This window comes from Quercus lobata, chromosome 6 (genome assembly GCF_001633185.2).
Source record: "Quercus lobata isolate SW786 chromosome 6, ValleyOak3.0 Primary Assembly, whole genome shotgun sequence".
Taxonomy (NCBI): Eukaryota; Viridiplantae; Streptophyta; class Magnoliopsida; order Fagales; family Fagaceae; genus Quercus; species Quercus lobata.
The window spans coordinates 21299291-21421954 of NC_044909.1; the positions used below are offsets into that span (position 1 = coordinate 21299291).

General features: G+C 35.3%; 3 protein-coding genes and 2 non-coding genes across 7 annotated transcripts; 3 read left to right on the top strand and 2 right to left on the bottom strand.

Moving 5' to 3' along the window:
• Window positions 1-26303: 26303 nt before the first annotated feature.
• On the bottom strand, window positions 26304-29055 carry LOC115950943. Its single transcript, XM_031068227.1, has 3 exons — window positions 28533-29055; window positions 28147-28188; window positions 26304-26537 (listed from the first exon to the last, which is right to left on the bottom strand). Exons 1-3 carry the CDS (start codon window positions 28998-29000, stop codon window positions 26457-26459), a joined length of 591 nt encoding a protein of 196 aa, XP_030924087.1. The 5' UTR covers window positions 29001-29055; the 3' UTR covers window positions 26304-26456.
• Window positions 29056-35934: 6879 nt separating this feature from the next.
• On the top strand, window positions 35935-65281 carry LOC115994387 (DNA mismatch repair protein MSH1, mitochondrial). 2 transcript variants are annotated; one of them, XM_031118520.1, is made up of 22 exons: window positions 35935-36215; window positions 37479-37623; window positions 37749-37846; window positions 39184-39259; window positions 39452-39571; window positions 40459-40506; window positions 45014-45078; window positions 47148-47233; window positions 48255-48419; window positions 49460-49569; window positions 49686-49791; window positions 49884-49959; window positions 51657-51715; window positions 54159-54226; window positions 55631-55804; window positions 56766-56972; window positions 57929-58185; window positions 58298-58441; window positions 59107-59164; window positions 60257-60556; window positions 63615-64346; window positions 64716-65281. In XM_031118520.1, the coding sequence occupies exons 1-22, from the start codon at window positions 36097-36099 to the stop codon at window positions 64941-64943; spliced, it is 3441 nt and encodes a 1146-aa protein (XP_030974380.1). In that variant the 5' UTR covers window positions 35935-36096; the 3' UTR covers window positions 64944-65281. The 2 variants fall into 2 exon arrangements, with proteins under 2 accessions (XP_030974380.1, XP_030974381.1); XM_031118521.1 differs by lacking the exons at window positions 35935-36215; window positions 37479-37623; window positions 37749-37846; window positions 39184-39259 and having other exon boundaries at window positions 39486-39571; window positions 40415-40506.
• Window positions 65282-80007: 14726 nt separating this feature from the next.
• On the top strand, window positions 80008-80114 carry LOC115951053. The gene has a single exon (XR_004083189.1). It is a non-coding gene; the product is annotated as a small nucleolar RNA Z107/R87 (small nucleolar RNA).
• Window positions 80115-84275: 4161 nt separating this feature from the next.
• On the bottom strand, window positions 84276-94973 carry LOC115994775 (heat shock cognate 70 kDa protein 2-like). Of its 2 annotated transcripts, XM_031119032.1 has the most exons (4): window positions 94760-94973; window positions 92714-94156; window positions 85943-86058; window positions 84276-84656 (listed from the first exon to the last, which is right to left on the bottom strand). In XM_031119032.1, the coding sequence occupies exons 1-4, from the start codon at window positions 94971-94973 to the stop codon at window positions 84489-84491; spliced, it is 1941 nt and encodes a 646-aa protein (XP_030974892.1). In that variant the 3' UTR covers window positions 84276-84488. The 2 variants fall into 2 exon arrangements, 1 of the variants encoding a protein (XP_030974892.1); XR_004093266.1 differs by lacking the exons at window positions 92714-94156; window positions 94760-94973 and adding an exon at window positions 88375-88621 and having other exon boundaries at window positions 85943-86085.
• LOC115951050 lies at window positions 89166-89272 on the top strand. Its single transcript, XR_004083187.1, has one exon. It is a non-coding gene; the product is annotated as a small nucleolar RNA Z107/R87 (small nucleolar RNA).
• Window positions 94974-122664: the final 27691 nt, after the last annotated feature.

A 122664-nucleotide genomic window follows, 5' to 3' on the forward strand; every position in this document is an offset into this window, starting at 1 on the left:
AAATTCACTTTTCCAAACGAAGATAGGAATACTGACGGGGTAGATAAATGGACAATACAAACTGATAGTTCGTCAGCCTAAAAGAAGGGGGGAGTAGGGGTCATCATAACCACCCCTGACGGAGAAGTGCTCAAATATGGGGTCCAACTAAAATTCTTAGCCACCAACAACGAAGCTGAATACGAAGGAATACTGACGGGACTGAGGCTTGGGAAAGCTCTTGGTGCCAAAAACTTGTTGATCCAAAGTGATTCAAAGCTAGTGATCGAACATATCAGGGGAGAGTACGAAGCAAAGGAAGAAAGGATGCAGAAATACCTCAAGCTGACGAGACAACTAACTCAGGAGTTCGATATAGTGGAGTTCGTGCAGATCCCAAGAAGTCAAAATATGGGGGCTGACGAAGTATCAAAGCTAGCGTCATTAAAAGAAGGGGGGATTAGCACAGACCTGGCGATGGAGGTCCAGAAACACCCTAGTATTGAAGAAATTGCAACATTCAGTATCCAGAGCACAGACACCTGGATGACGCCCATAATATCCTACCTCCAGGACGAGCGCCTCCCTCAAAACACAGAAGAAGCAAAAAAGATCAAGAAGAGAGCAGCTAGGTTCACCATCCTGAACGACGCCTTGTACAAGAGAGGCTTCTCTATGCCTTACTTGAAGTGCGTCGGCGAGGAAGAGGCTAGGTACATCCTGGAAGAAGTCCAAAGAGGAATTTGCGGCGACCACGCCGGCTCCAGATCCCTGGTGAACAAGGTAGTACGAGCAGGATATTTCTGGCCAACCATGCAGGTAGACGCTGCTAAGATCGTCAAGAGGTGCGACAAATGCCAGCAATACGGGAATGTGCAGTGGCTTCCAGCAGAGAGACTGACGACTATAGCTTCCCCATGGCCATTTGCACAGTAGGGAATTGACATCGTCGGTCCACTACCACAAGGTAAAGGCCAGGTAAAGTTCCTACTTGTTGCTATTGATTATTTCACGAAATGGGTTGAAGCAGAGGCTCTAGCAACGATCACTGAGGCTCGGATCTGGAGCTTTGTGTGGAAGAATATAATCTGTAGGTTCGGGATTCCCTTGACGATTATATCAGATAATGGGAGGCAGTTCGACAGTCAAAGCTTTAGGGAATTCTGTTCAAACCTTGGGATCAAGAATCAGTTCTCGTCCCCAGGGCATCCTCAGGCAAACGGGCAGATGGAAGTGACGAATCGGACGCTGCTCAAGATTATCAAGACCAGACTGGATGATGCGAAGGGTGCCTGGCCAGAAGAATTACCAAATGTCCTGTGGGCCTACAGAACCATCGCCAGAACCCCGACAGGAGAAACCCCCTTCAGGCTTACCTATGGCACAGAAGCAGTAATCCCAGTCGAAGTAGGGGTAATGAGCATCAGACGAGGAACTTTCAACGAAGGGATTAACGACGACGAACTACGACTCAACCTGGATTGTTTGGACGAAGTAAGAGACAACGCATCCAGCAAGATGATGAAGTATCAGAAAAAGATGGTTGAATACTACGATAAGAGGGTCAAACTCAGACGACTAGACATAGGAGATCTCGTCCTACGCTGGACCACCACAGCAACTAAGGACCCTACCCAGGGAAAGCTGGGTCTTACGTGGGAAGGTCCTTACCGAGTCATTCATTACTCAAGACAAGGAAGTTATCACCTGGAAACCATGGACGGACAAAGGCTCCCTCGACCATGGACCATTGAGCATTTAAAAAAGTACCACCAGTAGATGTAATAGACAAATGCAGTCACTCTTGAATTTAATAATAAAAAAAAAACTTTATTCTTTGATGTCTTTATGCAAACAGGTCTAGCCAATTGTAAGTCGAACTAACGTAACAAGATTCCGCCTTGACGGATGTAAGTTACTGACGACAACGCCAACAGGTATAAGGCAAACTAAAGTAACAAGATTCCACCTTGACGGATGTAAGTTACTAACGACCCTCATAACGAGTACAAAATATGTGAAAGCCAAGTAATAAGATTCCGTCAAGACGGATGTAAATCACTAACGAATCCCGAAGTGACGAGATTCCTTAACTGGATGTAAGTCACCAATAAATGACCAAGTGATAAGATTCCGCCAAGACGGAAGTAAATCACTGACGAATCCTGAAGTGACGAGATTCCTTAACTGGATGTAAGTCACCAAAAAATGGCCAAGTGATAAGATTCCGCCAAGACGGATGTAAATCACTGGCGAATCCCGAAGTGACGAGATTCCTTAACCGGATGTAAGTCGCCAAAAAGCGGCCAAGTGATAAGATTCCGTTTTGACGGATGTAAGTCACTCACGAAGGCACAAAAGAAAGTGAATGTCCCCAAAACGTGCTGGTGACGTAGACATAATCCTAAAGCCTACGCAATTGACAAAGTCCCACTCGACGAACTCAGGATACTGACGAATTCACAAAATATATATATATATATATATATATATACATCTCCAAAAAGGCCCAAAACACAACAGGCAAATATAAAAGATAAATTTTCCTAAGTATTAGGTTCGGGTGTCTGGAGCGTCAGTAACGGAATCATCAGCAGCAGTGGGAACATTCTCAGCAATAAGGGCGTCATCAGCAGCAGGGGCGTCACCTTCAGGTGCAGAAGACTGGGCAACCTCGTCAGCAGCCATCTCTTGATTTACCACTTCTAGATCCAAATTCGGCAGATCAACCCCTGTAGGGTGCTTGACGAGGTACCTGCGAAGGAGCTCGAAGCCCTTGAAGTACCAGCTGAAGAGTACTATGGAATACTCCTCAGTTTACTGAAAGGCTTTAACGGACCTAGCAGCGATCGTCTTCAACTTCTCCTTTGCCACCTGAAGCTGGTCGTCCTTCTCCAGATTCAATTGACGCTCGACCCTAAGGTCGGAATTCAAAGCCTTGACTTTCTCCTTCAATGTGGCAGCCTCGTCCATCGACTCTATGAGATCCTTTTTCAGTGTCGAGTTCTCCTTCTCCAGAGCCTCCATCCTAGACGTCAAAGAAGCCACCATAGCCTCTTGAGTGAGACACTCAGAGGTAAGGTGAAGGCTCTCCCCCAACACCCGATGAAACAAGCTAAGTGCGTCAGTAAAAAAAAAAAAAAAAAAAAAAATACTGGGGAAATTGATGTGAAAAGAAACCAAGGAAAACACATAAACAGCCTTACCTGCACAATCTTATGAACGTGCTGACTTGCAACCACATTGAGAGGCACTCCAGAAAAGACCTTAAGGTCTTCAGCCCTTACAACGTTATGTGCCCGTTCCACAGCTACACCTTCGTCGTCAAAGACAGACGAGCCAACTCTCTCCTTCTCTTTGTCTTTGGCTGACAGTCTCAGCCTCTTTGATGACGGGGTAGGGATCTCCTCAACTGAAGTGGCCGGCGAAGCCACCCACAGACTCTCAACTCCCAAGACGATGGGAGTGGCATCTACAGAGGGGAGGACAGACGGACCCTTCCCCGTAATACGAACTCCCTTTTTGCCAATATTAGCCAAGGGTTCGTCCTTCTTGGACCTCATCTTGGCGTATATATCTTTGTTGAACTTGGTCGTCATCTTTAAAAATTTAAAAAAAAAAAAAAAAAAAAGACTAAGAAATCCAAAGTATGCAAGTGAAGGTCAGTACTGACGAGGTAAACACTTACTCTTCTTCTCCTCGATGTTAATGCTGCACAAAACGTAAGGAGATGGATCCGGGCCTAAGCATAGAAAGCATGTGTCCGTGGGTCAAGGAGATCGTCTCAACTCTCAATCGACTTTGCGTATTCGATTGCCTTCTGAACACGAGCCTAGTATTTGCTCTTCAATTTGGGGCGTTTTTTAACTGCAAAAGAAAGTGAACAAGTGGTTAGTGACGACCAAACATGCAAGACGAAAATAAACAGACGAGAAGAAACATGGACGCACCTAAGTTTGGGGTTCCCTACCGACGAAGTAACCTTGGGACATCAACCCAAGCCTCGCTAGAAGGGGTCTCAAAGTCATCCCCGGAAACGAAAATGAAACGTGACTTCCAATACTTGAATGACGAGGCTAAACCCTTAATGATTCTAGTCCCCCTCGTCCAAGGGACTAGTTCATAATACCCATACTCTTTCGATTCCTTTAAACGGTAGATATGGACAAGCTCACTCATTTTGATCATATCTTCGTTGGCAGCCAGCCAAATCTCCATACAATTGATAACTATCCTCTAGGAGTTAGGCATGAGTTGCCCGGGGGCAATGCCAAAGTGATCCAGGAGCTCCATCACCAAAGGATGGATGGGTAGCCTAAGTCCAGGAGTGAAAGCAGCCTCGTAGAAGCATACTTCACCAGGAAAGAAGTGGCAGGCCCGATCCTCAGGACCAGGCCAACGAACACGGACCCGCGCAGGAAACTGGAACCTATCCTTAAACCTAGCCACTGTGTCAGTGTCCAGCCTACACTCCTCGTTAAGAGCGTAAAAAGCCCTAACCTGACGAGGGGTGGAAACGGCTGTATCACCCTCGACCGGGCCACCGCTAGACGATAACCCAGTGTCTAATTCACTGGACCTCACCTCCAACATCCTCCTCGTCTCTCTCTCAAACCAAGCCAATGACCGGCCTAAAATTGGAGATAGCTCCCCTAGAACTACACTCAACCCACTACCTTCAAAAAGATAGTCCCCAATCAAAGGAAAAAAGTCCCCGGAAACGCCCAAAGCCGCCCCTAAGCAAGCAAAAAAGAAAGAAACTGAGGGGCAAGCTACCCAAACCTTAGAAGAACTAACCATGAAAAGGGATACCCAATCCTAAATGCCCACAAATCAAACACAAAAACAACAAAAGTAAAAGACAAAGGAAAAATCAGGAATTTATAAGGGGGCCATGAAGAAAAAATCTAAGAAAATCGAAGAAGTAGCGTACCTTGAAAAGCGGAACAGTCGAGGCCGGAGAAATTCGTCACCGGAGCAAGGTTAAAGTCGCCGGAGCAGAATCGGAATAATCGCAGAAACAAGCAAAAAAGACAAACACTCGGAGCAGGAAAAGAAAGAAAAATCAGAGTGAAGGAAAAAGAAAAGTTTTTGAAACCAAAAATCCAATGAAACTGAAAAGTAGCGGGAAACCCAAGGGTCATGCTATCAATACCCTCAAATCAACACATGCCACGTGGCCACGTTCCATACTGCGCCGCCATCATACATTAAATTCGAAACGAAACCCCAAGCATCACAAACAACTCAGGAAAAGAAACCTTTCACCTTCTGTGGCCCTTATGACACGTCACTGACGACCACAGAACCTGGGGGGCAACTTATGGGAATGACGAGAACACATTACCTTGATGAGGTCAACCTAGTGACAAGGTCACCCCTGACGACGAACAAGCCATCACCGATGAGGAAAGGAAAGTCATTCAATGGTGCCAGCAAGTAACCTGGGCAGTTACGAAACCAGCAAAATAGACCGTTGGAGCCTAATAAAAGCCCCATAATTGGGCTGGAGGCGTTACAAAAGAAAGGCATTAACACCCCAACGGCTAGCAGTCAAGACCACATATATAAAGTCCTTACATTGGCAGCATAAGGTACATAGATACTGAGACTCTAAGAAAACACCTATTACTTTCTAGTTTTGTGAATTGCTTTACTGTTCTAACTTTGACATTGGAGGCGTTGTGGCAAGCACCACACCGGTGACCCCCTTTTGAAGATACACAGGTGCTGATGGGGAGTTCCATCTGCCTACTACGATTGACGAGTTTACACTTCATCAAAATCTACTATATGTATTGAGTATTTTTTTTTTTTGGGTAAGTTTATTATAGATTTCTATCTAAAGTTATTTTTATAAATGATTTTTAACTCTATTTCATGTTTTATGTATGATTGGTACATAATTTTTTCTTTTCTTATTTTGTAGAATTAGTGGACTTGTAGACTATTAAAACTAGGGTGTAGCTCCGTGCATATACATGGGTACAATTAAAAACAATCAAAATTATACTGTTCAAATTATACCTTTTTTTTAGTAGAAGTTCAAATTATATACAGTATTAAATTAAATTTTTTTTATAAATATAAATTTCTAAAATATATACTGGTCTCTCATTATATATATAATTTAGAATTTAATTGAATTTCGACTATTTGGTTTTTGCACCCAATAATTCACTTGCCACGAAAATTAAAAACTTAGATGAACACATAGTGGAAAATTGGACTCAATTGAAATCTAATTTAGAATCTAATTGGATTTGGACTTTTAGATTTTTACACTCAATAATTCACTTTGCACAAAATTAAAAATTAAACAGGACACGTGACGCAAAATTGAGAATACAATTAAAATCTAATTGGATTTTCTCTGAATTTTGGCTATATATATTGTAAGAACCAGATTTGAGTCCCTAGCCTAAAAAATGGATGGACTCCGGCCCAAAAAGCCTAAAATAATGAATTTGTAGGGATTGGGTTGGAAAACTGGACTAAAATGAGTTAGATGACAAATAAAGTGAATTCAAATGAAAAGGACAAAAAGATAGATTGATTTCAACTAAAGAAAATCGTTCTCGGCACGGTTCAAGGAGATTGGTTCTTGTATATTTCTCTTCAGTTTGATTACAAGTTTGTTTTCTGATTGTTACAATGTTTCTCCCTAGATTTCTCGATCCCCTTGTTTCATTGCTTCCTTCTTTTTTTATACTCTCTTCCCTTTCATCTTTACCTTCCACGTTCAGACCAGGTGGTTGGTGTTTGATACTTGTCCCATCAACACCTTTCTAAAATCTTTATGTAGTAGCTGTAAGGCTGAAAACCACTATTCAGATATCACCTCCACATTAATGCAACCAGAGAGTTAGCTGCAGAGCATTTAATGCGGTGGTAGCAGCTTTCTCCTTAAATATTTTAGGACTCCCGTCTGTCCTTTGTTTCTGTAATGCTTATCCCTGCCAACAGAACTTCCTAGAACATTCCTCTGGATGGTAAACCACCTCTACGGACCTCAGCTTGGGTTAGCCAAGGAGGCATTCATCCTCGGCCTAACCTTCAAGGCCATTATGATCAAAACTAACTTCTTCACTTACTAACACGGGCTCTTTTGACAATATTTACCCCTCCTCAGACGAACCCTTATCCTCGGCTTGGGCCTTTAGGCCTAATATATACATTGATAATGAGCTCCTGGGCCCAATACCCCTACATATATATATATATATATATATATATATGCACGGAAACATTGAATAGTAGTGAAAACAAAATTTGATTGCTATTACTAGTGTTAATATTTTTATACTAAGCTTGTCCACATTTTATTGTGGAGATTGATAGATACAACCACTAATGAGACGTAATCTCACATTTGCAATATTAGATTTCCTTCCAATCTCATAACATCTATAATATTAGTATGCAATGAATGAATTATTGTCAGCAATCCTAACATCTATAATTTGCTAGCTTGAGTCTAGAACTTTACTATCTCATTAAACACTGACTTACCATAGTAATATGTAATAAATGAATTAGTATCAACAATCCGAGAGCAAACAATATTAATTAATTTTTCCTACAATCTCTCTTTTAAGTTTTATTTTCCACCATTTTTTGGAGGGGGAGGGGGGAGATGTAATTTAAACAGTAAAAAACTATATTGATCTTTTTATTTGACAAAAATTATGGATTTCCTTTTTTACTCAAATAAAGTTGTATTTTTTACTCTTTAACGCCTTCCCATCTATCAAACTACCCCATGTGAATGATATTTTAACTCATAAAAACTAATTACTAAATGAATCTATAAACACTTTAAGAGTATCATCATATTATGTTCAATCACAAATATTTAATAATAAAATCTGTGAATTACCAAATCCAAAAAAAAAAAAAAAATCTTTGAACTACAAAGGGATGCCCACGGGTCTAAAAATGTTACAAATGAGGCAAGCGAATCTATTGTGTAATCAATTGGCCTCTTGTTTTTCTAACATATTATCATCTAAAAAGATCCAAAAAATCTATATTTTATAACCTGCATTTGAATCTAAATTATTATAGAAAAATTTCTATGAACAAAAAAGGAGAAAACACCTTAAGGTGCAAAATTTCAATTACTTTAAGTAAATGTATTGAACATCTAAAACAAACTCTAGTGCAAACATTTAAACAAAACTTTGATAATTTCTAGTGCAAAAGCTCAAAGAAAAAGGGAAAGAAATTCTACAATTGACTTTTAATAAATCTTAATTTTAGTGACAAAGCTGACGACCCAAAGAAGCCAAATACCTACTGCTTCCAAAATAAAGTCTAATTTTTTATATATAGCATTTATGAAGTAAATCATCATATGTTGTAATGATGTTCATCATATGTGGTTCAAAACACCCAAGGGCACCCACCCAAAGCAAATTAGTTGAAATTAAAGCCTTTCATGTTGGGCTAGTGAAGTTTTTTAAGCCTTGAGTTTAAAAACAAAATATAGCCTAAATTTCAATAGATGTTGAGTAAGCACTGCATTCTTTTAACCCTTCAATTTCCAATGACAAGCTGTGTTTTTTTTCCAAATTAAAAATGACAACCTTGTCACGCTAACACTTGTGCGAACCATGCTCATCCAAGTAAAGAAACTCCAGATTGTTAGCTACCTATGGACAGAGTTAGGACAAGTGGATTTAATGCCAAAAGTGAAACTCTAGGACTAATATGAACTACCTATGCAGACTAATATAAACAACCAATGCAAATGAACCAACTGGTAACTTAAGCAAATGAATCAATAAGAAATCTGAATTTGAAGCACAAATCTAGCAATAATAACTTCCAAATCAACCCAAAAACTCAATCCACAATGTAGTAAATAACAATTGTTGATATGATAATGGGAACCAATCTATACATGCAAATATTAATAGATATATAAGAGATTAGAAATATAATAATATACCTAACACCAGCATCATCAACACAACCAAGTGCCATACCAACAGCGAGCCCTACAAAATCACAAGCAAGACCAAAAGATATATGTGCATAATCATTAAAAATGTACATTTACTTGGCCTTTGGGTTAAATTATGTACAAATGATAACATCAATAGCGAGGCTATAAATAGTAAATAACAACACTCAAGCCATAACTTGAACAATGACTTTCATCTCCAACTCAAGCCTCATCACACCCATTAATGCCATTACTGATAAAAATTATTTGTCCTACCTTTTGTATTTCACTTTATACTCTACAAATTACAACTTGCTACCTTATTTTTACGTTCCTTATAGAATATCTAAAGTTTAAAATGAAAAAAAAAAAAAAAAAAAAAAAAATACAAACACACACACACACACACACACACACACACATGACATACTATAATTAATGGAGAATAAAGTGTAACACAAAAATGTGAAAAAGACTTTTATTTCCTCCTTAGTTGATATGGCTCCCACGCTCTTGTGGATGTAAGATTTTAAGAAAACTTTATGTGACCCACATTTAAATGATAAATGAAAACTCATGTCTTAAAGATTTTATTTGTATAAGACTTTATGGTGAATAACAATTTCTATATAACTCTCAATTGGTATAATCCCTTTGTTTAATAAACACCTTGAGATTACAAGTTTTAAACTCTTTGATGGAAGGAGGTTATGGAACAAATCTTAATTTAAAAAGGTCCATTGTCTATCTTATATATATAGTCTGTCTCCATCTGTTAGGACATATATGAATCATTTTAGGAACATATGTCAATATAGAATTGGCTAATCTTTTGACAAAATGCACTTTACTTGTAATTGGGTAGATTGAGGATGTGTTTAATGTTTCAAGGAACAAGGTTTTAAGTTTAAGTGTTAAAGCCATACAAGTCTGTCTAAGAATCAAGTGAAGAAGTGCTAAATTTTAAAACTCGACATCTAAAATCTATCGAGGCTTAAAAGGTTGTTTAAACCCAATGCTTGACAACTGCTTAATAAATAGGGTATCTATCGAGATTTAAGAAAATCAGTTTTTCATATTTGATTTTCATCCAATATGTGTATAGATGTTTGGGCTTTCTTTTCTTACATCCCTAAACATATATAATGATTCTTTTAAGAGCTGTTATAGCTAATGCACCTCAATGCAAAAAAATTTTACAAGCATATTATGAACTGGAGACATATGCCCTAGTTCATCTTTCTCTTCATGATGCTGTTGTGTTTGTACACCATAGGATTTTGTAACCAAGGAGTTTCATGATCTTCATTGTGTTGATGAATTGAAGAACTTTACAGCCAACATTTTTCTCAAGTTGGTGTGTAAGTCACGTACTGGAATCCGCATATCGAATTGGTTAGTCATGTACTAGGAGTCGTGTATTGAAAGGAAAGATTGTCACTACAGAACAAGTCCAATTGGGTGGGGTAAGGGTTCAACTATAGGTTGGTATAAGGTATTGGAATTCTTTTACTTGTAACCGCTTGTTGTGATAATAGTGAATTCTCGGAAGTGGTGATCTTAAAATCACCCAATGAGGTTTTTACCGTGTAGGTTTTTCCCATTCGTAAACAAATTAGCGTGTCAATTTATTATTTGCTGCTTATTAACTTAGTTGGTGATTTGTTTGTGCTACCACACGTATTGCATACTAATTGAATTAATTAATTAACTTGGTTAATTCATCACAAAGGGTCAATACATTCTTGGCCTATCAAGTGTTATCAGAGTGGGTATACTCTGATTAGGTTTTAATCTTTGCTGTGTGATCCATTAACCCCTTTCTGTCATGGATAGAGGACAATCTCTTATTATACCTCCTTTATTTGATGACACTAACTATGCATACTAGAAAGTATGCATAAGAGTTTTATTGCAGTCATTAGATGAAAAGGGATGGCAAGCTATGGAGATAGGCTGGACCAAGCTAAAGGAAGCGTCAGCTAATTAGGATGATGCTAAGATCAAGGCGCCAAATTTCAACAGTAGGGCATTGAATGCGTTATTCAGTGCAGTTACAAATGGGGAATTTAAGAAAATATCCTCTACTGAAACTGCTAAGGAAGCATGGACCATCCTCCAAACAACTTATGAAGGAGCTAAGACTGTCAAGGATTCGAAACTTCAAAGGCTTACTACAAGTTTCGAAGAGATTAAGATGGAGTAGGATGAGTCATTAGATGAGTTCTATACCAAGCTCAAGGACATAGTAAACTCGACCTTTAATCTTGGGAAAATCATTCCCGAACCCAAAATTTTTAAAAAGATGCTTAGATCTTTACCTAAGAGATTTCATGCCAAGATCACCGCGATTGAAGAATCGAAGGATATTAACAAAATTCCTTTGACAAAGCTAGTTAGCAATCTGCAGACCTATGAGTTGTGTTTGACAAGGATCGAGAAATCTAGTAAGGGCAAGAGTATGGCATTGAAGGCTAAGAACAGTGACACTGATGAGTCTTCAGATGATGAAGATTCTAAGACGAAATCCTATATCATTTAGCAATTCAAAAAGTTTATGAAGAATGCCAATGCTAAAGGATTTAACAAAGACCGCGAGCAGTCCAGCTCGTCTTAGTTTAAGAACCAGGACAAAGGAAAGAAGGATGCTTAGGATGGCGGTCAGTACACTATTCCCTTAGGACCAAAATGCTTTAGGTGTCAAGACTTCGGTCATGCGAAATAAGAGTGCCCTACGTATCTCAAGATCATTAGGAAGAGCAAGACACTTGCTGCTACTTTAAGCGACATCGAGCTTGAAGATAATTCTGACAATGAGGATGATGGAATCCTAAATTCCTTCACTACCACTGTAAATCCTACTAAAGGGATTATTGAATATGTGGATGAAGAAGAGGACTTTGTGAAGTCTAAATTTGAGAAGATGGATGAACAAGATGACATCCACATAGCCTATGAAAAATTATACAAGGTGTCTGAAAAACATGAAAAGTTGTATAAGTTGGCCACCAAGAAGCTCAGTGAAGTGGAGCTTGAACAAGAAGAAATCTCCATGAAGTTTGATGAAGCCAATCAGACCATTAGAGCACTGAGATTTGAAAATAATTTCTTGGCTAAAAAGACCAAGAAGCTTGAGGTAGAATTGTTCCAAGTCAAAGCTCAGCTGGAAAGGACTTCAAGTGAAAAGCTTGACAAGATGCTCAGTCTTCAGAAATCTGCCTTCGATCGAACTGGTTTAGGGTATAATTTCTCATCTCCTAGTATTGCTTCTACTAGTACTATTGTTTTTGTTCCTTCTACTAATAATATTGAATCTTAAAACAATGATGTGAAAAAAGCGTTAGCTAGTGAGAACATAGATAAGGGTAAATCTATCTTAGTAGCACCCCCTAAGCTTAATAAGAAAGAGATTAAGAACTTTAGGACTAAGAAGGGAAACACTCAAAAGCCTAAACAAAAGAAGCAGCATCTCTGTCATCATTGTGGAGCAACTGGACATACTCGACCTAATTGTTATAAGTGGTTAGCCATTCAACAGAGCAACAGCATGATCTCATCAGGAAACTAGAATCAGTTTCCATACTTTTATGCTCCTCTTGGAGTTCTACTCAAAGCCGTTATGTTTCTTTCGAACTTAAACAATTCCAATTCTTCCCTTTTACTGCCGGATTAAGGATTTGCAAAACAGAAAAGTTCTTCCAAGGTGTGGAAAGAAAAAGGCTCCAACTGATTTAGTCACTTTTTCTCTCTCTCCCCTTCTTGTTTTTGATTTTGCATTACTTGTGTGTTTTGCTTTCATGTTTTGAGTCAATCTAATTTTATGCATTGCTTTGGTTAACGTGTTTTTGCTTCTTTATTTTCAGTTTTGCTTTATTTTGTGTTTTCATAAATATTAAAAAAAATTGAAAAATAAAAAAAAAATACAAAAACAATGTGTTTTGTGTATATTAGTACTTGTGTATCTTGGATGACCATTGAAATAAAATTTTCTAAATTTTGTATCTTTTGTAACTTAAATGAGCATCTCTATATACAACTAAACAAGTGAGCTTTGTGGCTCGTGTTTGTAATGAGTAAGATTAAGTAATCTCTTGTACTTAACACTCGTATCACTTTTTTTGATAGGAAGGACTAGAAAATTCTAAGAGAAAAGCATAAATAACCATCTCATCACTATTGCCTACCAATCATGAAATGACATCTGTATGCTTCGGCATAGTAAAAGTGCAATGTCAAAAGCCTAACATCATTGGGTATTTCTTTTCTCTCTTATATGCCCATGCATGGTTTGCTTAAAAGAAAAATATGTAAAGAAAAATAAAAGCAAAAAGAATCAAAATGTTTTTTATATGATTGCAAGCGTGTCTTCGAGGGGATGTGAGAGTTATAGAATGTACCTCGAAGGTGATAGTCTCCATCAAATAGTTATGATTGTGTGTGAGTTAAAGTGATTCTCTCATATCTCAAATCGTCATAACATGTAAACACTTATGCAATCTTGCAATATTTTTCACACACAACACACAATATTCTTTACTACTCTTGATACATGTGCAGGTAGAATGTGAGTTGGCCATCACAAGTAATATATGTGTTAATATATGCTTAATAAACTATCTTAACTTGTTTTTTAAGTATAAAATTGGTTAGACTTGTTTAGTGTGTGTGTGTTTTGAATCTAAATGCTTGACATTTTTCTTATTGAGAGATGTTTTTGAGAGCCTAAAATGTTGTTTGGATTTTTGGTTGAGTAACATGTTTGATTGCATTCATGTCTGTGTTTTTCTCTTATTTCAAAAATTGTTTTTAAGCAATCTTAACAGCTTCTCGATACCTCTCGACAACTATGCTATCTATCGAGCTTTTTGAGCTTCTTTTCTCAATAATTGTTATCGCAATCTCAATCCATTGAGATTCTTAAGATTCAATCTCGATAGCTGCTCGACAGCTCCATCGAGGAAGTTTTTGTATGCTCGATAGCTTCTCGATTCATCGAGCCCCTTTTGCTGTGGACACCTCTCATTAGCTCCTCGATAGCTATTTCTTACTATTTTAATTCTTGACAGCTCTCGACACCTCTCAATCCATAGAGAAATTGAGATTTCTATATATATATATATATATATATATATGCTTCAGCGCGATTTTCTCTCATTTCTCACTGATCTCTCTTGATAAAAAACGTCTCTCCCTCTTCCCAAACACTTCTCTCTCACTCCAAACTTCATTCCTAAGTGATTTTCAGCCTAGATCAAGCTTTTCTTCTCTGGTAAGGGTCCTTAATCCTTCATTCTTCATGCATTTCATGCATTAGACCTAGGTTTTTGGGGTTTTGAAGAATTTTTGGGATTTTTCAATATTGATGAAATTTTTGGGATGGGTTTTGTGTAAATGATCCTAAATGATACAACATTTTTAACAATTTTCATGCATTTTAGATGTGTGACTACTATGTTAAAATGTTGTGTGCTGGTAAGATTGGATTAGGCTGAGCCCATGATGTTTTTAAAGTTACATGTCACATGTTCATGCACTTTTTATGCATATATACCTCCTTTTTCTATTATTTTGATAATAATTGTGTTTGTTGCTTTTTTGCGTGTCTCTCTCTCTCCCTCCCTTTCTCTCTTTCTTGCGTTAGTATGCTCTATGGCACCTAAATGCAAATCCACTCCGTCTTGGAACCCTCTTCATTCCAGGGCATCTTCTTCGTCTTCCCTCTCTGACCCTACTCTATCTCATGCCCGGTTCTGTGATGATAAAGCTCGTAAGGACTTTTCGAAAAACTTCTCACAATGAGGCATTCATTCGGAACGCCAAATTTTTCTATCGAACTTTTTCGATACTGACCTTCCCACTATCACCTACAGTCAGGGTTGGAAGTCACTGTGTGACATCCCAATCACTTTTCCCTCCGTGATTATACAAGAGTTTTACTCCAATATGTATGGATTTGATTATTTAGTACCTCGTTTTGTCACTTGCATTCGAGGTACGCATATCATAGTCATTCCGGATATTGTATCCGAGGTGCTACACATTCCTAGGGTAGCACATCCTAACTATCCTAGCTGCGATCGTTTAAGGCCTATGTCTAAAGACAAACTCTCGTATTTGTTCTGTGAGATACCTTCTTCTTAGGGTGACCGTTAAAACACCCCTTGTTCGGTCTTTGCAAAAGGTCTGAGGTTTCTTAACATGGTGATGACATTTGTTCTCCATCCATTGTCTCACTATAACTCTATCACAGAGCCTCGTGCTCAATTTTTGTTATTCCTCCTTGAGAGGCTTACCATTGATTTTCCCTCTCACTTCATTCTTTCCCTTATAGATGTCTATAGGGATATGACGACCCATGATAAGCTCACTTTTCCTTCAGCTATCACGTGGATTCTTCGCCATTTTTCTATCTCTTATCCCGAGTCTCCTTATTTTACGGTTATGTGTGCCATAGACGCTACTACTGTTAGACAGAGCGAGGCCCAAGTTCAACTGAAGCGGTCACGGATAAAGACAACGACTTCTTCAGCTTCTTCCACTCCTTCCACATTCTCACCTTCTTCATCAGTGGGTGGCATGATCCTCGAAGAGGTCATGGCATAGCTACAACGTATGGATGCTCGTCTTGACACACTCAGTGATAAGTTATGTCAGGTGAACACCAGTGTCAGCCGTATTGCTTGATGCCAAGCTTGCCTTCGTGGTTTCGTAGAGTCTCCCTCTCCTTCTCCAGAGGTGTCTAAGGACAAGGACAATGATGGTGACTTCGATGACGATGATGATGATAAGGATGAGGATGCTAGCTTGCCCAGTGATGATAAGATGATTGCTTGAGTTACTTACCATTTGTCATTTGAGACAAAAAAGGGGAGTAGTTTTGGATATGAGAGTAATCATATACATAAGGGGAAAGTTAGCATAGGAGATTTTTGGTAAGAGGAGTGTTTTCTTTTTAGGGATGTAGTGAGGACTTATGTATTTTTTTCTTTTCTTCTTTTATAGATACATTGTTCTTACTTTGTGATAGCAAATTTTGTACTTATGATGTTATATATATTTATATATATATATATATATATGATGAGGTTGTTATTACAGTTCTTTCACCTATCTCTACATGTGTTGTTTTTTTTCTCTCTTTATGCATATTCTGTGATGCCCCAATTTGATTGATTGTGTGATGTGTATGGGTGTGTGATGAGTCCCACATCGGGTATTTACTGGGTTGAACTGGGCTTTATTAACAACTACAAGGAGCCTCAATTGTGACTAGTCCTTTTGAGGTATAGCGCAGATGTGGCTAACGCTTTTCCTTGGGTTGTTACATATGGTATCAGAGCCGGCCCGGTAACCCCGTGTGGGCTCAGAGACACTTCCCCACAAAGTGGGCCCTAACGAGGACATTAGGGATTTAAGTGGGGGAGATTGTGATGTCCCAATTTGATTGATTGTGTGATGTGTGTGGATGTGTGTGTGATGAGTCCCACATCGGGTATTTACTAGGTTGAATTGGGCTTTATTAACAACTACAAGGAGCCTCAATTGTGACTAGTCTTTTTGAGGTATAGCGCAAATGTGGCTAGCGCTTTTCCTTATTTTTATGATTATCACTGTACCTTTTCAATTTTAATATAGAGTTGATGTACTATATGTGTGTGCACAGTAAGATGGGAGTAGACAATTTTTGTGGTGCTACAAATAAATGAGAAAATTAAAGTTTTAGTGCATACAATTTAGTGAGGCAATTAAAATAAATAAATAAAAAGAAAAGAGGAAGATACTTTATGAGCCTCTTGGAGACTAAAGAGATAAGTTTAAGTGGGTTTTAATCTACAGCCCACATCTCAGATGCGTCAAATATAAGGTAAATGAAGAGATAAATTAGGGTTTTTCATAGAAAGGGTTTCATCGCTTCGGAGGCTAGGAGGTGTACTTTTCCCTTGGAGTTTAGAGCACATACAATTGAAGAAGCAATCAGATTGTTCAAGGTATGATTTCTCACCGTTAGAAACAAGAATTAAAGAATTAGAATTTTTATCATGGAAAACTTTAGTGATGTGTAGACTATGAGATTGGTAATTTCTTAGATTACGATTTTTTTCTACATTGTTTCAATTATTCTTGAATCTTAGAATGCCACTGTTCGGAGTCTAAAAGAACAGCCGAAATTAATTAAAGCATGAATATTGCTACATCATTTTGTAGGACTATAAGGGCTTTAAGGTCTATAGGAACTTTTGGGCTATTGATCTATGCCGTAGGGTTAATTATGAATTGCTGGAGAAATTGCAACCGACCCCACACATGTAATCTCATCTTGTCAAAGTCCAAGTCCTCTTATGGATGATTAATGGCCTTGGTAGTCTTTGCCTAGACTTTGACTAGTCCTTTTGAGGTATAGCGCAGATGTGGCTAGCGCTTTTCCTTAGGTCATTACATTATGGTATCAGAGCCGACCCGGTAACCCCGTGTGGGCTCAGAGACACTACCCCACAAAGTGGGCCCTAACGAGGATGTTAGGGATTTAAGTGGGGGAGATTGTGATGCCCCAATTTGATTGATTGTATGATCTGTGTGGGTGTGTGATGAGTCCCACATCGGGTATTTACTGGGTTAAACTGGCCTTTATTAACAACTACAAGGAGCCTCAATTGTGACTAGTCCTTTTGAGGTATAGCGCAGATGTGGCTAGCACTTTTCCTTGGGTCGTTACATATTCTTCTTATTATTTGTATGCAATCTTTTATTTTTGTTCCACACTAAGATGCCGTGATAAGTTTTGTTTAAAGTATTTCAGAAATATGATTTATTGTATTCAACAAGTGAGTATGAGTTGAGTGATTTATAACTTCTCTCATACATTCATTTGTTTGTTGTGATTTTATCACGAATTGCTAAAGGGGGAGATTGTTAGGACATATGTGAATCATGTTAGGAACATATGTCAATATAGAATTGGCTAATCTTTTGACAAAACGTACTTTACTTGTAATTTAGTAGATCTAGGATGTGTTTAATGCTTCAAGGAACAAGATTTTAAGTTCAAGTATTAAAACCATGCAGTCTGTTCAAGAATCAAATGAAGAAGTGTTGAATTCTAAAACTCAACAGCTAGTATCTATCGAGACTTAAAAGGCTGTTTAAGCCCAATGCTCGACAGCTGCTTGATAGATAGGGCATCTATTGATATTTAAGAAAATCAATTTTCCATATTTGATTTTCATCCAATCCGTGTATAGATGTTTGGGCATTCTTTTCTCACAATCCTAAACATATATAAGGATTGTTTTAAGGGTCATTACAGCTAATGTACCTCAATGCAAAAGTTTTTCTCAAGCATATTGTGAACCGGAGATATATGCCATAATTCATCTTTCTATTCAAGAAGCTGTTGTGTTTGTACACCATAGGATTTAGTAATCAAGGAGTTTCGTGATCTTCATCGTGTTGATGAACTAAAGAACTTTGCAGCCAACATCTTTCTCAAGTTGGTGTGTAAGTCGCGTACTGAGATTTGTGCATCGAATTAGTTAGTCACGTACTGGGAGCCGTGCATTGAAAGGAGAGATTGTTACTACAGAACAAGTTCAATTGGATATTAGGGTAAGGGTTCAACTATAGGCTGGTATAAGGTACTTTGATTCCTTTACTTGTAACCGTTTGTTGTGATAATAGTGAATTCTTGGGAGTGGTGACCTTAAAACACCCAGTGTGATTTTTGCCGAATAGGTTTTCCCCATTCGTAAACAAATCACCGTGTCCATTTATTTTTCGCTGTATTTTAACTTAGTTGGTGATTTATTTGTGCTACCATGCTTATTGCAACATTTGGTATCAAAGCCTCCTTTATGCTATGTTGTTAGTAATTTTTTAGGTTTTTCTATGATTTGGCTAAATTTTCGATGCACATATGAATTTAAGGATATAAAATATTTGCATTGTATATTCTTTTATGTTGGGACCTTTCAGTTAAATTAACTATGCCATCAAAATCCAGTCTTTTAACCAATGTTAGCAAACTCAGTTTTAAGAGGCATGGAATAATATTAAGTTTTATGTCATGTATCTCATGTATGGGTCATAGCATATAGTGTTGAAGCTTATCACTAAAATAGCATATACCATCATTTGGGTTGGATGGCTTTAATATGGGAAAGTTTTCAGATATAGGAAACTATCTATGAAAAATTATTCCTTTTGCATTTGGCATTGGCCGAATGTTTCTAAGAAGATAATGATTGGGTTTTCAAATTTAATATTCTCATGAAAGTGGACATCTGTCATTACATCGTTAAAATATATGATATTTTTAGTGTATTTACAGATTCTTACACTTATCTTGTCTTTAAATATCATATTATGGTTTATTTTAATTAACATGATCAATATTAGGATTTGTTGATCTTTATGATGCCATATGAGAAGTATTGAATATCAAAATGACAAGGGAGTAGTCATAGCATCCTAAGCCATGATGATAATCATATAAATAAATTTTCTTGAGACTTCATTAGGAATAAAGGCATCTAAGTGGCAATTAATTCATGAATATAATGACTTGGTCTCATGGGGATGTTATTATTTTTATGATTTAATTGGAATAAGATGGTGAATGTAGCATTAAGATGAGATTTTTTTCTAGGCCCAAAGGTATGGAAAATTTGATTCTTAGTGCTTATATTTACTAGTTTTATTTTTATAGTAAATTCATGCATGATGTGCCTCTGCCCATAGGAAGGTCGAATTTACTACTAAATTGACATTTGTTAATTTAGAATTAAAATTTAGATTTCATAGCATTAAAGTTTATTTTCTTTGGGTTTGTGGATCTTTATTTTGGTACTCATGCAGATGAACTACCCATCTCATTGAATAAATATGTCAAATGAGAAACTGAGTATGAGGGTGAGAGTGATCTAATTGCTCAAGAGTAAGAACTTGGGAATTTATTCTTATAAAGCTAAAGGTTTTGTGAAAGATATTAATATTAATTTACAAGATCCATTAAGATTTGACTTCCAATAAAAGTTATATTTTGCAAAAGTTAGGCATATAGTTATCTCACTAATGGTATATAAAGGTTCACCAACTTTGTTATGCCATTTGGTTTTACTGGACACACTGTTACTCAGTGTATATACCTTAAGATCAGTGGGAGTAAATGTATTGTTTTTACGCCTAAATATGAATGATACACTACTTGGAAGTAGTGATTTGATTTAGTCATGTAAGATATCCTATTTGCTATGAAACTGTAAGACAGGCATAATGGATAGGTCTTAATCTTATGATGAGACCTTTAAAGATTTTTTAAGGATAACTCAGCTATAATTTTCTTCTCTAAGGACAATGATTGTGAAAGTTGAAATAAAACATAAAGTAACTTAGTCTAAGAGAGAATTTTAAGAATCTAAAAGTGTCCATTGACTTAAAATTATTGAGCTAACTAAAGGTTTGCGGACAAAGCAATATAAAAGTCTTTTGGACATATGGAACTTGTTAGCTCATTTGGTGTTTAATTTCTTTCTAATTATTCTATGTTTTGGACACATATTTGGTTAGTTTTGGAGAAGAAAATATTTGATTTTTATTTTCTGCACATAAAGTATATGTATTAAGTTAGATATATCAGTGGAGATATATAAGGATGATATATTCGTGGGGATGTATAAAAGAGGACCCAAATAGCTAATAGGTAGTCCATTCATAAAGAATTAATGACTCATAAAGTACTTATGTAAGGATTATTATACATTATAATACATGGAAGGAAATACTCATTATAATTAAGGGTATTGCCGCCATGATTCATGTATTGGATTCTTTATTTAAATGAGAGCATTTCACAACTAGTTGACATAAGTAATATCATGACCATGTTAAAGTTAATATCATTTATCAAGTAATTTAAATGTCAAGTGAGCCAAGTGGGAGAATGTAAGTTTTTAAGAAAACTTTATGTGGCCCACATTTAAATGATAAATGAAAACTCATGTCTTAATGATTTTATTTGTGAAAGACTTTATGGTAAACAACAATTCTATGTAACTCTCAATTGGTATAACCCCTTTGATTAATAAACACCTTGAGGTCACAAGTTTTAAACTCCTTGATGGAAGGAGGTTATGGAACAAATCTTAATTTAAAAGGGTCCCTAGTCTAGCCTATATATATGGCATGTCTTCATCAAAAGGAAATATGTAAGGTAAATATCATAGACTAGAAGACACCTTTTATAGATACTCTATCATATAGTGAGTCTTCTTTTTCTCTAAACACTTAAACAACTATGGTCGAATCTATGTTTATGTTTATTTATTTTTCGCTGCAACTCTAAATTTATTCAACAGTGGAATCTACCACGCATCATCTATATGTGATACACAAGTTGCATATAATCTGCATACTTTTTTTCCCTCTTCCCATCAAAATGGTTGGTCAAAATATTTCATTCCAATCCACCTACAAGAATGCCATAAAAGATTAACGGAGGGATAAAAAGGGGTCTCAAAGCTCATTGGTAGGGTTGGCAATTAGGGAGTTTGGTGTTATGATCCTAGTGTTTGGCTTTGATACCCAAATGTTACAAACCCATAGGTAGGATTCACTCTTAAAAACCGATTTGTAGGGGGAGAGTGCCCAAGAGCTTATAAACACATGGTTAAATAACCAATGTGGGATACAAATATCATAACATACCACGACGCTCCACAACCAATGTCCACGATGGCTCACTCTAGTGACATTGACCCGTTGATAGCCCTTTCTCTTTTTGGTGACTCTACTCAACTATTAGTAATTTTAATCTAGCATCTAGGTCGCCCCTTTCGGGATCCGACCACAAAACCGCAACTCATTTGATCCCATACTTAATGAGCTACACTTAATTAATTGGAGTGATAGTTGGCTCTGATACCAAATGTTACAAAATCCATGGATAAAACCTACCTTTAAAACCTGCTTACAAAGGGAGAGTGCCCAAGAGCTTATAAACACATGGTCAAACTTACACTTAACCAATGTGGGACACTAGGATCATAACATTTGGGTGGATCATAAATGGGCTACGTATATAAACACACATTGGCCCCTTACCCATTTAACCAAATAATACATACCCATACCCAACTAAACTCAATTATTGAAAATAAAACCCAACCTACCCAATTACCCAATATATATTGTGTATTCGTATATAAAATATATTTTTTTTAATTCAATAAAAGGGAGAAAGCATAAAAGAATTTCAACTTTCTTAGCAACATTTTCTTTGTTTCTCACCAACCAAACAGAAACTATATAAAAAAAAATTCATATATATTTAACTCACTTTCCATAAAGCCAAACAAATGCAAACCACCAAAAGAAATCAAAATTTTCTTTTACTTACTATCACTTTCTCATCAACTAAACATATACAACTCACCAAAAGAAAATCAAGTTTTTTCACTCTCTCTCACTTTCTCACCAACCATACAGAAACAAATCACCATATCCATAGTCCAGAAACTCAAACCCTAGTGCAAATTACCACAACTTCAACTCAAAAAGTTGAAGAAGAAGAAGAAATCATCTCAATACAAATATGAACCACAAATCCATGGATCAACAACTTGTAGCCTGTCTTCCCAGTGAATCACAAATTTCAACAAATCAATGCCTTTTTGGCCATACAATCTAAAACCAATGACTTGTGGCCATACAAATTTCATTATGGTTATTTTTTGGGTTTGAATAGAGAGAGAGTGAGAGTATTAAGGCTATTGGGTAAATTATACTTGGCTTATACTTGGGTCTAATTAGGTACCCAGTTAAGACCAAAGTCACCAAACTAATACTTATGTATGATTGAGTCGGCAAAAATGGCCCATTAGCATTAATTTTTGAAATATTTAGCAACAGAGCACTGTTTCGGAAATAATTAGGGAAATACCACTTTTTCCGAAAACGCCGCTATAGGGCCCGAAAACGTCACTATAGGGCTTAAAAAACGCCACTATAGGGCCCCTTGAACCTGTTATGGGGACTTATGAAAAAATTTTGCAGGAAAACGCCGCTATAGGGCCCAAAAACGTCACTATAGGGCTTAAAAACGCCACTATAGGGCCCCTTGAAACTGTTATGGGACTTACAAAAAAAAAAATTTGCAGGAAAACGCCGCTATAGGGCCCAAAAACGTCACTATAGGACTTAAAAACGCCACTATAGGGCCCCTTGAACCTGTTATGGGACTTATAAAAAAAATTTTCAGGAAAACGCCGCTATAGGCCCGAAAAAGTGGTAGATTGCTATATAGTTCAGAAACAGTGTTTCTGAGCAAATTATTTCCAAAATTGATGGTAATGGGCCATTTTTGCCTGATTGAGTCTATACACATTTAATTCAATTAGTTATTGGGGGGGTTATTCTCAAAAAAAAAAAAAAAAAAAGTTATCGGGTGGGTTTGGGCCTTTTTTCACTCGATGGGTTTGGGAGGCTTTTATCACTCTACCCAACGCCAATGTGCCCTGGCCTCCAACAAGTCCCTAGACTAGCACTTGACCCAAAGGATGTTTGGTCCAAATCTACTCCCATATGGTAATTCATCATCCTGTCAATCATTGTACATTGAATGTGGCATATCCTAAGCAAGAATGCTTTGAAAAAGGATTGGCTAAAAATCTTGAAGGATAATTCCTTTTTTTGGTCAGTAACGCTTAGAGCTTGATAGCTGAGCTCCCTAATATTGATAGGAGTGCGTAAGAACATTCGGTGCACCCATCATTTCGCTTTCACCCATTTTGCATTAATAGGAGCCCATCCCTTCAACCAAACCTGAGAGTATGACATGTTAGGTTCCCACACTTTATAAGGAACTGATCGCTAATATATTCCTACTAAAAAGTAAAAACAAAACCTATAAATACCTTCCAGAATCTCAATACTCTGCAGTCCATCTCCAAGTTCTTTCCACTGAATAAACCTTTTAGGTGCGTCCGATTAACCCATATATATTGTTCTAAAACCTAGATAGTAGACCGTTCTATTCTTGTAGGTTCAAATTCAGTGAATTTCAATTCATATACCATATGGCTCGGTTAGAATCTTTGGTGTGGTTCTTTTAAAAAACTCACCCCTACAATTAAAACGAAAAAGAAAATATTGATTAGGGTGTTTACTCAATGAGGGTGTGGTATCACTTAATTTCTTCACCAAATATTTCAATTTAGTCAAATTCTAAGGAGATATAGTGTAAGTTTTTAAAAGTTAAGATATAATGTAATTTTGCATCTTATACGGTTATACCGTGTTGTGCATTTTATTTTAATAATAATATATATATTTATAAAAAGAAATCATATGCAAGGTCTCCAAAGAGTAGTTAGGAAAAAACCATTAAGATTGTTGGCACATCCAATGGCAGTATCTAAAAGAATCAGGCGCACGTACGAACACAAATCGATTCTGGAGTATGTATAATAACCGTAGTAATTACTTCTAAATCATTTTCAAGCAAAATTAATGGTTAACTACAATGTAAATTTTCTTTCTCAAAAAAAAAAAAAAAAAAACTACAATGTAAATTTTCAAATATTCAATATACTTAAGAATAACAAAGAGATCTGCCCTTGATTTCCTAATGAAATTGTTCCATGTATTGTTTGACTACGTACAGTTTCCGCGGCAGGGGTAGTTGACAGACACAGCACTTGACTTATTGGATGTGGCGCTAAGCGTAGGGACTTTAATAATTTCACAAGGTTGTAGCATAATGTGATTTGATTAATAGGAAATATAAACGAATGTTTTTAGGGTATTAGTTAACAATCCATTTAAAGAAAGTTTTTATAGAAAAAAAAAATTAATATTTTGACAGTTTTTTTCATTTCTCATAAAAGTGGTGTCAGAACTTTTCTAAAATGAATTGTTAATTAATGCCCTAAGAGCACTCGTTAGCATAACTCTTGATTAATTACAATGAAATTTAAGGTTGACAAGAATTATTAATAGTTGCGATACATGGAAGGGCATGGCCATCAAGAGTAGTATTAAATATTTAAGTATCTTATAAACCAAGTATTGTCTCTAGCCTCCATCACAAGGGTAAATGTACCTGTTCGTATTAGTATTTCCTAGTTTTTGTTTCACTAGATTTGCTCTTTTAAAACAGCTTTCCATGTGTTTCTTTATAATTTGGCTTTCATGAAAGTGTTAAGAAAAAGTTAAGAGGAAGGATTATTCGATTAAATGAAGGGTTTGTGATAGCCAAATCATGATCCATATATATGAAACTTAATTAGTCTAAAATTTCCAATTATTAACTCCGGCTCTTATATATAATATCTGTTGTCGATACTGGATTTTAGACTTGTACCAAAGTATTGGAAACATGTGCTCATGCGTGCAGGGCAATTGTGTTTTGCGGGGTTTACTGATTGAATGGATTTGCCAACAAATAAATGAGGAAATTACAACACGAAAATTAGTATTTCAACATACAAAACTTAGTAGAAAGTAGATGATATCTGTCCAGGACGGAGCCAGGACTTGGAGTTAGGGGCAGCTTTGCTACTATCTGTATGTGGCGGTTCTGGTCTTTGACTCTATTGTTTTATCACTAAGGATTTCTGTTTAAAATTTTTAAAATTGTCAAGTTGTTTGTTTTGGATAAAATAGATTGATTGGGCTTAATTTTTTTTTTTTAACTTTATTATTGGTAATTTTTGTTATTGGGCTAATTTTTGGGGCTTGTATATTTTGTTTTAGATTTAATCTATTAATGGCCTTTAAAAGGTGGAAAAAGCTAAAACTACAAAATTTTTACAAATTGCTAATGTAATGAGTGGTCATTGATAAGTAAAAATTGATGCAAGTGTGCAAACTAATAAGAATTTACTACCTTAACAGTTTGTAAACACATTGTAAAAATGTTTGTGACTGTAACATTACTCTTTAAAAAATTGATGGCATTGTTAAGGAGGGCAATAATTTTATTGAATAAAATTGTTAACATTAGTACCTATTATACTAATATTTTCATTAAAAAAAAATTGGGGGCGCCGCGGGGGGGGGGGGGGGGGGACTGCCATCAATTAGCAGGACCATGAACTCTCAAAAAACCAAGTAATGCTAACATTAGTACCTATTATACTAATATTTTCATAAAACCAATTTTTTGGGGGGGGGGGGGGGTGATTGCCATCAATTAGCAGGACCATGAACTCTAAAAAAACCAAGTAAACACCATCAACCAAATGTCCAAAAGCAGCCATGTATCAGCATCTAATTTTATTGTCTTTTCCTCCCACCCACCTCTTTTTTAAAGGGTTTTGTTCGAGCCAAAAAAAGAGAGGATAATTTAAAACTTTAATATAGATAGTTTGTAATTAACTAATAGCAAAGCATTGTTGCAAGCCTGGTAGTTTATTCAGACCAAAGCATTTAGGGAAATACAAGAGTATATGTATTGCCAAATCTTGATTCTTGACCATGCTTTATTGAAACACGAGCGTAGTTGCATGGCCGTCATGCCTTGCTCGTGATATGATTACATAACGATGCAAGTGTTCGGTTTCCCTCCAGCAACCCCTGTCTCCAATGCTTGAAATGATTGCATCAAATCATCATCCTGAGCCAAACAATAATTTTATATATATAAATATATATATATATATATATATATATATAAATTAGAAACTCATGCAATGCAATGTAGGGAAAAGTTCAATAAAATATGATTTTTTTTTATATTAAAAAACAAAATGATATTCTTTTTTATTTTATTTTTTGAACATATTAAATCGGTAGTTGTTTTTAGACATTTATAATTCTTATTTTGTTACTATTTATTCTATCATTTAAATAAAATATAATGTAATAGGATTCTATTAAAATGTGTAAATATAGAATGTTTTGAGATTTAGGTGTTGTCATGCAGTATCAGGATCCATCTAGGCAATCCGTTTAGTGCTTTTTTTTTTTTTTCTAATTCTTTTTCATAACTATTTAGCAACATGTTATAACAATATTTAACATATTTCTTATTTTTTTAATAAAAAAATAAAAATATTTGACATATTTATATAGTAATATAAAATGATAGCCTTAGAGTTTTTGTTGACATCTAATGAGAGAGAGAGAGAGAGAGAGAGAGAACTCCATCTAGTGTTAAATTATTTTAGTTTGAACTAGTTAAAATCGGTTTTTTTAATAAACTAATCTAACACTAAACAAATTTTGATTAAATTAGATTTGATCTTCTCTAGACAAAGTCTAATTAAAGCAAATTATGTTGTCATGGATGATTTAATTTGACTTTTTATTTATTAAAGATGTATTATTGAACTTTCTCGTTCATTGAATAGTTTTATAAACATAATGTTGAATGGTTGAGAGTTGGGACAGCGTAATTTCAAAATTTTATTTGTGCACTTGGGTGTTTTTGTTTTTAATTAATTTTATTTGAAAATAATAGTTATTTGTTTAGTAAGAAGAATATTACACATATGACATATATTTTATCTGTATTGTATTTTTTTTCAGTTATCACAATATTTTCAAAACTAGATTTTGCAACAACATAAGAGATGATTTTAGAACAAACTCTTTAGTTTTTTAAATTGAAAGAAATGTTTTTGCAAATTTTAATGCCAAATCAATTACAGATATTTTCAAGTTTAAAAAAAAAAAATCAACTTCCATTGCAATAAATTATTAAAAGAAACGTATTTAATACAATTATTTTTTTTATCTATCTTCATATATATATATATATATATATATTTTTTTTTAAATGATGAAAAGGTTTTAGTTTATGCTTTGATGCCCTGCTATACACGAAATCTTGGTTCCATCCCTATTAGGGCATGGAGCATTTTATCAATTTTAAAGGAAGTGTGGATTATGTATTAAAAAAAATCTATCAACTTTCCCAGAGTGAGTCTTTCTGTTACTTACTATTTACTAGTTCTTACAAGTCATACATTCAAAAATATATATATATATATATATATATATAGAATTTTACTTTATGGCGTTTGCTTCATGTTTATTCAATTTATTCTAATATTTGTATTTATGGATTGAATAGTAAATTTTTTAGACCATACCTATTGCATGTTAATGTCAATTAGCACTTATCATACACTAAAACACACACATTTGGAGAGAGATCGAGAGAGAAAACACAGACACACACAGAGCTATATATGTAAGTCTGAGAAGAGAGAAGACACTACCACAGCAGCTGCAGCATTAATCGCAGGTCGTGGAGCGAGTGCCTGCATGAAAGATATGTACAACTTCCCCCATGAGAAGCCTTCTCAAATAAAATAAAAAAAATTCAAAGAATAAAAAGCCCTCATAGTGTCAAGTTAAATCTGCACAGTACGCCTCTATAGCACACCATTACTCAACTAATTAAGCTCTAGATATATTAAAAATAAAACATAAATTATGTTACCTAAGTAAACAATATTAGTGAGAGAGAGAAAAAGGTATATGTGGTTTCTCCATTTTATGCTAAATCTTTTGAGCTTGTTCTCTCAGTGTTTGGTGATTCTAGGTTTGCTAGTAACATTGATTATTATTGTTTTTGCTAAATGGCATAACCTATTGTCCTTACCAGATTGATGTTTGCAGTACCAGCAGGAAGCCCTCTCTTGGACCGAAGCAATAGATGGTTATCCATGAAGTTGGTGTGGTTGTGACTGAACTTCTTTTGCTTATAGCATGCAGAACAAAGATCATAAGTCCTGGAGCCACTGTCAAAGCATGAAACGCAAGTAAAATACAGTCCAACTAGGCATGTTTGACACCCTTGGCACCAAAGGCCCCTGGTTTTAATCACATAGTACAGAGTGAGGACTTCCCAGAAACCCAGGCAGCCATCGCGGTTGCGGTCCAGGTCCTTGAAGAAGTTGGAGCTGATCCAGCCATAGCCGCATTGCCGGAGGAAGTTGATGTACTCAGTGTAGCTGATTTGGCCATCTCCATCCGAGTCCAATGCGAGGAAGAAACTCCATGCCAGTCGCTGAAGGTTTCTAGGGGCATTGTTGTAGTAAGCTATAGCAACCTCGTGAAATTCTTCCATTGCTTTCTTTGTGGTGGGGGGGGGGGTCTGTGATCACCTGTGAGTCTGTGACTTTGAGCTACCAGTCCACAGGTTTTATAGAGGAGTTTAATAATAGAGAGATCAATTTGCTCTATTGGGTTGTATTGAAATGGAATCTTTCCATAACAAAGCCACCGTTCATAAAACGGAATAAAAAAGAAAAAGAATTTGGGTCTTATTCCTTATCACTTTCTTATCAGAAAATCTTTATAAATTGGACCCAAAAAAAAAAAAAAAAACTCAATTTTTGCCATAATTCGTCACGCGGCAACTTATGAGTGGTGAAGAAAAAAATAGTAAGTCCATAATACTCACAACTCGCCACATGATGAATTGTGACAAAAGTTGTGTTATTTTTTGTGATCTTAGCATTTTTTAATCTTTATAAATACAACAAATTTGATATTTGCTTAATGTAACACATTATTAATAGTAGGTAAAAAAATGATGTTAATTATGAACTTAAATGAGCACCAATAGAAACTTGTCAACTAAACTAATGTGAAAAATATTGTCACATATTTTGTGTACATAGCATAGCCCTAATTTTATTGGATACGGAACATATTAAAAAAAGGCACACTACTCTGAGTCATATCATTTTTATTTTTTTTTATTTTTTATTTTTTGATGAACATCATTTTTATTTCACACTTTATTCCTCAACATGCACTGATGATATATATCTGTTAAGAATATCACTGTCACCCACGTCTTCTTGGTTCGTTCTTTTGGGGTTCTGATCTAAAGGATGGTGATGAGGAAAAGGATAATTTTAAGTTTCAATCGACAATTTTTAAGGGATATGCATTGATTGCAACTAGGAATAAGATGTTACTAGCAGAATAATTTGACACAATGAGTTCTTCATTTTTTTTTAAGTCAAAGTTTCGATTCTAAAATCGGCTATAAAGCAAGATTCTGGATTAGCGTCTTATAAGTTTCTTATAAGACGCCAGGAATCGCAGAATCCAAATATTCTTATAACCCATAAAAAGTTGCCCCACTAGAAATCACAAATGCCAAAAGTCTCTCATGTTTTTATTCGCCAAGTGATCTAACATCCTCACAAAGAAAATTTTCTAACCGAAAATTTGAATTTAAAAAAAATATATATATATTTATATATATTACTAGAAAGTTTGGTTCTCTGGAAAGTTAGAACTTTTGGAGGAAACGTTAAAAATTGTGAAATTCATTATAAGCTTTCGGTCTTTTTCATGGGTATCTTGTAATGTCCGCATACTTGGTGGGTCCTTATCATAGACATTGCCTCACCATGTATCTCATTCATCATTTTTATTTTGAGAACGATGTATCTCATTAATCTGGTTTGCCAAATTAATTTCTTTCGAAGATAATCCAAAGGATTCGGATTAATTAAGAATACTATGACAATACAATAAAAATAGAGAAATTAAAAAACATGTTAACAATGTTAAAATTGATATAAATCGTGAAATCAATAATGAAAGAATTAAAGAAACTTACTTATATTGATTGAAGGTCTTGATCATAATTATCAGAACCATTTTGTACATTGAACTATCAAGGGAGTGGCATGATGGTTTACCAACAGTACAGAAAACTCTCATTTTGTGGGGTTTGAGAAAGGTATTTAATTGGTAAGCCTTAACCCTTATAAAATAGACTCAACACCACCACCACCATTGCAAAACTCACCACTATTGCCACAAAGTTAGTGCAATTTTGTGATGGAGTTCAAAGGGATTATGCCGTCAAAGCTAGTGGTGATATAGAGGGCGAAATTTGGGAATAGAGATTAGCACTTCATTTGTGAGTTCATAAAGGAAAAAAAAAAATGAATGAAATGTAGTATTGTTTGTACGAACCCAATTGAAATTTTTATATTTTTTGTGGAATACAATAAACCGGGAAAAAAAATTAGAGAATTTCTAAAGTAAGGGTGAAAGCGTGGAGAGGGAATCTCATGCTCTTGGGTTCAGATGTATTTCTCTAGTCTTTGCTTGCTTCTCAGTATGGTGGCTCCCAAACTAGTGGCTCTTAGGTGGAAAGTTGAGTTTGGGTTTTTGATTTTGTGGGTTTTAATTTTTCAGATTTTAGTGTATGTAACTAGGCAATAACTAGGCAATAGGGTACCAATGAGTAGACATGGCAAAACGGGTCAGACCCGTTTGACCAGACCCGTTTGACCCGTAACCCAATTGACCCGTTTAAAAATGACCCGTTTTGACCCGCGACCCGATTGACCTGACCCGAACCTGAACCCGCCCCGCCCGTTTGGCCACGTCTACCAACGTTGAGTAGATTGAGATTGAGGTGTAATTTTTATAAAATATTTACTTATTCTTTTTTACTTAATATGTTATGTACTTCATTATAGTTTGTCATTTTTTACTTGCCACCTTCATTTTCTCTTCCTACTTTAAATAGATTGAAGATTATACCAAGATTAGTTTCTAGAAAGCTGAAACAAGAGTTGCACCAAATTTGGGTATCAATTCAAGTGTTTAGTGGTAATTGGTAACAATATCACTAGTGAGAATCTAATCACAATTAAGGAACTCATAAACAATTGACAGATTGCATCTATTTCTAAAAAAAAAAAAAAAATTGTTTGAAAAATACGGGTCAACTTGACCCGACTCAACCCGCGACCCGTTTGACCCGCAACCCGATTGACATGTGACCTGTTTGACCCGCAAACCCGATTAACCCGACCCGACCCGTCCGTTTTGCCACGTCTACCAATGAGATGTGAGTGTGTGTGTGAGAACCTATTCATTAAGTTGTAAAAATCTGAGATGGCACGCTAGCATTAGAGGGTACCGGTGTAAAAAGTTGGGTTTACATCATATCCTTATTGATGGTCATCACTTTCAATTCTTTCTTCAGCAAATACTTCATTAAGTCTACTTCATTCCCACTAATCAAAAGCTCCATAACTACTATTTTCAATTGATTAGTAAAAGTAGATATTTTGAGATTCCTAATTTTCCCTCTTTAATGAGAGCTTCCTCAAAGGTATTTAGTTTTTTCACCTCTCTAAAATACAAAGAAAAGAAAACAGAACATAATTCTTTCATCTTCATTCAAAGTTCAAACAATTGATAGTACAAGTTTGGGTAAATTGCATTTTATGTCCCTTAAAATACAAAGAAAAGAAAAGAGAACATAATTCTTTCATCTTCATTCAAAGTTCAAACAATTGATAGTACAAGTTTGGGTAAAATGCATTTTATGTCCCTTAAATATGGGGTCTATTCAATTTTGGCTCCTCAATTTTAAAATGTTCAATTTTGGTCCTTCAAAATTTTAAAATGTTAACAATTAGTTCCTCTATTTTTTTTTCTTTTGTTTACATGATTAATGGAACGCAAAGTCATCCCATATTTAAGGGCCAAAATCAAACCAACCTAATATTTAGAGCCTAAAATTGAACTAATTAATCCCAAATTTAAGGGACTAAAATCAAACAAAAAAAAAAGTAAGGAATTGAAGAACAATACATGGAGGGAAAAAACTATTACATTTTTAAATTTGAGAACAATATTAATATTTTAAAATTGAGAGAACAAAATTGAACATATTCCATATTTGAAGGTAGACGTGGCAAAATTGGTTGGGTTTGGGTTCGGGTAAAAAAAAAAAGATCTTTTTAAGCATATTAGAAATAGTTTGCATCAATCAGGTTACGGTTGAGTTGGGTCGACCTGTATTTTTTCACATTAAATATTTTAATAAAAAATTAATTTGTCATTTGGTAAGTCATGTAACAAATTACTTGGTGTAAAATATGTTATATTGAATTCACCACTCATATCAAGAATGGGCTCAACTCAACAAATTAATATTTGTTTAATAATTATAAAATTATTCAAATCTCAACATTGCTAACTAAAAAAAAGTAGCACAAATACAAAGGAGTGCAGTCTACCATTTGAAAATCCAATTAAAGTAAACAAACAAGTTTCACTTCAACATAACATCAGCATCCCAAAACATAAAACAAACTTACAAGTGCCCTATTGGATAGCTGATTTGACAAAGTATAAAAGCATATAGGAAATTTACAATCTTAAAAATTAATTTCATAATTCAATATAAACTGTGGTTGATAATTTGTTTCAATTTGACAATATACATCAAAATTTGATTGTTTACTTATTTATACGTGATCTCTTTTATGAATATTATGTCATTGTTAAGCAAAATACTCCAAAAATATCATGTCATTGTTAAGCAACACACACTCCATAAAAATATCATCTTTTATTTTGAAAAATCATTTGTTTTGGCCATGGATTTAATAATAATAATATAAAAAATAAAAAAAGATCTAAGCATCCATAATTTATGCCAATTTTATGAATATATTTCGGTTTCACTTTTTTTCACCCTTATAAATGCTTCTCATACATGTTTGTAATTTTAAATAAATATTTTTAACTCTACTGCAATCAAATTATCTTAGCCAACCATATTATTTTGACAAATCTACCATTGGATTACGATTTCTTCTTATATCTTTTATGCTTGCAAAACTTTTAGAAAATTAAAAATCAATAGTTATGTCATTATTGTTTGAATTGCAAGTTTTTGTAGTTTAAAATTATACATAAAACATAAGCTTATAGATCATATAGTAAACAATATCCGATTGACACAAAATTTGACATGTGTATTAAAAGCTTAAAGAACATGCATTTCAACGTTTAGATTTTCAAAATATGTAGTAATGCTAATTGATGGGTAATATAAAAAGTACAAATCGTCCATAAGTGTTGTCCAAGAGAACAACATCCATCCAAGATAATCATCTACAAGGAAAGAAGAAAGCGGTAACACCAGGAAGGAGCAATTTTGTCATCTAAAGACAAGAGACCGTAGATGATGGATGAACACTTAGTAAATTCTAAGGTGTTCCCTACAAACTAAGACCAGTTACACCACAATGCACCATTCCAAGACGTGAGGTGAATTCTCCAAAATGCGCTCTACTATCCCCACTAAGTCCAGACATCTTTCACGATGATAGTGACATCTAATAAGTAGACCCACTCCAAATTTTCTATAAAATGACCAAACCTCATCAAGCCAAGGTATACACAACTATTCATCCACTTCTCAAATTTGAGTCATTGAGAGAAATACTGACTTAATTCTCAGAAGAGACTTTGGCCGGTTCTACCCTAATCAACTCTAAGAGTCTTTATTCTTTTTTCAGGTTGTTGATCCGACTTAGAGTTCAGAGAATAGAGCCTATTGATTTCATACCTCATCATTAATGATATTGAGTAAAATTGTAACCTTAGGCTACAACAATTTTTGTAACTAAATTTTGTCATAAACCTAGTTATAGACTTAAACTTCAACTTCCTCTAAGAAGCTAAAATGTGTGTAATGCACATAACAAGTGTTAATTAGGTTAAGTGAGTCATGAGAAAGAAAAATGCCATCATCACAACTATTTAATGACTTTTGCCGCAACTCATTACGTGGTAAATTGTAAGTGGTAGAGGTGTGGACTCATATGTACCACTACTTTTTTTCCACTACTCATAACTCCACATGTGTCATTGTGTCAAGTTGTAGTCCTATATTAAAGCCATCATAGTTTGTCTACAAACTTTGTTCCAATTATATTATACTAGCCTCTGAGCACGCGCATGAGAGGCTCTTCTATTTTTTGGATAAAGATTAATAGTTTGCATTTATTATATTTTGAGATTTATACTTTTTCTAATTACCAAAAAAAAAAAAAAAAAATACGTGGGGTGAGTTTTATAGATTGGAGGAGTTTTAAAACTAACAAAAGAGTGATCCTATTTTGTAGGGAGTTAGAGAGTAGAAGTATGAGAATTTGAATTAATGTAAAAGTAGGAGTTTATTAGAGACATGAAGGCATTTCAACATAGAAGTAGGAATTTATTATTTTTGTCAATTTACTATTTTAACTCAATTTTTAAGTTTTAGGTAGGGGTATTTTTGACAGTAAAAAAAGCAATAACTAACTTTCTTTTGCCAATTTACTATTTTAACCCCATTTTTAAGTTGTTGGTTAATTAATTTAGGGATATTTTTGACAGGAAAAAAATAATAACTAACTTTCTGAATCCTCTTAATATATACAAATTATATTTTTATACAAAATAGAAATTTTATTCTATCATAATCTAAGCACGTATATATGTTTGTATTTGTGTGAAACTCTTTTATAGATACTTGGGCCCTGTTTGGTACGCAAGTTCAGACATATGTTTTTAGTTTTTAAATAATATTACACATATTTCCATATACTTTTTACCCACACATATTTCCAAAAAAACTGAAAACTATTGTTTAAACATACATACCAAATTAGCCTTGAATTCCTCACCTTCCTCTCACCGTCACATGAACTTTGCATTTGTGGATTGACTAACTTTATTAGAACATCTCCAATGGTTTCTTTAAAGCCAATTTTAGAGAGAAAACACTCCAAAAACCCACTTCAATAGTTTCTCCATCTCCATTTTTTTTTATAGAATTGCTACAATATTTCTCTACAAGTAGAGAACACTGTAGCGTTTCCTATTCATACTTCAAACGTTTTTAGCTATTATAATAATCAGTTATTAAATAAAAAAATGTTGAAAGATGTGTAGTTGTTAAAAGAAGAATAAATAATGAATAAATAAATAATATTTAAATGAGATAGAAAAATGATAGAGAATCTGTTTAAAAATGTATTTAAAAAAAATAGATAAATTAAAAATAAATATCATTGTTCACTGTCCAAACAGTATAAATATGTAAAGAAACCGAGGATGGCTAGACGACAATGTTATTTCTTGGACGCTGTCGTGTCCTTTCACTTTCCCAAAATAATCTTCAATACGCAAACGCACCCTAAATCTTTCCTTGTAGTGTACCCTTTTGTGGCGGGAAGCAAAAACCCAGGGTTTAATAAAATATTTTAAAAAAGAGAAAGGCAAAACCCTAAGTAAACTCCCCAATTTCTACAGTTGAGAAGCAACGACAAAAAGCCAAATAAATTGGATAAGGAAATTTTGTGCTCAGAAACACAACTCCTCCACTCCCCACTATCACTATGTACTGGCTCGCCACTAGAAACGCCGTCGTTTCTTTCCCCCGGTGGCGTTCCCTCTCTCTCTTGCTCCGTTCTCCTGCTCGTGCATACACCTCATTCCGCCCTTCACCAACGCTTCTGTAACCTCTCTCTCTCTCTCTCACTATATATATGTGTATATTTTATTGCAAGCTAACTATTAATCTATAGGGGATTTTTTTTGTGTGGGTGTGGATAAAAAATGTTACTTCTATTAGGAAATTATGGAAATGGTGTGGAATTAATGATTTTTTTAAATTTTTTTTTTATTTTTTTTTATTTTTTTATGCAATAGATGAAGTTGAGAAATGGGTATTAAGTGATTTTTATACCTGCATTTTGTGTTTGTTTCAACAAGGCATGTCAGTTCAATGTCGAATTGTATTTTAAAGTATGTGTTATGTGTAAAAGCTAAGAATTTCATTGCAACAAGAAAGATGTGCATGAATCAAGGGTGGAAAATAACAAGCATATTAATATATCCACTTAAACGCATTACCTGTGCTTGGGTTTTATATATCAATTTCAGCTATGGGTATGACTCATTTCAATGTTTCTGTTTTTGGTATATGTAATTGCATTTGGGAAATTTCAAATGCGAATGTGATCAACTAATATGGTGAGATTGTTATTTCTGTTTTTGTGTTATGTGTAATTGGTAAAGGGCTTCTTAGTATAGGAATGTGCCATTAATGATGTAATCATTAGTTGATCATTAATGATATAAAACCAATTTATTTGTAGTTTGAATATGTCAATAGTATTTTGGTAAGGAAAATAAATTAAAAAAAGGTAAAATGTTTTTTTCGCCCCTAAAATTTGCATGATTTTTTTTTTCGTCCCTAAACTTTGAAAGTTCTTTTTTGGTCGATAAACTATTGAAAATGTTACACCTTTTGTCCTTAAACTTAAAAAAAAACCTTTTTTTTCTGGTCCCTAAACTAATGAAAGGCTCCGTTTTTGTCCTAAACTTTTAAAAAATCTTTCATAATGTGCATGTGATCAATAGTTTCATGCCACCTATTCACCTCATGTGTGTATTTTTTTTTTAAATAAAAAAAATGTAATTGTCCATGTCAGGCATGTCAAATTCCCTAAAGCTAAAAATAGTGTCACCTAATTAGACACATGGGATAAAAGTTAACTAGAGTGCATGGAAGGAAAAAAAGTGTAACATTTTCAATAGTTTAGGGACAAATAAAAGAACTTTTTAAAGTTTAGGCTCACTTTAGGAACAGAAACAATGTTTTTTGCCTAGAAAAAACTTAAGTGATATAGCTGATAACTGTATTTAATATTTAATTCCTGATTTTTCTTTTCTGTTTTGATTTTAAAATCTAAATCATGAAATTTTGTTGTAATAGGTACAGCTGCAGACACTTGGAGCAAATCTATTGTTTCAAAGGTCAGAAAGTTTTGAAGGGAAGCTCAAAACCCACCAAGAAGCTTAAAGCATCAAGTGATACCCTAAATGATAAGGATCTTTCTCACTTACTATGGTGGAAGGAGGTTTGCTAGTTCATACATTTTTGTTATGTTGCTTGATTAGTCCTGCTGCCTTAATACGTTTAAAACATGAAATTTCTTGAGAGCTTCAAGTAAGGCCTTTCATGCTCATGGTTTCTTTATTGTAGAGGTTGAAGATATGCAGGAAGCCTTCAACTGTCCAGCTGATTAAAAGGCTCACATATTCCAATTTGCTAGGCTTGGATGTTAACTTGAAAAATGGGAGGTGAGCTCTTATAATGTTGTTGTTAGCCTTGTAGCTTAACTAGATCCTCCTAATCTTTCGAAAGGAGACATCTAGGAATCAAATCCCCCCTCCCCCCAACTATCCAATTATTTAAAAAAAAAGGGAAAAAAAAAACCTAATTGATCATTATCACTTTTTATTCCAAAAAAAAAAAAAAAATGTTACCATTAGAATCCTTATGATTTAGAAAAACCAAAAAGACAAAACAGAGACTTGAATGGGTCTTTTCTATTTCCTGATTTTTAATATATATATTCAGTGTCATGCATTCAATTTGCATATTTTATATGAGGTCCAGAATTGAAGTAGCCTGTTTAGGAACATTGTTCTTTTAAAATTTTAATTAATGAAATGGTCAGCAGAACTAGAGCTGTGTAGCAGGTTGGTGGTAAGCTATTAAATGTGAAATTGAATCATGAAAAAGGGGTAGGTTTTGGATTTATGTTAAAAAAATGGGCTGGTTTGAAGTAATGTTGATCTGCAGTTTGATTATTTAATCCTCATCCTATGCCTAAGCCAAGTGGGTAGGACTTTCATGCATTAAATTATCATCTCTCTCTCTCTCTTCCCTGGAGATGTCAACGTAATCTAAACACATAGCATTGGAGAATCTTAGGATGTACATCTTGATCATCACTTACAAGAATGTAGGTATGCCCAAATAACTCACATTCACATTCAACTAGAACTCAAAACCTTCTTGCAATCTTCGCTTTACATCTAAAGTTTCATCTTTATTTAAGAACTGAAATGCTGGAACTGACAGCATAAACACTTGGTTTCATCAAATGTTCCTGTAGTTTGCTCTATTAGGAGTGTGTTTTGATGTACATTGCTGATTGCTTATTTGGTGAAAGTATGGTAGAAAAGGAAAGGAAAAAGGTTTTTATTTATTTATTTATTTATTGCGCTTGCCGAACACACACTTGGTTTAATCAATACTTTATGTAGCTTTACTCAAAACAATTTTTTTTTTTTTTCCTTTAAGATTGGCAATGCATGTCTTTTTGTTTTCTGGTGATTAGTAAATTTCTGAGTTTGTGTTTACACTTTCCTGGGCATTGTGTGCTTGTAGGGATCCAGTTTTGTTATGTTCGTTTTCCCACTTTTTAGCAGAATGCTGTTACTGTTAAGAATTTTAATATGATAATTTCTCTGCTTGTCTTTCCTGGAATGACTGGAAGAGTGTTGATAAAATAGTACCCAATGATGTTTATGTGATTGCAAAAGCTGTGTACTCCTTCCCTCTCTCTAAAGCATCCCAGATGGTTTTCTTCAAAATAAAACTAACACATAATTTTTTTTTTCCAATTTAGTCTAAAAGAAGGAACACTCAACTCGGAGATATTGCAGTTCAAGTCAAGGTTTCCCCGGGAAGTTTTGCTATGCAGAGTATGGCTATTTTCATCCCCCCCCCCCCCCCCCCCCCCCTTTTTTTTTTCTCACCTTCTCCTTCAAGTTATTCTTATGGATCCTCAGGAGATTCCCTTCTATTTTTTGATTGATAGGGTGCATTTTTGCTTCACTGAGTATTTAGTTTTGCATTTTTACCATATCGTTATCTTTAGTCAATTGTGTTTTCAGGTTGGAGATTTTTATGAAGCCATTGGAATGGATGCTTGTATTCTTGTTGAATATGCAGGCTTGAACCCATTTGGTGGTCTGCGTTCAGATAGTATTCCAAGAGCTGGTTGCCCTGTTGTGGTATTATCTTCTCTCTTTTCTGAATAATATTTACTTCAGTTTCTTGTATTCAATTATTTTTGTGCATTATTGTTATTTTTTTTATTTGTTTTTGTTTTGGTTAGTTGCTTGGTGCTTTGTCATTTTCTGCAGATATAGTGATGTTCAAGGGGTTGCTTTGTGGTTTGGTTATTGTTTTGAAAAATGCAGGGGTGTTGAGTTGGAAATGATATTCAATCACATATGATTACCTTCTCATTTGTATAGCTTGTCTTAGGTCTTGCTTTGGTCTTCTATTTGTGGCTGCTTAAAAGGGGAAAAAAAACTAAGGCTGGAATTAATTCCAATCCTTTAGTACAACCTCCTAGAGAAATCAATAGTTGATTGTGTAACGCCTATTTATGTTTTGTAGGAATGAATTTGAAATTATGAAAAACACAATGTTGGAATTTTACAACTATGAATGTCATTGGTGAATAAGTCTTTTAGAAACACTATTTCTCCAATTTCATTTCTTTCAAGAAATGTCCTAAACTTGTGAAGTAATAAGCAACTTGGTTTTCTCCTCTATAAACATAAGAGACTAGAGTCTCTGTATATGTTGCAAAATTTAATTTTTGAGCTCTTTCTTGCATTTATAATTTTATTTATTTTATTTTTGGCAAGAAAAAGTAGGTACAATGGATTAGATGCCAAAACTTCTAATTGATATTTCTTTAAAATATTCCCGAAATATTCAAACAACATCATATTCTGCAATTGTCAGATTAGTTCTTCTGAGTATCAATTATGATGTATCTGTTGTTTCTTTTCTTTTGGCTATTCTTTACATGCTTTTAATCATACATTCTGACCAATTTATAGTTAGTCAATGCTTCATTGCATCTGGTTAAATGCTTTCATTGCAGAATCTTCGACAAACTTTGGATGATCTGACACGTAATGGGTATTCAGTGGTAAGTATGGCATCATATCTTGCCTACTCATATGTGTACAGGTGTATGCTTTTACCTTCATGTATTCTCAATTTTATTTTCAAAGAATGTAGTTCATATTGAGATTTACTTTTCGGTTTCATGGCGTAGATTAGTCTTATGGGCTGGGCTCTATTTATTTGGTTGTGCACTTATGCTCTTGTATTGGGTTACTTGACATCTGGATTATGATGAAAGTTTCTGTTATAGAACAAGTTTTCCCATTCTTGTAACTTGTTATTCTAACCTTTATTAGGAAAAAAATATTTTAAATAAAACTTTACAATTATGGTTTGTGATCCAAAATTATGGAGTCATAAAACAAAGCTCCTATACCTAAAAAGGTTTGCATTTTTAAATTTATTTTCTAATGGATTCTAGCTTCTTGTTCTAGTCAATTAGATCTTTATTTTTTACTATTAAGGCAAAAAGATAGAGATTTGGTAATAATTAAATTGGATTCAATGGTTGGAAACTTGATTTTGGTCAAATATCTGTATGTAAATTTGGAATTATCTTCTTGATTTAGAATGTTGATCCACACTGTTTTATCCATAAGAAGTTGAATATTCTTTCTTGTTTTTCCACTTCTTCTAAATATATGAAATGAGACTGCCAAATGAGATTATATCTGTGGATCAATTTATGTCAGCATGAATCTGAAAAGAGATAAAACCCTTTATTTGGGTGATTATATTTAGGAACTTTCTTTATTATCTAGCATTGTTCCCTTCACATGCAAGGATCAAATTGATGCCTTCTTGTTGTGATAGCCGCAAGTGAAAATTATTTTCTGCATCACTGGTTGGGAGCTTAATATTGTGGCCTAGAAGTTACCTTATACTGTAAAAACCAAAGAAAGAAAATGAAAATGAAGCCTAAAGTTTCATTATTTCCAATGTCATGGGTTATGGATGAATATGTAACTAATTTTTAGGTAAATGCATCAAGTCGTGCAGAGATAAGCTCTTGAATATATTCATGACTTATCCTTCATGTGTTTGTTAGTTATGTGGTTTCTTTCTTCTTTATTGGTATTCTGGTTGTCAATGTAAAAATTTGAAAAGCTAATAGTAAAGAAAGAAACATCAATCTACATTACATGTGGATCCTTGCAGATGGTTGATAACCAAATTCCAATTGAAAACAAAATATTTCGGATAAATCAATGCAAGTGTTAGTTTCACTCTGGACTTCCATATCATATTGGAAAGCAGTAGTGTATAAGAAGTAGTTAGCCTCACAGACATCCTTCCCAACCACCTCCTCCTCCCCACCCAGTGTTGGTAAAAGTGCGCTTTGAGCTTAAGCGCGAAGCCCCAAGGCTCCAGCACTTTTTGCCTCAAAAGCTAGGCTCATTCAAAGAAGCGCGCTTTAGGCATGCTTTTTGCGCTTTTTCAAAAAGCTCAAAGCGTGCTTTTTGGCGCTTTTTTATATTTTTCAAAAAAATAAACCAAAACTGAATTAAAACAATAGGATCTTGACATTATTGATATAAACCATTGATTTGACATATTTCTAGTGTAACTTATCAAAAAAAAAAAAAAAAAAAAATTGAGTGTAACTTGTCCTGAAACCCACAACCTCCCAGTTCTTCTCTATTTTTATTATATTTTTTCTTGATTTTTTCCTCCTTGAAACAGTAACCCATCTAACTTCTTCTTCTTATTGAATTTTTTCCCTTTTGGATATCTGCTTGGTATCAATTACCATATTGCTATGTCCTCATATTCTTAGCTCATTCATTAAAAAAAAAAAAATTATGATATACTATAAATGTGGTAATTGTTTAGTTATTTTAGTGGTTGATGTTGAGCATAGTAGACTAATTCTTATAGACTTATAGTCAGTAAGTGATTAAACTATTAACTAATATTACTAATTAGTCATAGGGCATTATGGATATTAGAGATCTAAGAAAGGCTATTACATGGAAGTACTCATATCTAGCTAATCCAAAAAAATAAAATGACTTGACTTGCAATATTTGTGTTAAAATTGCAAAAGTAGGGCTTATCAAAATGTTATATGAATTATATAAAAAAATTTATTACTATTTATATGATAATTTGATCATTTGATTGTTGCATTTCTTATCAATAATAATTTTTTAAAAATGTGTGCTTCACTTCAATCAAGCATGCGCTTGCGCTTTGCGCCTTGGCTCCAGGAGGCTTTTGTGCTTAAGTGCGCCCCTTGCTTTTACCAACACCCCACCTCTACCACCCTTTTTAAAGTTAGAATTGAGGGAGGGTATTTAGTATCCAAATATCTAATATGATTGACTCAATTCACTCAATTTTTGGGCCAATAGTCGAGGGATCGTTGAAATGTCTGATGGCCAGTTTCTTAGCACAAAGAATCTTTCACAATCCTCTTTTGCAGGTCCTTTAAATTATCAACCAACAACCGATGTCTCTGTTCCTTTCTACACTTGTCTTGGTTTGGTGGACCGACAAATGTTGACCTTCTTGCTTTAGATATATAAGTCTGCAAATGAAGTTTTCCTTTACTTCTAGTAAGCCTCTCAAGATTTCTAAGTATTCTCATGTTTGGTTAAAAATAGCTCAAGGGGGGAATTTAAATGCTTGTGGCACCAAACCTCACTTTTCTGGGAATTTGGATTCCTTTTTGAAAGGTGGGTGTCCATATTTCCATGGTTTGGCAAAGTTCTATTTACTTTAAAGTGAAAATTATGGCCCCAATTTAATGTCCTTTAACTAACTAAAATACAATTTTTTTCTAATCAAATGCTTATGCTATGTATTCAAATTTTTCTTTTTAAATTATGTTTATATTTACATGTAAGTATAGTTTACTTCAATTTTTATCTCCTCTTTGCAATTGTACTGGTCTTTTAAGAAAATAAATAATTTTGATTGATAAGTCATGATGCTTGTTAAACTAAATTTTTTTCTAATCAAATGCTTATGCTATGTATTCAACTTTTTTTTTTCTTTTTTTAATTATGTTTATATTCACAATAAAGTATAGTTTACTTCAATTTTTATCTCCTATTTGCAATTGTTCTGGTCTTTTAAGAAAATAAATAATTTTGATTGATAAGACATGATGTCTTCATAAACCACAATTTTTTGAAATAATTATTTTGGTATTGTATGTGTTATTTAGAAATGTTATTATTTTAAGATACTGACTTTTAATATATTTTTTAACAAGTACAAATTTTATTTGAAAAGGAAAAGAGAACGACACATAATAACATGTGCACAAACCCTTGTCAAAGAATACTACTCACAATGAAAGGAAGTCAATATTATCAACAAAAGACATCAAAGGGATGTTACCTACAGCAAGCATCCAATCAAACAAGGACTGTAAGGTTTGCTCCTTGATAACATAAGCAAGTTGCTCAACACCATCAAAGACCTGCCTATTTCCTCTGTACCACAGAAGCCACATAACACATAGGGGCAAATCTTGCCACACAATAGTAACCCAGTGGCTTTGAAATTGTCTTTACCAACTCTCCAACATCTCATACACAGATTTGGGCACCACCCAAGCTAACCCTAGCAACATTGAAATGAAGGACCAGACATCTGTTGTCGTAAGAAAATGAAGAAGAAAGTGATCAAGAGTCTTGCTGCAACCTTTACACATACAATACCAATCAGCCAAGAAAATATGTCTCTTGCTTAGGTTATCAATTGTCATGATTATCCCAAAGGTTGCAGTCCACACAAAGAACACAGCTTTCGTGACTTTGGCCCTTCAAATGTTCTTCCATGGGAAAGAAAGGCCTGTAAGGCCCCTAAGGGCATTATGGTACAATCTATAACTGAAAAGTTCCACTTCTACACTAACCTCGAACACGACCCAATCTTGAAAAGGCTAGATGAAGTGGGGATTCCAATGTAGAACCTCCCCCTATAACCCACATAAAGATGATGGATAATGTGCTTGACATTGTATGCTTAAGTCCAAGGATTCTTTGGAAAGAATAAATAGTTCCTATAGTTAAGAATAAAGCAAACATGGAAATCTCACATTCTCAGGAATATTAGCAAATTTAAAGTCAAACCAGACATGGGCCTATTATATTTCCGAGCTTCCAAGTTCTTAGATCTCACATTCTTGAGAATTTGGATGCCAGGGACATATTAGATTCCCTGAACCAAATGCTACATTAGGGTTAACAGCTTTGAGATGGTACATATTTCTTTCCATATTCCTAAAAAGAAAAGGAAATTATCATATATTTTTTGTAATCTACTCTTTTCTATTAGTCGTACAATAGATTTTTGTTATATCTATGAATTGGACAACTATTTTTAACTTCTAGGTAGATCAGTCATACTTTTTTGCATGTTCATGCTGAACATATCTTCGCTTAAGACTAAAACTGCCTATTCTCTTCTCTTATCTGTTTGATCTTCATTTTGTCTTGCCTATTAAAGCAAATGTCAAAGAAGCTTTTTTCATTATGTGATTATTTTTTTGAATGGCCATATTTTGGTCTTTGTAGTGCATAGTGGAGGAAGTTCAGGGTCCAACGCAAGCTCGTTCTCGTAAAGGTCGTTTTATATCTGGGTAATTACTTGCCAACACCTCTGCTTCAAATTTACCTGTGATTTGTCATTTCATATCCTTTTTTTTATGGGCTTTTGGTCGTTGTTTGTACTCATGCTGAAGTGATTGATATATTTATAATGGCAAAAGAAAAAAGGCAGTTCTCCTTTCCTTTGCCCTGGTTTATTCTTCAAGTAGAATGTAAATGTTACAGATTCTTAGTTGTATTGTAATTTATTTTCAGTAAACTGATTATATTACTTGGAAGTATGTACTCTCTGTTGAAGGAAGCTAATTTCTAATACTAAGAAATCAATCAAATCATTGACTAAAATCAATGGACTGAAGGGAGTGCTTATATATTTTCCTTATATTTCTTTCTGGTGTTTATATGTTAACTCCCTCTCCTTCTACACCCACTGAAAATACCAGTGTGTTTCTAGTTGATCAAGTGACCTCTTCTATCTATATTTTAATAAATGGAAGCATCTGAATAAATTTTGAAGGAAGATACGTGATAGAATACCAAAGGTTATACATAAAAAAATGATTTGAGTAGCAAATAAAGAATAGGATTTAATTAATGAATACAGATAATCCTTTTACTTATCACCAGCTAATTTGGACCATAGTATCTCCAAACATAATTGAAATTTTTTTCTAACCATTGCTTCTGCTGATGCATTCTTGATTAGAATTTGTTTCAAATTTGTAAGACCAAGATTAAAGTCAAATATAATTTTCGAAGTTTATTTTTTTTGATAAGTAATAAGAGAATATTATTAAAAAAAGGAAAACAAGAGAAACACAAAGAGTTCACGGTAGTGAACAATGGAAAAAAAATAAACAACAAGACAAAAACAGCCCCTATTCTATTCTAATAGAAGAAATAAAATCCGTAAGGGTAGAACAATCTGAGAATCCCCAACATCGAGACCAATCAAAGAGGGTTCTTTGGCAAAACTCTAATAACTGAACCACAGTTTTCCCCTCATCCTCAAAAGCCTGCCGATTCCGTTCAGACCAAATAGTCCACATTAAACAGCCTGGGACCAAATCCCAAATGTCAGAACTATGCTTCCCAAGCCAATGAAACCAACAAAATAGTAAGTCTTCAACTGAACCTGGCATGACCCAATCGATCCCAAACAATCGAATCATATACATCCACAAAGAATGAGCTATCGGACAAAAGAGTAACAGGTGATCCACAGATTCCGCATTACAACAGCACAAATAACACCGATTCACCAATTTCGAAGTTTATATTGGTTCTTTATGGTTTTCAAAAGCAAATATGGCCTGGGGAGTCCATTTCCATGCTTTCATAATGGGTGAAGTGTGCCATGTCAATAAACATATGTGCCATACAAGGTTATTCTTACATTCATATAGCTTTTTGCTCTATTTTCTTTGTTTGTTCTAAGCTTTCTTGGGGGATTACTTTATACCTTACTGTGGTATCTGGATGTTTAAAAAAAAAAAAAAAAAAAAAAAAACTGAAATTACATCTTCCTACCACTATATGGAGATGTTACTTATTATCAACAAAGATGGAGATAAATAGTATCTGAAAAAAAAAAACTGTAAAGTTTCTTTAAACAAGATTAGACTTTTAGCTGATTCTTTGTTATTTATTTTTTAATAAATAGTACATACATGCTAGGAAATTAATCTTGTGTAAGTTTCAGAGGACTTATAAAATAAAAACACATTTCATTTAGCTCATTTTTTCCCTAGACTTGCCTACATCATAACTCAAGTTGTTCCTTGGAAAATTACATTATTCCTATGTTGCCTTGGGAAAAAAGAAGAAAAATGAGATAGAAATGAGTGGACACATATGCAAATCCACATTATTTTATGTCATTTTTTCCTCTTTGTATCACAAAAACAATTTACTACTTGGATAATTGAGACAGATTTTTAAGATGATCGTGCATTTACATCATGCCAAGGATTCTCCTAATATTGGGGGTTTGAAAATTGTTGTACATTTCCTTATCATTTTATTTGCTGGATGCCTTTGTTTTTATTTACTTTTTCTGACATGCTTATCTTGCACTAACTTGCAATTTTCAAGTATTCAGGCATGCTCATCCAGGTAGTCCATATGTATTCGGACTTGTAGGGGTCGATCATGATCTTGACTTTCCAGAACCAATGCCTGTAGTTGGTATGAACAAATTGTCTTTGTCCAATGATTGTTTCAGTAGACATTATGCTTTAAGCTATCCAATCCGTTTTGCTGCATATTTATATGGTTTTCATCCCATTAATAGTTGGCCATGCTTATTGTTTTCCACGTAGAACACACTTTATTGTGTGTTATAAGATACCAGCTATTTGAGTGAAATGATTTAATCATGGTTAATAACTTGCATTGGTATCTCATAGTTTTCTTTCTAAATGATGGCATGTTTGGGTAACTTTTGCTGCACTAAGTGGGCCAAATACTACTTTATTTACCTGCTCTAGGATGGTTCCATTAGCAAAATTTATTTGGAAATTTGTATGGTTCTTTAAAATTCTTCAGAGAGAAGACATTAACAATTTTCCTTCATGCCTTTAAGATTCACTTCCATAGAGTGATTCCTTTTAACACCATATCTATTACTTAGAAATAAATGAAGTTCTCTGGCTATGTAGTTCTCTGATCACAATGATTATCCAAGCTACTGCAGTTGAGACCTGAACTACAGAGTTAAATGTTACCAGATATGCTAACCCACACTAAGACGTGGTATTTTGTAGTCACATTTGGGAAAAGATGTACTGATATCTTGCCATAACAAACTCATATTACCATAATTTGTAATTTCAGTCCAATAACCTTCATAAATTGGTTTGTTTTTGTTGGATGTAGTCTCTTCTTTCTTTCTTCTCTTTTTTTTTTTTTTGACCTTTAATGTCTTACTAATCCACATTAAGTGGTTGTAATTTCTCTTTTATATAATCCCTTTTAATTATAAATATAGGTCTAGTGAACATTTTTGTTTTACTTGGAGTTGGCTCTTCATGGATAGTTTGAAAAGAACTATCTGATTTCCATATAGAGCAACATGCAGTGTATTTTATTTATCAGTTTATTAATTTCTGCAGTCTAGTAACTGTACTTTTCTTCATAATACTATTATAATTTGAATACTTTGATTGACTCATAGTTTGTACTAATGTAGTATGTATGGTACTTGTAGGAATATCTCGGTCTGCAAGAGGTTATTGCATAAATTTAGTCCTAGAGACTATGAAGACATATTCTTCTGAGGATGGATTAACTGAAGAGGCTTTAGTTACCAAGCTTCGTACTTGTCGGTACCATCATTTATTTCTGCATGCATCTTTGAGAAACAATTCTTCAGGTAGAATATAAACTTCCACAATATGGCCTCATTGATGTTATTATATAATCTCTCTCTCTCTCTCTCCTTGGAGCCATAATCGGGTTACACATCTTTTTTCTCTTTTTTTTTTGTGGGGGGGGGGGGGGGGTTGCAAGTGTGTTACTGAAGTACCAGGCTGGGGGTTATAAATATTCGGTTTCTTAAGAGGTGAAATCATTTAAGCAATATTCAAGAATAACAAAAAAAAAAAAAAAATCTCTATTACCACTTTGTGCAGGCTTAGGCTCTGTTTGTTTCACTAGAAAATATTTTCATAATGGAAAATGTTTTCCTGAAAAATATTTTCTAGGAACATATATGAAATTTCTTTTTTCCAATTTGGTTGGTTAGGAATAGATTTTTTCAAGATAGCTAATAAAACGAAAGAATTCTAAATAATAAGAGCATTAGTGCTCACCATTTCAAACAAACTTTACTTCCTAAAATATTTCAAGGCGTATTAATTTGCTTGTATTTTTCCATTAGTGCTTTAGGAATCCAGAATAAAATCTTGGAAACATTTTCCTTTATTTTCCAAGACTTTGGAAGTTCTTGTAAAACAAATTGGGTGGGAAATATAAAACTGCCACAGATAATTTTCTTTCCCCTTTATTTTCTGTAAAACAAACCCTAGGCATATTAAAAGTATATATCAGTAAGTCTTGGCTTGATAGGTACCAATTAGGCCAAATTTGTTAGTTGTTTGTTATGCAAATCAATAAGGCCATGGCTTAAGTCTCATGTTTATTAGTTTATAATTGATATTTGGTAAGTGGTGCATGGAGGAAGTTGCTTTTATGCTTTTTATGGTGCCAAGAGGCCCCAGACTAGTTTAAATATAATTACTTTTTATTTTGGGCAAAATTAAAAACTTTCTTTCTTTCTTTATGACAGTCACAAACAATAATTTTATAATGTTCACTTTTTTTCTAAAGCATTTTTACAAAAATTATATCATTTGTATTAGAGAAAGAAAACACTTGTTACATTTATCTTTTCTGCCTTATTGTTGATGACAGGCACTTGTCGCTGGGGAGAATTTGGTGAGGGTGGCCTATTGTGGGGAGAATGTAGTGGCAGACAATTTGAATGGTTCGAAGGGAATCCTGTCAATGAGCTTTTGCTTAAGGTTTGTATGTGATTGCTGATTGGCTTTATTGCTACTCAAATTATGAGCCTGCCTTTTTGTTTACTACACTACTTTGTTTGAAAATAATGCATGTCATAATTATTGAACATTTGTAGGTAAAGGAGCTCTATGGTCTTGATGATGATGTTGCATTTAGGAATGTCACTGTGTCTTCAGAAAATAGGCCCCAACCTTTAACCCTAGGAACAGCAACGCAAATTGGTTAGTGACTTATAGGCAAGGTTCATTTTTAATTTTCAAACTCCATATGAAAGTCGTATTAAACTTATTTGTCCTTGTGTTGCATCTTCCAGGGGCCATACCAACAGAGGGAATACCCTGTTTGTTGAAGGTGTTGCTTCCATCTAATTGCACTGGTCTACCTGTATTGTGAGTCAGTAATTGCTTTGCATGATTTGTTATATTATTAGATTATAAGGACATGTCATCTAATTATTCTGGTAATTTAATTCTATTTTTTATTCATCTTATTTTTGAACTTTCGCTTTAATGGTTATAGTTAAAAAATTTGTTCAATAAGTAATTACAGTGATAATTGTAGACCTCTTTCCCTTCATGGCTACTTTTAAGTAAAAATGAGAGACTATGTAACAGTAGGAGGAATCTTGGAGATGATCAAGTTGAACTTCTTGGGATCCAGATATTCTGATGTTAAATATTAATTTGACTGTGATCTCATTAATAAGATTTGGTAATTTTAATTCTAAAATTTAAATGTCCCATTTACATCATTGAACTATACTGTTACTTTTGTACATTATATGATTTATATAATTTTGATCTGAACATTGTATCTGAAAAGATGCTTGCAAATCTGGTTTCTTTTGTATGGTTTTTCTGGCCAAATTTGTTGGAGTCTAGTATAATACACTTATCAAAGAGGGAAGGCTCTCTGTTTGACTGGTCTAGGGCTTGGGGACTCACCTCTAGTGATTCTCTCCCTAGTCTTCTTAGCTCTCTCCTGTGTCATTAGTATCTTTTCTTTTTTCTTTCTTCTTTCTTCTCTTTCTTTTCCCTTTGTATTTTCTCTCTGCCTTTTGTTTTTTTGCATAAGGTAGGGTTCTTGAATATATATCATTATTACTTATCAAAAAACAAAAGAGGGAATGAGGATAAAATGAAACAGTTACAACAACAGGGGAGGGGGATTTGACCCCTAGATGTCTCCGTTGGAAACACCAGGAGGTACTAGTTGAGCTACAAGGCTCTTGGCAGAATTATATGAAACACTTAAAATGAGATATGGAGACAAAGAAAACACTTACAATGAAATAGGGCAGAAGAAGTATTTAGTTGGAGTAGTTTAGACTCGTGAAGTGTATCGTATCAAGAGGTTGGGCCTTGGTGCAATGGCAGGTATCTTCCACCAAAGGTGACAGGTCATGGGTTCAAGTATAGGAATCAAAATCTCAAAAAAAAAAAAAGGGGTTTAGTATAACATTTTTTTTAAGTGCTTTATATTAGTTGGAGTAGTTTAGAGTTGTTTATTTTTTTGATAGGTTAGTTTGTTGATCATATGGTTTGATTTGAAGAAGTAGATTAAGGATTTAAAGGAAATGCATTTTATAAATTTACCTCAAGAAAAAAGGGTTTATTGGAGACAAATGCAATTTTTATAGGGGAGAAAAAGTCTTGAAAGTGGGGAGAGCAAGAAGAGGCGGTTGAAAGCTAACTTGGAATATGGGCACGTTGATTTTCAAAAATTAGCCTTAAGTGGGTATTAATGTTGGTTGTGAATGATATTTAAGTAAGTCAATGTGACATCCATCCTTGAGAAGAGCTCTTTGCACAGTATTAAAAGCTTTCTATAAGGTTTCAACTTTTGTGTTTAAATTGCTAACATCTATATGTTGATTTCAAATTGGAGCCCATGAAGTCATTGTTTTATTTGTAATTTTAGGCTTTAAGTTTTCTTTTACAGTAGGCTGTCATTTCCAACTTTCTGTTGTTGATATTCACATTCTCATATGAAAATAAATTTACTATGCAACTCTGTTTTCTGAATTATGCACCATGGTAGGGTTGACTCTTTGTTCCTTAGTTATGATGATTTCTTTTTGTCCCAGGTATATTAGAGATCTTCTTCTTAACCCTCCTGCCTATGAGATTGCATCCAAAATTCAAGGTGAGTTGTGAAGTGCATTTTATAGATGTGAATATGTAGTTGGATATGATTATGAGCTAAAATAGGCCTCTGAAATCTTTGATATTCTCTCCATGAGTTGTGGAAAATTACATGGTGATAATATGATCAGGTTTTATTTCATTTACTATTGTTTATGTTTTCAGTTGGTTTTTTGGTTACAAGAATGTTATAGAGTTACAAGCTGAGAACCCAACTAGAGCATTTATTAATTTTTTTTAAGATTGTACATTGAAGATATTAGATAAACTTTTGCCACTGGTCAATTAGAACATGGTCTTCCTAATGCTTGGTAAGATTTAAAGTTCTGAACCTAGGCCCTATCAACCCCCACCATAACTCTTTTACTCTTGAAACAAACCAAAGTGGCAAAGGTACTGTAATTAAATTATTAACCATCAAGAATTGAGTCTAAACTTTTGGTAGGGTAAGTCATGTTTCTTATGCAAAAAAAAGGTTTTATTTTTAGACAATTGGAATTAAGGTTTTTTTTTTTGGGGGGGGGGGGGGGTTGGGTTGGGAGGGTGAGGTTGTGGGTTCAATACCCATGGGGTGCATGGGTAACTTTCAAATAAATAAAAAATATGTAGTTACTTTAGGGTCCGTTTGGTTGGAGGGGTGAAAAAGGAGGAGGATAGAAAATGGTAAGAGAATGAAAAAGTGGGAGGATAGAAAAGATTTTAATTTCCTTCCTTTTTGTTTAGTTGGGAGTGGAAAAGTGGAAGGATAGAAAAAGTGAGTTTGTATAAATTTACGCATATACCCTTATTAAAAAATGATGCCCAATTAAAACCAAAAAAGGATAAACAACCAAAAAAAAAATCAATCCCTAAATTTATTAAAAAATAAAAATCATGTCTAGAAAAAAAACACATCTAAACAAAAAAAAGAAAAAGAAAAAAGAATATGAGCATGGACATGTAGGAAGCCTGCTAAAAATAGAAAAGAAAAAAGTAATAAGAGACAACGTGTAGGAGGAAAGAAAAAGAAAAAAAAGTAGAGCAACATGGACAAGCCCATGTGCAACTACACATGGGCATTTTTGTCCAAAAATGATGTCCAATTTTTCTCTTCAGTTTTCTCTCCATTTTGGAGAGAACTTTTTGGTGGGCCCGGAGAGAATGCCTAGGTCCCACCATTTATTTTCCTTCCTTCCCATCTAACCAAACACACTCTAAAAAGTTTTCCTTCCTATTTTCTCTCCAAAGTTTTCCATCCACCCTATTCCACCTCCAAACAAACACACCCTTAGAGTCATTTTCCTTTTTTTGATAGGTAATAAGACTTTTATTGAAAAAATTTGAACATCATGTTCACGATAGTGAACGCTTTGAACAAGAAACAGATACAATATAATCAAGAACTAAAGGAAATAGAGACTAAGAATTCAAATAAAGAAATACAATTCGTTCACCCCCAAATATGAGTCCAATGAAACAGAGTACCAAAGAGGAGAGATTTTAGATGATCTAATGTTCTCTTCTTGTCTTCAAAAATGCGGGTATTGCTTTCCTGCCAAACTAACCACATTAAACATGTCGGGACCATATTCCAAATAGTTGAAAGATGCTTTCCAAACTAGTTTCTCCAAAAAAAAAAAAAAAGAGCTGACTGACCTTGGCATTACCCACTGGATCCCAAAAACTGCAAAAGCTTCACACCATTAGGCGTGAGAACTTACAATGAAGAAGAAGGTGATCCACTGATACCCCATCGCAGCAGCATAAATAACACCTATTAACCAAAGATTGACCTCTCTTAACAAGATTATCAATGGTGAGTATCCCATCATTAGCTACTGTCCATAAGAAGAAAGACACCTGTTTAGAGTCATTTTCATTCTGTACAACAGTAGGTGTTGACAAGGTAAAGCTAAAACAGTAAAAAGTTCCTGACAAAATCTACTTTCACTTGGATATTCAATTTTTGAACTGTTTAACTGGCCCAACTGCATTCTCTTAAGTTCTTATAATGAATAAGTTTTGGTAATAATTATTATTTAGGGGCTTCTATAACATTTAACTGATTGCTGGAACAAAATGTGTGCTGGATTGCTATTGTTAACAGCAAGTCAAATAATAATATGCATGACTTAATCTTTTTACTGTTATGCTTTGATTGGCATATTTTCCATGATTTAGTTTGCTGTTGGTTGGATTTGCTATGGGTTTATTCCCCCTAACAGATAATAGAGGCAACTACCAGAAACTCAAAATGAAAAGTGTGACAGAAAGAGGAATGACTAACCTGTGATAACGTTCGTGTGGGGTTGTGAACCTGAAAGTTTCCTGTTTTTTTTGTACTTAAACCCGAGTCAATTTTCATTGTAAATTAATTTTCTTCTTTCTCTGTGTTACTACAATAGTATTTTATCTCATAATTGAATATTTTGTGAATATTCTCTAAGCTGTATCTGTTTGGGCAGCAACTTGCAAGCTTATGAGCAACGTGACATGCTCCATTCCCGAGTTTACTTGTGTTTCATCTGCAAAGGTTGTATTACAATTTCTCTCTTAATGTGTTTTTTTCCCTAACTTCTTTATTAGTGTGTTTCATACAAAAATACCTGCACATGCTATATGTTGTTCTCCCTTTTGAAAGCTTCTGTGAAATATTGTTCCGACTGAATCTGTTTCCTCGTTGTACTAAGTGATATTAATAAGAAAGTGGAACCAATATGTTTTGTCACCTAATAGACAATGATTAAATTTTATAACCTAAACTTGCATTTTACAGATTTTTGATTTATAGAAATAACTTGAGGAAAACTTTGAGCTCTTGCTATTTGAAAGAATATAGCTTTTGTCTCCATTTTTCAAGTTCTATGCACTTGATCTATAATAATTTTCTTGGTAGTGTGAGAATATAGGTAATGGGTTAGTCTAAAAGCTACTATGGATCAGTTCATTATTGCTTTTATCATTACAAATTTTAGTTGCTCTGTTCAAGGTGGATCTTTAGATTATGAAAAATTCTACTTCATCAGCGTGGAACTGATAATTCCTATTTTACTAGTCATCCCGCCCCAACGGCGTCTAATTCCTTGGTGACATTAACCATTCTATTGACTGTTTGAGTATGAGGTTGTAATAAAATTCTAGCTGAGTTAGGTGTTGTCGCTACCAATAAAGTGTGTTAGTAACTTCTATAAATGTGGATAGGCAATATGACGTTGAAATGTTAGTTCTCTGGAGCTCATTACCATGAACTGCAATGTGGTGTTATGTAATTGTAAACCAATAATTTTGAAGGAATTCTATTTTGCTTTCTGTGGATCCATGGTGAAAAACCATTTTTCTATTTTCTATGGGGTAATTTTCTCTCTTACTCTCATCTGCTCTTAACATTTTTCTTTTTATTAGGTAATACTGATTTTGTTATAAAAGAGGAGATAGTTTAACTCCGCATTATGCGTATCAAACCACTCCTAAAGAATTATACTGTCAATCTCAAGAGATCTAAAAATTCTGATAGAGAAGACAATGGATGTTACCCAAGGTAGTCAACTAATTATACAGAATTCCCAACACTGACTGTGATAACTTTGGTGTTCAATAACATGAAAAATCTACCATTCTTCTCCCTTCAGATTGTCCACATTAGATGGGAAAAGGTAATGGCCTTCCAAATCTTAGAATTCCTGTGATGATAAAATCTCCCATGCCACTCGTCTAACATCTATATCACCATTTTCGCATCACCCAGGATATCCCAAATAACAAAAACACAAAACCGACCAAATATCCTCTTAACATTTTCCTTTGGAATGCGTGTATGATCTCTCTCTCTCTTCTTCTTCTTTTTTGACAATGTGTTTATGTAGGTATATATGTGAATATATTGAGTACATCTATGTCTGATTTTTGGTTTGTCTGTGTCTTTCTTTATGTTGTGCAGCTTGTGAAGCTACTTGAACAGAGGGAGGCCAATCATATTGAGTTTTGTAGAATAAAAAATTTACTGGATGACATATTGCACATGTATAAAAATTCTGAGCTCAATGAAATCCTGAAATTGTTGATGGATCCGACATGGGTGGCAACTGGATTAAAAATTGACTTTGAGACATTGGTAAGTATAACACCTAACCTTGTTGATTGTTTTTGCACTTCTGTCCTAAATTTATTTTATTAGGGAAAAAGAGAGATAGTAATTCATTTAGTATTAAAAGGGGTGAATTCATAAATGAACAAGGTACATCTAAAATTGACAAGTTGCACTGATCACTTTTAAATAATGAACCTTTGCACTGTTGCATAATTACCTTGCGAAATGTTGTAAGAACCCTACAGTTCTACTAGGAATGTTCTAGATTTGAGAGAGAGAGAGAGAGAGAGAGAGATAACACTTGGTGTTACTGCCATGAGCGTAGACTCCATTATTCAAATTGCTTTTTTATGACCCAAGTTGTTCTTTTTGTCTAGATTATTGTTATTCTTTTTGCAAGTGGCTGAGCATATAATTGAAGGTGTCAAACTGGGGGATTAAAGATGATTCGAGTCATAGTCAGGGTGTTTTGTGCATTATTACCCGCTGATTCCTTTACTAATGACAATCGCAGGTCAGCCAGACTCAACCCAAATTGCACCCCCGAGTTATGTGATTAAATCAGGCTGTATAATAACTCATCTCAAGCCTTGATGAACCTGGACAAGAAAATTTTCTTTTGGGCTGAGGTTATGCAAGACTCAGCTCATCCCAATTGGCATACCTACTTAAAAAATGTCAAACCTCCCTATATCCTCCATCATTTTAATTTATCTTCCAAAATAATTTTGAGAGAACTCAAATGTTGTGTTTATTAATCATCATCGTTAATCTGGTTAGTCATAACATTGTCTTAGGTCCAATTTACTTGTGCTAGCTTCATAAACAGTTGTACTTGATGCTTTCATGGATTGTCAGACTATGGTTTGTGTGGGTTTGAATTAAGCATAAATTGAAGTTGATGCTGTCAATATATAATTTCTTGTTTGTCTGCCCAGCTCAATATTTATGGTGTATAATTTCTATTGTCCCTGTTTTCTTCCAGGTTACTGAATGTGAATGGGCTTCAGGTAGAATTGGTGAAACGATCTCTCTAGATGGGGAAAGTGATCAAAAGATTAGTTCCTCTTCTGTTATTCCGAGTGACTTTTTTGAGGATATGGAGTCTTCTTGGAAAGGTCGTGTGAAGAGGATCCATATAGAGGAAGAACTTGCACAACTGCAAAGTGCAGCTGAGGCCTTATCTTCAGCAGTAGGTCTCGAGAACTCAAACTTGCCATGACTGGATATCTTTATGCTTTACTGTGATATTCAGTGTTTCCAAGCAGATCATAATTTCTCATTTGCCTTCAGTTGTGTACAATCTATCCTTATTTGTTAAGCATGGATATGGATAAAAATTAGAAGTACCATTTCATATGAATGCCACAATATGATGAATGCGTGCTTGTATGTATTGTCAGAGTTGCAATTGTAAGCTATTGTTTAGTAATTTGCATGCAATTTCAATCTGTTCATCCTTCAATGAGATAACACTAACATTAAAAGGGTCAAATCCATGTCATAAACTCTTCTGACGTTTATCTTTACGTCTATAATATGATTTTATACCTTTGGAAAGAATTTTATTAAATATATATTCCTCATCCAATGTTTGTCCAAGTTTTTAATAAAAGGGGAAAAACCGAAAAAAGGTCTTATTAAAATAAATAAAGGGGAAAAAGTTTCAAAGTTTATGGAATGTCATATACATATTGAGGAGTATGGAAGAAGTATCAGTAGCTTACTTATTGCAAGTATGGATACTACTTCCAAATATTCTCCATTCTCAACAGATCCTCAAATTTTACAACTGCTATGTACATTGCACATCTACTTACAAATCCTTGCCAAATTTGTAGATCTTATCACTAGATTGCACATCTCCTTACAAAGCTATGACACCTATGGTTATCTGCATAACTACTACTTATTCAAATTCAACAACTGCTACGCTATGCATGTTGTTGCATGTACCACCCATGTGTTTGAAGTCAAATGAATATTATCATATTCTCATTTTATTCACCACATTAGCAAATTTGCAAGTTGCGTTGTTATATTCTTGTGAGTCCTTTTGTTCAAAAATTTTAATTAGTTATGCTTATAAATTTATAATTGCATATATTTTATATTTCTATGGTTTTATTTATGGGCAATTAATTGCAGGTTACTGAAGATTTCCTCCCAATAATTTCTAGAATAAAGGCTACCACAGCTCCATTTGGAGGTCCAAAGGGAGAAATTTTATATGCCCGAGAGCATGAAGCTGTTTGGTTCAAGGGCAAACGGTTTGCACCATCTGTATGGGCTGGGACTCCTGGGGAGGAACAAATTAAACAACTTAAACCTGCTGCTGATTCGAGAGGTAGAAAGGTTGGAGAGGAATGGTTTACCACAATGAAGGTGGAGGATGCTTTAATGAGGTATCCAAATAAAGCCAAGGAAATTTTATAATGGTTCGTCTAATTAAAATACTTCCCTCATGATAATTATCTTTTGATAATGATAAAGTGTTTGTTTTCTTTTTTGATTCAGGTATCATGAGGCTGGTGCCAAGGCAAAAGTAAAGGTCTTGGAATTATTGAGGGGACTTTCTTTTGAAATGCAATCTAAAATCAATGTCCTTGTCTTTGCTTCTATGTTGCTCGTTATTGCAAAGGCGTTATTTGCTCATGTGAGGTTGGGATCACATATCATCATTAAGCTTTTGTGACATTCCTTACATATCTATAACAATAAATCATCTGGCCCATTAGTTGCATTTCTGACAAGAAAACTTCTGCTTTCTTTAACTGTAGACTTTGTTTACTGATAACTTAGAAGAATTATCTCAGGCGGAAAAAAAAAAGGATAAGTTAGAAGAATTAGGATGTTGACATATATCTTTTGCCTAATACCTAGGTGTAAAAGTTGGTTAGGACAGAGTTGGCTTGAAATCAATTTAGATTTTCTGTATCCATATGAGAATAATCTGAATTGTGGTTCACTACTCAGCCTTTGAACTGCGGACATTAAGACAGTAATATGCGTATCAGTTCATATTTATATTCTTAGGTTTTAACTAAGTTGTATAAATTGTTAATTCTTTCATGGAAATGATTCAACTAAAGAAAAGCACTGTTTTTTTTTGTGGCATACAGTCTACACCTTAACTAAAGGTTTTGTGGAGTTGGTTGGCTTATCCAAAGCTACATCTGAGCTCCAACTCAACCTTTTGTCAATTTCATCGTGCTGTATAGCGTTGCAAAATTTTAGTTGTTGATATACTATGTTGTTTCATCACCACTAGTCTCCTATTAATCTGGCTGACTGTATTTAAATTATGGTTGATTGATATTTTGCAGTGAAGGGAGAAGAAGGAAATGGGTTTTTCCCACTCTTGCCAAGTCACGTAGGTCCAAGGTTGTATTCAAGAAATCAACATATGATTGAGCAAATATTACATCATTCCATCTGGCTATACTAATCATACTTGCCATATTTTATTCGCTAATATTACTATATGTACTTTCACCTTTATAGGAATGATTATTAGTTATGTTCTTGTTTATCCCAATGAAGATGTTCATGAACAGGATGCGACTTATGTTTTTTTTTTTTTTAATCTTTTAACTGTAATCAATGCATGCTAGAGTTGTGAAACTGTTGTCTTGTCCTTGTTGATATTGTAGGTGTGAATAATAGATCCCATGTGTATGTGGTGTGTTTTAACTTAACGTAGATAGTACCTCGTCCTATTAACTGATATGGAAGCATCATTTTTTAGGTTTTTGATGAATATGATAAGTTATTGGCAGAACTCCAGTATTGTGACTGTGTATATGTTGCACTGGATGATATCTTACAGTTTTCTAACACTAGTGCACTAGATCCCATCAACATCTCTTACTTCATTGTGTGCATTTGCTTTCTCTTTATTTGGAGTTCATTGGGTGACATCTTTGAAGGTCATTGATGTCTTATTTTGTTGGGAAGGGTTGTTTCAAAGACATAGCAGAAGATTGATTTGGAACTACTCTTCTATGTCTTATGTGGACTATTTGAATGGCGGGAAATAATAGGATGTGTACTGGTGCTGAATTTCCCAAGATGCAACTTAAGTTTTTGTTCTTTAAGACAATTGTATAAGTGGATGCTTGCTTTTGGCTGCATCCATTTTTCTTCTCTTTCTGATTTCGTAGAGCAGTTGAATTTTGGTTGCATTTTTAGGTGAACCTTTTGTATACATATAGTATAGTTAAGGTTTCCTTCAATATACTAAAGTTTGTTTATTACTTAAAAAAAAGAAAAAGAAAAAAACCCAAACGTAAATAATATATACTGTATATTAAATTGCCTGTGCTTTGTAGGTATACATGTTTTGACATAATAAGGTTTAATTATCAGGGTTACTGCTGACTCTTATTTACTAGAAATGCTAATGTCATTTAATGACAGAAACCATCGTCATTATGTTTTTTACATAGTGGTATGACATTATTGTATTGATTACAGGATGTGAAGCCATTAGATGAAGCATATGGGATGGAGATAATTGGTCTATCACCATATTGGTTTGATGTAGCAGAAGGCAGTGCTGTACATAATACAGTTGCTATGCAATCATTGTTTCTTTTGACAGGACCAAATGGGGGTGGTAAATCAAGTTTGCTTCGGTCAATTTGTGCTGCTGCATTACTTGGAATATGTGGATTTATGGTGCCTGCAGAGTCAGCCTTGATTCCTCAATATGATTCAATCATGCTTCACATGAAATCTTATGATAGTCCTGCAGATGGAAAAAGCTCATTTCAGGTATGACATTAAATTATCTACATTTTTTGTGTTCATACTTTTCAGGCATCAGATATATGGTGTTTTAGCAATGGAGTCATTCTTTGGTATCTTGAATGGCTTTCTTGTTAGATTTACCTCTGTGTACTCATTATTTTGTCAATTGGATAGCACTGTTATCCTTTTTGCCCCATCATATAGCAAATTGGTAACAGGTAGGGAACAGAGAAGATAATAGAGAAGATCCACACTCATCTTGCTCTGTGATGAATGCAGAGCAGCATGTTGAACCATAAATCTTGTAGCTTACCCCATGTAATTTGGACAACACTTTGACGAGGTAATTAATCACCTTAATTGTGTTTTGGCCATAAATAGTGTAAGGCATTCAAAAATTAAGGTACATTATAATTTGTAAACTTCTATCAGGCATCTGAACATATAATTCATCAAAAAAACAAAGTCACTAGCCCATTTGTGCTTTTGAAATATTGCTAACTTATATCTCTAGTGTCCCCTTAGGTCTTATAGTCTTATGCCTACCTCTAATCCATAAAAGCTTTCCCATTTCAAGTAGGAAAGACCCTAAATTTAGAATCATCCAATATCTGCTGAAGCATCAAATTGTGAACTTGTTATGGAAGGAGGGGTAAGATACAATATCAAAATTTTAGAAAAATGTTATTGATGTCCCAAAAACCAAAAGGTACCATAGTTGTCCTTAAAACCAACATTGAAGAGTTTCATGATGTATTCAGTTTAAGCATCAAGCAAAATCACTAAGATGTCCACATACTGTAATGTGATGAAACTATTGCATTCCTTCCAAATAGTCCACTTAAGGCAAGATGAAAATGCCTTCCAAATCTTAATACAATTAGCTTGACTAAACTTCTCAAACAGCCCATGAACTTAGGCATCACCTGCTGTACTTCGAATAAAGCGAACACTAGGGGCCACAACTCTCGAGCCATTGGACAAGGCGAAAGTAGATAACTAACTGTTTCCTCAGAATTCTTACACATACATAATGAGTCTACTATAACACTATTATGATTGACAAGATTATCTTCTGTCAAAAAAATTTCCCAAGCAGTTGACTTCTGCAATCCCTAAAATTAAGAGGTTAGTCATTTGACAATTTAAGGAGTCAAAAAAGTGGTGGTGGTGGATTTTTGTTGCATGTGCAAGAGGAACGGGGAAACCATCGATCACTTACTCTTGCACTACCCAGTAGCCCAAGAGTTGTGGAATATGATGTGTTAACTTTTTGGGGTTCATTGGGTCATGCCACGTAGTGTTGTGGAACTCATAGCATGTTGGCCAGGCAAGCTTAATAGAATCAGAACTAAGGTGCTTTGGAGAATGCTTCCTCATTGTCTTATGTGGGTCATTTAGAGGGAAAGGAATACACTCACCTTTGAAGGGAATGAAAGATCAATTCATGAGTTGAAACTTCTCTTCCTTCAGACTTTGTTTGAATGGGCAAATACTTAGGGTGTTTTTACTTTCAACTCTTTGCCTGATATGCTTCATTTTTGTACTTTCTTTGTTTAGTTTATTTCTTTGTTGTCTTTGGCACACTGCCTGTGCTTTTTTTCCTCTGTATTTCCTTACTTTTTATTTCAATGAATTTTTTTTTTATAAGTTATTTCAATGAAGGTTTACTGGTCAAATGAAGAGGTTAGCCTTGTTTGAGTTCAAATTTTATTCTTTCATCTATATCTTTCCCTTTGACGTGCTAGAACCTAAAAAATCTTTGGCCCTCCTACCTCATGTTGTCTTTCTAGCCTATTTACTGGTAAACAGAAATTTATTATCTAAAAAATCATTCCTTTGATCTTATTCTTTTGGATTTATCAAAGAAACACAACATAAATTCTTAATTTTTTGATAACATGGAACATGAACCAATTGGGAAATATATGTTCTTAATTTCTTAATTCTTATTATGTGTTATAATATTATTTGGGTAATTAACTTCAATTTTATAACATGGAAAAATGAAGAATATGAACCAATTGCTTGAGTGAATTGACATATATTTGATTATTTCCACTAATATAATAGTAAAATTATCTTTTATATCCTTGATTGGTGTATAATTAAATTTGCTTTTATCTTTTCTTGTACATTGTTTCAATTGTTGCCGAGAATTGAATTTGAGCTAGAATGTCATATTCCAAAATTGTTTCTTATTTAAATCTGATAAAAATAATCATAAAAAATCATTTTACATAAATAATTAGTGCATCACTTATAAATAATTAATACATGAAAATAAATGCATTTACCATATTAATATTCTATTTGATTACATAGCCAAAATATAGAATATAGAATACTACAGTTTTGGTTCATACGTATGTTACATGTCACTAAAAAGATTTAGGAAGTGTAAAATTTTAAGATTAATATGATTAAAAATATGAGCATATATCTTCAGTAAATTCCCATGAACACTTCATTTGGGGTGTTGAACTCATGTCGTAACGGTGTCTTATATGCCGTGTCATGTTATAATTTTTCAAAAATTACTTGTGTTGCCGTATCATACCCATACCCGTGTCCGTGCATCCTAGGTAAATTTACAAATATTTAATTATTTTAACTAATTCAAGCATACAATTATCTTTTATATCTTTGATTTCAGGTGTTATTCATTTTGCTTTTGCCTTTTGATGTTTTTGTTGCTAGGGCAACATGACAAATAATGTTACATTCCAAATTAATTGTGTTTTCTTTTAATAATACATATATAATAAAAATAAACATATAAATTCCTTTTGTATAAATAATTAATAGATGAAAAATCAATGCTACATGGAAATTAATTAATACATTGACATAAATGCAAAGTTTTGTTTTTGATGAGGTTGAAGCCTAAATGATGAGAATTCTCATTCCTTCTCAAGGAATGTGCCACTTGGTAGACCACTATGGCTATATTTCCTGCTTTTATATATATATATATATATATATATATATGTGCTGATTTTTAAACTTTGTGTCATTCAGTCATATACTCATATCATCATAAGCACCCCTCAATTTATTTACCTTGCTTTTAACATCTCAGGTAGAAATGTCAGAAATTCGGTCCATTATTTCTGCGACCACTAAAAGAAGCCTTGTGCTTATAGATGAAATTTGCCGAGGAACAGAAACAGCAAAAGGGACTTGTATTGCTGGTAGCATTATTGAAACTCTTGATAAAATTGGTTGTTTGGGTGTTGTATCCACTCATTTGCATGGAATATTTACGCTGCCACTCAATACCAAGAACACTGTTTACAAAGCAATGGGAACAGTATCTGTTGATGGCAAAACAAAACCAACACTGAAGTTGATAGACGGGATATGTAGAGAAAGCCTAGCATTTGAAACAGCTAAAAAGGAGGGGATTTCTGAATCAATAATCCAAAGAGCTGAAAGCCTGTATCTATCAGCTTATGTAAAAGAAGTTGTTTCAGCAAAAAATGACTCAGAACTAGTGGACGTTTGTACTAATATGAGTATTAATGGTTCTGATGAATCTCACTTTCAGTCGAGAAGAATTAGAGAAGGAGTTGCCCATAATTGGACAGGGTCAACAAACCAAACAGAATTTCTACAGAAGGAAGTTGAGAGTGCTGTCACAGTAATATGTCAGAAGAAGCTGATTGAGCTCTACAAGAAGAAAAACATGTCAGAACTTGCTGAGGTACACTGTGTCCTAATTGGTGCTAGGGAACGGCCACCTCCATCAACAATAGGTGCTTCAAGTGTCTATGTGATGCTTAGACCTGACAAGAAATTATATGTTGGAGAGGTACTTCTCTTTTGACATTCTTTTCTCCTTTTTTGTTCCTGTTAATTATGAGTTCATACTCAGAAAGTTGTCCTGAAAGTTTTTTTCAAGAATGATTAAATACATCATGCCATGATATCATGATGAGGGTTTGTTTTGGTTACTGGCTGAAAAGTGCCATAAAGAAAATTTTATTGGTATTTCTGCTATTTCAGCAAGATAACCCAAGCATCCTTAGCTCAAAATATGGTGCAATGTATTTGTCTTCACTCTCTGGCGCAGTCAATTTATTGATGTCATTTTATAATCTGATATGCCTTTTTTTTTCCTGTACATATTAAACTATCAGCTATAATGCTAAATTAACTTTTTCAAAAACTTTTGCTCTAGACCGATGATCTCGAGGGCCGAGTCAGTGCCCATCGTTCAAAGGAAGGGCTGCAGAATGTGTCTTTTCTTTATTTTGTAGTCCCTGGAAAGAGCCTGGCTTGTCAACTGGAAACTCTTCTCATCAACCAGCTTCCTAATCAAGGGTTCCGACTAGCCAATGTGGCCGATGGTAAGCACAGAAATTTTGGCACATCCGTCTCCATAGAAAGTGTGCCCGTTTGTTCATGATGCTACAGCCCATGATCCCATGTGCAACCCTTAGCTAGTCAGTCAAGAAAGAGGTAGTCGACCTTGATTTGTTATTGTATGTAATTAAAGGTAAAAAAAACAAGTGGATTTGTCTTTCCAATTTTATCGGATATCCCTAAAGCGACAAGCAAGAGGGTGTGAAATTGATCTGAAGTGGCAGCAACAATTTTGTCTCTGTTGCTCCACTTGAAGCGTAATGTCTTCATGCTTCACCCCCAGTAAGTTGGGTGAGATTTTGTAATTTGACATGTAATCTCGCTGTAAGTAATGCCTACATGTACATAAAGCTTTTGTTTATTTCATTTTGTCCATTCTTTCCTTTGTTCACTTCTTTTTCGAGTTTCGACTGTATTTGACCAATTTTACCAAGTTTTGAACTTGGTTGAGTGCTAAGTCTAATATGGCTTGGAAGGAGAGCATATTGAGGTAGTATAACAATGACTAGGCTCGTCGTAGCCGGTGACCATCTGCTGGCGACGTGCACAGTCCTACCAAACTCCTATTATTGTTAGTAAATGGACAATGAATCTCACACGAGGTTTCAATGATGGGCAAATAATGAGAAATTATCATGTTCTTTGGGCTGATTAAGCAATGTTTTGCAGCAAACTTATTCATGGGTTTAATGATTCGCAAAATGTAGTCCTCAAAAAATTAACTCATCATTCTTGGGTTGTTGCCTCTGACTACGGTGGCAATTGGGTGGGGTTAACTCATCATTCCTGGGTTGTTGCCTCTAACTCATCATTCTTGGGTTGTTGCCTCTGACTACGGTGGCAATTGGGTGGGGTTAACTCAGCATTCTTGGGTTGTTGCCTCTGACTACAGTGGCAATTGGGTGGGTTGGGAAGATTTTGGGTCGGGTATATAATTACTCATTTACCCATTTATTACCCAATTAAAAAAAATTTAAATACCTATTACCCACTCAACCCATCTAATTACTAAACACGCTCATTTAACCAATTGTTAGATTTTACAAACACTTAAAACTTATAAAATTACCCTTAAAAAAAAAAAAAACTAATGAAATTACTATGAAAACAATCAGGATTCATTCTTTTAAACCTTCCTACATTTTCCTAGCAACTAAACAGAGAGTTTTCACACACTTCAAATTGCACAGTAAAACAATCATAATAACAATAATTGCAATACAAATTTTTGTTCTAATACCCTGAAATTCACAAATTTTCTGCAAATGATTCACCGAATTTCACAAAGTTCACTAAATCATGCTTGAAAGTTCATATATTTCACTTTCCCTTACATTTTCTCTGCCACCAGACAAAGTTGACACACACCTCACTTCAAATAGCAAATTTCAAAAGTAAAGCAAAAGAAACAAGTACAAGAATAAGAGAGAAAGTGAGTAGAATCGGTATTGTCTCCATTAAAAAGGAGATTGAGAACTAGAAAGTCGATTTGGCAAGTCAAGGAAAATCAAGTCGATTCAAGTTCATCTCTAATGCTCTCGGGAGGTTCTGTTTCTCATCCATGAGCTCCAATGAGTTCATCTCCAGCGCTGTCATAAGATCTTTGAGAATCTAAGAAGGAAAAGTGTGCGAGAGAGAAAGAGAGAGAGAAGGTTAGAGGCTTAGGACTTGTTTGGTAGCTGAGAAAATGAGAAGAAAATCAAAGATAAAATTTTTCTCTATAGAGTTTAGAAGCAAGAGATAGTACACCCGGAGTTGAATTGGTTTTGGTTTTAGTTTTTAAAACGCCTTTTAGGTTTTAGATTTTAGACGGGTAATGGGTTGATGAATTTGGGTAAAAATTACCACCCCTACTTCTAACAGTGTGGTTCTGAGATTCACTTAACTTTGTGACTAACATCTATAAATTAAAGTTATGAAATAGGCTTGATACCATTAGAATACTAATACAACCAACCTATGTGATTTTGTTTGTTAAAATATACCTTTTTTCTTTTATGTATTAGTTTTAATGAATTTTTGCATCTCCTTTTGAGTATTATATAACTTTTTATGAATTTATGCTGACTAATGAGATGACATAATTAAAAAATTAAGATAGTGGTATAAAGGGTTACCAAATAGCTCATTGTACACGGCTCACCAGGCTAATGGGCAGCTCGATCTATTGTTATTGAGGCCCTTGAGTAGCCTACTAGCCTAGGGGTCAAGCCGTGGGCTAGTGTTTATGCCCATGGGTGCCCGTTGGCCCAACTTGTTGCCTAATCCAATAACTCATAATTAATAACAAAAATATATACAAGGAGTATGAAGAATTGATCTTAAGACATTATAGAGAAATTTCTTAAGAGAACTCCCTCAATTACTATGATACTTAAAGTGATTGTGTTAAATATAGTTTACTAAATATATATTTTCTAGTAGTCTAACAACTTTGAATTAACCATTTGACATTTTTTTATTATTAAAGATTAAAAAAAAAAACCATTTAACGCCTTAATAAAAAAAATTAAATAAGTTTTTATCAACAAAACAAAAAATTAAATAGATTTGATCATTAAAAAAATTTATTTAAGTATTAAATTCTTTGACTCTTCCTTTTAAAAAAATATAGATTATTCCCTTATAAAAAAAAATTGTTATAAAAAATAATAAAATAAAATACAAACACAAGCCCATGGATAGCCCATTAGGCCTAATTCGCTAAAGACAAAATGAGCATTGCTTATGAACAAGGTTATGGGCTGGAGTTTTTTCTTTCGGCATAACCCGACTCAGCTCATTAACTAGTTAATAGCCCACTATGCCCAGCTGTGAGAGACCGCGCCCCCGGCCCGTTTTTATGATGGGTTGGGCCAAACTCACGTGAATGGGTGGAGTTGTGTTATTGCCTCTCAAAGTGGAGGTTCGACTAGTTATATTTTTCCCTTTAGATTAAGGGTTTTACAATGGAGTCGCCACTTATTTAATTATTGGAAAAATAAGAAAATCATGAATGAAAAATTCCTCATTTTATTAATTTGAAATTGAATTTACATTGATCATAGGAAAATTACATGACTTTGGTCCTAGATACAATCTAAGATAAAGTACATGGTTTTATTTCCTAGTTACAATCTAAAAATCAAAAATTACATGGATAAGTATTTGATCTACTAACCCTTGATCTAAGCTCGGAGGCTATGTTACAAGATAGGAAGGTGTTAGGCACCCACCTTGCCCGGTGAAACCGGTCTTCTAGACTATGGTGGCCAATATTCATATCACATTATCCAATATGTCAATCAATTTGTATGTTGAATTTAATGTGTGTGCATGTGATAAACCCTAATTCAATTTATTAAGCATGACGTTTGGATTAAAAAATGAACTCTAGTGAATGTGTGTGGATAGTGATAACCTAGATTCAAGGATTTGAAAGAATTACTAAACAAACATGTTTTTCATATTTTTGATGTGGATTTAAGATTAAATCTAGTGATATGCATGAACATGTGATGAACAACTAAGAACATGTGAAGAACACATAAGAATAATTAAGAACATTCAAACATATTCAAGAGAATTATCATGTTTTAATCTTAAATTCTCATCATGACAATATAAGCAAACAGTTAGGGAAGGGGATTATACTTTCATGCAAGATCCATGTAATGGAGGATGAGATTCTTGATGGAGGTCCTAAGGGTGGAGGAAAAGAAGAACTAGGAGAGGGAGAGCGAGTCTCACTCAATACCTTGAGTCTCAGGAAGACCAAGATATGACAAGACTACTCAACTTCACTAGAACTCAAGAGAAGAGAAGAGAGGGGGATTTTTATTTTTTATTTTTTTTGTCTTGGAATGAAGGAGAGGGGGGTTTATATAGTAGTGGTGGAGGAAATATGAATGGAAGGCCATTTAATGAGAGTTGACAAGGAATCATGAACCTAGACCTCATTTTAGCTTTTGGAGAAATCTGGTGCATTAAATGGAAAGATTGGTGGGAGTGAGGAGCAAGCCAAAATTCGGTTTTCCCGTAGCTGCTGTCACAGCCTATAGAGCCAACTTTGAAAAATCATATATGCCTCAATTCTGATCGGAATTGTCTCATTCTTGTGCTCAAATTGAAGCCCCGGATGTCTAGTTTCTGGGAAAAATAACCTCATTCACAGATTCAAAATATTTTGAGAGATATCAATGAAATGGTAAGCAGAGGTCATTTGTTAGAAAATGGTATCAGCACAATTAACATTAATAGGTCTCCAAATTAGCTCCCAATTAATATTAAATGGCTCCAATCACTCCCATTTCAGACTTAATTGGCTCTAAATTTACTCTAATTAAAAGATAATTGCACAAATTACTCATTGAATAATTAATATTTAACTATCTAGTTAATTAGATGTATGCAACTCTACCATAAAATGTAGTCCTAACCAATCAAATTATGACACATCATCGATCTCAAATTGATTATATTTATAACCAATTGAAATCAATTTTTCATAATCACATATAGTCAGACTCAATTTGTAATAGTGTATCTCAGCCATTAAAACTTGATTTGATGATAACTTTCAATCTAATGGTCCGATTAGGGCTCATGACCAGTCGATTTGATCGTTACAACATCAAGATCATTTTGGTAAAATGAGATTAAGGATCTAATGACCAGAATCAAGATGCATATTTCCAATGTGAAATTACCCTTTTACCCTTCATGTGAGGTTAAATACGGGTTGCAAAATAGGGTGTCAACAGAATGCCCCTCATTGGAAGAGCTTGAAAAGCGAATGCCAATGTATGAAAGAGACACCTAACTTTGCAATCAGTATTTAACCGTGGTGAATGTATGATGCATGTAAATAAAAATGCAGACGGTCATGTTCTGGATCAAAATGTGGACCGAATCTCGAGGGAGATTGCCTACGTACCTCTTAGTGGGAGGATCAGGTCTAAACGTAGTTCATGCATGCAACATTTTTTTTTTTTTTTTTTTTGGAAAAGAAAAAAAAATTTGAGTACAAGACATGCTTACCAGGGGTCTGATGGATTGGTCTGATGGATTGAAGTTTGGACGTGCTTCCTAGAGGTCCGATGGATTGAAGTTTTAGACGTGCTTCCCAGAGGTCCGATGGTTTGAAGTTTGAACGTGCTTCCCAGAGGTCCAAGGACTTGAATTTTTGGACGTGCTTCCCAGAGGTCCAATGGATTTGAATTTGGACGTGCTTCCCAGAGGTCCGATGGATTGAATTTGGACGTGCTTCCCAGAGGTCCAATGGATTTTAATTTGGACGTACTTCCCAGAGGTCTGATGGATTGAAGTTATGGACGTGCTTCCCAGAGGTCCATTGAAATTGAATTTTGGACGTGCTTCCCAGAGGTCCATTAAAATTGAATTTTGGACGTGCTTCCCAGAGGTCCGATGGTTTGAAGTTTAGACGTGCTTCCCAGAGGTCCAATGGATTTGAATTTGGACGTGCTTCCCAGAGGTCCGATGGATTGAATTTATGGACGTGCTTCCCAGAGGTCCATTGAAATTGAATTTTGGACGTGCTTCCCAGAGGTCCGATGGATTGAAGTTTGGCAAAACGGCTTCCCAGAGGTCCGATGGATTATTTTGGACGTGCTTCCCAGAGGTCGATGGTTTGAAGTTGGACGCTTCCCGAGGCCATTGAAATTGAATTTGGACGTGCTCCCAGAGTCCGATGATTTGAATTTTGACGTCTTCCAAGGTCCGATGGATTGAAGTTATGGACATGCTTCCCAGAGGTCCATTGAAATTGAATTTTGGACGTGCTTCCCAGCGGTTCGATGGTTTGAAGTTTAGACGTGCTTCCCAGAGGTCCATTGAAATTGAAGTTTGGACGTGCTTCCCAGAGGTCCAATGATTGAAGTTTTGGATGTGCTTCCTAGAGGTCCGATGGATTGGAATCTTGGACGTGCTTCCCAGAGGTCCAAAGATTTGAATTTTGGACGTGCTTCCTAGAGGTCCGATGGATTGAAGTTTTGGATGTGCTTTCCAGAGGTCCGATGGATTGAAGTTTTGGACGTGCTTCCCAGAGGTCCGATGGTTTGAAGTTTGGACGTGCTTCCCAGAGGTCCAATGGATTGAAGTCTTGGACGTGCTTCCCAGAGGTCAGATGGTTTGAATTTTGGACGTGCTTCCCAGAGGTCCATTGAAATTGAATTTTGGACATGCTTCCCAGAGGTCCGATGGAATTGAAAGGTATTATTCATATCGATGTGTGTGGGCCTTTTACCCTAATACCTGCAAAATAAATACTTTCAATTAGTAACAGAGTTATTCATTGAAAAGACTTTGGCATACCTGGCGAATGCCCCTAGTTTGAGACATATTCCATGCTTCGATGAATGTTGAGGATGGACAATTGACTTGATGTTGCACCACTGGAGAATATGGAAGAGGATGATAGCTTTCTGTTCTTGAAGAAGAATTTAATGAAGATTTTTTTTTTTTTTTTTGAATTTGGAAATCTTGAATTTTTGAAGGAATTGAAAATTTTGATTTATAATTTTTTTTTTTTTTTGAAAAATTTGGAAATCTTGAATTTTTTCAAGGAATTGAAAATTTTGATTGATGATGTTTTTTTTTCTTTTTGAAAGCAACCTAAGAAGTACGAGCCCAATGCCCCTAGTCCCAAGGCCCTTTTTGAAAATTTCCTTCTTTTTTATTTTTTTTTGAAATATGAAGATTTGTTCATTATCAAAAAGAAGGTGAAGATGAAGATGGAGTAAAAGTGATGAAGATTTATTCATGATGATTTTTTTTTTTTTGAAAACATATCCTTTGAATGAGAATAACTTTGGTTGGAAGTCGATGCAGATTGCTGGATAAGTCCTTGCTTAATCCAATGCCCCTAGTTTGGGGCATATTCCATGCTTAGATTGAAGTTGAATTCATTTGATGTTGTGACCATTAGGGAACATGAAAGAAAATCATAGTCCGCCATCCTTGGTTCCTACAAAAAGGCTTTCTTTCTCTAGCTTGTTAGAAACCAATTATCATGAAATTTTGCACACAATATAAATAGGTCAATGCTCTAAGTTTAAACATGCTTAAAAAAAAAAACATGCTTAATGCAAAACAAACGAGTTTAGCCTAACATACACCCAAACAATTTTGTCACATTATTTTGACTTTGTTCTCCAAGGTTGTTTGGGTGAATGGGACCGGGCCTTTGCAAGGCTGCCTACGTACCTCTGTCATAGAGGATCAGGTCAAGACGTAGTTCAAGTGAACTAGATTTTGGAAAAGAATGATTTATTTATTTATTTATTTTTTTTTTTTATAATTATGAACAAGAGGTGATTCTTTGAACAACCATTTTGGCAAATCAAAGCGTTTAAGAATCGAACAAATCTCTTTGATTAGGAAGGATTAAGATCATTAAACTCATGTAATCAAATTTGCTTCATCCTTTTGAACATCGTCAGATTAAGTCTCCAAACGCAATCAAGAAATGAAATGTGATAATATTTATGAATCACATTGTTGGGTGCAAACAAGGAGAGTGCTCCAAGTTTGGAAGTTCTTTTGAGTCATTTTAAGGATTTGAGAATTTGAGAAATTTTTTCTCGGACATGTCATCCTATGGGGTTTGACAATTTTAAGCATTTTTCCTTTTCAACTCAAGAGAAAATATTATTAGAGTTTAAGATGCGCCTACAATTAGCAAGACTTCAAGGAGGTCTTATTCATGGGTTGTAATGTACGCCGGGTTTGGGTTATGAAATGAAAGATATAAAAGGCTCAAAATTCCCTATGATGTTTCCCCCAAGTATGCATTACTTGAAAATCAAGTATTGAAGGAGTTTTCCCATTTCTTCTTTGTCATCTTCGCACTAGTCTTCATTGGTCACTTGTATCAACAATTGTTTTTATGCTCATTCCTCTTGAATCATACCTCAGGACTTTCATCTTGTAAAATTCTTTTTCTTTTTCTTTTTTAGGTTGCTTCTTCAAGTTTCCAACTTGGTAGGATTTTCCAATTTTTTTTTTTTCTTTGGCCCTAACTTTTGCCTAGACCGCCCTTTTGGGTTTTCAGCCTAGCGGACTTTTTTTCTTTTTTTTCTTTTTTTTCTTTCTTTCTCTTTTTTTTTTTAGTCTTTCATCTCTTGATTGAATGAACTTTTGGGGACCTTTTTCCCTCCTTGTATTTCTCAGCTTAATGATTTTTGGTCATTTTGATGCACTCTCTAGACTTCTTTCTTACCTCAATGCACTTGCACCTTTTTGTGCTTGATGAATCTTTTCCTTTTTTGATGAAATCTCTTTTAGATGAATCTTGTATTCCTCTTGGTATGATGAATTTTAGGCTCTTCAAACTTGATGCACACCTTTTTGTTTTCTCTCACATTGATGGAATTTCATTTCTTTTTCCTTGATTGAGTGAAAACTCCTTTTACTTTGATGATCTCTTATCTTTAGCTTAATGAATTCTCCACTTGTCTTTCATGTCTTCTAGGAGAGCTTTATCAATTAGCTTCAAAACTATATGGTCAACTCCTTCTTAACATGAGATTTAAGCATGCATACTTTGAATTTTCCCACCCTAGGTTTAGATTTTAGTGGGTTCATGCAAAAAAAGAGGCTAAGTGTTTAAAGGCTCAAATGGGCTAGCAATGGATAATGATCATTCTAGGTGTTAAGGTATAATCTTGTTTTACCAAAGACGGCCTCCTATCCCTAGTAATGCTTGCTTGTAGGCACAGTGACTTGAGCTCTTTTAATAAATTCCTCTTAAAAGAAAAGGTATGAATGCTCTATTGGAGACACAAAAGTTTTCAGAAATTTGGAATGAATGCATGAGCTTTTTGAACTTTCTGATGGATAGATTTTCTTTGATTGCCTTGTAAGACCATTTCTTCTTATATTCTAAGTCAAGTAGCAAAGTCTTTACATGGATCAAATGAAATTAATCCTTCCTTGGTACAAGTTGATTGCTCAAACTTTTAAACATCAAGATTCTAAAAATGTTTTGTCCAAGGGATCCTCATGTACCATTTTGAAAAGGAGACTTCTTTTTTTTTTTTTTTTTTTTTTTTTTTTTTTTTTTGATCTTGAAAGAAAGAAAAAAAAATTGGGTCTTTTTTAAAAAAGTCACTAGGAAGTTCAATGCCCCTAGTTCAAGGAATTTTTTTTTTTAAATGACTTAAGGGCTCAATGCCCCTTGTCCAAAGGCTTTTTTCATTTGAAAATTTTTCTACTTTTTTTTTTGGGAAATTTGGAAATCTTGAATTGTTTTTTTTTATTATATATATACACAAACAAAGCTCATTAAATGCTACATGAAAAATTTGAATTCAATGAAACATAGAAACATGGAATAAACAATCAAACTTTAAGCTTAATCATGATGTTGCAAACCAAATGTAGAGTGAGGCAAAGTTGGGCCACTTTCTTCCTCTTGGTCCATTGAGGATGCTTGAGGCTTGGTGTGCTTGAACCTTGATTATGATGAAATGGCTTGGGCTTTCACTTGGAAGGCTTGAACCTTGATTTTGATCTCTTGGTATCTGCTTGAAATGGCTTGGGCTTACACTTGGAAGGCATGCATCTTGTGAGCTTTTGGCCTTTGATGTTGATCATGCGTATACACCTTTGATGGGCTCAAGTGTTGGGCTTAGACTCATTCAAGAAACAAATTGGGCTTCCATTTCAAGTAGAGTTCAATCTTAGGCTTTTGGGTTTGAGTTCATTCACAACATACAATGTTCAAACAATCATGATGGGCTCAAGCGTTGGACTTGAGTCATCATGGTTCAAACAACGGCCAAACAAATGCGTAATGAAATGCAATTTACATGGACCGACCTAAAGGTAGGTTCTATGGGTCATTACAACATGGGTAGAAGGAAGGTTAAAGGTCCCCACAAGCTAGGACATCGTACCTCCCAACTTGTGACGCTAGGAGCGCCGCGTTGGTCCGAACGGTACAATTTGTCCCTATGAACCACCATGGCATAACCATGATGATACTTGTCGCGGTGGGTGGTAGGTTCACCGCTGGGTATGTGAGTCTCAGGAAAACCACAATCCACGGCTAATACTACCGGGCTTCCGGGCTAGCACACAAATAAAATAAATTTCATTCAAGCAAATGATGCATGAAATGCAATACAATGACATATTAGACATATTATATACGAAAAGTAATAAACGAACAATGACATGGTTGGCCACCATAACCTAATTGAAGCTTAGCCCTCAATATTCCCCAGTGGAGTCGCCACTGTGAGAGACCGCGCCCCCGGCCCGTTTTCATTTGAAATGTGTTGGGCCAAACCCACGTAAATGGGTGGGGTCATGTTATTGCCTCTCAAAGTGGAGGTTCGACTAGTTATATTCTTCCCTTTAGATTAAGAGTTTTACAATGGAGTCGCCACTTATTTAATTATTGGAAAAATAAGAAAACCATGAATGAAAATTCCTCATTTTATTAATTTGAAATTGAATTTACATTGATCATAGGAAAATTACATGGCTTTGGTCCTAGATACAATCTAAGATAAAGTACATGGCTTTGTTTCTTAGTTACAATCTAAAAATCAAAAATTACATGGATAAGTATTTGATCTACTAACCCTTGATCTAAGCTCGGAGGCTATGTTACAAGATGGGAAAGTGTTAGGCACCCACCTTACCCGGTGAAACCGGTCTTCTAGACTATGGTGGCCAACATTCATATCATATCATCCAATATGTCAATCAATTTGTATGTTGAATTTAATGTGTGTGCATGTGATAAACCCTAATTCAATTTATTAAGCATGACATTTGAATTGAAAAATAAACTCTAGTGAATGTGTGTGGATAGTGATAACCTAGATTCAAGGATTTGAAAGAATTACTAAACAAACATGTTTTTCATATTTTTGATGTGGATTTAAGATTAAATCTAGTGATATGCATGAACATGTGATGAACAACTAAGAACATATGAAGAACACATAAGAACAATTAAGAACATTCAAACATATTCAAGAGAATTATCATGCTTTAATCTTAAATTCTCATCATGACAATATAAGCAAACAGTTAGAGAAGGGGATTATATCTTCATGCAAGATCCATGTAATGGAGGAGGAGATTCTTGATGGAGGTCCTAAGGGTGGAGGAAAAGAAGAACTAGGAGAGGGAGAGTGAGTTTCACTCAATACCTTGAGTCTCAGGAAGACCAAGATATGACAAGACTACTCAACTTCACTAGAACTCAAGAGAAGAGAAGAGAGGGGGATTTTTTGTGTGTCTTGGAATGAAGGAGATGGGGGGTTTATATAGTAGTGGTGGAGGAAATATGAATGGAAGGCCATTTAATGAGAGTTGACAAGGAATCATGAACCTAGACCTCATTTTAGCCTTTGGGAAAATCTGGTGCATTAAATGGAAAGATTGGTGGGAGTGAGGAGCAAGCCAAAATTCGGTTTTCCCGTAGCTGCTGTCACAGCCTATAGAGCCAACTTTGAAAAATTATATCTGCCTTAATTCTGATCGGAATTGTCTCATTCTTGTGCTCAAATTGAAGCCCCGGATGTCTAGTTTCTGGGAAAAATAACCTCATTCACAGATTCAAAATATGCTGAGAGATATCAATGAAATGGTAAGCAGAGGTCATTTGTTAGAAAATGGTTTCAGCACAATTAACATTAATAGGTCCCCAAATTAGCTCCCAATTAACATTAAATGGCTCCAATCACTCTCATTTCAGACTTAATTGGCTCTAAATTTACTCTAATTAAAAGATAATTGCACAAATTACTCATTGAATAATTAATGTTTAACTATCTAGTTAATTAGGTGTATGCAACTCTACCATAAAATGTAGTCCTAACCAATCAAATTATGACATATTATCGATCTCAAATTGATTATATTTATAACCAATTGAAATCAATTGTTCATAATCATATATAGTCAGACTTAATTTGTAATAGTGCATCTCAGCCATTAAAACTTGATTTGATGATAACTTTCAATCTAATGGTCCGATTAGGGCTCATGACCAGTTGATTTGATCGTTACAACATTAAGATCATTTTGGTGAAATGAGATTAAGGATCTAATGACCAGAATCAAGATGCATATTTCCAATGTGAAATTACTCTTTTACCCTTCATGTGAGGTTAAATACGGGTTGCAAAATAGGGTGTCAACAGTTAGACCTCATGTCACCTTAGTTTAAACTCTATGGTCATAATCCAGATATCTTTTCTCTTAAAGTATTTGGCTGTGCTTGTTACCCTTACCTCAGACCATACAGTCAACACAAACTTAATCACAGAACAGCAGAATGCATCTTCTTAGGCTATTCCAATGTTTCTAAGGGATACTCGTGCCTTGATTTACTCACTAACAAGTTGTATACCTGCAGGCATGTGTTGTTTAATGAGCACAAATTCCCTTTTTCCTCTTACATCTCCTTTTGTCACACCTTCTCACCCACCAACTCCAGACATATGGCTGTCCAATCTCTTATACCTTCACTCTTCCAATCAACCTTCTATCCTAGGTCCCTACACATCTGATTCTTCTTCTTTTCCCATACATGTCTCTACTCCTATCCCATCTGTATCTAGTCCCAGTTTTGCTCTTATTCCTAGTTCCTCATCTTAGTCTCCCTCTCCATCTCCATCCCAATCTCAGCCTATACACTTACCTACCACTTTACAACCTACTGCCTCAACTCCTTCTCCTTCCTTGCCACTTGCTCCTCCACAAAATACTTCAGCTTCTACTCTTATTTCTACTCAAGCACCTATCAATTCCCATCCTATGACCACCAGATCTAAGAATGGTATCACTAAGCCTAAAATTTGTTTTAAGGCTATGCTTGACTACACTCATACTGAACTTCTATCCTACAAGGTTGCTTCTAAGTTTCCTCAATGGGTTCAAGCTATGGATGCAAAATTTTTTGCCTTACAAAGACAGAAAACTTGGTCTCTTGTTCCTGCTCCTATTGGCATCAATTTGGTGGGGTGTAAGTGGGTGTATAAGCTGAAATTAAATAGTGATGGAACCATTGCTCACTATAAAGCTAGATTGGTTGCAAAGGGCTTTCATCAACAGGCAGGTGTGGACTACACTAAGACATTCAGTTCAGTTGTGAAACCAGCTACAGTGAGGCTTGTTCTTTCAATAGCAGTGAGTCTTCATTTGCCTCTCAGGCAATTGGATGTCTCCAATGCCTTCCTCCATGGTTTTCTAAAGGAGGAAGTCTACATGGAGCAGCCACCAGGCTATGTGGATCGTCGCTTTCCTCATCATGTCTGCAGGCTGCATAAATCTTTGTATGGCTTGAAACAAGCCCCTAGAGCCTGGTTTGACAGATTTGCCTCTCAATTGTTGCATCTTGGTTTTGAAGCTTCCATGGCAGATTCCTCTTTATTTGTGTATCACTCTCATCAAATCATCATTTATCTCCTTGTGTATGTTGATGACATTATCATCACAGGCAACTCATCTTCCCAAGTCTCTCATCTTGTCACTTCTCTTAGTCAAGCTTTTGAGCTTAAGGATTTGGGTGCTCTTTCCTATTTCTTAGGCATTCAAATTATGCCTTCAAGATTTGGGCTCACCTTATGCCAGTCCAAATATGCCTCAGATGTGCTTCACAAGTTCAAAATGGAGAATTCCAAGCCCAAAAAGACTCCTTGCTGTCCTAATGTGCGTCTTACTCCTTTTGATGGTTTTGTTTTACCTGATCCCTCTGAATATAGGAGCATGGTGGGTGCTCTCCAATACTTGACTTTCACACGCCCTGATTTAGCTTTTAGTGTGCATCTGCTTTGCCAGTTTATGCATCATCCCACTACTTCTCATTTGGAGGTAGCCAAGCGTGTTCTTTGTTATGTGAGGGGTATTTTGCATTTTGGCATACATCTTGCTCCAGGTCCTCTCACCTTCTCAGCCTTCTCTGACGCAGATTGGGCTGGTGACCCCACTAACAGAAAGTCTACTACTGGCATGTTGATTTTCCTTGGCTCAAGCCCAATTTCTTGGTCTTCCAAGAAACAATCCACTGTTTCGCGTTCTTCTACAGAGGCAGAGTATCGTGCCTTGGCTTCACACACTCTTCAAAGAACTCAAGCTGTTTCTTCCTCACATTCCCATACTTTGGTGTGATAACAATTCTGCTATTGCTTTGGCCTTTAATCCTGTGTTTCATTCCAGAACCAAACACATTGAGGTTGACTACCATTATGTGAGGGGCTGTGTTCTTCGGAGTACTTTGGGGATCAAGTTCATCTTTGACCGTGACAATTTCGCTGATATTTTTACAAAACCCTTGCCTGGTCCCCGTTTTCTAGTTTTGCGTAACAAACTCTTGGTTGACTCTGCCTCAAGTTTGAGGGGGGATGTTGAGAGTAGTTCCAGAAGAAGTCCCAAAGGTCAACAGAGCATGCCCAACGGCTAGTTTCCAATGGCTACTTCAAGAATTCATCAGAATGATGCCGTTCTGGTCACACGAAGACTTGTGAATATATTTAATGAAATGCTGCGTTTATACTTACTGAAACGTTGCTTTTTATATGTCTGTTATTATCCATGTGCTACGCTGTGTTTTGTATAGCTATTGTTGGATAAGCTAAGTCTGTTAGGCAGTCTATTAAGTAGTTTTTAACAGTTACTTAGTTCCTAATTACTCTCTGCACTTTACAGATCAATCCCGTGAATTCAGGGATCCCTGATGAGGCCATTGTTGATCCTTGTGTATATATATATTGTACATCACTGAAATGAGCAGTAAAGCAGTCATTCACCATAATTTTTCTTCTTCTCTCTCTCAAACTTGCTCTCTTTTCTCTCTTAGTTTGTAGCTTCTTTCTGAGTGATTTACTGTGTGAACACCATTGTTGTAATCTGTAAAGCTTGGGTTGAATCTTTTCATCATGGACTGCTTTTATGCTGTTATGGATTGGTTTAAGCAATTCACATCAACAATTTATATGGCACTTGTGTCAAGCATATTGGTCTGAATCCCCCACTTCCCGTTTCACTACTTTTCCTTGGGTTTCATCCCCTCTTGGCTTTCTTTGCACTTGTATGCTCATGAGTTTCTTTGTTTTTGTGTGTTATTGTTTTTGGTTTTTGATTTGAAAGATCACAATGATGTCCACATGAAATTCAAGCCCAACAGACCGGAAAGCAAGCTCCTCTACACTCTAGAGAACTTTGCATGTTGACAACCCCAATGACCTGAGCGATCTCTATCTCTCTCTCTCATAAAGATTTTATATATTTTTCTTGTCATCCAAACAGGGCATTAGTTTGTTGAGTGTTTTTGTCCCCCATGAAGTTGTATTTGTTTGTGGGAAAATTGAATAGTTTTGATGAGTATTCTTAGCTCTCTCTTCTGTGTTGTAAGGTTGCTGGCAGAATCGAACCTACGACTTTAAAGCCAACACTGAGTAATCCATCTATTTTTTCCCTCTGAGTTAGCTGTTTTTTTATTTTTTATTATTATTATTATTATTATTATTATTATTATTATTTAGTTAATTGTTTTATTTGTTTATTTAATTCTCTTTTATAGATTGGGATGAAGTGAAATAAATTAATCCAACACCTGGTCAGAGTGATGTTTAACAACTTTCTCATGAAACTATTAACGTTGATTGAATCCGTTTGTTTAGGCGTTTGTGCAGCCTAAACATGCGTTTTAAATCAATTTGTTTTTATAAAGAAGCATAAAATGCTCTTTCAAATACGCGATAGAGTCTAGCTTTTTCACAATTGCCCCTTTTTAAGGTTTCCACAACAATGCAAACAAACGGACTTGCTTATCAGTCACGGAATAAAACGAGGTTTGATTCTCAAAAAATGAACTATCTGGTGAATACAATTTTGAAGATATTAGCTAATATATATGGATTGAGTTCAAATTATACTTGGTGTAACTTTTGACAATATATCAACATCACTTGAAAATTTTTATTGGATGTATTTAATTAGAAATATCAGAGGTTGGTTTGCATTTTACTTTGATACCTTGCAAAGTTTCAAGGTGACCAATGATTGAGTTATTATCAAAGAGTTAATAACATACAATTAACATGAAATTTAGCGTGCATGTTAAGAAAATGAGAACATATTATTCAATGGTTGAATTTTTATAATATTAATCTCCTAAAAAATTAAATGGTGTAACATGAACATAGACTTACACTAGGTGTAACTTGAGCATTTAGATCTTCTAGATTTCCTAGGGTACTCTACCAAATAGATTTTCCTAAATCTTAACAATTTTTTAATGATTTAATGGTCTAGGTTTTGTTATGTTAGCATTCCACTAACAATAATCTTAATTGTTTTGTTTGCAACATTATTTTATTCTTTTAAGAATATTGTTAGTGGAATGCTGACATAGCAGAATCTAGACCATTAAATCATTAAAGTATGGTTAAGATTTAAGGAAATCTATTAATAGAGTACCCTAAGAAATCTAGAGGATCTGAATCCGTAACTTGATCTTAATTTTACACGCACCTAAAATGCATCGGTGTTGAAATATTATGCTCCAATGTGCAAATAGAAACCATCATCATAACAATTTTTGAAATATTGAGTTGGAACTTATGAAATTTTTATTGGTTAAATAGGAAATAAAAATAAAAGAAACTATTACTTTATGCTACATTATTTCCAACAACATAAATGATTAATCAAATATGGGGATAGGTAGCAATGAATATGACGCCTAAACATAAATATAAACACCCCTTCCTCCATGAATTTTCTGGCAATTGATACCAAATACCTAAATAAATGAGACTCTCCTTTTTCTCGAGTAGTTTCTCCTTCTCCTTTTCAAGAGAGGCTATGTCTCTTTGTTGACTCAGTTGATCTTCTTTACATTGATTCGCGATTTTTGGGTTTGTGCTATGTTCTTTTGCTCGTTGCCTTATTACATTGAGATGCGATCTTCATTGTTCCAAATGATCTTCTATATTCTTTATTTCCATACTGATTTGTCGAGTTGGTTTATATTCTCCATAGGACCATACTATAGCCAATTTCCTCTCTTTCTGATCACAAATAGAGGATAGAGTTTTTCTATATATACAATGTATCTCTTTACTCTTCACTTATAATGATAGGATATCGCATGTCTCAACATTTGATGTAAAAATATTTCTCATGCTATAAAATTAATGATTTATTGTTATTGATTTGTACTGGTAGATTAATGCTTTGGATACACAACCCTTCTAATAATAAATTATTCATTAATCTTGTAAAAATAAAATAATAACTTATTTTATCGAACATACAAACAATATTTTGTTTCATGTCAATAGAAATATGATAAATTATTAGAATTTTGCCTCCGAGTTCTTGACTTTTAGGGATTGTTTCATTTTGGTCATTAGAAAAACTTCAATATCAATTTAAACCATACTCCTTATATACCCACTTCAGTGTGCTCCTTGCCATCATCTAACTCTAGAAAAATGTTGATATGGCTAATAAATTGCTTACATGTCACTTAATCACAAATGAAAATATTTAACTGGTTTTAGAAATTCACATCAACAATTTATGTGGCATTTATGTTTAATTTTTTATTTTCCGTTTTTCTTTTAACTTTCATGCAATTTCTTGGTAACCAAACAAGCACACACACCAAAAAATTTCAAAGCGACAAATCAAATGACAAATACCAGCTTAAAATTTCTCAAAATGGAACAATTTAAGCAGAACAATATGAATAACAACACATAAGAAAAAATAATTTACATAAAAAAATCTAAAATATTGTAAGAATTTCTATTTTCAAAGACAAAGAAAACAATTTAACACATTTAATACTAGAAATAGGAAGATGTCAGAAAATGACATTGTGTGAGGGGTTGTTTCTAATATTTGATTTCTTAATCAATTATAAATAACTAGTTGATGTTCCCGTGCAATGCACGGGTACGATGTAAATTTATTTTTAAATATTTTGTAATAAATTATCTTTATGACCATGCATAATACTCAATATGTGATTTAATGCTTGAGGAATTAGTTTCAATTATATTACATGTTATTAAAAATAGAGTAAATATAATTTGTTAAGATTAATATACAAAAGAATATGAACCTAATAATCATATTTTAAATTGTTAAGTTTACTAAAACTAAAATGGCACCTGTGAAGGCTAAATAAAGAAAATGTTCTTCCAAGATAGAAAGATACTTCTATAGAAAAATAAAATAGAAAGATACTTCTATAGAAAAATAAAAATAAAAATATAAAAAGAAAGATACATGGCACAAATTTTGAGTTGCAACATAGGTTCCTGCTTCATTGATTAAGCCTATCAATGCTCTTATGCTATCAAATATTGATATGCATGTCGAAAAAAGTCATAGTTTATAGGACTTCAAAACTTTGAATCCCAGTCATTCTGTTCAGTTTACAAAAACCAAGTGTCAATGTAACTTGACAAAACGCCAAAAAGAAAGACACAAATAGGTAATTTAAGAATTTACTTTGATCAAAACTCCGAAAAAAAGAACTTATTAATCAGAATCATGTTTTATGAGTACATCAAGGGTGACATCCAAAAACCCCATATTTGTTTATTTTTAACATCCCCTAGGGGAAAAAATCACAGAGGTTATAGCAAATTTTGAGAAAATTAGTAACTTATCAAAATAAATCACTCAATGCAACATGTATTATAAGTGTTAATGAACCAGTGTTTTAGACAGTAAATTAGAAATCATCCTCCTACCTATTTTTGCAATAAATTTATTAGAATTATTACATGCTTAGGGTTCTTCAACATACGGATTGAATCTAATGATTGGAAATTGATATCAACATAAAAACTTCTACAAATGTAATAGTGATCATAAGGGTCCACACTGGAAGTGCATCTGCCATAGAGGATAAAAGAAAATAAATCAATGAAAAGGTAACAATAATAATATTTAAAAAAAGAAAGAGTCAAAACAAATGAAATACAAAGTGGAAAACATAGAATCATACTCATATCAAACCACCATGGAGTATATGGAGCAACTGAAACTTTTCTTCTTTGGAAGCATTTTAGAGAGATATAGTATGTTGGGCTATTGGTCTTTTTTTTTTTCCTTAAACTAATCAAAGATAACTTGCATTAAATACTATTCATATTCATTACATCAGTGTTTAGCTAATCAATAATCAAGTCACACCAATAAATACGCATGCTGATTCGCCTCTCACCTAGAACTGCTTTACCTTCCATGGATTGAACAGATTCGTTCTTAATATTGTGTCCTCCACCATAGCTCCCAGCATGAATTATCTTCTTCCTCAGATCACAGCTTGTCAAAAAAAACTTGCTAAATCACCCTCTAAGATGATATCTCTTGCACCTATTCCAATTGCAAAAACTTGCTAAATCGCCCTCTAAGATGATATCTCTTGCACCTATTCCAATTGCAAAATTAATAGCTTGGCCAACTGCTGCTAGTTCTGCCTCCTCCAGATCCATAATTGCTCTCCCTTTGTAACTCAATGTGGCAATGAGCTACCAATTATCATCTCGTATAAAGACTCCTACTCCAAATGTGCTTCGTTCTTTAAACATTGCTCCATCAAAGTTTATCTTGAAGGACATCCCTTGCAGCAAAACATATAGCCTCTTTGGCCATCACACCAGACAATTTGTACTGTTATTTGAAAAGCCATTAATTTCTTTAATTGCACAACATCCACACTATCACAAAAAGTTCCTCCACCACCTCTTCTTCTTTCCCTTCTAAAATTTTCCTGCAAGTTTAATGACAAAAATGTTTGACGAAGAGAATATATTGATTGGAAAAATATGTAGAGAAAAAATATCAAATCAACCAATCCATTGTAATTAACCCTTGCAATTCTGCATTAATTTTGCATTGAATCTCTTAAACATGTAAAGTGATAAACGCATACCAAAGATATGAGTTGTTTGGCTAATTTAATGTGTAAAAATTCCTTTCACTAATTAGCCAAATCCCTTTTACCCATTTTGTCAAAAGACTTTGATATAAGTTGAATTGAACCACCATAATCTTTGTTCCAACCAAAAAATAATTTTCAAGGAAATCAACCTTAAACAGTGTCACAAAATGGGAAGAACATGGCCCATATAAAATATGAAATTTCACATATCACATCAAAAAGAAATTTTCAATTAACATATGGCATGCAACAATAAGTCAATAACATATAATCAAAATACCAAAAGAATGTATATAGAACACTGCAGATATTCAACTTATTTTGAATTAGAAGATAAAAATCAGATCTGGGAAGGAGAGAGATAGTAAGAGACGGAGTGGGAATGAATCTGAGATGAGAAAAAAAAAATGAGTCAAAGGATTACAAATCACGTCTAAGAGAATTCCATTAAACACGTGACCTGCAACCATTTTTTCTTTTTATAAAGCTGATCTTCCAAATGAAATATGCAAATGAAGGGATAAAAAAATTGCATAAATATGGTGACATGTTTGAATTTGAAAGAAGAATCATTGACCTTCAATTTAAAGCAAGTCAGGCATGGCCTTTGAAGATTGCTTCTTTTGTACCTGTGATAGTCTCTAATTTAGCCGCCAAGTTCTTGTTTTCTTTCTTATTTAGTAGTGATTATCTGTAAGGGGCGAGAGAGAGAGAGAGAGAGAGGTATTAATGGGAAAGAAAATTGGAACGTAAGAAGAAAGAACAACCATTTTATGAAGAATACCAAGCAGAAGGAGAAATGACAGCTAAGTTGCACACATGGCAAGACTTCATGCTCTTGAACTTCAAGGTACGCAACATTGCAACCCCAACAATAATAACTGCCAATATGTTTACCACATTTCCTTGTGTTTAAATGGAATGTTTCAACTTCTTGTGGCTTAGTGACCAAAGTCAAAGCCAAAACTATGGTTTGATACCATCAATTTTATACTAAAGTAGTCCAACCAAAGCAACAGTCATGTAACAATTCTGTAAGTGTCAAGTTTTATATTAAGAAAAATATATGAATAACAATTGTAAATTAGATAGGAATAACCACTTTGACTGATTACCTTAACAGAAATGATAGCATGACCAAGAAGTGGAAACAGATTGGGATGACTGAACAATGAGGAAACACGGATCTCCTCCCTTACCAACTCCAATTGTTTAGTATTCTGAATCATAACTTTTTTCATAGTGTAAGTGCCATCATCTGGACAATAAACCAAATTCAGATCAAAATCAAGATTTCATCCCCTTCCTCATCAACCAACTGGGAAAAAAAAAAAAAAACAAAAAAAACAAAAACAGAAGAACATATGTATATATAGTAAAAGAATGGTGAGGGCCAACTAAGATTATCATTTATTAGTGCAACACCCTGTCATAGTTATTCATATATATAGGGCAAAACAATGATGCAATGGTGCCTTATAAAATTCCCTTTTTATGTATAATAATCATATTCTTTATAAATCTAAACTCTTTATTTAGAATGAATAGTGTTGCATACATGAGACAAACAGTAACTTTTAATTTCTAGTAAAAATAGGGATTCAATGTGTGTGTGATAGATATAGATACATACACACATACACACCCTAAGCATTCACATCAGTTGGTAGGATAATATCAAGTTATCATCAAAGAATAGCTACCAGCTCAGCCTATAAAATAAAATAAAAAATGATATAACGAATTCAATATGAGATTATTAAGCTCATTGTCATTCAAACATCAAGGCCTATAAAATTCAAAAAATTTAATTACATACGCAGATCATCAAATCCCAAAAGCAGATATAAGGAAAAAAGAAAGGAGAAGATAAAAGAACAACAACACCACCCCAGAAAATTAGAAAAATAAAAAAAAATATTTCAAGGTTGCCATATTGTAAGATATAACATCATAGAAAGATGCCATAGTTCCAATAGAATTCCCACATAATAGAATTCCCACATCATAGTATCATATCAAAATACAAAATTCCAATAAGGCCATCATTTGAGAATTAAGATTTGCCCAAATTATCAAATCTCACCATGAAACCATAACAGTACCAACCAAGAAGACCAAAATCCAGAACAAAACTGAATCTAACACAAATACCTAAACCTATACAAATCCATCAATATGTCCAAAACTAAGTCATATTTTAACCCAAATCTAAAAAGGGTAAAAATAAAAAACTTTCCTGGTGGAGGTTTCGAAGATCTAATGGTGTGTTTGCCTATGGTTCTGGCAGTCTAAGGTTGGCGTTGGTGTGAAAACTAACGGTCAAGGTACCCCTTCTGCTTTATTTTACATTGGTCTTAACGGTGTATTAAGATTCCCAAACCTGGTGTAGCCTTTCGCTTTTAAAATGTACATGCATATAATGAACAGGGAAGTTCACCTAATGTCCTAGATAATGTTTCCTAACAATCACCATAAGGAGCTGTTAAATGAAACTGGTGCAATCAATCATAGTAAATATAATTTGTACTAAGTTTCTCTACAATAAGATAGGAATACAACTATATCTATACAGCAGATACACTTGCCAATGCAACTTGGATAGAGTTAGATCCAGAATTACCACTTCAAATAGTTATCTTCTTCTCTAATTTATTTCTCTCTTTTCAATTTCAATTTCAAATGAAGGTACATTCTTAACAATACTTACAGTGGTTCAAGATTAATCTGCATAGTTCCAATGGCTTTAAAAAAGGGACCATTCAGAAACAACAAATTCAAAAGCTTTAAAATTTAAAATAAAACTTTAGTGTAGTTTTGGTTACTCAAAGGTTTGTTCTTTGAGTAACAAAGCAAATCTTCATTTTATGTGAACTCAAAATCAAAGCAACCCAAATAGTCAAAATCGATTCTAAATACCCAAAACATTGAGCCAAGCCAAATACCCTAAAAACAAAACTTCTTCTAACCAAAATCCCTTAATCAAAACCAAACCTTACCCAAAATACTAATCTAAATCATAATTAACCCCCAATTGATTCTCCAAATAAAAACCAAAAACCCTTAATTTTTTAGTTTAAAGCAAAACTTTACAGGAAGCGATTCCGGTAGTCTGATAGTGGGTGGAGGCTTACGGTGATGACAGAACTTGTGGTGGTGCCCCTTTCTCAATCCATGGCGCATTAACTTAACAGTCTAATTATTATTCTTCCTCTTCTTCCAAAAAAAAAAATCCAATCGGTCGATCTCTCTGAACTCTGTGACTAACCGACTCTCTCTCTACCATTCTCGGACTTTTGGCCTCTAAACCTTGATTATCCAAAGCCAATTGTAAATACGCTAAAACTAAACCAAAATCAAACACAAAATTAATTGAATCCAAATACTCCCAAAAGTTTTTAGTATTCTGAGAAACTAAATCAAATCAAAACCTAATGTAACCCAAATACCTAAATACAAATCAATCCAACCAAATTTCTCAAAACCAATTCATATTTCATACCCAGATCTAATAAGAAAGAACGAAAAAAAAAAAAAAAAAACTTACCAGTGGTAGTTCTCTCTCTATGTCCATATCTCAAATCCTGTGTGCACCTTTAGGTTATCGGTGCCGATTCCGGTGGTCTAAGTCTGACACGGGACGGACGGTGGTGGGAAAATGATGGTGATAGCCGGCCGACGGTACGAACTCTGTCTCCTTCTCATCTCCGTGTAGCAAGCTTTTTTTCATTTTTCTTTTTTCCTTCTCTATCTCTATATCGCAAGGCTAATTGTATTTTAACCGGTTTTTTTGTTTTGTTTTATATACTGACAAACTATCAAACGGGGTTAAAATTGTGAAAGAATATAACTTATCGCACCGTACAGTATTTGGAAAAATTGTAAACGTGGCAGCATTTTAAGGGGTCTTTTTTCCTAACGTGGCAGCACTTCCTTAAAAGCTTCTGCTATTATATATAGTATTAGATTTTTTGATGATTTACTATATCAAACATCGATGATAAATCAATATTGCAAGTTTTATTTTTATTTTTTCAAGATCAGGACAATTTTGACAGATTGTAATGGAATAAATCAAAAGTTATATGACTTAATTACATTTTAAACAAAAGTAGAGGATATAATTTGTAATTCAACTTAAATAGAATTCAAAAAATGCTCTATCCAGTTATGGCATTTGTGTCAAGCATGTTTGTCTGAATATGAATACTCCTATCCCCCCACATCCCGTATCACTACTTTTCCTTTGGTTTCATCCCCTCTTCGCTTTCTTTGCACTTGTATGTTCCTGAGTAAATCTGTTTTTGTGTGTTTTTGTTTTTGGTTTTTGATTTGAAAGATCACAATGATGTCCACATGAAATTCAAGCCCAATAGACCGGAAAGCAGACTCCTCTACACTCTAGAGAACTTTGCGTGTCGACAACCCTGATGACCTGAGTGATCTCTATCTCTTTCTCTCATAAAGTTTTTTCTATATTTTTCTTGTCATCCAAACAAGGCATTAGGTCTGGTGGATTTTTTGTCCCCCATAAAGTTGTATTTGTTCATTGATTTGCATGTCACTAATCCTATATTTTGAAACATTGTTTTGGTGTAGATTGGAGAAATATTGGGCGTCATATAATTTTGAATTTTTTGAGTTAAATTCCAAAGTAGGTAGGATTGGGACTTGTCTTATCTAGATTGGGTTTAAACTATACATGTAACCAATCTTGACTGGATTCATAATACTGAGTATTTTTAAAACACACACGAAAAAAGGGTGTAGGTTTTAAAGAAACTAACAGTGGTATATATGTAAAAATACCTAAATCTTGTTGCGGTATAAAAACTACCATGTATCTCATGAAATTCACATTAATTGCAGGATGCATCGCATTAATTGCCTGTTTGTGTGTGACATTTTAGGGTCACGTGGCTTTGTTTGATAAGATTCATATCAAGCTAATTTCTACCCGTTGGACTAATACGTGGGGATGTACATCATTGACTATACAAAACTGAAGCACACACATTTTGTATGACTTTGTTCTATTCACTTTATGGCAATAGTAATTTGTGGGTTGTGGCTTACTCAAAATTTATGTGATTCCCGCAGGACTTTTTGAACATGTTTTTCATGGATATTTATAGTCAATCTCTCCCCAGTTTAAAACCTTGTGTTGGCAATGTCATATATTGAATTTGAAAAGGTCAAAGTTGTTACTGTGTTATCTACTTTGATCATAGTAACAATCTCAAGGTTCAAAAAAATCTGAACATTTTTTGCCCGATATGTAATACTAATGAGGTATGTTTTTGATTAATTTATGGGGCTCTAAGCCATGGAGGTACACTAGCGAGGGAGAAAAGATGGACGGGGAAGACATCAAGCTTCTAGTGAAGAAATGGTGGGATATATACTATGATGAGTCATTGGACTACAACAACACAACTAAAGCCGGTGCTGAAATAAATGACTTGAACCGATTCTTGATGATTGTGTCAGAGGCTGTTGTTCACTATATGAATGCCCCTCTGCTTTGTACTTGTTATAAGTTCAATGGAAATGAAGCTTGTGTAGTATTAGGAGTAATGGTCTTCTGTTTTAAGTTGAAGACTTTCCTATTACATATGTTTGTTATGGTCTTTTGCTTTAAGTCGAAGACATACACTCCTATTACATGTAAAGGGCTGGATTTTTTGGGAAGCAATATATAGTTTTTAAGTCATACCTAATGTAACTCTAATTAATATTATGTCACTTAATAACTTTTTATTGAATTTATATTTTGAAAATCTAACTGTTAAAGTACATATTTTATATGTTCTTAACACACATGTCAAATTTTATGTTATTTACTATTTGATCCATATGCACAATTCTAAGCTACAAAAACTTAAAATTTAAAAAGTTGATTGATAATATAAATATTAATTTTTAATCATATTAAAATTATGCAAATATTGAAGAAGACATTGTAATAATCAAATGGTTAAATTCTCAAAATATGAATATAGCAAAAAATTATTAAATTTTATATCATTACTTAGAATTACATCAAATATAACCTTAACCTAGAAATACATGTCCACATGACAATTGATAAAAAATAAATACAATACCACCATTATCTATTCAATTGTTAGCCAAATCAACTAGAAGACTAATAAAAATAGTTGGATCACCAAGAAGAGCACTAATAATTGTCTTGAGAAATATTTTGATTATTTTCACGCACATTTTACCAATCCCACCATTTCTTTTCAATCGATGTTGAATAGGCAACCCCAACTTCTTCAAAGCCAAAATATTAGTTGTTCCATTCTCCGATTACTCAACTATTATTTCCGTCATGCAAGAAACATGAATATTATGCTCACCACACTTGGACACATACAACCACACCTTAATTTCCGACAAATCAATTTGATGGCAGAATTTGCACTTTGACTTAGTCTCACGAAGGTGAAATTTAACATGACCAATCTGGAGTTCTTTCTTGAGGTTGAGACAACAAGGGTGCAAATCCAAGTCCTTTTCAGGGCAATGGTAGATGAAACCTTTGACACGTTTCCCACAAGCATTACAATATCTCTTGGTTGTTTTGCCAGAGAGTTTTGAAGGGGGTGACTGCTCGTAGAATTTGAAAATGAAGTCTTTGAAGATCTCGTGGGTTGTGGTGGGCTTGCTAAACATGCAATCTTTATGAAGAGTATAGTTGCAATCTTCACATCTGTATCTCATTCCGTTACTGCCATATTCCTTGCATCCATTGCATGTGTAGCGTTTTGAGCTTGGTTTGTTATCCAGCTTGAGCTCATGCTTCTTGGGACAAGTGCGAGTTTCCCCATACTATTGCTTATCTGCACCATAGAAAAATGTCGTATATAATAAACCAAAAGACACAAATACAAATGAGTTTGAGAAAAATAAACAAACATAGAGAATAGAAACGAGAAAGTTCCTTTAACAACTTAACTTCTATTCTTTATTAAAATAGGGGTTTTACATAATTCAATGCTGATAGATGGTGTTTCATGCTATATGAAAATTAAAGTACCTGGTTTTTGTGATTGATAGTGCTCATGTTGCATTCATGGTTCTTCAAAGCCAAAATATTAGTTGTTCCATTCTCCAATTCCTCAACCATTATTTCCGTTATGCAAGAAACATGAAAATTATACTCACCACACTCTGACACATACGACCACACCTTAATTTTTGACAAATAAATTTGATAGCAAAATTTGCACTTTGACTTAGTCTCACGAAGGTGAAATTTCACATGATCAATTTGGAGTTCTTTCTTGAGGTTGAGACAACAAGGGTGCAAATCCAAGTCCTTTTCAGGGCAATGGTAGATGAAACCTTTGACACATTTCCCACAAGCATTACAATATCTCTTGGTTGTTTTGCCAAAGAGTTTCGAAGGGGGTGGCTGCTCATAGAATTTGAAAATGAAGTCTTTGAAGATCTCGTGGGTTGTGGTGGGCTTGCTAAACATGCAATCTTTATGAAGAGTATAGTTGCAATCTTCACATCTGTATCTCATTCCATTACTGCCATATTCCTTGCATTCATTGCATGTGTAACATTTTGAGCTTGGATTGTTATCCAGCTTGAGCTCATGCTTCTTGGGACAAGTGCGATTTTTCCCCATACTATTGCTTATCTGCACCATAGAAAAATGTCGTATATAATAAACCAAAAGACACAAATACAATTGAGTTTGAGAAAAATAAACAAATACAGAGAATAGAAACGAGAAAGTTCCTTTAACAACTTAACTTCTATTCTTTATTAAAATAGGGGTTTTACATAATTCAATGCTGATAGATGGTGTTTCATGCTATATGAAAATTAAAGTACCTGGTTTTTGTGATTGATAGTGCTCATGTTGCATGCATGGTTCTTCAAAGCATTCTTGGCCATAATCTTCTTCTTGTGCTCATCCTTAGCCTTGTACTTCTCCGCCTCCTGAACCATCATCATAATTTCTTTCCCAGAGAGTCTTCCCCTGTCGATGGTGATTGGGATATTTTTCTTCTGGCCATTGCTCTTGACCTTAGCAGAGACAACATTTAAGATACCATCGGCATCAATTTTAAAGCAGACAGTGATGTGAACTTCACCCTTGAGAGTTGGAGGAATGCCAGAAAGCTCAAACTTGCCTAGCAAGTTGTTGTCCCTGGTACTTGTTCTCTCACCCTCATAAACCGGGATGAAGATGCTAGAATGGTTGTCAGAATAGGTGAACACCCACTCCACCTCCATAGTGGGGATGGTGGTATTTCTTGGAATCAAAACAGTCGTCTCATCGTTGGTAGTCTGCATCCTAAGTGACCGAGGAGTGACATCCAATAACACCAGATCCTGAAGCTTCTTGTTACGCTCATCAGTCAAGATAGCAGCCTGAATGGCAGCGCCATAGGCAACAACTTCATCTAGGTCGTCGATGCTCTTGCAAAGCTTCTTTCCTTCGAAGAAGTCCTGCAACAGCTGCTGCACCTTGGGAATCCGAGTAGAACCTCCAACAAGGACAACATCATCGACAGCTCTCTTGTCCATCTCAGCATCCCTCAAACACTTTTTAACAGGCTTCATACACTTTCTAAAGAGTTCCATATTTAGCTCCTCAAAACAAGCACGAGTAATTTTTGAATGAAAGTCAACACCCTTATACAGTGAGTCAATGTAAATGGTGGCCTTTTTAGCGGATGATAGTGTCTTCTTTGCCCCCTCACAAGCAGCCCTCAACCTGCTAAGGGCTCTGGGGTTCCCACTAATATCCATCTCGTTCTTCCTCTCAAACTCCTTAACAAGAGAGTTCACCATTATGTTAACAAAGTCCTCCCCTCCAAGATGAGCGTCACCAGCTGTGGCCTTCACTTCAAATTTACCATTTTCAATTGTAAGAAGTGAGACATCAAGAGTCCCGCCACCAAGATCAAAAATCAAAACATTCTTGCCAACACTGGCCTTCTTCTTGTCAAGACCATAAGCAATGGCTGCAGCAGTGGGCTCACTGATGATACGCATCACATTGAGACCAGCAATGACCCCAGCATCCTTAGTTGCCTGGCGCTGAGAGTCATTAAAGTAAGCTGGAACGGTCACAACCGCATTCTTGACTGTCGTACCAAGATAGGCCTCAGCAGTCTCACGCATCTTACTAAGGACCATGGACGATATTTCCTCAGCTGTAAACTGCTCCTTCCTGCCTTTGTAGTTGACCACAATCTTGGGTCTATCATCAGAATCAGAAATGACCTTGAATGGCCAAAGCTTCATGTCACTCTGAACAGAGGCATCACTGAATCTCTTACCAATCAGACGCTTAACATCTGTGAACGACAGAGGATAGAACATAAGCATCCAATAGACAAAAATATCACATAATGTCATAATCATTCAAATCTAATAAAGCCAATAAGTATTGATGACTACCCAAAAAAAAAAAAAAAAACCAAACCAACTCCAAAGAAAACTACGACACTATATTTGTATTTCTCACACGACCGAAAATGCAATTTTATTTATGTTTAAGTACAGTAAGACTTCCAGCTTCATAAATAATTTAAATTATTAGATTACAAAACAACATAAATCTAGCAATTTTTTTTCTCTAATTAATCTAAAATTGTCGCATCTGATTCTAAAAAATAATATAATAATAAACCCAAAAATGAAAGAACTTTTGTTACATAACTTCTACACACTCATAGAAATAGCTCTCTTTTCATCTAATAAGAAAGCAAAAAATACACATGAAGCAAAAAGGGAAAAAAAATAAAAAAATTCAGAGAATAAAACCTACATAACCATTCTAAAATCACAGTTTCCTTGACATGACAACCCTCTACAAATCGAATCTCACTACATCAAAACGACCGTCGTCATTTTCTAATAAATAAATTTTTTAAAAAATGACATATTAGAAACTTTACCGTAGATAGTGTTGCTGGGATTCATGGCGACCTGGTTCATGGCCACATCACCGACCAAACGCTCCTCATCAGTGAAAGCCACATAAGATGGCGTCGTCCTGTTCCCTTGGTCGTTGGCTATGATCTTCACACGGTCATTTTCCCACACAGCCACGCACGAGTAGGTCGTGCCAAGATCGATTTCGATAGCAGGGCCAACTTCTTCATCGCCCATTGTTGCAAGCAAAAAAATATCAAATTCTTCGAAAATAGGGAGAGAAGTTTCAACTTGAAAGAAAGAGATGCTAGGATTGTTATGAGCAAAAAATATCAAAATCTTTGAAAATAGAGAGAGAAGTTTTAGCTTGAAAACAAAGAGATGCTAGGATTGCTGCGAGCAAAGAAAAAAGAATTTTCAGAAATAGAGAGAGAGTTCAGCTTGAAAGAAAGAGACGAGGGAGAGAATGGGAGAGAATGAAAGGTAGGGGTGTGCATGGGTCGGGTTGGGTTGGGTTGAGGGGATTTTTTGACCCAACCCACCAGGGTGGGTCAAAAAAAATTCAACCCAATCCAATCCATCACATAAGTCCAACCCAACCCACATGGGTCAGGTTGGGTCGGGTTGAACCCATGGGTTTGAAAATTTTTTATTATTATTATTAAATTGAATAGAAAAAAATATATTAATATATTAAAAAAACTTAAAGATTAGTATCAATGTAACTTCTTAAAGGCAAACAACACTAATAACTAAACAACAATAGTAATTTATTAGGATTTGTATGAACTAATTGGCTTTTATATAGGATAGGAAGAACTGGCTATTTAAAAAAAATTATTAATTATATAATATTATATATATATATATATATATTAAATTAGTATTAGTAGGAGGAATTGAGGAAATGCTGCTCTACAACTGTTTTTTTTAATTATTAAATATATAATATATATTTAAATATATATATATATATATATATATATATAAATAAGTGCCCTACAATTGATTTAAAAAAATTATTAAATATAAAAATATATTTTAAATATATATTAAATATGGGCGGGTCGGGTTGGGTTTGGCGGGTTTGTAATTTTATGACCCAAACCCAACCCAACCCGCTATAAAATTTTTTTTTGTAACCCAACCCAACCCACCCAGCCTTAAAAACTAACCCAACCCGGTGGGTTGAGTTGGGTCGGGTCGAGTTTGACGGGTCGGTGGTTTCTATGCACTATTTATGAAATTCATAAACCTCACTTTTCATCAATTTTTTCATTAAAAATGAGTCATACAGCACTATTCATATGTTTAAAAATTATTTTGTTACAGTGTTTTCAGTTTTCAATTTTTTGTTTTCAATAAAATAAGCTGTATCCAAACAAACCCATTAGAAAAATAAACGGACCCAAAATAAGCTGAATCATATTGTGATGCCCCAATTGAGAAAAAAAAAAGAAAAAAAAAGGGGCGTCAGCCGCGGTGCATAAAGGAATATTCGAATTTTATTAGATTGAGCTATAAATTACTGTTAAAGAATTGAAAAATGGAATGAATACCGGTTCTTTAGTCCAACAAGTGATAGAACCGGGAACATCTTAAATGAAGAATTAATAATTTTAAAGTTGTATAAATATATAATAAGTTTATAATTAATAATATAAATTAGATTGATAATATGATTAATAATATATAATAAGTTTATAATTAAAAATATAAAAAGGAGAGGGTGTCGGCCGTAGTGCATAAAGGCATATTCGAATTTTATTAGATTGGGCTACAAATTGCATGGTTTTAATAATAGATACTATTAAAGAATCGAAAAACGGAATGAATACTTGTTCTTTAGTCCGACCAGTGACTGGTAACATCATAAATAAAAAATTATATATATATTTATTTATTTTAAAAAAAATACTAAATATTTAATACACACGGGAAAAGAGGAGAAAGTCTTAAAAAAACTGATAGTGGTATATATCCAGAAGAGCCTAACTCTTGGATACACAGTACAGACTTTAAATCTCTTTAACTCACTATTAGTTTTGGATATATATATATATACATACTATTGTCAATTTCTTTAAAACTTTCTCCACTCTCCCCTCTCCCCATGTGTGTATGTTAAATATATAGTATTCTCAAAATAAAAAACAATTGATTAATCTCACATTAGAAAAAATTAATAATTTTAAAGTTATACAAATATATAATAAGTTATACAGATATATAGAAAGTAAGAATAAAACAACAACAAAAGGGAATAAAACAACAATAATAATAAAAATAAAAATAAAAACTGCAATGATGGAAAAATGGGTCAGTGAGTAGAGAAATTATACAGTCATCTAGTGGACCACGTCATTTGTCCACCATTCTATTAAAAGACTCCCACTTGTTTAAAATTACTGAATCAGTAATTAGTTTTTGTTTAAAAAAAAATTTCTAACTCAGCAATTTTAAACAGGTGGGAGTCTTTTAGTGGAATGGTGAACCACGACACTTATCCACCATAAGGACCTTATAATTTCTCCAGTGAGTGAGTTGTTATCTCTGTCCTTTCTGGGGGTTGCATTAAGAGAACACTCTTGTTTGGCCTGCTTGTATGGTTGTAAAGCTAAATGACTAAAAAGCTGTGTAAATCATAGCACACATTGAAGGATTTGTTCACCAACACAACGAATCCACTACACTAGAGATGACAATTTTGCCCCACAGTGCCTTGACTCGTCCCTACCCACTTTCACCTCAGAGGTTTTTCCCACTCCACATAAATGATGGGTTGGGAATGGGGCGAGAATTTAGTCCCTGCTATGGGGTGGGGCAGGGATGAGTTTAGATACTTTAGCCCCGCCCTGTCCCATGTTGATATAGACTTTTATTGTAAATTTTTCATATCCTAAATCCCTTTTATTTAAACAAACAAATCAATACTAACTTATTTAAATGCATGGACATTAAGGATTTGTTTTTATTGTGATATTGTCTTGTTAAACACATGGATAATATTGTTCAGCTCTTGTTAAAACTAGAGACATAATCCTATCTCCCTCACTTTTAGTATAAATACTCCGCCCCACCCCCCTTCACCGTCAATTAAACCAAAAAAAAAAAAAAAAAAAAAAAAAAAAAAAAACCAAATCCCTTTTTTTACTATAACCCTTGAGACATAACCCTATCTCCCTTTTTTAAAAGCAAAACTTAGATACAGTACTTAGATGTTGTTCATTAGGTTCCCCTCTTAAGATTCTGCCATGTGAATTTTTTCATATGGGATGGAAGTGTATTTTTTAGTTAAATAGCCACATGACTGAATCTTAAAAGGGGAATCTAAGAAACAATACCTAAGGTACTGTACCTAAATTTTGCCCCTTTTTTAAATACCTCCTCTTGAGGTACAATCTCTGGAAAAGGGTGAGGTTTTGTTACACCATAAAGACCCCCCCGATGAGAAAGACCACAGTCATATTATACGCTATAGTATATAAAGAATTCTCAAAAGAAAGAGATGCTAGGATTGTTGCGAGCAAAGAAAAATGAATTTCCGAAAATAGAGAGAGAGAGAGTTCAGCTTGAAAGAAAGAGACGAGGGAGAGAATGAAAGGTGTTGTAAATTGTAATGCAAAGCCAAGGAAGTGAATAAAGAAGTGCTCGAGATAAAGGTATTTATGGTGAAGGTCGGCTGGGTGAAGCGCAGCTAGCTAGCAAGATACTGTCCCTGAATCATATTGTGATGCCCTTCTACAAAATGAAAAAAAAAAAAAAGAGAGAGAGAGAGGGTGTCGGCCGCGGTGCATAAGGCATATTCGAATTTTATTCTTGAACTATAGATTGCGTGGTTTCAATAATAGATACCGTTAGAGTAACCGCAGCTCATGCAAATTTACTGTCTATTTTGTACAAAAAGAGCTTTTTTTATTTTTTATTTTTTTTTACACATTTATTTTTACATAATACTAATATCAATCTATTAAAGGGATTGACTTTATGGTTCCTAAAACCTTATGATTTTTATAAGGTCTTGAGTTCCAAATCTCTAGTCATCATCTTAGAGCCACCTCATAAGATTTCTCTCTAGTCCATGTAATACAATAATCTGATGCCCAGAAATTGGTCACTCTTGTAGCTTGTTTGGCGGGTAAGACATGGGAATGGAATGGATTTTTTTAAAGGATTTTACATTTATTCCCATGTATTTGCGTGAGGGAGACAATATTCATTCCTTTAATTTTACTTATATATTTCGTTCATTTCTATTATTTATTATATAAACTTTCAAACACATTTTTAAAAAATTCACCATATAATTCCAATTCATTAATGTATGATCTACCCAATCTATTATTTTATGAACACCCAAACATATATAGTATTGAAGAGGTAAGTTTAAGATCTTACTCAATACTAGTGGAATAAAAAAAAAAAAAGTTCTAGAATTTATATTGTACTGATTGGTACAATTTATATATATATATATATATATATATATATATTTTTTAATACAAGTTACAAGTAAAAATAATCCCCATATTCTGTACTGGTTAAAATATTAGATTGTAAATCCAATTTTGAAGATATCAGCTAATATGTATGGATTGAGCTCAAATTATATTTAGTGTAACTTTGACAATGTAACAACATCACTTGAAAATTTTTATTGGATGTACTTAGAAATATCTGTGGTTGGATTGTGTTTTATTTTTTTATTTTTACCCTGCAAAGTTTAAAGGTGACCAATGATTGAGTTATTATGGAAGAGTTAATAATATACAATTAGACAAGGCAATTTCGACAGATAGTAATGGAATATATCAAAAGTTATATGGCTTAATTACATTAATTTTAGGCAAAATTAGAGGAAATAATTTGTAATTTAACTTAAATAGAATACAAAAAATGCTCTACCCGGTTATGGCATTTGTGTCAAGCATATTGGTCTGAATATGAATACTCCTATCCCCACACACCCTGGACAGAGTGATGTTTAACGACTTTCTTATGAAACTATTAACGTTGATTGAATCTGTTTGTTTAGGCGTTTGTGCAGCCTAAACATGCATTTTTAAATCAATTTGTGTTTTTAGAGAAGCATAAAAAGCTGTTTCAAATACACGATAGAGTCTAGCTTTTTTACATATGCCCCTTTTTAAGGTTTCCACAAATCGCAAACAAACGGACTTGTTGATCAGTTAGGCAATAAAACGAGGTTTGACTCTCAAAAAATGAACTATCGGGTGAATACAATTTTGGAGCCATTCATTGATTTTGCATTTCACTAATCCTACAATTAACACAAATTTTGGCGTGCATTTTAAGAAAATGAGAACATATTATTCAGCAGTTGAATTTTTAAAATATTAATCACCTAAAAAATTGAATAGTGTAACATGAACGCAGACTTACACTAAGTGTAACTCAATTCTAACTATATACGCACCTAAAATGCATCTCAGTATTGAAATATTATGCTCCAATGTCCAGATAGAAACCATCATCATAACAAATTTTAAAACATTGGGTTGGCACTTATGAAATTTGGATTGGTTAAATAGGAAATAAAAGAAAAAGAAACTAATACTTTATACTACGTTATTTCCAATAACACAAATCAATCATCAATATATATATATATATATATATATATATATATGTATGTATATATATAAACAGAGATTTCATGTGAGAGAGAGCATAAAGTTCTGTCATGTGGCATACTCTATGAAAAGAATTGAAATACCCTTAAGCCACATTAGAGATAAGAACAAATTTAAAAGTAGAGAGTACTCTTTATTTTTTTTTTGATTCAATGTTTCAAGACTACCTTTTGTTACATATTTTATTCAATGTTTTAAGACTACTACTTGTTTCATTTGGTTCAATATTTCAAGACTTTTCATCTCTCACATACACAAAAAACTCTTTGCATTTCCATTCACTGATTTTACTTTTGCTCCTTTATATATACACGCACATAGCCCTTTATACAATCCCATCTCAAATACACTCAGACCAAAAATTATGTCATTTACCTTCAACCTTTCAATGATACCTACATAACTCTAACGTTGCAGTATCATTTGATTCTAACCCGTATGAGTAGGTTATAACCAAGGAAGGAGGCTTGTGTTTTTTATTCATTGACAGTATCTCATGATTTTGATGTCGAAGTAGGACGTTATGGATTTTGTGAAGGTTATGATTCACTTTGAGTTTTTGGATATTTGAGATTTTGGTTTGGGAAAGTTATAAATGTATTTTGTTTTAAAGCTAAAGAAAATTAAAAAGAAATATTCTAATTGATTATTTATGAAGTTAGCTATTTTTTTTTTTTTTAAATTTTGTGTTAGAACTCATAATTTATAGGTTTCTTTGTAGATTTTTTACTGCTATTTTGTGTGGTATGAGCATATTGATAAAATAAAAATCGATGATGATTTATAAGTATTTTCAATTTTTTATTGAAGGATATGGAAGCCCAACTAAAGACAATTAAATTTTGATAAATGGATGTGTTTTTAGCAAATTTCTTTTTGTTTAATCACGTTCTCTTTATGTTGATACTTATAAATAATTTCCTTAATTTCATTGAGATAATGAATTGGGTATTTGTGATTGAAGTCTTCATATTTAGTTGTGAGAATAGAGTAGTTGAGGAAGTGTTTAGGAGGTTGCATAAATTTATATAATTTTAGGGTATAAAAGTATTTAATGCTATAAATTCTTATTTATAGATTTCAAAATTATTTAATTAGTTTGAAAATAAAATCTACTTTTAATAGTAAATATTATAATATGTTATCTTATAGTGTTATACAATTTTTTAAAAATAAAATATGAAATAAGAAATCAAGTTTCAAAGTATTCAACAATATTTTGGGCAAACATTAATATTATACAACAAAATAAGTATTATATGTAAATTTTAATATACATAAAAATAATTTCAAACGAAATTGTAAAGTAGTCTACGCATCACGCGGGACATCATCTAGTTGTTAATAATAAAAAAAGACACAGATGATTATTCAAATATGGGAATAGGTAGTACTGAATATGAAGCCTAAGCATAAATATAAACACTCATTCTTTCACTATTTGTATTGAATTTGATATATAATACCTTATACAATGAGAGTCTCCTTTTTCTCGAGTAGTGTCTCCTTCTCTTTTTCAAGAGAAGCTACTCTTTGTTGACTCAGTTGATATACTTACACAATTTTTGGGTTTGTGCTATATTCTTACGCTTTTTGCCTTATTACATTGAGACAGGATCATTGTTGTTACAAATGATCTTCTAAATTCTTTATTTCCATATCGATTTGTAGAACTCGTTCATTTACCTTCTCCATACTATAGCCAATTCCCCCCCCCCCCTCTTTCTGATCACAAATAGAGGATAGAGGTTTTCTATTTATATACAATGTATCTCTTAGCTCTTCACTAGTAATGATAGGATATTGCATGTCTCAACATTTGATGTAAAAATATTTCTCATGCCATAAAATTAATGATTCATTATTAGTGATTTGTATCGGTAGATTAATGCTTTGGATACACAACCTTTCTAATTATAAATTGATGATGCAAAGAAAATTAGTAGGCTGAATGCTCCGGGCTTCAATGGACTAGTAATTGCTTGGAAGGTCTGAAAAGAAAAATACACGATTAAAAGTGACTGGGGTGGACCGGCCAAGAACCCTCTGATGCTTAAGTTAGTTTCTCTCTTAAATTCTAGAGTTCCAACTTTTTAGGAGTCGCGAAAAAATTACTTTTGTTTGATGTGAATGAGTCGTTATATAGTGAGCCTTGGAGTGGTTACTTGATTGGTAACTTCCGCTTCCGCAAATTGTATGGAAGTTACAAAGTTTAGACATAACTTCTACAACTGCTATGGAAGTTAAAAGATTTAATCTTATCTTCTATATCTACCACTGGAAGTTGAGATTTTAGTGAGAAGTTAAGAGCAATAAGCAAGGATTCTATTTATACTCCAAGGTAGTAGAATGTAGTTCAAAATATAAATGTGTATAAGTTCGTTCTGAAGATATTCCAAGTCTTGGAGGGTCGTCCATATGCTTCCATGTCTTGGACGACCTTCCTTAATTGGATGGCATCCTTATATTGGACAACATTCACATATTAGGACAACCCATTAATGGATGAACTGGTGCAAGCCTAATCGTTGTGGTTTCCTAGGTGCTCTGGATGACAACTCAAGGACGAGATATACTTGTCTCTTCCCCATCAGTTGCCCCCTTGTCTTTGTGTTGTTTGTTATCAGAATGCGCCTTCCCCCCCCCCCCCCCTTCTTTAATTTTTTTTGACATTGGCCCAATTTGGTGTATCTTAATCATGTCGTTTCGTCTTTCAAGAAGAATGCCACGTGGTTTCTCCTGATTGGTCTCGTTGTTTCAAATATCAAGCCTCATTGCCTATAAATAGTAGAATTCCTCCCCTATCCTTTACATTTCTGAATTTTTCTTCCTTGACATTTGTCGTCCAACGCCTCATCTAGAAGTCTTCTTGCGTCTTTAGGCCTTCCTCGTTTAGAACCAAGTATTTTCTTCATCTTCGTCTTTAGGTTTTCCTTTAAGTTTTTTAGATGTCTAAGGTTGTGATATCCTCGTCTAGCGTTAGTGGTAATAGGGATATAGACGAGTATCACGATAGCATTAGTGATAGTGATTCCAACAGCAATAATGGTAGTAAGAGTGGTAGTAGTAGTAGTGGAAGGAACAACTCGAACAAGCAGTACATGTTCGGAGTTCCAGGGGTTCCTTTAGACATTCTTCAGGAAGTACTCGGGACGAGGACAGCTTCTGGGTTATAGGCTGGCACCTCGACGAGCGGTCTCTCCTCCATTGATTTAGACGAAGTAGAAACTGTGTATAGTTGTGCTGTAGGTGTTCATTCCAAGATAGATGAGAAAAGGCTTATCTCCCTTAGAAGTTGGTACCAAATTCTAGATGACCTTAACCCTAGGTTAGCTATCTGTGGTGAGTGGTGCTGTAAGCCTTATTTTGGAATAGGTGTTTATGAGGCTTATCTTTTGGGGGGACTTAGATTGCCTCTCAATGCATTTGCTAGAGAGTTACTTACCAAGCTTGGTTTAGGAGTATGCCAATTCAATCCCAATGCATGGAGGCTAGTTGTCTCTATGCAAGTTTTGTGGAGGGAGGTGTTTGAAGGGAATCGTCCTCTTACTGTGGACGAGTTCCTTTACTGCTACAAACCCTCAGAAATTAGTCAATCCCTTGGTTTTTATCAATTCACAGCCAGGGGTAAAGATTGTAGGTTAATAAGGTCCCTTCCCACATCTAATAGAAATTAGAAGACGAAGTTTTTCTTCGTCTCCGGTTTTTGGGCTGAAAACCTTGTTGAGGTTGGCAAGGATTCATTCGCCCCCTATACTAGAGAACTAGGGAACCTTCGTCCAGAAGATATGTTTCTTTCCTATTCAATATTTTAAATCTTTTTTAGACTCGTCTAACAATTTTCTAATATTTTCAATTTTTTTTTTAATTTTTTTTTTAAGCTACGAGACGACCTTCTTTAAACAAATTTTATCTTAGACGCATCCAGAAGGCCTGTCTATTTGCTGACAGGAGCTTTCATTCTTTGGTTGCTCTTCAACGTCTTGCTACTTGGGGAGTTAGACCTAAACCATCCCTGGAAGCTCTAGCCCACGAGCTTACCACTCGCAGACGTAAGTTTTTACTTAAGAAATTTTTTCTTCTCTCTCTCCTTTTTTTTTTCCTTAACTAGATTCTAATACTTCTCCATAGGGATGGCAACCATGAAGGAAAACAAAAGAAAAGGAGTAGTGGACGAGGTGACCTTGCCAGAGTCCTAGCCTTGTCCTTCTGCTGGAGATAAAAGAAAAAGCTTATCCAAGACACTTGACTAGGGAAATCTTCCCAGTCGTCGAGGAAAGAAGGCAAAGCATGGGTCGTGCAGACCTGGGGTAGCCAAGTCTGGCTCAGTTATCCCCCTACCTCTCAATCTTCCATCCCAATCCTTGATTTGGACTCGTTTGCACCTACTGTAGTTACCCCGTCCAAGCATGTGGTAACCATCTCGTCCTAGCCTTCTAGGAGATTTCCCATGAACCTTCTTGAAAATGAAGATCTGGCTTGGGAAAGGTTTCAAAAGGCTATGACTGACGAGGATGTGGCTATGTGCTACAACATGTCCTTGAAAGAATTTAAACACTCTGCTGTTCATGATCTTTTCAAGGTATGTTTTCATTATTGTTTTTATTTCGTCTTGTCATATTTCACATCCCTCATCTAACTAACTTCAATCAATTGTATATGTAGGCCATGTCAAAGTTCATAGCAGCGTCCAGACAGGCTACTGAGATGGATCAGAACAGAGCAAGGCTTGAAGCGAAGATTAGTGAGGTGCAGGCAGAGTGTAAGGGTAAGGTTGAGATGGCAAGCAAGGCTATGGACAAGGTTAAGGAGTTGAAGAACCTCGTCGAAGAGCTTAAAACTGACATCGTTGAAAAGGACACTCGTCTTGACCACCTTCTAGAAGAGAAATGATGAGCTGAGCACGCTTCTTTAGAACAGCAAAGAGGACGTTGTGGTAGAGTTTAGAGCTTCCAAATAGTTCACTGATCTTTTGGACATGAACTATGTGGCTAGCTTCAAAGATTTTCGCATGGACACTATGGAAAACTTCCTTGAAGTTGACTTTAGCTCCATTAAGCTCAACCTTGGTGCTACTAGCTCTCTTCTCTAGACGAGTTCTGAAGACATTAATATTGAAGACGATGCTTCCACTTAGCCTCCCCAGGACAATCCTAATGCTAGAGATAACCCCCCACAATGAAAATGTGAAATGTTACCATGTTTCTTTCCTCTTTCCTCTTTTCTTTTCTTTTTTACTTTTTTTTTTTTTTATGAGGTCCGTTGTTTTGGACCATTTGAATTTATCCAAGTACATTTCTACTCATCTATAATCTTTGTGACAAGCTTTCAAATAGTTGCCTTTTAGGCTTTACTTTATAAGAGTTTTTGGATTGTGGTCATCTACCCTTTTCTAAACTTTTATGAATAAATTTTTATTTCCATTACTTTTTTATTTACTATTGAACATGTTATTGTATGGATGAATTTTTCTTTATTTACATCATCCATATTATACTGGTTTTTTTAGTGTGGTCCGTCCACTCATGGAGGCATTTAGCTCGTCCTTGTTAAGAATTTCTTCATGTTCAACATTTTTACCATTCTTTGAATTTTACAAGTATAACTCGTCTTACGAATGGTGTTGCTTTTACTAGCTTTACTTGTCCATAGATTTAGTAGCTGGTTTTTACTCTTCGTCCATAGGCTGGACAGTTTACACTCGTCTTTAGGCAAGACGTTTCTGAAAGTTCAAAAACGTGTAAAAACACCTTTGAACGATTAGACCCCCAAATTACAACTTAACCAATTTAAGCAATATGTCAAACAACTAGTGTGCGGAAACATAACATATGCTATAATATGAAATTGGTTAAAAACTATCTAAGCCATAACAAAATAAAATCCACAGCAGATAATAAAAAGGCAAAGATAGAGAGGAAGGAAGATGCAAACACAAAGACAACATGCGATGTGTTATCGAAGAGGAAACCGAAGCCCTCGGCTTAAAACTTCTCCGCCGCCCTCCAAGCGGTAAACAATCTACTAGAAAATACAGTTGGGATACAAGGACAGCAATAGACCCTCCAAGCCTAATCTACCCAGTGCATCTAAGCCCTCCAAGCTTCTTGCTCCAACGAGGTTGCGCCGAACCTTTTTTTTTTCTAGCTTCCCGGATTCCGCTACTAGACCGTAGCATCAACCAATGAAGATTGGTTCCTTCCTAACTGCTTCCCAGAAATCAAAACAACTGTCTCACAGTGATGATGATGGTGAGAACCAGGTTTGGTATAATGCCTCTCAAGGATTTGACAATGGAGAGGAAGAGAGTTGAGGAATTTGAAGAGTCTTTTAGGTATAGATTGTGTGTGAATCAATCTTGTTTTTCTTTAGGGTTTCTCTCTCAAAATTCTCTCTGGAAGCTCTCATTCAATCGTGGGTAAAAGGGGTATTTATACTGGAGTGGGAGAAGAATGTGAAACGTCAGGTTTTACAAAACAGGGGTGGCTCGCGGCTTGACCTCGCGGCTTGACTAAGTCGCGAGATCCAGTCGCGAGATAACCGTATGGCCAGTTGTCCTGTTTTGTCCTGTAGTGCTCCAGCTAGCATGACTGTTCATCTTCCAGCATGCTTGGCACGTGTCCTGCGTCTGGCGGCTTGCAGCCGCGAGTCACCCGCGAGTCCCAGCCGCGAGTCTCTGTTTTCTTGCACACTCTTGAGCAATCTTCACTCTATCTCACTCACTACCCTTACATGAAACCCACCTAAATACAGGGTTACTAAATGTTGAATTACAAGCAAATTTGGCACGGAATAAAGCCAATTAGATGGTTGAATAAATTCAACCTTACAATCTCCCCCTTTGGCTATTCCATGACAAAACCCTAAAACAGACTCTAGACTTAACATGTGAGTTGGGAACAGTTGAACAAAACTCACTCACACCTAACTCTAGAAGCTGTGAAGCACTTGAATCATATGAACATAATACTCCTGAAACACAACAATACACCATGATCATTGTAAGCAGAAAATCATAGAATGCATATGAAACAGGCAATATGTGATCAAGCAAAGATGGAGTTAAGAAACAAACCATAGCTTGATCAACCAAGTGAACACCACAAGGTAGTGATCACAGTGCTCATTCACACTTGGAATGAACACAAGGACATACAAGTTAATAAGCACAAGGCAAGACACTTGTATGTTCAACACTCAACCAATGCATAACACACAAGGTATATGCATCTAGGAACAATCCTACAAGGGCACAAGAGTGACAGTATATAAACCAAAATGCAAGACATTTAGATTAAAGTACTGATTTCAACATAGCATAAAGGCTGCACTAAGCAAGGTACAAACCATATAGCCTACAAACTATGCATAAAACATTAACCCTAAAAGCTTACAAAAGCACATGGGTACAAACACAAAACATCCTGAATAACAGTTTACAAAACATAATATATCAACTTAAAGTGAAAACTTAATATATCAACTTAAAGTGAAAACTTAAACTGAAGAAGAATGTAAAGACACTCCCACTTAGGTAAAGACTCTCCCCCTTAGGAATATCCTCCCCCTCTGATCATGCCTATCACTCCCCCTTTTTGTCATGGAATAGGCTAGTCATCCTCTTCTAGCTTTCTCTGAATTTGATCCAGTTGAGTTTGAAGAGAAGTAAACTTCATATCCCATCGAGTGCTTTGATGGTGTAGAGAAGCTGTGAGTCCAGACATCTTTGTATTCAACTCGTGGACAGAGGATACAATGCGATCAAGTTTCTCATCTAGGGAGAGAGTGCTGAAATGAGAGCCACTGTGAGATGCAGAAGTTTCTGGTTTGGCTCTCTTCCGACTATGTCCAATGCTTGCATTGAATGTACGCATGTTGATTGGACTTGGTTTTGGGATAGGAGATTCATCTGCCGTTGGATAAATACCTTTGAGCTTCAAGATCCATGAAATGAGACTGCAGAAAGGAATGCATATCCGAGACTCAGTTCGAAGAACTGTTTTGCGCAGAACATGAAAGATATGAGCACAGATGTCTATTTCCACATCAGAGATTAGATCATGAAGAAACAAAGCACGTCCGAGGTTCATATACCCAGTGCTTGATAAAGGGTACAAATTGTGAAACATCACAATTGTAAGCACTCTCAGTTTTGGAGAAAGAGAGGAAACACTGATGGATTTTCCATTAGGTGAGAACTCCAAGTCTTGGCCAAGACTTTCTTTGAGAAGCTCCTCATCAGGACAGAGATCATCATAAACCGGTGAATGTCGGAAAATTGGTCTGTTGATGTGAAGAATTTCTGCCAGATATGTAGGAGAGACAGAAAAGCTCTTTTTCCGAACCCAGCACTTAAGTTCATCTCCTTCCACAATTGCGTTAGCATAAAATTCTTTTACCAACTCTTCATACGCGTCATCCGGATCAGAGAGAAGGTAATTCCAATCCTTGTGAGCAAACCATTTCGGAATGTCAGTGTATGAAGTGAGGACTGATCCAAAGCTCTTTCTAGTAATGGTTTGGCATGTAGAAAGAAATTCTCATAAGACTGATAGGCTGCATATGATCTGAACTTGTTGGGATCGAAACTCTTTGATGAAGAGCAAGTCCCTTTTGTTTGAGCGGATAATCATCAACATCAATTACTGGTTCCTTCCCTTTGGAACTACCTCCTTTCACAGCAGCTTTCTTGAATGGTGACATGACTAGTCTGTATTATGAACAAGAGAAATGGCAGAACACAATCCAACATATTGTATTAGCAGTGGGTTAGTGGAAATTAAGGGACAATGAAGAAACCCTAATAGCTAGATGAAAATGGCCCGAAAATAGCAAAGAGGGACACAAATGGCCCAAATTGAACTACACAGTAGAGGTAGACAAAATAAACCACACAATCAGCTGAAAAAGAACCCACATTCAACAACACATCAACTGGATACCACACAGGATGATTTTGAAACACCACATCAACAGCCGATCAGACAGAAATAGCTAACCCTAGCTAAGCTCATGATGAAGAACAAAACCAACAATATAAAATAGCTCAAAATAGAGACAGAAACTATCAAAAGCTAAGTATGGACAAAGAGTAATAGTTGAGCTAAAAACCCATCTCAAAATCACAATCAAATGCGAATAATCCAGAGGGAAAACTATAACAACAAGTAGAAAAGAGTTCAAGACAGAACAACCATACCTGTTACTTGATGAATTTGAGCTGAAAAGAGGCAAACAATGGAGATCTAAAATGGAGGCACGGTGTGAATGGGTGAGAGCAGATGAGAACGACAATGAACAGTCACAAAAAGATCGAGGGAAAAACAAAAAGTTTAAAAACTGCCCCTGTATGTCTAAAACACGCGATTTTCGCGACTGAAACGAGTCGCCAAAGAGTCGCCAGATCAAGCTGCCAAAGCACTCAAGAACGAAAATTTGAAAAAATTTTCTAAGTGTTTTTCACGACTGGAAGGTCTACCCGCGAGTGAGTCACGAGCTGAGCCGCGAAAATCTCTGAGTGAACCTCGCGACTGGACCTTCCACTCGCGAACAAGTCGCCAAAAATGACCAGCGAAGATGCGACTGAGGCTCGCGACTTGACATACCCGCGACTGAGCCACCAAAACAGGGCAAAACTGGATTTTTGAAATTTTCAGATTTTTCAAACAAAATACTTTCCAAAAACACCTAAAATACTCAAAAATCTTTTTGTGCTTGAATTAACAAAGATTGAGCATGTGAAAACACATTTCATCAAATACAATCACACAAATGAATATGACATTTATTGAACATAAACTTGTGTGTTGTGTGTGGATATCAACAATGAGATAGTCCTTAGTCTAATGTGAAGCTTCAATGATCAATTCAACCAAGACATACACAATTAGCACTAGATCATGTGACCCATCACAATTATAGAAATATGTATATATGACCTCCCACAAAACATGATAACATAACTTGGAGCTAAACATTTGACTCAACTTTTAATCAACATTTGATATTTTTGATCATTTGAGGCAATCACCTCTCATTGTGAGAGTGATATTTGGCATTTCACTTTAATGAACAAGCCTTTGGCTTTTTGAATAAACATTCACTTTAATATAAGGTCGCTTACCCTTTTTCCTAGTCAAATACTAGAATGTGCAACAGGCTTTTGCAGCTCAATATCTCTTTTCATTTGGAGATTTACATTTAGTGAGCTCTTTTTAGCAAAACAAAAATAAAGAGTGGGAAGATATATAGACACAAGTCTATGCATGTCTCAAGATCAACAAAACCATTCACTAATCATTCATGACAAGTTTGAAGATCTATTTACAACAATCACAACGATTTCAAGATTTCTCCCACATAGATATGAGTGCATGAAAACAAGTAATGCTCGAAAATGCACAAAACTATTAGCACAAAGGTACAAGGCAAAACAAGTTTTGAGACAAAAACTCAACAATGTCAATCAAGCATTTTGATTTTCTAATTTTTATGTGATTTTTGGATTTTTGACATAAAAGAAGAAAATGATTGAACAAACAAAGAAGAACCAACAGAATTCACAAATTGACAAACAAACAATAAACATGTTACACAAAGAGCTAACAAAGAAGTGTGTGCCCCAACACAAACAAGTTTATCATATTATAAATATGTGAAGCACACAACACACAAGAGAGTCAAGGAATTGTACCAACACCAATGGTCTTACGGAGTGATTCAAACCGTGGACCATCGAAAGGCTTGGTGAAGATGTCCGCCTTTTGATTGTCGGTGTGTATGAACTCAAGACACACAACCCTTTCCTCTACCAAATCCCGAATGAAATGGTAACGTATCTCTATGTGTTTAGATTTTGAATGCTGGACAGGATTCTTGGAAAGATTGATGGCACTGGTGTTGTCACAGAAGACACACATCGTTTCTTGAGGAATTCCATAATCATGAAGTAATTTCTTCATCCAAAGAAGCTGAGTGCAGCAACTTCCAGCAGCGATGTATTCTGCTTTTGCAGTAGATAGAGACACTGAATTCTGCTTCTTACTCATCCACGAGACAAGATTGTTACCAAGATAGAAACAGCCGCCTGAAGTGCTTTTCCGATTGTCTACACTGCCAGCCCAGTCAGCATCTGAATACCCAGCAAGACAAGCATTTGAGTCTTTTGAATACCATAGACCATAGTTTGCAGTACCATTCACATATCGAATGATTCGCTTAGCAGCAGTCAGATGAGATTCTTTCGGATTAGCTTGGTACCTGGCACAAACGCCCACACTAAAAGCAATGTCCGGTCTACTGGCTGTAAGGTAGAGCAAACTCCCTATGATGCTCCTATACAGTGTAGGACTTACTTCGACTCCAGATGAATCAACATTCAGTTTAGTGGATGAGCTCATGGGAGTGGAGGCATGTTTTTTGGAGTCTAGTCCAAACTTCTTGACAATGTTTCTGGCATACTTCTCTTGAGATACAAATATGCCCTCCTTTTGTTGTTTGACTTGAAGACCCAAGAAAAATGTGAGTTCCCCCACCATACTCATCTCATACTCCTTCTTCATCTCCTCAGAAAATTCAATAGCACGATCTTCGATGGTTGCCCCAAACACTATATCATCAACATAGACTTGTGCCACAAGAAGATAATCTTCATCATTTTTGACAAACAGAGTTCGATCGGCATACCCTCTCTTGAAACCTCTATCTAGAAGATAATGTGTAAGACGATCGTACCAGGCTCTAGGCGCTTGTTATAAGCCATAAAGGGCTTTCTTCAATCTTAATACATGATTTGGAAAATGAGGATCCTCAAATCCTTTTGGTTGCTCAACAAATACTTCTTCATTTAGATATCCATTCAGAAATGCACACTTTACATCCATTTGATAAAGTTTGAAATTCAAAGTGCACGCAATGGACATGAGGATTCGAATGGATTCGAGTCTTGCCACCGGAGCAAAAGATTCATCAAAATCCACTCCTTCTACTTGAGTGTATCCTTGAGCTACTAACCGAGATTTGTTTCGAATTATCTCTCCATCTTCATCAGTTTTGTTTTTAAAAATCCATTTTGTGCCTATAACATGAATGTTCTCAGGCCGTGGAGCAAGTTCCCACACATCATTCCTCACAAACTGATTCAGCTCTTCATGCATTGACTCAACCCAATTCTCATCTTGAAGAGCCTCTTCAACCCTTTTTGGTTCAAACTGTGCAAGATAGCAGTGATATGTTACATGATTAGCTAGCAGAATGTTTCCTTTCTTGAGGCGAAGACCGTCATCAAGAGATCCTATGATGTTACTTTCCGGATGATTCTTGATAACTCTTGAAGATGGCCTTTTTGAAGTGGAAACTTCATCACTACGAGAGATAGGAGGATGAACTTCCGGAGGAGTAAGTGGGCTTGATGTTCTAGACATCGATCTCGTTTCCATTCTTGGGTTGATGGGGGTCGATTCTACTTCTGGTATAGGTTCTTCACCTTCTATATCCAAAGCTTCTACCTCAACATCGGGCTCTTTGGTGCTCGGCCCTTCTACATCATCAATCATTTCCACCTTATGTAAGGCATCATCAATCTTGACATTTATGGACTCCATCACAGTCTTTGTTCTCTTGTTAAATACTCTATACGCTCGACTTGTAGTAGAGTAGCCAAGAAAAATACCCTCATCACTTCTTGCATCAAACTTCCCAAGATTCTCTCGATCATTTAGGATATAGCATTTACTTCCAAACACCCGGAAATACTTCACTTTTGGCTTCTTCCCATTCCATATCTCATAGGCAGTCTTCTTTGTACCAACTCGAAAGAAAATCCTATTGCCAATGTGACACGAGGTGTTGACAGCTTCTCCCCAAAATTTTTGAGGTATTTGCTTGTTAAGCAACATGACTCTTGCCATCTCCTGAATCACACGATTTTTTCTCTCTACCACTTCATTTTGTTGTGGAGTTTTGGGAGCTGAAAATTCTCTTTTAATTCCATTCTTCTCACAGAAGGACTCGAATCTTGCATTCTCAAATTCTCTCCCATGTTCACTTCTAACTTTGGCTATCGGAATCCCCTTTTCGTTTTGTAGTTTCTTGCATAGGATCTCCAACCTCTCACAAGCTTCTGATTTTTCTCTAAGGAATTCAACCCAAGTGTTTCTTGAGTAGTCGTCCACAATGACCATAATGTATCTTTTCCCCCCTAGGCTTTCTGTTCTGGTAGGCCCCATTAGATCAACATGAAGTAACTCCAAGCACCGAGAGGTGGCTATCACATTCACCTTGTGATGACTTAACTTAGTTTGCTTCCCCATTTGACACGCACCATAAACGGTCTTCTTCACTTTTCCAAACTTGGGAAGTCCCTCGACTGCTTCAAGTTTGGAGACTTTTGCTACTTGTTTGAAGTTTGCATGCCCAAATCTGTGATGCCACAGCTCCAACATATCCATATGAGCACTTCTACACAATATGGGTGCCGTGGGAACTATTCCATAACAGTTATCTGTAGTCCGATTTCCTTCCAAAACCTGAATCCCCTCTTCATTAATGATCAAACATCCCTTCTTAGAGAATTGTACCAGAAAATCATCATCACAAATTTGAGTGATGCTCAGCAAATTCGCCTTCAGCCCTTTTATGTACAGCACATCTTTCAACAGCGGCAAACCAGGTATCTCAATGGTTCCTTTGCCTAGGACTTGAGCATGACTTCCATCACCAAAGGTCACATAGTCACCGACCTTTTCTTTGAGTGTCTTAAACAGAGACTTATCCCCTGTCATATGGCGAGAACACCCACTGTCAAGATACCACAAACACGCATTAAACACCTTCAATGAGGTATGCACAAATAGGTTCACATGTGACAGACATTCTTGACCTTCAAACACAAACTCATCATCAGTTTTCATGCTTCTTTCAGATTGATTTTTCATTTTCAGATTCTCAATAATCTCACACAGCATTCTATTCTTTCTTTTATATTTCTTAATCAATGATTTAGATTCAGATATGCTACTGTGTAAGACATGATTCTGATTTTCAAGATATTCCAGCATGTGAACAAATACTCTAGCATGTTTCTTAGTTTTTAACAACTCTACAAGATCATCAGTAAGACACCTTTCAGACATATGCATAGAGTCATTTTCACAAACACTTAAGCTACAATTCAGCATGGTATATTCCAAAACAATCAACCACAACACAGGGGTCTAGGATCACACTTAGGTAATAAAACCACAACAAGTGTACCCACTCTGATACCAAATGAAAGTTCAAAAACGTGTAAAAACACCTTTGAACGATTAGACCCCCAAATTACAACTTAACCAATTCAAGTAATATGTCAAACAACTAGTGTGCGGAAACTTAACATATGCTATAATATGAAATTGGTTAAAAACTATCTAAGCCATAACAAAATAAAATCCACAGCAGATAATAAAAAGGCAAAGATAGAGAGGAAGGAAGATGCAAACACAAAGACAACACGTGATGTGTTATCGAAGAGGAAACCGAAGCCCTCGGCGTAAAACCTCTCGCCGCCCTCCAAGCGGTAAACAATCCACTAGAAAATACAGTTGGGATACAAGGACAACAATAGACCCTCCAAGCCTAATCTACCCAGTGCACCTAAGCCCTCCAAGCTTCTTGCTCCAACGAGGTTGCGCCGAACCTTTTTCTTTTCTAGCTTCCCGGATTCCGCTACTAGACCGTAGCATCAACCAATGAAGATTGGTTCCTTCCTAACTGCTTCCTAGAAATCCAAACAACTGTCTCACAGTGATGATGATGGTGAGAACCAGGTTTGGTATAATGCCTCTCAAGGATTTGACAATGGAGAGGAAGAGAGTTGAGGAATTTGAAGAGTCTCTAAGGTATAGATTGTGTGTGAATCAATCTTGTTTTTCTTTAGGGTTTCTCTCTCAAAATTCTCTCTGGAAGCTCTCATTCAATCGTGGGTAAAAGAGGTATTTATACTGGAGTGGGAGAGGAATGTGAAACGTCAGATTTTACAAAATAGGGGTGGCTCGCGGCTTGACCTCGCGGCTTGACTAAGTCGCGAGATCCAGTCGCGAGATAACCGTATGGCTAGTTGTCCTGTTTTGTCCTGTAGTGCTCCAGCTAGCATGACTGTTCATCTTCTAGCATGCTTGGCACGTGTGTTGCGTCTGGCGGCTTGCAGCCGCGAGTCACCCGCGAGTCCCAGCCGCGAGTCTCTGTTTTCTTGCACACTCTTGAGCAATCTTCACTCTATCTCACTCACTACCCTTACATCAAACCCACCTAAATACAGGGTTACTAAATGCTGAATTACAAGCAAATTTGGCACGGAATAAAGCCAATTAGATGGTTGAATAAATTCAATCTTATAGTTTCCAATGTTTACTCGTCCAAAGATTGGATTGTTTTGGCTGGTTTTACCCATGGATTTTGATTATTCTCAAGTGCACACATTTTCACGTTAGTTTCTTGGACGAATACGCTTCAAGTTTTATCTTGTCCATTGGTCAAACGAATATGCCTTGAGCTTATTTTTCTTAGCTTTATCCTTATTTTGAGGAAAGCTTATAGACATTACATCCCTGCATCCAGAGATTTTTATTCGTCTTGGGCCTTAGCCTTCTTATGGATGAAATTATGGAAATTAGATTTATGCATCACATACCTTGGAAATCCAAACTACATATACATAACATAAACATCATCCACAAGCATGGCACATGCTTAGAAGCTAGTGCCTTTTAGAGAATTAAAAATACAAACAGATGAACTAAGTCTATGACTTTGTCCATAGTCCATAGCGCATAGTTTAAAGACTAATACACCTTTAGGGAATTAAAATATAACATATAAAGCTAATAACGAACACGTGCAAGTAGCAGAAAGCAACACAAACTTTGGCTCGTCCAGGATAATGTTCATCCAATCTAATGTCTTACTGATAATATCTTCTTAAATGCTCAACATTCCAGGGGTGCTCTAGCTTTCTCTCATCCAGGGCTTCTAAGTAATATGATCCTTGTCTCTTGTAATTAATAACCATGTAAGGTCTTTCCTAATTAGGTCCCAGTTTCCTATAGGCTGGATTTTTGGTTGCTAAAGAGACCTTTTTTAGGACGAGGTCTCCAATGTTGAAGCGCCTGGGTTTCACCATTGTATCATATTGTCTAGCCATGAGGTTTTTATACCTTGCTATCCTTTGCTCCGCATTCATCCTTACCTCGTCTATCAGATCAAGGTTGAGATGAAGTTGCTCTTCGTTATCTTGGTTCCGATACTTCATCATCCTGTGGTTTTCCATATTCACTTCTGCAAGTATCACTGCTTCACTTCCATAGGCTAGTTTGAAGGGAGTTTCCCCTGTGGGGGTCCTCACAATCGTCCTGTAAGCCCATAAAACTCTTAGTAGCTCCTCTGGCCACACTCCCTTTGCTCCCTCAAGCCGAGTCTTGTTGATTTTCAACAAGGATCGGTTTACCACTTCTACTTGTTCATTTTCTTATGGGTGGGAGGGTGAGGAATAATGATTCTTGATTCCAAACTACTCACAAAAGTCCCTGAAAAGTGTGTTGTCAAATTGTTGTCCATTATCTAACTTTAGTACCCTAGGTACCCCAAACCTCATATAATACTCTTCCAAAAGAAGTTTTTGACATTTTGCTGTGTGATCTTTGCTAGGAGTTCTACCTCCACCCACTTAGTGAAGTAATCGATCCTTACTAATAAAAACTTCATCTGCTTGGTTCCAAGTGGAAAAGGGCCTAAGATATCCAATCCCCATTGTGCAAAGGGCCATGGGGCCATCATCGGGGTGAGATACTCTGATGGTTGTCTAGGGACGTTGCTGAAACGTTGACATTGGTCACACACCTTGACATAAGCCTTAGCATCTGCTTGATTAGTTGGCCAGTAGTAACCTAAATGGACAACTTTATGGACTAGTGCTCTTGCTCCTGAGTGGTTTCCGCATGCTTCTTCATGAACTTCCTCCAACACATAGTTTGATTCTTCTAAAGCTAAGCACCTTAAGTAAGGCTGAAAGAAGCCTCTTTTATATAATACCTTGTCTATGAGAACATACTTGGCAGCTTTGATCCTCAACTTTCTAGCCTCACCCTTGCATTCCGGAAGCCTTCCATCTTTGAGGTAAATTACTATTGGAGTCATCCAATTTTCTTCTCCTTTAATTTGCTATACCTCTGGAAGATCTATGCTTGGCATGTATTGGACTTTATCATACTCATCCATAGCTCCCCCTACTGAAGAAGCTTTGCCAAAGCATCTGCTTCCATGTTTTCCTCCCTTGGGAGTTGAACAAAACTGGCTTCTTTAAATTTTTTGACAAGCCGCTTTACCTTACTGAGATACTTCGTCATCTGATCTTCCTTAGCTTCACACATTCCATTCACTTGATTGATAATCAACTAAGAATTTGGATGACCACTAACTCCACCCCTAAGGACTTAGCCAATTCCAATCCTTTAAGGAGAGCTTCATATTCAGCTTCATTATTGGTGGTTTGGTATTGTAGACGAGTTGCGTATTTCAACTTATCTCCTTCTGGGGACTTGAGTATAACTCCAATTCCTCTTGCAAATAACGTGGACGAGCCATCCATATTGACGACCTACATCTGAGCTTCGTCCACCCTGTCTAGCTCACCTTAGTTGGGAGTGAATTCTACAATGAAATCTACCCATACTTGTGCTTTTATTGCGTTTCTTGGTTGGTACTTGACATCAAACTCACTAAGTTCTATGGCTCATTGGACTAGTCATCTTGCGGCTTCTAACTTGTTCATTGCCTTCTTTAATGGATGATCTATCAAGACATTTATGACATGAGCCCGAAAGTAATGCGTTAACTTCCTAGAAGCCATGACCAAGGCAAAGGCTAGCTTTTCCATCATGGGATATCGTCCTTCTACCCCTCTTAACGCTCGACTTGTATAATAAACCGACTTTTGTATCTTCCCTTCTTCTTTAATCAATGTTGAGCTCATTACATGCGGGGACACCCCTAAATACAAATATAATTCTTCAACTAGTATGGACGGGCTTAGCAGAGGAGCTATGGTGAGGTAGGTCTTAAGGTCTTGGAAGGCCTTCTAACACTCGTCCGCCCATTCGAATGCCTTCTTAAGAACTTTACAGAATGGTAAACACTTGTCAGTAGCTTTTGAGACGAATCTGTTAAGGGTGGCAACTCGTCTGGTGAGAGATTAGACTTCTTTGTTATTCCTTGGTGGCTCCATATTTAGTATCGCTTGGATTTTATCGGGGTTTGCTTCAATTCCCCTATGTGAAACCATGAACCCAAGAAACTTACCTAACGAAACTCCAAAAGCACACTTGCTCAGATTCAACTTCCTGTTATATCGTCTAAGCGTATCAAAGTTCTCTTGAAGGTCGTCTAGATGCTTTTCCTCATCCAAACTCTTTACCAGCATATCATCTACATAAACTTTCACATTCTGTCCAATCTGTGGACGAAAGATATGGTTAACCAGCCTTTGATAAGTTGTCCCCGCGTTCTTTAAATCGAAGGGCATTATTTTGTAGCAAAAGAAGCCTTGGCTGGTAATGAAGGACGTCTTCTCTTGGTCCACCTCATCCATCCTTATTTGATTATAGCCTTAGAAGATGTCCATAAAACTTAGCAATTTATGATCTGCAGTTGAGTCCACTAGTTGGTCAATGTATGGCAATGGATAGCTATCCTTTGGGCAAGCCTTGTTCAAATCGGTGAAGTCCATGCACATCCTCCGCTTGCCATTAGCTTTCTTGACCATCACCACATTGGCCAACCAGTCCGAGTAATAAAATTCCCAGATAAATTTTGCCATTGTTAACTTCTGGACTTCTTCTTTAATGATATTATCTCGTTCGGGAGCAAAAACTTTCTTCTTTTGACATACGGGCTCGGAGGAAGGATACACGTTCAGACGGTGGGTCATGACACTCAAGTCAATACCTGGCATATCCTGTGACTCCATGCGAACACATCAATGCTCTTCTTTTCCGTGCTTACTCCAATCCTTGTAAACTTTTCGGGGTTACTCTTGTCCAAAGGAACGGCTTTTGGCACTTTCGTGGGCTCCGTGGTAACCCTTCTCTCATCTATACTCATCATCTGTACATGCTCGTCCAAGGCCAACATGGCTAGATAGCACTCTCTGGTGGCTAATTGTTCTCCTTGCACTTGACCTACTCTGTAATCTATTGGGAACTGAACAAACAAATAGTAAGTAGATGTTACTGCCTTCCAACTATTTAAAGTCGGTCTTCCAATGATAGCGTTGTATGACGATGAACAATCCACGATCGCATCGTCTTGTAGGTGGTGAGCCCTTTCAACATCCTCGTCTGTGAACGTAATGGCTTGCTTGTTCGTTACCCTCATCCTTGGGGATCGTCCAGAAAGTTGGACGTTTTGCACCACCTTCAAGTACGTCTTCCTTGACTTAGAAGATTGTCCTATTGAGGTCTCTCCTATAAAAACTCTTATTTCTCCAAGTGGGGGTCATGGCGACTCTTCTATCTTTCCCTTCAACTTCTCGTCCAAGAAAAATTTTCAATTTTCCTTGCCTGATGAGATTCTCTATCTGCTGCTTCAAATCAAAACACTCGTCCGTATCATGTCCATAATCGCTGTGGAAGCGGTAATACTTGTTCCTATTGTGCTTGTTGGGATCTCCTTTCATTTTTTCTGGCCACTTCAAGGATGGATCATCCTTGATTTGCATAAGCACTTGTTCAAGTGGCATGTTCAAGGGCGTATATTGCTGACTCCGTGTTAAAGAACTTTCCTTCTTATTGTCTTGATCTTTCTTCTCTCCCGTCTAGGCCATCTTTGGATGAGGACCCTGCTCCGGATGGCGCTGGAGATCTACTTCCATTCGCTCAGCTTTTTTCCTTTTCTTAGCTATGATTGCGTCCTCTACATTCATGAAGTTTTGGGCTGAATGGACGAGTTCAGCCATGGTTTGAGGCTTTTGCTCATAAAGCTTATGGATGAATAAATCGGAATTAACTCCATTATGGAAGGTTGCCAATAACAACTTGTCATCCATCTCGTCTACTGTCAGGGCTTCCCTGTTGAAACAAGTAATGAAGGATTGCAAGCTTTCATTTTCCCCTTACTTTATAGTTAACAGGCTAGACGAGGAACGCTTATGCTTTTGTCCTCCAATAAAATTGTTGATAAACAACTTACTCAATTCTTTGAAAGAACCTACAGTGTTCGGAGGTATCTTGCTATATCACACTCGTGCTGGCCCTTTAAGGGTAGTAGGAAAGACCCTACACATAATCTCGTCTGGAACCCCTTGAAGGTGCATTGTAGTCTTAAAAGTAGCGATATAATCAAAAGGGCTGCGCGTTCTATCATATAAGTCCAAGGAAGGCATCTTGAACTTAGGAGGCAAGGGATGACTATTGATGGAAGCTATGAAAGGGGAGTCTGTTTGATGAACTAAATCATCTACAGGATTCGTCTTTCTTATGTTCTCCTTCATCTCGTCCATGGCCTTCCTTATCTAATCCATCTCCCTCTCCAAGTGTGGCACCCTTCGTGAAGCAGTACCCCTTGACTAGTTCTTGGGCTCGGCATTTTCTCCTTCTTTAACTTCTTAACTCTGGTCTTGTCCTTCTGCGTATCTTTCATGTCGTTGCCTCCTTAGACTAATCTCCCTAGTCAACTCTTGGTTCTAACGAGTTAATTCCGCCATGGTGGCTGCCATGAACTGTATATGTTGGATGGAAGGTGGTTGCATGACAGGTGCTGACTGAGGATCGTGATGGGGATTACTAGAAGCATTCCTACTCTCCTGGTGGCTTGGACTAGTGGCCATTGATCTCGTCCGAACCATGCCGCCTTTTGTCAAAGAAAGATAAATTGCAAAACACAAAATTAATCCTTCCCACAGACAGCGCCAACTGATGATGCAAAGAAAATTAGTAGGTTGAATGCTCCAGGCTTCAATGGACTAGTAATTGCTTGGAAGGCTTGAAAAGAAAAACACACGATCAAAGGTGAATGCGGTGGACCAGCTAAGAACCCTCCAATGCTTTCGTTAGTTTCTCTCTTAAATTCTAGAGTTCCAACTTTTTAGGAGTCACGAAAAACTTACTTTTGTTTGATGTGGATGAGTCTTTATGTAGTGAGCTTTCGAGTGGTTACTTGATTGGTAACTTCCACAAACCGTATGGAAGTTACAAAGTTCAAACATAACTTCTACAACTACTATGGAAGTTAAAAGATTTAATCTTATCTTCTATAACTACTGATGAATCAGAAATGTATGGTTGTCACTGTAGAAGTTAAAAGATTTAATCTTATCTTCTATAACTACTGATGAATCAGAAATGTATGGTTGTCATTCCACGAAGATCGTCATTCACCCAAAGAAGACGTTACGCATTTATTACACACATTGATGAAGAAACGTAATGGATGGAGCAACGATCACAGAATCAGCTGTGATCTCCAAGCAAAGATTCTGTAATGCACTAGCCGTTGAGCATAAATGCAACACATCATTGCCCATTAATGAGGCACATAACTATAAAAGAGAAGATAATAGAAGTTAAAAGTACACACAAATACTCTACGAAATCACTCTCAACTCATTTTCTCTTTAGAATCTTTCTCTTTTACTGGCTTAAGCATCGGAGGTGGTTTGGCTGATGCCACATCGGCGTGTTACTCTTCCCCTCAATTCCTTTTTTAGGATTCTCATCTATAGACTCATTCACAGCACCGTCCATCCTCTATGATGATGAGCTCAACTATTGATTTTTTACATCATCAGTTTGTCACCGTCTGTGGGGAATGCTAATCATTCAAGCCATCTTTCCCAATGACAAAAGAGTTCCTCAAAGTGTAAAATGGAAGCAAAAACCGGACCTCAGCCAGATGCTATGCAACAACAACAAAATCCAAGCCTTCTTGGCTAATGTGGAAGAGCTGACTCGCCAAAATGAAGAGCTACGAATGACGATGGAGTCTCAAAAAGCAAAACGTTGGTGAATAGGTGAAAACCAAAATGAAGAAGAATTGAATTCTCAAGCCAATAAGCAAGATAGAACTCCAGAAGAAGATTCTGCTAAAATGGAAAATGAGCTCCATAACATGAGGAAGGAGATGGACGAACTAAAAAGTGATATGAAGGACAAAGGCTGAGAGAATCTGGATGGAATGATTCGAAGGACGGACTCACCTTTCACCACTAAAGTACTGAACCGTCCCCTCCTGCCAAAATTTCGTCT

What these genes read in the sequence shown, in the direction of transcription:
- LOC115950943 (XM_031068227.1), bottom strand. Translation starts at nt 29,000, where the DNA reads ATGGAAGAATTTCACGAGGTTGCTATAGCTTACTACAACAATGCCCCT. An exon ending in GTACTGCAAACATCAATCTG is followed by an intron (nt 28,189 to 28,532) that starts GTAAGGACAATA and finishes TCTTTCATGCAG; the next exon opens with GCACTCGCTCCACGACCTGC. An exon ending in TTAATGCTGCAGCTGCTGTG is followed by an intron (nt 26,538 to 28,146) that starts GTAGTGTCTTCT and finishes TGTTTGGCTCAG; the next exon opens with GATGATGATTTGATGCAATC.
- LOC115994387 (XM_031118520.1), top strand. Translation starts at nt 36,097, where the DNA reads ATGTACTGGCTCGCCACTAGAAACGCCGTCGTTTCTTTCCCCCGGTGG. An exon ending in TTTGAGAAACAATTCTTCAG is followed by an intron (nt 48,420 to 49,459) that starts GTAGAATATAAA and finishes TGTTGATGACAG; the next exon opens with GCACTTGTCGCTGGGGAGAA. An exon ending in AGAAATTATATGTTGGAGAG is followed by an intron (nt 64,347 to 64,715) that starts GTACTTCTCTTT and finishes CTTTTGCTCTAG; the next exon opens with ACCGATGATCTCGAGGGCCG.
- LOC115994775 (XM_031119032.1), bottom strand. Translation starts at nt 94,973, where the DNA reads ATGGGCGATGAAGAAGTTGGCCCTGCTATCGAAATCGATCTTGGCACG. An exon ending in TCCCAGCAACACTATCTACG is followed by an intron (nt 94,157 to 94,759) that starts GTAAAGTTTCTA and finishes TGTCGTTCACAG; the next exon opens with ATGTTAAGCGTCTGATTGGT. An exon ending in TGCTTTGAAGAACCATGCAT is followed by an intron (nt 86,059 to 92,713) that starts GCAACATGAGCA and finishes CTATGAAAAAAG; the next exon opens with TTATGATTCAGAATACTAAA.